Below are 144,179 nucleotides of genomic sequence, written 5' to 3'. Positions count from 1 at the left end.
GGTTCGTAACCTGTTGGTTCGTAACTTGTTGGTTCGTAACCTGTTGGTTCGTAACCTGTTGGTTTATAACCTGTTGGTTCGTAACCTGTTGGTTCGTAACCTGTTGGTTAGTAACCTGTTGGTTCGTAACCTGTTGGTTCGTAACCTATTGGTTCGTAACCTGTTGGTTCATAACCTATTGGTTAGTAACCTGTTGGTTTGTAACCTGTTGGTTCGTAACCTGTTGGTTTATAACCTGTTGTAACTGGTTAATTACCTGTTGTAACTGGTTAATTACCTGTTGTAGCTGCTTAATAACCTGTTGTAACTGGTTAATTACCTGTTGGTTAATTACCTGTTGTAACTGGTTAATTACCTGTTATAACTGGTTAATTACCTGTTGGTTAATTACCTGTTGTAACTGGTTAATTACCTGTTGTAACTGGTTAATTACCTGTTGTAACTGGTTAATTACCTGTTGTAACTGGTTAATAACCTGTTGTAACTGGTTAATTACCTGTTGCAACTGGTTAATAACCTGTTGGTTAATAACCTGTTTTAACTAGTTAATTACCTGTTGGTTAATTACCTGTTGTAACTGGTTAATTACCTGTTGTAACTGGTTAATTACCCGTTGTAACTGGTTAATTACCTGTTGGTTAATTACCTGTTGTAACTGGTTAATTACCTGTTATAACTGGTTAATTACCTGTTGTAACTGGTTAATAACCTGTTGGTTAATAACCTGTTTTAACTAGTTAATTACCTGTTGTAACTGGTTAATTACCTGTTGGTTAATAACCTGTTATAACTGGTTAATTACCTGTTGTAGCTGGTTAATTACCTGTTGGTTAATAACCTGTTGTAACTGGTTATTTACCTGTTGTAGCTGGTTAATTACCTGTTGGTAATAACCTGTTGTAACTGGTTAATTACCTGTTGGTTAATTACCTGTTGTAACTAGTTAATTACCTGTTGTAACTGGTTAATTTCCTGTTGGTTAATTACCTGTTGTAACTGGTTACTTACCTGTTGTAACTGGTTAATAACCTGTTGCAACTGGTTAATTACCTGGTGTAACTGGTTAATAACCTGTTGTAACTGGTTAATTACCTGTTGTAACTGGTTAATTACCTGTTGGTTAATAACCTGTTGTAACTGGTTAATTACCTGGTGTAACTGGTTAATTACCTGTTGTAGCTGGTTAATTACCTGTTGTAACTGGTTTTAATAACATATTGTAACTGGTTAATTACCTGTTGTAACTGGTTAATTACCTGTTGTAACTGGTTAATTACCTGTTGGTTAATAACCTGTTGTAACTGGTTAATAACCTGTTGTAACTGGTTAATTACCTGTTGTAGCTGGTTAATTACCTGTTGGTTAATTACCTGTTGTAACTGGTTAATTACCTGTTGTAGCTGGTTAATTACCTGTTGGTTAATATCCTGTTGTAAGTGGTTAATTACCTGTTGTAGCTGGTTAATTACCTGTTGGTTAATAACCTGTTGTAACTGGTTAATTACCTGTTGTAGCTGGTTGATTACCTGTTGGTTAATAACCTGTTGTAGCTGGTTAATTACCTGTTGGTTAATTACCTGTTGTAACTGGTTAATTACCTGTTGTAGCTGGTTAATTACCTGTTGTAGCTGGTTAATTACCTGTTGGTTAATAACCTGTTGTAGCTGGTTAATTACCTGTTGGTTAATAACCTATTGTAACTGGTTAATAACCTGTTGTAACTGGTTAATAACCTGTTGTAACTGGTTAATTACCTGTTGTAACTTCTTAATAACCTGTTGTAACTGGTTAATCACCTGTTGTAACTGGTTAATAACCTGTTGTAACTGGTTAATAACCTGTTGTAACTGGTTAATTACCTGTGGTAGCTGGTCAATAACCTGTTGTAACTGGTTAATGACCTGTTGTAACTGGTTAATGACCTGTTGTAGCTGGTTAATTACCTGTTGGTTAATAACCTGTTGTAACTGGTTAATTACCTGTTGTAGCTGGTTAATTACCTGTTGATTACCTGTTGGTTAATAACCTGTTGTAGCTGGTTAATTACCTGTTGGTTAATTACCTGTTGTAACTGGTTAATTACCTGTTGTAGCTGGTTAATTACCTGTTGTAGCTGGTTAATTACCTGTTGGTTAATAACCTGTTGTAGCTGGTTAATTACCTGTTGGTTAATAACCTGTTGTAACTGGTTAATAACCTGTTGTAACTGGTTAATTACCTGTTGTAACTTCTTAATAACCTGTTGTAACTGGTTAATCACCTGTTGTAACTGGTTAATAACCTGTTGTAACTAGTTAATTACCTGTTGGTTAGTAACCGGTTGTAGCTAGTTAATTACCTGTTGTAACTGGTTAATGACCTGTTGTAACTTACCTGTTGGTTAACAACCGGTTGTAACTAGTTAATTACCTGTTGTAACTTACCTGTTGGTTAATTACCTGTTGTAACTGGTTAATTACCTGTTGGTTAATTATCTGTTGGTTAATTACCTGTTGTAACTGGTTAATAACCTGTTGCAACTGGTTAATTACCTGTTGTAACTGGTTAATTACCTGTTGTAACTGGTTAATTACCTGTTGTAACTGGTTAATTACCCGTTGTAACTGGTTAATTACCTGTTGGTTAATTACCTGTTGTAACTGGTTAATTACCTGTTATAACTGGTTAATTACCTGTTGTAACTGGTTAATAACCTGTTGGTTAATAACCTGTTTTAACTAGTTAATTACCTGTTGGTTAATTACCTGTTGTAACTGGTTAATTACCTGTTGTAACTGGTCAATTACCTGTTGTAACTGGTTAATTACCTGTTGTAACTGGTTAATAACTGGTTAATTACCTGTTGTAACTGGTTAATTACCTGTTGTAACTGGTTAATAACCTGTTGGATAATAACCTGTTGTAACTGGTTAATTACCTGTTGGTTAATTACCTGTTGTAACTGGTTAATTACCTGTTGTAACTGGTTAATTACCTGTTGGTAATTACCTGTTGTAACTGGTTAATTACCTGTTGTAACTGGTTAATTACCTGTTGTAGCTGGTTAATTACCTGTTGGTTAATAACCTGTTGTAACTGGTTAATTACCTGTTGTAGCTGGTTAATTACCTGTTGGTTAATAACCTGTTGTAACTGGTTAATTACCTGTTGGTTAATAACCTGTTGTAACTGGTTAATTACCTGTTGTAACTGGTTAATTACCTGTTGTAGCTGGTTAATTACCTGTTGGTTAATAACCTGTTGTAACTGGTTAATTACCTGTTGTAACTGGTTAATTACCTGTTGGTTAATTACCTGTTGGTTAATAACTTGTTGTTACTGGTTAATTACCTGTTGTAGCTGGTTAATTACCTGTTGTAGTTGGTTAATTACCTGTTGTAACTGGTTAATTACCTGTTGTAACTGGTTAATTACCTGTTGGTTAATTACCTGTTGTAACTGGTTAATTACCTGTTGGTTAATAACCTGTTGTAACTGGTTAATTACCTGTTGGTTAATTACCTGTTGTAACTGGTTTATTACCTGTTGGTTAATTACCTGTTGGTTAATTACCTGTTGGTTAATTACCTGTTGTAACTGGTTAATGACCTATTGTAACTGGTTAATGACCTGTTGTAACTGGTTAATTACCTTTTGTAGCTAGTTAATTACTTGTTGGTTAATAACCTGTTGTACCTGGTTAATTACCTGTTGTAGCTGGTTAATTACCTGTTGGTTAATTACCTGTTTAACTGGTTAATTACCTGTTGTAGCTGGTTAATTACCTGTTGGTTAATAACCTGTTGTAACTGGTTAATTACCTGTTGTAACTGGTTAATTACCTGTTGGTTAATAACCTGTTATAACTGGTTAATTACCTGTTGTAGCTGGTTAATTACCTGTTGGTTAATAACCTGTTGTAACTGGTTATTTACCTGTTGTAGCTGGTTAATTACCTGTTGGTAATAACCTGTTGTAACTGGTTAATTACCTGTTGGTTAATTACCTGTTGTAACTAGTTAATTACCTGTTGTAACTGGTTAATTTCCTGTTGGTTAATTACCTGTTGTAACTGGTTACTTACCTGTTGTAACTGGTTAATAACCTGTTGCAACTGGTTAATTACCTGGTGTAACTGGTTAATAACCTGTTGTAACTGGTTAATAACCTTTTGTAACTGGTTAATAACCTGTTGTAACTGGTTAATTACCTGTTGTAACTGGTTTATAACCTGTTCTATCCACTAAAGAAGAACTTTAAGTAATTCAAACCAACAAACTTTATAGCAATATCTTGTTTCTCTCAATTGTGAGATGTTCAGATAGCAATTTGTCTTGGTTATGTTGTCCACACGTCTTCAGCCAGTCAGTCAGTAGTGAAGCCAGTCCAGAGCTCCTCTCTTCCTCCCCTCTTCACCCTCTTAGGTCCTCTCAGACCCATCCTCTCCCCAAAACACTATGCAGACCCCTGACAGCCTAAAGAGGACATTACTGGGACATGGCAGCTCATACAGACAAACTTGACATTGTGTCTGAGTAAGGCCCTGTCGCCAACCCGAGACACGGCTCCCTCTCACCCTGTCTCTCACTCTTTCACTCCCTCTCACCCAGTCCCTTAGCACTCATGCAACACGTGGGCACATAGGCAGGCCTGGTTCTCGAGGGATGACAGCCTACGGCTGCCTCTCTCAATAGAAAGGCTATGCTCACTGAGTCTTTGCATAGTCAAAACTTTCCTTAATTTAGGGTCAGCCACAGTGGTCAGGTATTCTGTTACTGTTTTCTCTCGGTTTAGGGCCAAATAGCATTCTAGTTTGCTCAGTTTTTTGGTTGATTCTTTCCAGTGTGTCAAATAGTGATATTTTTGCTCTCTCATAATTTATGTCTCTCTCTCTCTCTCTCTCTCTCTCTCATTCAATCTAAGGGGCTTTATTGGCACGGGAAACATATGTTAACATTGCCAAAGCAAGTGATAATAAATAATAAACAAAAGTGAAATAAATTATAAACATTGCACTCACAAAAGTTCCAAAAGAATAAACACATTACAAATGTCATATTATGCGCAAATAGTTACAGTTCAAAATGGAAAATAAATATACATAAATATGGGTTGTATTTTCAATGGTGTTTGTTCTTCACTGGTTGCCCTTTTCTTGTGGCAACAGGTCACAAATCTTGCTGCTGTTATAACACACTGTGGTATTTCACACAATAGATATGGGAGCTTATCAAGATTTGATTTGTTTCGAATTCTTTGTGGATCTGTGTAATCTGAGGTAAATATGGTCATACATTTGGCAGGAGGTTAGGAAGTCTCTCTCTCTCTCTCTCTAGACTACCTGCCTCTCTCTCAATTTAATTCAAAGTGATTTATTGGCATGGGAAACATATGTACAGGGTTGTAATTATGTGCAAGTATTTGAAGTATGAAAATAAAGAAACAGATATATACAGTTCCTTTTTTTCATATTTTGTATTCAGACCCTTTACTCAGCCTAAAGTCTTCTTGGGTATGATGGTACAAGCTTGACACACCTGTATTTGGGGATCTGCAGATCCTCTCAAGCACTGTCAGGTTGGATGGGGAGTGTCGCTGCACAGCTATTTTCAGGTCTCTCCAGAGGTGTTCGATCGGGTTAAAGCCCGGGCTCTGGATGGGCCTCTCAAGGACATTCAGAGACTTGTCCCGAAGCCACTCAGCCTGAGGTCCTGGCTCTCAAGAGAAGGCAGGTTATGGCGGCCTCTCTCAATAGCAAGGCTTTGCTCACTGATTCTGTACACTGATTCATACTCTCTCTCTCTCTAGGCTACCTGCTTCTCTCTCCCTCTCTCTGTTACCTGCTTCTCTCTCTCTCTCTCGCCCTCTCGGCTACCTGCTTCTCTCTCCCTCTCTCTGTTACCTGCTTCTCTCTCTCAATCTCATCATCACTACCCCTCTCTCAAACCTTCATCACTGTCCCTCTCTCAAACTTCATCACCGTCCCTCTCTCAGACCTTCATCACTACCCCTCTTTCAGACCTTCATCACTACCTCTCTCTCAGACCTTCATCACTGCCCCTCTCTCAGACCTTCATCACTACTCCTCTCTCAGACCTTCATCACTACCCCCTCTCAGACCTTCATCACTACCCCTCTCTCAGACCTTCATCACTACCCCTCTCTCAGACCTTCATCACTGTGCCTCTCTCAGACCTTCAACACTACCCCTCTCTCAAACCTTCATCACTACCCCTCTCTCAAACCTTCATCACTATCCCTCTCTCAGACCTTCATCACTGTCTCTCTCTCTGACCTTCATCACTGTCTCTCTCAGACCTTCATCACTGCCCCTCTCTCAGACCTTCATCACTACCCCTCTCTCTGACCTTCATCACTACCCCTCTCCCAGACCTTCATCACTGTCCCTCTCTTAGACCTTCATCACTACCCCTCTCTCAGACCTTCATCATTGTCCCTCTCTCAAATCTTCATCACTATCCCTCTCTCAGACCTTCATCACTACCCCTCTCTCAGACCTTCATCACTGTCCCTCTCTCAGACCTTCATCACTACCTCTCTCTCAGACCTTCATCACTGCCCCTCGCTCAGACCTTCATCACTACCCCTCTCTCAGACCTTCATCACTGTCCCTCTCTCAGACCTTCATCACTACCCCTCTCTCAGACCTTCATCACTGTCCCTCATCTCAGACCTTCATCACTACCCCTCTCTCAGACATTCATCACTGTCCCTCTCTCTGACCTTCATCACTACCCCTCTCTCAGATCTTCATCACTACCCCTCTGTCAGACCATATTGGAGCTGAGTAGCGTCCCTGCTCCCTGACACGGACATAGATTGCATTTAGTCATTGTGTGTCATATCCTCAACATTACCATTCATAGTATCTATATGAGGTTATCCTCAACATTACCATTCATAGTATCTACAACAGATGTTATCCTCAACATTACCATTCATAGTATCTACAACAGAGGTTATCCTCAACATTACCATTCATAGTATCTACAACAGAGGTTATCCTCAACATTACCATTCATAGTATCTACAACAGAGGTTATCCTCAACATTACCATTCATAGTATCTACAACAGAGGTTATCCTCAACATTACCATTCATAGTATCTATATGAGGTTATCCTCAACATTACCATTCATAGTATCTATATGAGGTTATCCTCAACATGATCATTCATAGTATCTATATGAGGTTATACTCAACATAATTCACAGAGGTTATCCTCAACATTATCATTCATAGTATCTATATGAGGTTATCCTCAACATAATTCAGAGGTTATTCTCAACATTACCATTCATAGTATTCATATGAGGTTATTCTCAACATTATCAATCATAGTATCTATAAAACAGAGGTTATCCTCAACATTACCATTCATAGTATCTATATGAGGTTATCGTCAACATTACCATTCATATTATCTATATGAGGTTATCATCAACATTACCATTCATATTATCTATATGAGGTTATCATCAACATTACCATTCATAGTATCTATAAAACAGAGGTTATCCTCAACATTACCATTCCTAGTTATGCTCCAACCATGGAGAGATATAGGTTACCCTTCTACTGATCTGTTTCTCCTACTAGGTAGATTAGATGTTTTTATTAGATGCATGGTATGTTACTGAACAACTACTACTAGGCTATAACATGGAATTGGAAGATGGTCTGTCCTTGACCCCCCACTGGGCACACTGGTTGAATCAACATTGTATCCTTGTCATTGAAATTAAATTACATTGCAAGGTAGAATAGAAGTGACTTCTGTGCCCAGTGGGCCACTTCTTCACAGTTTAGTCATGTAATCAACTTTTACATGACAGGAAGTTGAGATTCTTTTGGTTTCCCAATGTGTAGACCTATGGTCATTATTAGCAGCATTTCCAGACGGATGCTTTAAGCCCTATAGCATAGCCCATTATGTACAGTCCAGTTCTAGGTATTGGACATGACTAAACAGAGTATTCAGTTTGATAAAATGGGAGTTACAGATTTAGTTAGTCTTTGTTATTGCTGTTAGTTGTTTGTGTATCGCTTTGACCACTTGTTCCAATTATCCTACGATGGGTTTCTCTAGATTTTCTGTGACAGCCAATTGTCATTATGATAATTCCCCATTTCCTAATATATATTGTAAGAATACGGAATGATGGTCATTTAAAAGCATGGTGTGTTGGTATATCTGTTGTCCCAGCGCTCCACTCGGACGCTGCGGAGCGCGTAACTAAATATATCCTCCACTTGTCCTACGTCACGATATGTAACATTACACGTCTTTTCTCTCTTCCGCAGAGTTTAAACCAGGAGTCGGGTTGAGGCTGGGCACGACTATAAAGGAGAGGGGCAGACAGGCTGGACACAACCAAATACATAGACCGTCTGCAAGTAAGGAGAATAGTGGATTTTTTAGGCTAAACACATCTCAATCTTTTATTCCCAGCGGTGCATTGTGTTTCCAAACGATGTTCTCTTTAATATGTATTTAAATGGTTAACCAATAGTTCATGTATTTATATGGGAATTAGCATTTTTACCTTGTTCTGTTCTGTTAATTGGAAATAGTTTATTTCTCTTCTATGTTGCGTTGCAAAGTCGATTGTATTTATCACGAAGATGGATACAGGTCAGATTTGATCATATCTGTACTTTTGTCCTCAACTTTTAGGTGGTGAAACAACGAGTGCCAGAATGACGGTTTGTTGTGAGTCGTGTGAAAGTCCATGGAGCAGTGAGCGCTGCTCCTCTCATCTCTTCACCCGGGAGACAGGAACCCGCCCGGGACTCTGCAAGAGATTCAGGTTAGTGCAGCCTGACTGGCTCCATCCGAACTGCTAGAACCTGGACCCAGGGGTGGACACAACATAGTAACTGTACATACCATACGTTGGTATGTATTAACTTGTGGATGTCATTCATCCAGTTTGTATGCTATGTTTCTAATTACAATTCGTGTGATATGTTATGAATTACGATTCATACAATATGTTACGAATTTGCAATACTTATATGTTACGAATTCCAATTTGTTGTGGCTAATGTTAGCTAAGGATAGAGGAGAGTATGTAGTCCAGCCTCCTGCTTTCTGTCTGATGCCCAGGCTCTCTGATGCTGCCTCTGGCACTACTGACATAACCGGCTAGAGAGCTCTCTTCTCTACTGACATAACCGGATAGAGAGCTCTCTTCTCTACTGACATAACCGGCTAGAGAGCTCTCTTCTCTACTGACATAACCGGCTAGAGAGCTCTCTTCTCTACCGACAAAACCGGCTAGAGAGCTCTCTTCTCTACTGACATAACCGGCTAGAGAGCTCTCTTCTCTACCGACATAACCGGCTAGAGATCTCTCTTCTCTACTGACATAACCGGATAGAGAGCTCTCTTCTCTACTGACATAACCGGCTAGAGAGCTCTCTTCTCTACTGACATAACCGGCTAGAGACCTCTCTTCTCTACCGATAAAACCGGCTAGAGAGCTCTCTTCTCTAGCCGAGAGCTCTCTAGCCGGTTGTTTCCATAGGAACCACAGAAGCTCACACTTTAGCAAACTGCTCTTCATTCCCATCCAGTCTGTGGCTAGGGTACACCGCTTCTCCTTTAGTAAGGCACAGTGAGAAGCCGGAAAGGAACACATTTTCTCAGTTTTGACTTTGGATTATTTTTGCCATGTAACAAAGAGCAGCTTTTCACTAGACAGAGAGACTAGGAAGAGTTTGGACGTAGTAGGATTCCCTGTGCTCAGTTCTACCTCTGCCCTCTCTGTGCCGTCATATCCTGACCTGTGAACATGGTGTTCCTACGCAGGTCTACTAAGGGAGCGTCTAAAGCCAGGAGGGACCAGATCAACTCTGAGATCAGGAACATGAGAACTCTGCTCCCCATCCCTCAGGAGGACCAGGACAGACTGTCATACCTCCACAGCATGGCGGTTATCACAGCGTACATCAGGAAGAGCTTTCTGTATAAGGGTGAGTACAAAACCAGGAGAGGAACTATCATGTACGGAACCACTAGAACACTTGAAAGTACGGAACCAGTAGGACATTCTCATCTTTAAGAATGGATGTATTCGTATTTATTATGGATCCCCATTAGTTCCTGCCAAGGCAGCAGCTACTCTTCCTGGGGTTTATTATGGATCCCCATTAGTTCCTGCCAAGGCAGCAGCTACTCTTCCTGGGGTTTATTATGGATCCCCATTAGTTCCTGCCAAGGCAGCAGCTACTCTTCCTGGGGTTTATTATGGATCCCCATTAGTTCCTGCCAAGGCAGCAGCTACTCTTCCTGGGGTTTATTTTGGATCCCCATTAGTTCCTGTCAAGGCAGCAGCTACTCTTCCTGGGGTTTATTATGGATCCCCATTAGTTCCTGTCAAGGCAGCAGCTACTCTTCCTGGGGTTTATTATGGATCCCCATTAGTTCCTGCCAAGGCAGCAGCTACTCTTCCTGGGGTTTATTATGGATCCCCATTAGTTCCTGCCAAGGCAGCAGCTACTCTTCCTGGGGTTTATTATGGATCCCCATTAGTTCCTGCCAAGGCAGCAGCTACTCTTCCTGGGGTTTATTATGGATCCCCATTAGTTCCTGCCAAGGCAGCAGCTACTCTTCCTGGGGTTTATTATGGATCCCCATTAGTTCCTGTCAAGGCAGCAGCTTCTCTTCCTGGGGTTTATTATGGATCCCCATTAGTTCCTGCCAAGGCAGCAGCTACTCTTCCTGGGGTTTATTATGGATCCCCATTAGTTCCTGCCAAGGCAGCAGCTACTCTTCCTGGGGTTTATTATGGATCCCCATTAGTTCCTGTCAAGGCAGCAGCTACTCTTCCTGGGGTTTATTATGGATCCCCATTAGTTCCTGCCAAGGCAGCAGCTACTCTTCCTGTGGTTTATTATGGATCCCCATTAGTTCCTGCCAAGGCAGCAGCTACTCTTCCTGGGGTTTATTAGGGATCCCCATTAGTTCCTGCCAAGGCAGCAGCTACTCTTCCTGGGGTTTATTATGGATCCCCATTAGTTCCTGCCAAGGCAGCAGTGACTCTTCCTGGGGTTTATTATGGATCCCCATTAGCTGTTGCCAAGGCAGCAGCTACTCTTCCTGGGGTCCAACACATTAAGGCACTTACATTACATATAAAACAAAATATAAAACTGTACATCATATAACATTATTACACCATTACATATCTACAATACGAAATGTATAATACCACCACTACATATCTACAATACAACATGTATAATACCACCACTACAATACAACATGTATAATACCACCATACAACAATATCACAATGTACGTGTGTGTGTCTGTACCTGTGTGTGTGTCTCTTCACAGTCTCTGCTGTTCCATAAGGTGTGTTTTTATCAATATGTTTCGACCATGACAGTTTACAATCTAGGGTTACTCCAAGCAGTTTACAGTGGTCACCTCAAAAGATGTGGTTCAATTGGTAACACACATTTTTGTCTTCTAATGCTTCTTAAGGGAAAATAAATCTAAAACTAACTGAATGTAATCAGATTACATTTCTGAGTTTGGGTAATCCAAAAGTTGCTGATTGCAATTTTGGACAGGTAACTAGTAACTGTAACGGAACTACATTTAAAAAGTAACCTACCCAACCCCTGTTAGAACTGTAGGACATTTTCAACTTGAAGAATGGATGCTAAGGCGTCTTAGAACTGATGATTGAAACGTCCTGTCAATTTAAACATGTCTTTTTAAACAGTATATCTTCCAAGGTCTTGTGTTGGATCCATACCTGTTGAGACCTGTGATGTTGTGATGGATCCATACCTGTTGAGACCTGTGATGTTGTGATGGATTCATACCTGTTGAGACCTGGATCCATACATGCTGAGTTCTCTGTGATCCATCACAACATCACAGGTCTCAACCGGTATGGATCCATCACAACATCACATTGACGCGAGCCTACCAGACGAGCTAAATGCCATTTATACTTGCTTTGAGGCAAGCAACACTGAAGTATGCACGAGAGCACCAGCTGTTCCAGACGACTGTGTCATCATGCTCTCCGAAGCGGATGTGAGCAAGACCTTTAAATAGGTCAACATTCAAAAAGCCGCGTGGTCAGGTGGATTACCAGGACGTCTGGCCCCGCATGCACGGACCAACTGGCAGGTGTGTTCACTGCCATTTTCAACCTGTCCCTGACAGAGGGGATACCCACATGATAGACCTTCAACCTGTCCCTGACAGAGGGGATACCCACATGATAGACCTTCAACCTGTCCCTGACAGAGGAGATACTCACATGTTTCAAACAGACCACCATAGTCTGAAGGTAACCTGCCTAAATGATTACCGCCCAGTGGCACTCACTTTGGTAACCATGAAGTGCTTTGAAAGGCTGGTCTCTGCTCACATCATGCCGGAAACCCTAGACCCACTCCAATTCGCATACTGCCCCCAACAGATCCACAGATGGCGCAATCTCAATTGCAATCCACACTGCCCTTTCCCACCTGGACAAAAGGAACACCTATGTGAGAATGCTGTTCATTGACTACAGCTCAGCGTTCAACACCATAGTGCCCTCAAAGCTCATCACTAAGCTAAGGACCCTGGGACATAACATCACTGGGGCCAAGCTTCATGACATCCAGGACCTATATACCAGTCGGTGTCAGAGGAAGGCCCAAGAAATTGTCAAAGACTCCAGTCACCCAAGTCATAGACTGTTTTTTCTGCAACCACACGGCAAGCGATACTGGAGCACCATGTCTATGACCAAAATGTTCCTTAACAGCTTCTACCCCCCAAGTTATAGGACTGCTGAACAATTAATCAAATTGCCACCCAAACTATTTACATTGACCCCCCCCCCCACACCACCTTTGTTTTTACACTGCTGCTACCTGCTGTTTATTATCTATGCATAGTCACTTTACAAATTACCTCAACTAACCCGTACACCCTCCACATTGACTCTGTACCGGTACCCCCTGTATATAGCCTCCACATTGACTCTGTACCAGTACCCCGTGTATATAGCCTCCACATTGACTCTGTACTGGTACACCCTGTATATAGCCTCCACATTGACTCTGTACCGGTATCCCCTGTATATAGCCTCCACATTGACTCTGTACCGTAACACCCTGTATATAGCCTCCACATTGACTCTGTACCGTAACACCCTGTATATAGCCTCCACATTGACTCTGTACCGGTACCCCCCTGTATATAGCCTCCACATTGACTCTGTACCGGTACCCCCTGTATATAGCCTCCACATTGACTCTGTACCGTAACACCCTGTATATAGCCTCCACATTGACTCTGTACCGTAACACCCTGTATATAGCCTCCACATTGACTCTGTACCGGTACCCCCTGTATATAGCCTCCACATTGACTCTGTACCGGTACCCCCCTGTATATAGCCTCCACATTGACTCTGTACCGGTACCCCCCTGTATATAGCCTCCTTGTTATTATATTGTGTTACTTTTTATAATTTTTTACTTTAATTTATTGAGTAAATATTTTCTTAACTCTATTTCTTAAACTGCATTCTTGGTTAAGGGCTTGTAAGTAAGCATTTCACTGTAAGGTCTACACTTGTTGTATTCGACGCATGTGACTAATAACATTTTATTTGATGTTGTGATGGACCCATACCTGCTGAGTTCTCTGTGATGCTGTGATGGATCCATACCTGCTGAGTTCTCTGTAATGTGGTGATGGACCCATACCTACTGAGTTCTCTGTGATGTTGAGATGGACCCATACCTGCTGAGTTCTCTGTAATATGGTGATGGACCCATACCTGCTGAGTTCTCTGTGATGTTGTGATGGATCCATACCTGCTGAGTTCTCTGTGATGTTGTGATGGATCCATACCTGCTGAGTTCTCTGTGATGTTGTGATGGATCCATACCTGCTGAGTTCTTTGTAATGTGGTGATGGACCCATACCTACTGAGTTCTCTGTGATGTTGAGATGGACCCATACCTACTGAGTTCTCTGTGATGTTGAGATGGACCCATACCTGCTGAGTTCTCTGTAATATGGTGATGGACCCATACCTGCTGAGTTCTCTGTGATGTTGTGATGGATCCATACCTGCTGAGTTCTCTGTAATGTTGTGATGGACCCATACCTGCTGAGTTCTGTGTAATGTGGTGATGGATCCATACCTGCTGAGTTCTCTGTGATGTGGTGATGGATCCATACCTGCTGAGTTCTCTGTGATGTTGAGATGAAGCTAATCCTGAGTTGTATTTCTTCCTCTTCCAGGATTATCAGCTGATCAGAGTTGTCTCTCCTCTTCCTCCTCCTATCCTCTGTACGAGACCTTCCTCCCAGCCGTGCATGGTTTCATTCTGATCCTCTCCTCCCAGGGCAGGCTGGTCTACGTCTCCGAGAACGTCTCTGATTACCTGGGGCTCTCCATGGTGAGTACTAACTTGATGAAGACCTGGCATCCAAAATATATGGAAATAGAACATTGTTATTCTGTGGTTCTGTAACATCACATCTGCTGTGTAGGGCAGGATGTTATTCTGTGGTTCTGTAACATCACATCTGCTGTGTATAGCAGGATGTTATTCTGTGCTTCTGTAACATCACATCTGCTGTGTAGGGCAGGATGTTATTCTGTGGTTCTGTAACATCACATCTGCTGTGTAGAGCAGGATGTTATTCTGTGCTTCTGTAACATCACATCTGCTGTGTAGAGCAGGATGTTATTCTGTGCTTCTGTAACATCACATCTGCTGTGTAGGGCAGGATGTTATTCTGTGGTTCTGTAACATCACATCTGCTGTGTAGGGCAGGATGTTATTCTGTGGTTCTGTAACATCACATCTGCTGTGTAGGGCAGGATGTTATTCTGTGGTTCTGTAACATCACATCTGCTGTGTAGAGCAGGATGTTATTCTGTGGTTCTGTAACATCACATCTGCTGTGTAGAGCAGGATGTTATTCTGTGGTTCTGTAACATCACATCTGCTGTGTAGAGCAGGATGTTATTCTGTGGTTCTGTAACATCACATCTGCTGTGTAGAGCAGGATGTTATTCTGTGGTTCTGTAACATCACATCTGCTGTGTAGGGCAGGATGTTATTCTGTGCTTCTGTAACATCACATCTGCTGTGTAGAGCAGGATGTTATTCTGTGCTTCTGTAACATCACATCTGCTGTGTAGAGCAGGATGTTATTCTGTGCTTCTGTAACATCACATCTGCTGTGTAGAGCAGGATGTTATTCTGTGCTTCTGTAACATCACATCTGCTGTGTAGAGCAGGATGTTAGTCACTAAAGTTGATCCTTTCTTCTTCTCTCTTATAGGTTGATGTTCTTCAGGGAGACACCTTCTATGACCTGGTGGAGAATCAGGATGTGGAGACGGTTAGATCTAACCTGGAGACAGACAACACAACGTCAACTGGTAAGAGACTATACTATCTAAAAGAAAATCAACTCAAATGAATAGATTTAAGAGCTCATGAAAAACCAAATGAAGGGACTGATCTCATGTTATTGTTCTGTTTTCCCCTGCAGAGAGGAGTTTTGTGTGTCGGATGCACACCTCCAAGGCCTTCAGACTAGAGTATGGTAACTGCTGTTCTATAATGGTCCGAGGACGCTATCAGACCCTCCCACAATCCCCTCAGTCCACCCCCACATCCTCCCCAGACCGTAGCCAATCTGGCCCCCCTGTGGAGAGGGTGTTCTTGGCTCTCTGCACACCCACAGTGAACCACCTGGGCAACAGCATCTTCTCCTCCTGCTCCTCCTCCTTCACCAGCCTCCACAGACCAGATATGAGCTTCAGTCACCTGGACGAAAGTGTTGTGTTTTACTTGGGCTACTCATCGGAGGAGCTGATTGGTCAATCGTGGTACAGCCTCCTCCACCCTGAAGACCTCTCCTTGAGTGCCTACACACATAAGAGTCTGAGTAAGTAGAAAAACATTAAAACTTCCCTTGATACTAAACTCAGCAAAAAAAGAAACATCCTTTGTCCCTGAACAAAGGGGGGGGGGGGGGGTCAAAATCAAAAGTAACAGTCAGTATCTGGTGTGGCCACCAGCTGCATTAAGTAGTGCAGTGCATCTCCTCCTCATGGCACCAGATTTGCCAGTTCTTGCTGTGAGATGTTACCCCACTCTTCCACCAAGGCACCTGCAAGTTCCCGGACATTTCTGGGGGGAATGGCCTTAGCCCTCACCCTCCAATCCAACAGGTCCCAGATGTGCTCAGTGGGATTGAGATCCGGGCTCTTCGCTGGCCATGGTAGAACACTGACATTCCTGTCTTGCAGGAAATCACGCACAGAACGAGCAGTATGGCTGGTAGCATTGTCATGCTGGAGGGTCATGTCAGGATGAGCCTGCAGGAAGGGTACCACATGAGGGAGGAGGATGTCTTCCCTGTAACGCACAGTGTTGAGATTGCCTGCAATGACAACAAGCTCAATCCGATGATGCTGCGACACACCGTCCCAGACCATGACGGATCCTCCACCTCCAAATCGATCCCGCTCCAGAGTACAGGCCTCGGTGTAACGCTCATTCCTTCGACAATAAACGCGAATCCGACCATCACCCCTGGTGAGACAAAACCGCGACTCGTCAGTGAAGAGCACTTTTTGCCAGTCCTGTCTGGTCCACCGACGGTGGGTTTGTGCCCATAGGCAACGTTGTTGCCGGCGATGTCTGGTGAGGACCTGCCTTACAACAGGCCTACAAGCCCTCAGTCCAGCCTCTCTCAGCCTATTGCGGACAGTCTGAGCACTGATGGAGGGATTGTGCGTTCCTGGTGTAACTCGGGCAGTTGTTGCCATCCTGTACCTGTCCCGCAGGTGTGATGTTCGAATGTACGGATCCTGTGCAGGTATTGTTACACGTGGTCTGCCACTGCGAGGACGATCAGCTGTCCGTCCTGTCTCCCTGTAACGCTGTGTTAGGCATCTCACAGTAATTTGCAATTTATTGCCCTGGCCACATCTGCAGTCGTCATGCCTCCTAACAGCATGCCTAAGGCACGTTCACGCATATGAGCAGGGACCCTGGGCATCTTTCTCTTGGTGTTTTTCAGAGTCAGTAGAAAGGCCTCTTTAGTGTCCTAAGTTTTCATAACTGTGACCTTAATTGCGTACCGTCTGTAAGCTGTTAGTGTCTTAACGACCGTTCCACAGGTGCATGTTCATTAATTGTTCATGGTTCATTGAACAAGCATGGGAAACAGTCTTTAAACCCTTTACAATGAAGATCTGTGAAGTTATTTGAATTTTTACGAATTATCTTTGAAAGACAGGGTCCTGAAAAAGGGACGTTTCTTTTTTTGCTGAGTTTACATAATACTACATTATACCTGTTATACTATATTCTAACATATTATAACAAATAACAATGACGAACCCAAATGGAAGCATCTCACGTTGTTATGTATGAAGAGTAGTCTTCCTTAGTGTAAGATGCTAGAGATATATAGTGGACATGATAGTAATGGCGTTCTGTCCTCTCCTCACCCAGTGCAGGCAGACGAGGGTAGGCAGATGGAGATGGTTCTGAGGCTCCAACACAGCGACCTCTCATGGTCCTGGATCTACACTAGAGCCGCTAAGCATTCTGGGAACCAGGAAGTGAGCTGCTCTAACTACATTATCAGGTACTGGATGCTCTGAATGCTTTCATGATTTTAACTGCAGTCTTCAGAATATGTCTGTATATGTAGAGTTTGATTATTGTTTTGTCTTGAAACAAGAAAAATGAAATAATAAAAAGAGATATGTAGTAATAATTGTAGCTGCCTGTATTGAGTAACTTTTCTCTGAGAGACTGGAGTAATGTGTATTCTTTCCTTCACAGTGAAACAGAAGCCATGTATCTGAGGAAAAAGATCCACAGCGATGCTTTTAGAGCCTCTCCTCCTCAGCCCTACTGCCCCTCTCCCACCCCCCAGCTGACCCAGAGCTGTTGCCCCACCAGGGACCTAAAGAGACAGAGAGCATTCAGCCAGTCCAGTAGTATATCTGAAACTGAGAACAGGTCTAAGACCAGCAAGAGACAGAGAGCAGAGTCTAATGCTGTGTTCTACGTGACATCATGTAGCTCCTCCTCCCAGGCCTCACCTGTCGCCGCCTTCTCCACACCTCCCTATAGCCCCACCTCCTCCCACTACAGCTCCTCCTCCAACTCCTCCCACTCTCCGACACAGCAGGACGACACCAGCTCTGACTCTCTGTTGGATGTGTATAGCTACACAGAGAACTTAACCCCCTACTACCATTGCCCTGAGGGAGGGACTGAGGTAGGGACTGGGCCTTCCTGCCTCCTGTCCCCCTCTAGGTCCTTCCAGCCCGGCTTGGAGCAGTCCTTCCACCAGGGTGTCTTCAGCCAGACTGACGCATGCTCTCCTCAGTCCTGCCCTTCTTCTCCCCAGTATGATTGCTCAGCATGCCCTGCTGATGCCCGGCTGGTCCCTGACTGTCTATCTGTATCAGACCTGTTAGAGAGTTCAGCAGACTGCCCCATCACCATCCAAGACTACAGCCTCTCAGTTCAGCCACAAGGTGGAGCCACCAGTCCATACAGCCTCTCAGTTCAGCCACAAGGTGGAGCCACCAGTCCATACAGCCTCTCAGTTCAGCCACAAGGTGGAGCCACCAGTCCATACAGCCTCTCAGTTCAGCCACAAGGTGGAGCCACCAGTCCATTCAGCCTCTCAGTTCAGCCACAAGGTGGAGCCACCAGTCCATACAGCCTCTCAGTTCAGCCACATGGTGGTGCCACCAGTCCATACAGCCTCTCAGTTCAGCCACAAGGTGGTGCCACCAGTCCATACAGCCTCTCAGTTCAGCCACAAGGTGGTGCCACCAGTCCATACCAGAGCCACCATATACCTCAGACTGTCTCTCCTCCTATTGGAGGCCTGCTGACCCCTAACCCCTCCCTGACGTCCAACCTCTCCTTCCTCTACAGTGACAGAGACAAGGTAGAGATCAGTATCCTAGCCCAGCAGATCTCCTCTCTGGCCTCCAGCTTCGACCTGTTCAACACCCTGAGCCCCATCCAGACCCCACCTCAGCCCCAGCCCAGCTCAGAACCCCTTCCCTGGGCACAGCTCCCAGGTCCCTCCACTGTCCCCCTCCACATCAAGCCGGAGTTGGTCCTGGATGAGGGAGTGTTTGATAGTCTCCTGAAGGATCTGAGCATGGTTCAGGGACCTGGGAGTCTGTCTCCCTGCTACCAACCTCAGGACCCTTCAACCCTTGCTCTGTCCTCTCTCGCCGACCCTCTACCCATGGAGCAGTCATCCCTCTCTCTCTCCCTCCCCCTGCAACACCCCTCCTCCCTCTCTCTCTCCTTCCCCCTGGACCCATTCCACCTAGCTAACCTGGATCCCTTCTCTCTGAGGACAAGCTGTCATAATCAGACCTCTGAGTTGCATCAACTCAACCTGCCACACAGTCTCCATCAAGGTGATTATAGCACATTATACACAGCTCAACCTCCATCAAGGTGATTATAACACATTATACACAGCTCAACCTCCAGCAAGGTAATTATAACACATTATACACAGCTCAACCTCCAGCAAGGTGATTATAACACATTATACACAGCTCAACCTCCATCAAGGGGATTATAACACATTATACACAGCTCAACCTCCAGCAAGGGGATTATAACACATTATACACAGCTCAACCTCCAGCAAGGGGATTATAACACATTATACACAGCTCAACCTCCAGCAAGGTGATTATAACACATTATACACAGCTCAACCTCCATCAAGGGGATTATAACACATTATACACAGCTCAACCTCCAGCAAGGGGATTATAACACATTATACACAGCTCAACCTCCAGCAAGGGGATTATAACACATTATACACCGCTCAACCTCCAGCAAGGGGATTATAACACATTATACACAGCTCAACCTCCATCAAGGGGATTATAACACATTATACACAGCTCAACCTCCAGCAAGGTGATTATAACACATTATACACAGCTCAACCTCCAGCAAGGTGATTATAACACATTATACACAGCTCAACCTCCAGCAAGGTGATTATAACACATTATACACAGCTCAACCTCCAGCAAGGTGATTATAACACATTATACACAGCTCAACCTCCAGCAAGGGGATTATAACACATTATACACAGCTCAACCTCCAGCAAGGGGATTATAACACATTATACACAGCTCAACCTCCAGCAAGGGGATTATAACACATTATACACAGCTCAACCTCCAGCAAGGGGATTATAACACATTATACACAGCTCAACCTCCAGCAAGGTGATTATAACACATTATACACAGCTCAACCTCCAGCAAGGGGATTATAACACATTATACAGAGCTCAACCTCCAGCAAGGGGATTATAACACATTATACACAGCTCAACCTCCAGCAAGGGGATTATAACACATTATACACAGCTCAACCTCCAGCAAGGGGATTATAACACATTATACACAGCTCAACCTCCAGCAAGGGGATTATAACACATTATACACAGCTCAAGCTCCAGCAAGGGGATTATAACACATTATACACACTCAACCTCCAGCAAGGGATTATACACAGTATACAGCCAAGCAGGGATTATAACACATTATACACAGCTCAACCTCCAGCAAGGGGATTATAACACATTATACACAGCTCGAACCTCCAGCAAGGGGACATTATAACACATATTACACAGCCTCAATCACCTCCAGCAAGGGCTTATAAACACATTATACACAGCATCACCTCCAGCAAGGGATTATAACCAATTTATACACAGATCAACCTCCGCAAGAAAGGGGATTATAACACATTATCACAGCTCAACCTCCAGCAGGGATTATAACACATTATACACAGCTCAACCCTCCAGCTAAGGGGATTATAACACATTATACACCTATATAAGAACATACATTTATTAATACCATAATGACAGGAATGATTTTAACATGGTAGTTGTGGTTGGGGGGGGAAGAGTCATGTGTGTTGTCTGACTGACTCTTATTTGAGTAAATCCTTGAAATGATTGTTGAAATGACACATGACTTTCCCATTCTATTTCAGATGGGCTTGTTGAAGAATCCATGTACTGATACGAGTCTAAATAGACTTACAGTACTAACCCTCGTATGGCATATTGTCATGACAACCAACCAAGTCTTCCAGCCAGAGTCCAAAATGAAGACTTTTTAAAGACTTCTACAATATTTAGTAATTGGTACTTTTCAAGGGAACATGTTTCCCAAATATCTCTTATTTTTGTAAATTAAATTGTGATGAGAGGAAGTGAACCTCGTCCAGTGGACCAAACTGCTGAGGAGCTTGTTACTATTTTGTATTAACTATATTGATACCTGTTGACTGCTGTAATTCACCATCTGTGTTGATGATGATGTTGTCCTGATTCTGGTAGCATGGTACTGTACTGTTTACATCTAGAAAACTGATGATCAGATATGTAGAATTGATGTTTATGTGAATGTTGAGGGACCATGAGGATGATTTACTACTGAGCACTTTCTGGATGTTTGAGCTGTTTGAGATAATGTATCACAGGGTCGTGACGTGGTGCTCCAGAGGAGGTTGAAGCAGAATAGTAGATTCTAATATGCAACCCAAATCACACACTATTCCCTGTATAGTGCACTACTTTAGACCAGAGCCCTATGGAACACTATTCCCTGTATAGTGCACTACTTTTGACCAGAGCCCTATGGGGATATTGGGTTCCATGTGAGAAACATCCATAGGTGTTAAAAAGATAATGAAGTAACTACCTCAATAATGCCACTACATTCATTCCCAGCCTGAAACTACTGTTTAGTAAGCGAGTGTATTTATTGGTAGAGATGACTGTGATACGTATTGTTTCATTCCAATGTTTGTCTACTATTTGTGCTACTGAAAACTCTTGTTTGAAACCATTGGTAACCGTTATTCAGGACATTAGTCTTGAATACATATGTTGTGTTGATAAAAGGCTGCTTGGTTGGATGTAATTGTACAAAAGCAAAGTATTTTTGCAATTGGTTTTCTAATTTTGCAGTGAAAGTTATTAAAACGCATAAAATATGATTGTGATATCTTAGTTATGAGAAAATAAAAAAGCTACAAGATATGATCACAATAACTAGCTGTATGAGAAGAACAGACAGAGATTTTAAAGCTGATCTTGTCCTGACAAAGCCCTATGAATGTGCTTGCCTGGGCCCATCAGGAGGCAGGTTTCCATTGGCCCAGGTTTATTCCACAAAATCAGTGTCGCAAAAAAAACACATTGAGACACATGTAAAGGAAACGGCAGATAGAGGAGACGTAATGGAAACGGCAGATAGAGTAGACATGTAATAGAAACGGCAGATAGAGGAGACATATGTAATGGAAACGGCAGATAGAGGAGACATATGTAATGGAAACGGCAGATAGAGGAGACATATGTAATAGAAACGGCAGATAGAGGAGACATATGTAATGGAAACGGCAGATAGAGGAGACATATGTAATGGAAACGGCAGATAGAGGAGACATGTGTAATAGAAACGGCAGATAGAGGAGACGTAATGGAAACGGCAGAGACATTTCTAAAGATCAAAAACATTTTTATCCGTTCGACAGGGGTGGGTTTTCCTTTTGTCTAACTTAATTGCGACAAATAATGATGGATACTGTGTTTTCAGAATAAATGATGATTGCCGAATAGTTTTGAAGGTACTCGGGGCACATGATGTCATCATAAGCTCCACTGCTTGCTAAATGTTTGTTTTTCAACTATACAAAATAATGTTTCTTTACAGGACAAAGAATGACTTTCAAGAATGCCTGAATGGCTTCGCCTTGCTTTTCTGGTTGGCTGGAAAGTTTCACCATCCAATCAGATCTAATGAAGTAACTAGAAGGTTTCTTCCTAGGTTTTTGCCTTTCTAGGGAGTTTTTCCTAGCCACCGTGCTTCTACACCTGCATTGCTTGCTGTTTGGGGTTTTAGGCTGGGTTTCTGTACAGCACTTTGAGATATCAGCTGATGTAAGAAGGGCTATATAAATACATTTGATTTGATTTGATTTGAGATCTACGCCTACAGGAGTGCACATTTCAATATGGCACGGAACTTGGCGATATGTTGGCACATGAGAATTATTAGAAATATGGCGAGTATTAGTCAATTATTGCATTCTATCCATGCCGACTTTCACGGGCTACCTGAGACATGAAACAGATAGGCGGGAGGACATACAGGCCAATTTATTAATACGCAATTTGTCTAAATGGGTAACGGAAACACTTCAACCACTACCTTTTTATTGGACGCTGTAGGTTTTACGTTCAGCTGTTTTTATCAACACAAGATAGTTAAATGGTAACGCACCCTAGCAGGCAATTGTATGTGGAGGCGGTGAAGAGAGTTGAAGGGGCAAGAGGCCACAGTGCTGAAGAAGATATGGAGGTGGATGCACCACAACCAGTTGCAAATGTTGTACGTCAATCAAGTGACCTGGATACACTTATTGTGAAGGTGGATTTTGTAGCATTTATAGCCACAGTTATTAATTGTACTGCACAAGTGTCCAGGAAGTCCAAGAAGCTGGATATCATTATATCTGCAGCCGAGAAGTTTTCGGGCCTCCAAGACTTAGCAGCAGAAACACTGCTAGGACTACTGTCGCCAGGAAATGTCCCGCCCTCGCAGGATCCTTCTGAGCCTGTGTAGGGACCTGATTAGAATGTTGTTAGGCTGATTTAGTTTCATTAAAATGTTGTCATTGATAGTTGTATGGATATACACAAAAAAAGTATTACCCTGCATTACTTCATTTTGGGGATCTTTATTATCCACCCCACAGGTGGCAGAATGCACATAACTGTATCAAACACCATTATACCACAGAAGAAGAAGCAGGCAATCGTTGCATCTATTTTCTATGCAAATGTTCTAAATGTCGACAAAGAAATAATAATAATGTAAACATAGCTAATGAATGATCTTTGATTGCTAAATGCCAATGAGGGACACTTGTGTTTGTCTCGTTCTACAGGAAAGAAGGAGAAAAACGTTCTCTGCTCTTTGCGTGTGGCCTGAGGAAAGTCCGTGTACCTGAAGGTTGCTGCTGATATGCATCGGCTCTGTAAATAAATAAAAAGGGACAATTTGAACGCAGTAGAGTTGCACCACCAACATGTATTTAACCAGTTTACTGTGTAGTAGCTTAATCTACACGACCAGACTTTTACGTATATCAAAAGGCTGCACCTCCACTAATTAACTTCGACTAATGTAGTGCTGATGCCAGAGAAACTGTCATTCATACCATATATTGTCACTTCTAGGGGGAGTTGTTAGTCCCAAGGTGAAGGACGGACTGAAAGCTGCTGACATGAGACTTGACATATTATTTGTATTGTAGTATAGCTGTCTACTACTAATATCTTGCTGCCTGTGGCCTCCAGTAGACGTGTCTACTACTAATATTGTGTTGACTATGGAGCCATGGGTAGCTATGGGTATTAGCTTGGGTATTACAAGCTCTCCCTCACCTTGTCACTGTACTGCAGCTCTCCCTCACCTTGTCACTGTAACTCCACACTGTACTGCAGCTCTCCCTCACCTTGTCACTGTACTGCAGCTCTCCCTCACCTTGTCACTGTACTGCAGCTCTCCCTCACCTTGTCACTGTACTGCAGCTCTCCCTCACCTTGTCACTGTACTGCAGCTCTCCCTCACCTTGTCACTGTAGCTGCTCACTGTACTGCAGCTCTCCCTCACCTTGTCACTGTAACTCCACACTGTACTGCAGCTCTCCCTCACCTTGTCACTGTACTGCAGCTCTCCCTCACCTTGTCACTCACTGCAGCTCCACACTGTACTGCAGCTCTCCCTCACCTTGTCACTGTAGGTTGCTCACTGTACTGCAACTCTCCCTCACCTTGTCACTGTACTGCAGCTCTCCCTCACCTTGTCACTCACTGCAGCTCCACACTGTACTGCAGCTCTCCCTCACCTTGTCACTGTACTGCAGCTCTCCCTCACCTTGTCACTGTACTGCAGCTCTCCCTCACCTTGTCACTCACTGCAGCTCCACACTGTACTGCAGCTCTCCCTCACCTTGTCACTGTACTGCAGCTCTCCCTCACCTTGTCACTGTACTGCAGCTCTCCCTCACCTTGTCACTGTACTGCAGCTCTCCCTCACCTTGTCACTGTACTGCAGCTCTCCCTCACCTTGTCACTACAGCTCCACACTGTGTCACTTTGGTTTCTATTGACAGCTTTTGAGAGGACAAAGAGTTTGTTTGGACCACAGTCAGAGCCAACCACTAACTCTATTATCTGTCCTAACTTGGCAGCGGTCTGAACGTAACAGCGTTTAGTCCCATGTTTAACCGCTAGATGGTGTCAGAGTTCAAACTCAGAGCGCCATACTGGGTACAAGGGTTCTCTGTTTGAATCAAGTCTATTGCTCTCTGGTCCAAACTGTAGGTGTCTTACTGCGATTAGCTATGGCTGACCTATAGGCATGTTACTGCAAAGCATTCAAAACAGCATTAATAGAAAGAGTAAATCACAGGCTGTGTCCCTGGCTAAAGTGTTGAAACAAATCAGTTGTGAGTTTAATAAACTCCTCTATGCCAGCCCAGCAAACATTTCTACACGACTTGTGCATCAATCCCTCCTTTTTTGGCCAAGGAGGTAAGGACAAGTTTCAAATCAACTTAATTTGTTTGTTATTTCATTAGGAAAGAAAGTAAGGCGAAGTTTCAAATCAACTTAATTCGTTTGTTATTTCAGTAGGCGACACAAACACTTTGAAGTAGATGAGTGAAACCAAATGGAAATACAATATACTGGTACTACAGTACTTAGGGTGGCCACCCACTCTGCTAGGTGAAAACGCGCTTTGGTGATGACATTTCAATTCCTTATGTTATAAAATACATTTTATCAATACAAATGGAATTATTCATGTTCTGAATCGCTCAGTGGGGTCTTTCTCTAACATATTACAGTTTTTCTCAATTGCTAAAACACAATTTCTGAAACCTTGCTTCATTTCCTGAAAACATTAAACACAAAACCTCATCTTCAAGCACTATTTACATAACCTCTGACTCCTCTAGCAAAATGAAACATTCACCTCAAAACAGTTTTACCTGTGTTCAAAATCAAACACTGCTCTCAAATCATAAACAAAGTGATCAAAATGGTATACACTCTCAAGCAGTCAGAAAACAATACACCGAAAAATAGAAAACACATTGTTCAAAACATACAATTCTCAGGGAGAAGTACATTTTTAATCGAAAAAAAGATTCATATTTTTCCTTCATTGTCTTTTGATGAACGAAAACATGTTCTATCATAGTAGCTCAAAATTGATCAGAAATTACTACTCTGCTTTGCTCTTTGCAATTTTGTTTTTTGTTCTTCCGCCTCCTTGTACCCCTATTTTTACAGTACTGTACTCTGCATCTCACAAACTTGTCCTTTGTCTCTGTGATACTGTAATTCTTGTTCTTTGTTGATATGAACCTGCAACCAGTCAAAATCTATTGAGCAGTCAGTACTGTTAATAAATGGAAAGCACAATGTTCAGGGCCATACAATTTGTCCATTGTACAGTATACAGCCTACAATGCACTGTACTACAGTATACAATACTAAAAGGGACAAAAATCAAAGGAGTAAACATGTGATCAATGTGCTTCTTCTTGTCTTTGGGCTGGGTCAGGCTAGAGCACTTCGTCGACATCACAAGCAATATTGTCCCTCCTGAGGCAACGGGGGAAGAAGCCTCTTGTGTGCCGTATCCAGCCCTGACATGATTCCTCACCTATATCACCACAGGCTAAATCCATGGCTTTGCAGCAGATTTACTCTGGTGTAGGGTTGTCTATCATACACTTTCCATCTCCAAGAGGAGAAAAACTCCTCAATCGGATTCAGGAAAGGCGAGTATGGAGGGAGGTACAAGTTCATAAACTGCCCATTGATGTTAAACCATTCCCTTACCTGAGCAGCTCGGTGGAAACTGACATTGTCCCACACTATCACATAGGTGGGGATGGGATTCTCATTTAGCTCTTGACCCTGCTGCCCTTGAACCTGCTGCTCAAATAAAATATCTCTTAGATTGGCAATAAATGTTAGAAGGTGCTGGGTGATATATGGCCCGAGTGTAACATGGTGATGTAGAACACCATGGTTGCTGATAGCAGCACAGATTGTGACATTGCCACCTCGTTGACCAGGGACTTCAACAATGGCCCGCTGTCCAATCATGTTTCGGCCTCTCCTTCTCCTCTTTGTTAGATTGAAGCCTGCTTCATCGACAAAGATGAACTCATGGGGTCTGTCCAAGGATTCCAAGTCAAATATTGTCTGTGTAGAAATACAATATACTGTATGTAGGATTTTGTAAGTCGTACAGAGACAGTGCTATACTGTAGAGTACAATTAGGCCTACTGTATGCACTCCTGATTCACATACATTGTATGTACTGAAGAGTAATGTCATTCACATAGTATGTGTTAGTACTGTAGACAATCTGGATTACAGTAAATGTTTCTGAATGTACACTTACTTGCACATACTTAGCTCACAGTTCTTTCACCCTTGGTGAGTTGCGCTCAAAAGGTACTCTGAATACTTGTTTCATTCGCATCCTGTTACGATGGAGGACACGGTCAATTGTGGAAATGCTCACACTGTCGATTCCCTGGAAGTGTGTGTTGTCTTGTATCACTCGTTCCTGGATTTCTCTGAGTCGTATTGCATTATCTTGCCAACTATAACGGCCTCTTGCTCCCGAGTGAATATAGCTGTCCTTCCACCTGCATGTGGCAGCCTCGCAATTCTACAAAAAGTAGTTGTGCAGTTACAAAACATATTCATGCAGTACAATACATACAGTGATTAACTTTACAAATGTCTATTGAAACAGCTGCATATAGTGTAGTACAGTAAATTTGCAATTACAAAACTACAGTAGTATACTGTCCCTGTTCTCTTCTCTGAGTGTCCTTACTATGGTGGACACAGAAAATCGGCTCAAATTTGGTGGCACTCTAAGTCCTGCTTCCCTCATTGTCAGTCCATGGACAAGAACATGGTCTATAACTGTTGCTCGAATTTCATCAGATATTTCCACTCTTTGTCTTCCTCTTCGTCCTCCTGTCCCTGTTTCTTGCCCTCCTCCTCCTCCTCTTCCTCCTCGTCGCCCACCTCGCATACTCACTCGTCCTCGTCCTCTCACATTGTTTCTTCTATCCATTCTCAGACTTTCTCCTTCCCACCTTCAACAACCTGTTTGCTCTCTGAATTGGCTTATATTGGTTGTGTCGCATCATTTGAAACAGGTTAAATCAATTTTGAGTGGTTGTGTTCAGTCAATGACATGTGTTCTCTATTTGTATTTGATTGTTGCCACTTGTGTTTACCAGTATGGATTAGAGTGCAGAATGTGTTTTGAGAATGAGAATGTGTTTAGTTTTGTAGAAAAGTCTAAGTGAGATCTGCAAATTGTGTTTTACCATGTGAAATGGTTTAAGGTATTGACAACAGACTGCATAATTAGCTAAATGAGTCCAGGCAACTGAGAACTTTGTTCAGCCAATGGGTTTTAGTGTTTTAGCAATTGAGAAAAACTGTAACATTATATACAAAAAGTCGAATTTCTTACCTAATACATCCGATAATAAGCACCGAGTTCTGTTGACAGAGCAGTGCTGCTTTACCGCTGAAACTTTTGAGGATTTTACATTTGTGGTCATCGTCTTCCAAACTGTTTCCACGGGTCGCAAACAATGATTTATATATACACTAGATGATGATGAGCAGAGGGCGCTGTTTTGAAGCCACCGCGCCTTCATCTTTGCGTTCCCCCACCATTGGGAGATATAGAAATGCATTTACTAATGTCTATAATTGTTTTCGCCACGTTCATTATATTACAGACACCTTATTAATTTAAAATTATTTTACGTGAGCTAAATATTTAAAAAAAATATACAAACATTTTCAATAAAGTATTTATATTTTTTAATTCTAATGTTACTGTCCCTACTACAAAAAAAACGACTTAAAAACATGTCATTTTGTAATTGAAACATTTAAATGAAATGCTGTAGAATTCCATTCATTCCTATAGAATGAAGGTGTTATAATACCCATAAAACCTTGCGGTCAAACAGGGAAATGGCTCCAATAGTTTTTACACCATTCATTTTTCCCATAGGGAATTGTAGAAACACTCAACATAAGAGCTGTGTTTCATGTAGGCTTAGCCTGGCTTGATGTTTTCATAACCATGTAAATCTTTCTCAGACAAGGTGACTCATCAATATATTCGGAAATGCTAATTAGCATCATGGTAGACATCATTCTGTATACATCTGGCCCTGACACTGTGTTAACTAACCTCCAGACGAGCTTCAATGCCATTACAACACTCCTTCCGTGGCCTCCATCTGCTCTTAAATAAATGCATGCTCTTCAACCGATCGCTGCCCGCACCTGCCCGCCCGTCCAGCATCACTACTCTGGACGGTTCTGACTTAGAATGTGTGGACAACTATAAATACCTGGGTGTCTGGTTAGACTGTAAACTCTCCTTCCAGACTCACATTAAGCATCTCCAATCCAAAATTAAATCTAGAATTGGCTTCCTATTTCACAACAAAGCATCCTTCACTCATGCTGCCAAACATACCCTCGTAAAACTGACCATCCTACCGATCCTCGACTTCGGCGATGTCATTTACAAAATAGCCTCCCAACACTCTACTCAGCAAATTGGATGTAGTCTATCACAGTGCCATCCGTTTTGTCACCAAAGCCCCATATACTACCCACCACTGCAACCTGTATGCTCTCGTTGGCTGGCCCTCGCTTCATATTCGTCGCCAAACCCACTGGCGCTAGGTCATTTATAAGTCTTTGCTAGGTAAAGCTCCGCCTTATCTCAGCTCACTGGTCCCCATAGCAGCACCCACCCGTAGCACGCGCTCCAGCAGGTATATTTCACTGCTCACCCCCAAAGCCAATTCCTACTTTGGCCGCCTTTCCTTCCAGTTCTCTGCTGCCAATGACTGGAATGAACTGCAAAAATCGCTGAAGCTGGATTCTCATATCTCCATCACTAACTTTATGCTTTCAGAGCAGCTCACAGATCATTGCACCTGTGCATAACCCATCTGTAAATAGCCCATCCAACTACCTCATCCCCATATTATTATTTTTTGCACCTTTGCACCCCGGTATCTCTACTTGCACATCTATCACTCCAGTGTTTAAATGCTAAATTGTAATTACTTCGCCACTACGGCCTATTTATTGCCTCACCTCCCTAATCTTACCTCATTTGTACACACTGTATATAGATGTTTCCTACTGTGTTATTGACTGTACGTTTGTTTATTCCATGTGTAACTCTGTCTTGTTATTTGTGTCGCACTGCTTTGCTTTATCTGGGCCAAGTCGTAGTTGTAAATGAGAACTTGTTCTCAACTAGCCTACCTGGTTAAATAAAGGTGAAAAAATATATATATATGTTAAATTACAAATCCCTGCAAGCTCCTGTATGTCATCTCTAAATCAAATCAAATTGTATTGGTCACACACAATATTTAGCAGATGTTATTGTGGCTGTAGCGAAATACTTGTGTTCCTAGCTCCAACAGTGCAGTGGTATCTAACAATACTCAACAATACACACATCTAAAAGTAAACGAATGGAATTAAGAAATATATATATATTAGTATGAACAATGTCAGAGTGGCATTGACTAAAATACAGTAGAATAGAATACAGTATATACAGATATGAGATGAGTAAAGCAGTATGTAAACATTATTAAAAATCTAATCAAATGTTATTAGTCACACGCTCCAAATACAGTGTAGACCTTACAGTGAAATGCTTATTTACAAGCCCTTAACCAACAATGCAGTTTCAAAAAAATATGGATAAGAATAAGAGATAAAAGTAACAAGTAATTAAAGAGCAGCAGTAAAAAAATAACAATGTATACAGGGGGGTGCCGGTACAGAGTCAATGTGCGGGGGCACCGGTTAGTTGAGGTAGTGTCACAGGCGTCAAAATGAGTAGACCAAGGTGCAGCGTGGAATATGTTCATCTTGTAGTTTAATGAAAAAAGAATGAACACTTTACAAATAAACAAAAATGACAGCAGACAGTTCCGTCAGGTACTTACAACTAAAATGGAAAACAACTACCCACAAAAAACAAAGGAAAAACAGGCTGCCTAAGTATGGCTTCCAATCAGAGACAACGATAGACACCTGCCTCTGATTGGAAACCATACCCGGCCAAAACATAGAACACAAAACATAGAATGCCCACCCACCTATCACACCTTGGCCTAGCTAAACAGAGAAAACACAGCTCTCCTAGGTCAGAGCGTGACAGGTAGTATGTACGTACAGTCACTAGTGTTCCATTATTAAAGTGTGCTGACACCTTTGCTAACAGGTACTGTGTCAATTTAAAACTTGCACAAGAACGTTCACAGAACTGTCAATAAAACATATTTTTTGCCAATTTATTCATTACGAAATTGAGCTAACATTAGATAGTTAATCCGGAGATTCTTACCTTTGCCTCAATTCAGCAGTCTAATCCATATCATCATGTCATGTGTATGTAGCAGTGTGATGTTGTTCCCCTAGATTACGCACCAAGTTGCACACAAGGACCAGTTCAAATAGGCCAGGTCAAGAGGGGACGTTAATCATTTGATAATGATAATAATAATTCAGTGTGTTTTATTTTTATTTAATTACAGCTGCATAGCTAATGTTGTTCTTTGGTGTACAAACACTTTTTCATATCAATATTGTACATACACGTGATTGTAAAAGTTGGGTATATTTTGGTTTGGCCCATCGCGGGTTGTCTGTATTTCCGTACCCCCTTATTGTTCTCTCTTGTCTGACCTTCAGCTAGCGAGGTATGTTGTCCTTGGCTCCGCTATTGTTCAATATAAAACCCTGGTAATGTTACACAATGTGCTGTTATGCAGCCATACGTTTTGTTATAATGTGGACAATATAACGATTTATGTTAACAAGTTTCACCGAGCTCGCTAACTAGGGTACCTATTGGAACTTGTGAGTACTTGGGACAGTGTTTAAGTGAGTGTCCATGTGCTTGCGCAGGTGCCTGAGAGCTGTGACTGCGCCAAGGGCTAAACATATTGTGTGTTGTCTCTTCGTGTGCAGGGAAAATAAAAATAATCCAACCAACAGACCTCCAGTTGTGGCAGTGTCCTCATTAAAATAATCCAACCAACAGACCTGCAGTTGTGGCAGTGTCCTCATTAAAAGAATCCAAACAACAGACCTCCAGTTGTGGCAGTGTCCTCATTAAAAGAATCCAACCAACAGACCTCCAGTTGTGGCAGTGTCCTCTTTAAAAGAATCCAACCAACAGACCTCCAGTTGTGGCCGTGTCCTCATTAAAAGAACACAACGCAGAACGAGCTACGCTACATGTATTTCTGTATGATAGCCACATTAGCAGCTAATTAGCATTTCATTTTTTTTGGGGGGGGGGGGGGGGTGAATGCAGGCGAATGTATTGATGAAAGTCACTTTGTCCTAGAGAGATTTACATGGTTTTCAAAATGTCACGCTAAGTAAGCCTACATGAAACACAGCCCTTATTTTAAGTGTTTCTAAAAAGAATGGTGGAAAAATAATTGGAAACTTTTGTTAGCCCGCTCGGTTTTATGGGTCATACTCATACTGTGGTACTCTATTGAGGACTACTTTTCTGAGTGACAATATGTCCGACCAGTGGCTTCAAAACCTCTCCATGGCCAAAACATAGCGTCAGCAATCCAGGGTTTATATATCATTGGTCATGAATAGCAAAATTAGCATGACAAAAGTTGAATTAAACGTAAAATATTTGACATTTCACAGAGTTACGCTTGTTTTTGTGAGAAGTCTGAAAAAGAACAGGATTTCCACAATAATATGAACACCGTACCAAAATGTGAAAATACTACATGTCTCAAAATCGATATCTAGCTTAACTCTATATTGTTTTATGTCCTCCGAATTTAAGAAGAAAGATGACGAGTTCAACGGTAAGCCTGTTGGGTAGCCTTCATTCTCTCACTATCAGGTATGAAGGATTTTGTATTTATTATGGATCCCCATTAGCTGCTGCCTTGGCAGCAGCTACTCTTCCTGGGTCCAGCAAAATTAAGGCAGTTTATAGAATTTTAAAAACATTACAGATTTCACAACACACTGTGTGCCCTCAGGCCCCTACTCCACCACTACCACATATCTACAGTACTAAATCCATGTGTGTGTGTGTGTATGTGTGTGTGTGTGGTATATGCATGTGTCTGTGCCAATGTTTGCGTTGCTTCACAGTCCTCGCTGTTCCAAAAGGTGTTTTTTTAATCTGTTTTTAAATCTAATTTTACTGCTTGAGTCAGTTACTTGATGTGGAATAGAGTTCCATGTGGTCATAGCTTTATGTGGTACTGTGTGCCTCCCATAGTCTGTTCTGGACTTGGAGACTGTGAAGAGACCTCGTGGCATGTCTCGTGGGGTATGCATGGATGTCTGAGCTGTGTGCCAGTAGTTTAGACAGACAGCTCGGTGCATTCAACATGTCAATACCTCTCATACAGTTGAAGTCGGAAGTTTGCATACACCTTAGGCAAATACATTTAAACACAGTTTTTCACAATTCCTGACATTTAATCCTAGTAAAAATTCCATCTTAGGTCAGTTAGGAGCACCACTTTATTTTAAGAATGTGAAATGTCAGAATAATAGTAGAGAGAATGATTTATTTCAGCTTTTATTTCTTTCATCACATTCCCAGTGGGTCAGAAGTTTACATACACTCAATTAGTATTTGGTAGCATTGCCTTTACATTTTTTAACTTATGTCAAACGTTTCGGTTAGCCTTCCACAAGCTTTCCACAATAAGTTGGGTGAATTTTGGCCCCTTCCTCCTGACAGAGCTGGTGTAACTGAGTCAGGTTTGTAGGCCTCTTGCTCGCATGCACTTTTTAAGTTCTGCCCACAAATTTTCTACAGGATTGAGGTGAGGGCTTGTGCTGGCCACTCCAATACCTTGACTATGTTGTCCTTAAGCCATTTTGCCAGAACTTTGGAAGTATGCTTGGGGTCATTGTCCATTTTCCTGACTGATGTCTTGAGATGATGCTTCAATATATCCACATACTTTTTGTTCCTCATGGTGCCATCTATTTTGTGAAGTGCACCAGTCCCTCCTGCAGCAAAGCACCCCCACAATATGATGCTGCCACCCCCGTGGTTCACAGTTGGGATGGTATTCTTCAGCTTGCAAGCCTCCCTTTTTCCTCCAAACATAACGATGGTCATTATGGCCAAACAGTTCTATTTTTGTTTCATAAGACCAGAGGACTTTTCTCCAAAAAGTACGATATTTGTCCCCATGTGGAGTTGCAAACCGTAGTCTAGCTTTTTATGGTGGTTTTGGAGCAGTGGCTTCTTCCTTGCTGAGCGGCCTTTCAGGTTCTGTTGATATAGGACTCGTTTTACTGTGGATATAGATACTTTTGTACCTGTTTCCTCCAGCATCTTCACAAGGTCCTTTGCTGTTGTTCTGGGATCGATTTGCACTTTTCACATCAAAGTATGTTCATCTCTAGGAGACAGAACGCGTCTCCTTCCTGAGCGGTATGACAGCTGCGTGGTCCCACAGTGTTTATACTTGTGTACTATTGTTTGTATAGATGAACGTGGTACCTTCAGGCGTTTGTAAATTGCTCCCAAGGATGAACCAGACTTGTGGAGGTCTACAATTTCTTTCTGAGGTCTTGGCTGATTTATTTTGTTTTTCCCATGATGTCAAGCGAAGAGGCACTGAGTTTGAAGGTAGGACTTGAAATACATCCACAGGTACACCACCAATTGACTCAAATTATGTCAATTAGCCTATCAGAAGCTTCTAAAGCCATGACATTTTCTGGAATTTTCCAAGCTGTTTAAAGGCACAGTCAACTTAGTGTGTGTAAACTTCTGACCCACTGGAATTATGATAGGGTGAATTATAAGTGAAATAATCTGTCTGTAAACAATTGTTGGAAAAATTACTTGTGTCATCCACAAAGTAGATGTCCTAACCGACTTGCCAAAACTATAGTTTGTTAACAAGAAATCTGTGGAGTGGTTGAAAAATGAGTTTTAATGACTCCAACCTAAGGATATGTAAACTTCCGACTTCAACTGTATGCTGCTGGACTATGCACTCTTGTTGAAGTTCTGTTTTAAATGACTATTTTATTTCATGTTATAAGGCAGGCACTGCTGTTTTGTTGTCCCTTTGTTTCCATATGTTTACTATTATAATAAATGAAAAATCTAAATACAAATTACATATTTGTCAGTAATTTATTTTGTCGATTTATCGAAACGGTACTGAACTGTGACACCACTGTACCGTATCGTACCGAACCGTGAGTTTTGTGAACCTGTCATGTCCTGATCAGCAGAGGGTGTAGTTGTGTAGTATTTTGGTCAGGACGTGGCAGAGTATGTCTGTGTATGTGTGTTTTGGGTGTTTTGTTTCTATGTTGGTCTGTGTGGCTCCCGATCAGGGACAGCTGGTTATCGTTGTTCCTGATTGGGAGTCATATATTTAGGAGTATGTTTGTCACTTGGGTTTGTGGGTGGTTGTGCTAACACTGCTAGTCTTTTTGAATGTATAGCCTGTTGGCCTGTCTGAAGTCATTTGTGTTTATTGTTTTTTCGTGTATTCTTTATTCTTTACATTAAAAGATGAGTATCCATATCCCACTTGCATTTTGGTCTGACTCTGACTTCGAGATATCTTCAGATGAAGGTGAAGATCGTGACAGAACCACCCACCAAATAAGGACCAAGCAGCAGAGGAAGGAGAGGAGGAACGCTGAGAAAATGGACTTTGATATGGACGATCGTGAGAAGTGGACGTGGGAGGAGATTATGATCGGAGAAGGTCCATGGAGGAAGTGGAGCGTTGACAGGGAACGCTACAGGGGAACACGACTGGCGTTTAAGCCCGAGAGGCAGCCCCAATAATTTTTTGGGGGGGGTCACATGGATAGTTTGGCTGGGCGAGGATTGAGCCCCAGGCCAAATCCCCGTACCTTTTCTGGGCAACCAGTGACTGGACAGGTCCCGTGCTTCGGGGTAATGGGTACTGTGGCGAGGCCAAGTATTTTTAGGCCGGTACGCGCAATACCAGCGCCCCGCATTTGCCAGGGGGAAGTGGGCATCCAGCCAGTATAAATAGTGTATAAATAGTGAATTTCACCTTGTCTCTATAAATAGTGAATTTCACCTTGTCTCTGTATACATAGTGCATTTCACCTTGTCTCTGTTATACATAATGAAATTCCTCATAATTCTTATTTTCATCAATCTCTGAGGCAGAGCTGTAACAGTAAATATCATGCAAATATGGAAGGCTGTTTCAACTGATGAACTTTTGCACAGCTGAGAAAGTGTTTAATTAAATAGCTATACATACACCTTCACTGATTCACAAGCAAGACACAAACCGTTTTTAGTTCAAAAACATTTATACACAACTGATTCTACTCTCCAATAGAACAACAGAACAGCATCTAGTGTCCAATAGAACTACAGAACAGGATCTAGTGTCCAATAGAACAACAGAACAGGATCTAGTGTCCAATAGAAGAACAGAACAGGATCTAGTGTCCAATAGAACAACAGAACAGGATCTAGTGTCCAATAGAACAACAGAACAGCATCTAGTGTCCAATAGAACAACAAAACGGGATCTAGTGTCCAATAGAACAACAGAACAGATTATCTGATTATCCCACACACCTGTCACCATTATCACGTGCATCAGCGCCTCATGGCCCTCACCTGGACTCCATCACCTCCTTGATTATCTTCCCTATATCTGTCACTCCCCTTGGTTCTTTCCTCAGGTGTTATTGACTCTGTTTTCATGTCGGTGCATTGTTTGTGTTTCGTGTTCATTGTTTCTGTTTCGTGTTCATTGTTTCTTTTATTTAGTAAAACACTCACTCCCTAAACTTGCTTCCCGACTCTCAGCGCACTTGTTACACCGGGTTTGGCCGGGGTAGGCCATCATTGTAAATAAGAATTTGTTCTTAACTGACTTGCCTAGTTAAATTAAAAATATCTGTTTTTAAAAATCAATAAATGAACTAAAACATACACTGAGTGCACAAAACATTAGGGATACCTTCCCAATATTGAGTTGCATCCACTTTTTTCCTCACCTAAAAGGTGGCGGCATCGTTCCACAGGGATGCTGGCCCATGTTATCTCCAGTGCTTCCCATAGTTGTGTTAAGTTGGCGGGTTTGGATCTCTACTCTGAATAGCTCGTTCCATCTCATCCCACAGATGCCCAGTTGGATTGACATCTGGCGACTGGGCAGGCCACTGCAGTGAGCTGAATTCACTGTCATGTTTGTGGAACCATTCCTTGACAATCCTAGCCTTGTGGCATGGGGCTGAAAAAAATCAATTTGCAGATGGATACAATGCTGCCATGAAGGGATGCACCTGACTGGCAATGATGTTCAGATATCCTGTGACATTTAAACGTTGCTCCACATTTATCAAGGGGTCCAATGTGTGCCATGAAAACACACCCCACACCATCATACCAACAAGCTGCAATGTTGGCACGCGACATGATGGATACATGTACTCATGGTATCCTCCATACCCTAGTGCTCCATCACAACATGATGGATACATGTACTCATGGTATCCTCCATACCCTAGTCCTCCCATCACAACATGATGGATACATGTACTCATGGTATTCTCCATACCCTAGTCCTCCCATCACAACATGATGGATACATGTACTCATGGTATTCTCCATATCCTAGTCCTCCCATCACAACATGATGGATACATGTACTCATGGTATTCTCCATACCCTAGTGCTCCCATCAGAGTGAAACAGCAGGAACCAGGATTCATCAGACCAGGAAATGTTTATCCAATTCTCCGGTGTCCAGCATTTTCGGTCCTTACCTCACTGCAACCACAGTTTTTAGTTTTTAGCTGAAAGAAGTGGAACTCTAAGGTAGTCGACTGCCTAACCCCATTTGTGTCAAGGTTACGATGAGTTGTGCATTATTTTATGGGTCTTTGGGCAGCAATGTTGTACTGGACTGTCAGTTGACTAACTGTAGCCCATCTGTTGCTCTGCACAGCTTTCTCTGTCCTGTTTCATCAATGACCCATTGGCTGGATGTTCTTTGGGTGGTAGGACTGTTGAGTGTGAAAAACCCAGCAGCGTTGCAGTTCTTGACACACTCAAACCGGTACGCCTGGCACCTACTACCATACCCTGTTCAAAGGCACTTAAATATTTTGTCTTGTCCATTCACCCTCTGAATGGCACACATACACAATCCATGTCTCTATTGTCTCAAGGCTTAAAAATCCTTGTTAAACCTGTCTCCTCCCCATCATCTACATTGATTGAAGTGGATTTAACAAGTGACATCAATAAGGGATCATAACTTTCACCTTGATTCACCTGGTCAGTCTCTGTCGTGGAAACAGTCCTAATGTCTAGTACACTCAGTGTACATACATGATGTTAATGAAGCACAGATTCCAATACATTAAATATGGCCAGCTACATACCCTAACACACAACTAACTGATTTAACTCATCAATAAACAACATACATTATACACAGATCAATATCTACTGCTATCCATACATTATCTGTATAATACTGAAAGTACAATATGCAATTCTTTACAATGTAGAACATAGTTAATTCCCCAGGTTGGAGTTAAAATCTGGCCAATGGAACTCTGACACCTATCTAAAGCCTCCCCCTACCTGTGTGTGTGTGTGTGCTGCGTGGAACCCTGACACTCACTAAAGCCTAACCCTACCTGTGTGTGTGTGTGCTGCGTGGAACCCTGACACTATCTAAAGCCTCCCCCTACCTGTGTGTGTGTGTGTGTGTGTGCTGCGTGGAACCCTGACACTCACTAAAGCCTCCCCCTACCTGTGTGTGTGTGTGTGTGTGCTGCGTGGAACCCTGACACTCACTAAAGCCTAACCCTACCTGTGTGTGTGTGTGTGTGTGCTGCGTGGAACCTTGAGACTAACTAAAGCCTCCCCTACCTGTGTGTGTGTGTGTGCTGTGTGGAACCCTGACACTATCTAAAGCCTAACCCTACCTGTGTGTGTGTGTGTGCTGCGTGGAACCCTGACACTATCTAAAGCCTAACCCTACCTGTGTGTGTGTGTGTGTGCTGCGTGGAACCCTGACACTATCTAAAGTCTAACCCTACCTGTGTGTGTGTGTGTGTGCTGCGTGGAACCTTGACACTCACTAAAGCCTCCCCCTACCTGTGTGTGTGTGTGTGCTGCGTGGAGCCCTGACACTCACTAAATCCTCCCCCTACCTGTGTGTGTGTGTGTGTGTGTGTGTGTGTGTGTGTGTGTGTGTGTGTGTGTGTGTGTGTGTGGAACCCTGACACTCACTAAAGCCTAACCCTACCTGTGTGTGTGTGTGTGTGTGTGTGTGTGTGTGTGTGCTGCGTGGAGCCCTGACACTCACTAAAGCCTAACCCTACCTGTGTGTGTGTACGTGTGTGTGTGTGTGTGTGTGTGTGTGTGTGTGTGTGTGTGTGTGTGTGTGTGTGTGTGTGTGTGTGTGTGTGTGTGTGTGTGTGTGTGTGTGCGCTGCGTGGAGCCCTGACACTCACTAAAGCCTAACCCTACCTGTGTGTGTGTGTGTGTGTGTGCTGCATGGAACCCTGACACTAACTAAAGCCTAACCCTACCTGTGTGTGTGTGTGTGTGTGTGTGTGTGTGTGTGTGTGTGTGCTACGTGGAACCCTGACACTCACTAAAGCCTAACCCTACCTGTGTGTGTGTGTGTGCTGCGTGGAACCCTGACACTCACTAAAGCCTAACCCTACCTGTGTGTGTGTGTGTGTGTGCTGCGTTGCATTATCCAATCAGTGTCTTCATACAGGCAGGCCCACTGAAGGGCCAGTTGTACTGGTTATGAACAGGACCGTTGACGTTACACTCAAAGAAGGAGAACATGGGAAACCAGATCCGAGCGCGACGGCTGTGTTGGAAGGCCCTGGTGTTGGCCAGAGTGTGGTAGTACAGGAACAGTCTGGTGGTGATGTAGAAAGCAATGAACACGTCTATGGAGTAGTGCTCATGAGCCGCCAGGATGAAGAAGATGCCAAACAGATTCAGGACCCAGGAGATGGTATGGATCAGATGCCAGCTACGAGGAGTATCTACAGGAAATATACAATACGTAGTCAGACATTATAATATCACTCTCTGATCTCTAGTAGGGCACGATGTCAATCAGCACTTGTGACAAAAGTTTTTGTTACACACACACACACACACACACACAGTACGACTCACACTCTGTGATGAAGAAGTTGAGTATGGTGAGTACCACAGTGTGACCAGAGAACATGTAATCTCCACAGGTATCCACTCCATTCAGCGTCATGCCAAAGCCACTCCATATAGCTAACACCCTCTGGACCTTAGACCACGTATCACCATACATCTATACACACACACACACACACACACACACACACACACACACACACACACACACACAGTTAGCAATTATCTGAACAATGTGTCCAGTAATCAACCAGTCATCAGACTCTGTCCTTTAGTCACCCAGTCATCATCCTCTGACCTTTAATCACCCAGTCAGACTCTGTCCTTTAATCACCCAGTCAGACTCTGCCCTTTAATCACCCAGTCATCGGACTCTGCCCTTTAATCACCCAGTCTTCAGACTCTGCCCTTTAATCACCCAGCCAGACTCTGTCCTTTATTCACCATCAGACTCTGCCCTTTAATCACCCAGTCAGACTCTGCCCTGTAATCTCCCAGTCATCAGACTCTGCCCTTTAATCTCCCAGTCATCAGACTCTGCGATTTAATCACCCAGTCAGACTTTGTCCTTTAATCACCCAGTCAGACTCTGCCCTTTAATCACCCAGTCAGACTCTGCCCTTTAATCACCCAGTCAGACTCTGCCCTTTAATCACCCAGTCAGACTCTGCCCTTTAATCACCCAGTCAGACTCTGCCCTTTAATCACCCAGTCATCAGACTCTGTCCTTTAATCACCCAGTCAGACTCTGTCCTTTAATCACCCAGTCATCAGACTCTGTCCTTTAATCACCCAGGCATCAGACTCTGCCCTTTAATCACCTAGTCATCAGACTCTGCCCTTTAATCACCTAGTCATCAGACTCTGTCCTTTAATCACCCAGTCAGACTCTGCCCTTTAATCACCCAGTCGGACTCTGCCCTATAATCACCCAGTCATCGGACTCTGCCCTATAATCACCCAGTCATCAGACTCTGTCCTTTAATCACCCAGTCATCAGACTCTGTCCTTTAATCAACCAGTCACCAGGTAGTTTGGGTGTGTTAGTATGTGTCCCACCTTACTGGAGCACTGTAGATGTTGTCCAGGCACAGAGAGGGAGGTAACAAACATGGTGACGCAACGCAGCAGAAACACTGTTCCAATCAGAGAACACAGACGCCGCAATATGATAGACCTAGAGAGAGAGAGAGAGAGAGAGAGAGAGAGAGAGAGAGAGAGAGAGAGAGAGAGAGAGAGAGAGAGAGAGAGAGAGAGAGAGAGAGAGAGAGAGAGAGAGAGAGAGAGAGAGAGAGAGAGAGAGAGAGAGAGAGAGAGAGAGATAACGGAGCACAGGCTTTAGATAGTGTCAGGGTTCCACGCAGCAGACACACACACACACACACTCAGGTAGGGTTAGGCTTAAATACAATATAGCAAGTAAAACACTGGAATGGTAGATTGCAGTGGAAGAAAGTGCAAAGTAGAAATAGAAATAATGGGGTGCAAAGGAGCAAAATAAATAAATACAGTAGGGGAAGAGGTAGTTGTATGGGCAAAATTATAGATGGGCTATGTACAGGTGCGGTGATCTGTGAGCTGCTCTGACAGCTGGTGCTTAAAGCTAGTGAGGGAGATAAGTGTTTCCAGTTTCAGAGATTTTTGTAGTTCGTTCCAGTCATTGGCAGCAGAGAACTGGAAGGAGAGACGGCCAAAGGAGGAATTGACATTAATAGTAGTAGTAGTAGTGGTAGTGTAACAGTGTAGGTTCCGTCCCTCTCTTCGCCCCAACCTGGGCTCGAACCAGGGACCCTTGCACACATCAACAACTGACACCCACGAAGCATCGTTACCCATCGCGCCACAAAAGCCACAGCCCTTGCAACGCAAGGGGAACCCTACTTCAAGTCTCAGAGCGAGTGACGTCACTGATTGAAATGTTATTAGCGCGCACCACCGCTAACTAACTAGCCATTTCACATCGGTTACAGTAGTAGTGGTAGTAGCAGTAGTGGAAGTAGTAGTAGTGGTATTAGTGGTAGTAGTAGTAGTAGCAGCAGTAGTAGTAGCGGTAGTGGTTGTGGTAGTGGTTTTAGTAGTAGTAGTAGTAGTAGTAACAGTAGTAGTGATAGTGGTAGTAGTGGTAGTAGTGGTAGTAGTTTTAGTAGTAGTAGTAGTAGTAGTAGTAGTAGTAGTAGCAGTAGTGGTAGTAGTAGTGGTAGTAGTGGCAGTAGTGTTAGTAGGAGTAGTAGGAGTAGTAGTAGTGGTTTTAGTAGTGGTAGGAGAAGTAGTAGTAGTAGTAGTAGTAGTAGTAGTAGTAGTGGTGGTAGGAGGAGTAGTAGTAGTGGTAATAATAGTAGCGGTACTGGTTTTAGTAGTGGTAGTAGTAGTAGCAATAGTGGTAGTAGTATTGGTAGTAGTTTTAGTAGTGGTAGTAGTAGTGGTAATAGTAGTAGCGGTAGTGGTTTTAGTAATGGTAGTGTAACAGTGTAGGTTCCGTCCCTCTCTTCGCCCCAACCCGGGCTCGAACCAGGGACCCTTGCACACATCAACAACTGACACCCCACGAAGCATCGTTACCCACCGCGCCACAAAAGCCGCGGCCCTTGCAACGCAAGGGGAAACCCTACTTCAAGTCTCAGAGCGAGTGACGTCACTGATTGAAATGCTATTAGCGCGCACTACCGCTAACTAACTAGCCATTTCACATCGGTTACAGTAGCAGGTGTAGTAGTACTAGTAGTAGTACTGGTTTTAGTAGTGGTAGTAGTGGTAGTAGTGGTAGTTGTTTTAGTAGTAGTAGTGGTAGTAGTGGTAGTAGGATTAGTAGAAGTAGTAGTAGTAGTAGTGGTAGTAGTGGTAATAGTGGTAGTAGTAGTAGTAGTAGTAGTAGTAGTAGTGGTAATAGTGGTAGTAGTAGTAGTAGTAGTAGTAGTAGTAGTAGTGGTAGTGGTTGTGGTAGTGGCTTTAGTGGTTGTGGTAATGGTTTTAGTGGTTGTGGTAGTGGTTTTAGTACTAGTAGTAGTAGTAGTGGTTTTAGTAGTAGTAGTAGTAGTAGTGGTGGTAGGAGTAGTAGTAGTAGTAGTGGTAATAATAGTAGCGGTACTGGTTTTAGTAGTAGTGGTAGTAGTAGCAGTAGTGGTAGTAGTATTGGTAGTAGTTTTATTAGTGGTATTAGTAGTGGTAGTAGTTTTAGTAGTGGTAGTCGTAGTAGTAGTAGTAGTAGTAGTGGTAGTAGTAGTAGTGGTAGTGGTTTTAGTAGTGGTAGCAGGTATAGTAGTACTAGTAGTAGTAGTAGTACTAGTAGTAGTAGTGGTTTTAGTAGTAGTAGTAGTAGTGGTGGTAGGAGTAGTAGTAGTAGTAGTGGTAATAATAGTAGCGGTACTGGTTTTAGTGGTAGTAGTAGCAGTAGTGGTAGTAGTATTGGTAGTAGTTTTATTAGTGGTATTAGTAGTGGTAGTAGTTTTAGTAGTGGTAGTCGTAGTAGTAGTAGTAGTAGTAGTGGTAGTAGTAGTAGTGGTAGTGGTTTTAGTAGTGGTAGCAGGTATAGTAGTACTAGTAGTAGTAGTAGTACTAGTAGTAGTAGTGGTTTTAGTAGTAGTAGTAGTAGTGGTGGTAGGAGTAGTAGTAGTAGTAGTGGTAATAATAGTAGCGGTACTGGTTTTAGTAGTAGTGGTAGTAGTAGCAGTAGTGGTAGTAGTATTGGTAGTAGTTTTATTAGTGGTATTAGTAGTGGTAGTAGTTTTAGTAGTGGTAGTCGTAGTAGTAGTAGTAGTGGTAGTAGTAGTAGTAATAGTAGTAGTGGTAGTAGTAGTAGTGGTAGTGGTTTTAGTAGTGGTAGCAGGTATAGTAGTACTAGTAGTAGTAGTAGTACTAGTAGTAGTAGTGGTTTTAGTAGTAGTAGTAGTAGTGGTGGTAGGAGTAGTAGTAGTAGTAGTGGTAATAATAGTAGCGGTACTGGTTTTAGTAGTAGTGGTAGTAGTAGCAGTAGTGGTAGTAGTATTGGTAGTAGTTTTATTAGTGGTATTAGTAGTGGTAGTAGTTTTAGTAGTGGTAGTCGTAGTAGTAGTAGTAGTGGTAGTAGTAGTAGTAATAGTAGTAGCGGTAGTGGTTTTAGTAGTGGTAGCAGGTATAGTAGTACTAGTAGTAGTAGTAGTAGTAGTGGTAGTGGTAGTAGTGGTTTTAGTAGTAGTAGTGGTAGTAGTAGTGGTATTAGTGGTAGTAGTAGTAGTGTTAGTAGTATTAGTAGTAGTAGTAGTAGTAGTAGTTGTTGTGGTAGTGGTTTTAGTGGTTGTGGTAATGGTTTTAGTGGTTGTAATGGTTTTAGTAGTAGTGGTTTTAGTTGTAGTGGTAGTAGTATAAGTGGTATTGGTAGTAGTAGTGGTAGTAGTAGTAGTAGTAGTAATAATAGTAGTAGTGTAGTAGTAGTGGTGGTAGTAGTAGTGGTAGTAGTAGTAGTAGTGGTAGTAGTAGTAGTGGTAGTGGTAGTAGTAGTAGTAGTGGTAGTAGTGGTAGTAGTGGTAGTAGTAGTAGTAGTGGTGGTAGGAGTAGTTGTAGTAGTGGTAGTAGAAGTGGTAGTAGTAGTAGTAGTAGTAGTAGTAGTAGTGGTAGTGGTAGTGGTAGTGGTAGTGGTAGTGGTAGTAGTAGTAGTAGTGGTGGTAGTAGTAGTAGTGGTGGTAGTAGTAGTAGTAGTGGTGGTAGCAGTAGTAGTACCTATAGTAGTAGTAGTAGTATTAGTAGTAGTATTGCAATAGTACATGTGTTTGTCTAGTCGCCGTAGGAGTAGCAGTAGTAGTGGTAGTAGTAGTAATAGTATTGCGGTAGTATTGCAGTAGTACACATGTTTGTCTAGTCGTATTAGTAGTAGTAGTAGTAGTAGTAGTAGTATTGCAGTAGTATTGCAGTTGTACATGTGTTTGTCTAGTCGTAGTAGGAGTTGTAGCAGTAGTAGTAGTAATAGTATTGCAGTAGTATTGCAGTAGTACATGTGTTTGTCTAGTAGTAGTAGTAGTAGTAGTAGTGCAGTAGTACCTGTGTTTGTGTAGTAGTAGCACCAACAGGAAGATGTAAACTAGGATTAGACCACAAGCCTCCGCCATTGCAAAAGCCCAAGGGATTCTGGGTACACTGTCAGAGAAAAAGGGAATAATAATGTTGGAATAATAATGAGACCAGGGGTTAGAGGTCAAGCTCACCTATTCAGGAAATGTCTGGCAGTGGGATTAGAGGTCAGGGGTTAGAGGTTAAAGGTCAGACTCACCTGTCCAGGAAGATGTCGGGCAGTGGCGGGTAAGTTGTCATATCGGGAACGCGGTCGTGGACGATCACCATGACGAAGGAGGTAAATCCGAAGACGAGCATGACGTAAACAGAGCTGACTACTGTCTTCCACAGCTCCGGGTCCAGACGCCCTAGAAGGCACTTCCTGTCCCCAGTGGAGTGAATGTGGCACTGGTCTTCTTCTAACTCAGTCCCTGACCGGGGTCGCGACCCTGACCATGACTCTGAGACCCCACAGTCCACCTGACAGCGCCCTGCCCCGTTACACACACGTTCCCCTCCGTTACACCGCCTGTCAGCCCTGTGATCCCCCCAGTCATCCCCGTGACAGGCCCTGTGCCCCCCAGCAGCAGCCCCTAATCCCCCTAACCCTATCCCCAGCTCCTCTAGTTGCTCCTGGTTCTGTCTTTGGAGCCTCCGCAGAGCCAGGGCCAGCCTCTTGATGTCCCCCAGCACAGTGAGGCCCAGAGGGGGTTCACGCAGGTCAGCCTCCCCTAGAGTCAGCAGGCTGGGGCCATCCACACGGTGTTTAGAACACAGCAGCTCCACATACTGTCCAAACCCCTCCTGCTTCAGCCAGCCAGACACCTGCTTACTGCTCCAAGTACTAACACTACTCTGAGACACCGCCATAGCATACCTCCCTCTGAGAGAGAGAGAGAGAGAGAGAGAGAGAGAGAGAGAGAGAGAGAGAGAGAGAGAGAGAGAGAGAGAGAGAGAGAGAGAGAGAGAGAGAGAGAGAGAGAGACACAGTGTTAATACAGTGGTAACACAAAGGCAATGTAATAAGAGACCTTATAGTTTGTTCTGGGAAGACAGCATTAAGTCACAGAGGCAAATCAGAACACAGATAGACCACATACAGTATATACTCATTATTGGCTTAGACCACCAGCTCCATTCAAACTAGACAGTACAAGTAGTCAGTAAACATGCATAATGATACTGAGAGACTGAAAAACAGCTGCTATCTCAAGGCCATCAGACTGTTAATAGTCACCACTAGCCAGCCTCTGCCGAGTACTCTGCCCTGAACTTAGTTACTGTCACTAGCCGGCTACTACCTGGTTACTCTACCATGGCTGCTGCCCTATATACATAGTCATGGAACACTAGTCACTTTAAGAATGTTTACATACTGTTGTACTCATTTCATATGTATACACTGTATTCTAGTCAAGGCCATTCTATTTAACTATTGCTGTACATATACTATTCTGTCCTACATATTCTACAGATATACAACATATTATATCCACATACAGTCTATAATGTCTATACATCCCATCATATATATATATATAAAGTATATACTACAGTTCAAAAGTTTGGGGTCACTTAGAAATGTCCTTGTTTAAAAATATAATAATAATAATTTTGTCCATTAAATTAACATGGAATTGATCAGAAATACAGTGTAGACATTGTTAATGTTGTAAATGACTATTGTAGCTGGAAACGGCTGATTTTTTTATGGAATATCTGCATAGACGTTCAGGGGCCCATTATCAGCAATTAGCTAATCCAAGTTTATAATTTTAAAAGGCTAATTGATCATTGGAAAACCCTTTTGCAATTATGTTAGCACAGCTGAAAACTGTTGTCCTGATAAAAGAAGCAATAAAACTGGCCTTCTTTAGACTAGTTGAGTATCTGGAGCATCAGCATTTGTGGGTTCAATTGCAGGCTCAAAATGGCCAGAAACAAAGAACTTTCTTCTGAAACTTGTCAGTCTATTCTTGTTCTGAAAAATTACGGCTATTCCATGTGAGAAATGTCCAAGAAACTGAAGATCTCGTACAACGCTGTGTACTACTCCCTTCACAGAACAGCGCAAACTGGCTCTAACCAGAATAGAAAGAGGAGTGGGAGGCCCCGGTGCACAACTGAGCAAGAGGACAAGTACAGTAGAGTGTCTAGTTTGAGAAACAGACGCCTCACAAGTCCTCAACTGGCAGCTTCATTAAATAGTACCCGCAAAACACCAGTCTCAACGTCAACAAGAGGCGACACCGGGATGCTGGCCTTCTAGGCAGAGTTTCAAAGAAAAAGCCATATCTCAGACTGGCCAATAAAAATAAAAGATTAAGATGGGCAAAAGAACACAGACACTGGACAGAGGAACTCTGCCTAGAAGGCCAGCATCCCGTAGTCGCCTCTTCACTGTTGACGTTGGGTTAAGCTCCAAAATGCAGGTGTTTCAGCCTAGCTCAGTGCTTTCTGTTGTGGTGAGGCAGCCAGTGGAAAATATGGAGCCTAGAGGTTGGTAATGTTCTCTAGTTGCGCCGTGATTGGCTCAGTGTTCTGTCACTCATGGGGACACTACGTCACCACCAAATTCGAAAGGGTAGAGCTTGAACATTCAAGCCCCCTTGGGTGCTGCCATGAAGTTACATTACAAGTGCCCATCCAAGAAGGCTCAAGATCATTGGCCACAGATAAAATGACGTCAAATCACGTTATATCTACACTATCTTCTATTGTACTAATCATGTCAACATCATACTTTCAAAAGCTAGCAGTCATCATCATGAATCAAGTCGACAATCTACTGGCAAATCCTTTTTAATCCTTGTCATATGAAGAGAAATTATAGATAAAACGTATCAGTGCTCATCGGCCATTGGACATAAACATTACACAACAAGTTGGAAATCGCTAATTCAACAATGAGTGGTTTGGAAGGAATCAGTGGCTAACTGCAAGCATTGCAAAGTAATCACTAGGCTGCTATTCAGTGGAGTGGGTCTTTGGTCCCAAGTCTAGGTTTAAGGATCTCTTTTCCAAGCTTAAAAAAGATAAACATTCAACATTGGCCATGCTGTCAATCCCGCAGGACTTCTGCCGCGCTCAAAACAACTGGAAATTCGGAATTGGGAAATCTGACTTCAGTGAGTTCAAGACAACTGGGAACTCAGAAATAAACGAACTCGGGCCTCTTTCTAGAGCTCTGACCTGAAGATCACTGACGTCATGATTCAACCTTGTTTCTTTTAGTTCCCAGTTGTCTTGAAAGCACCATAAATCCAGAGAATGCCAGACTTTGATGACAAAGGTTGATGATGAAATTTGCCCATGAAGGACCGCTGCGCCACCTTCCTGTTCAAGTGAGCACAGCACAGCAAGGTGAGTCCAAACATGTCTTATATGCTGCTGCATAAATGATGTAATATGCCAAGGATATATGTAAACTGTAGCTAAGAAAGTAATACTAAGTGTATGTTGTGTAGTAAGCTGTTAGTAGCCCATGATCCTCACCCTAATAATTTGTTCTGACTTGGTGCTGCACATGTAGCCTATAGCCTGTTATAGAGAAATGTAATCATTGAATATTGTAAGAGCTTTCATTGTCTGCTTGCAGTGCATTCGGAAAGTATTCAGACCCCTTCAGTTTCCACATTTTGTTACGTTAGTCTTATTCTAGAAATGATTAAATACATGTTTTCCTCATCAATCTACACACAAAACCCCATAATGATCAACTGAAAACAGGTTTTTCGAAATATTTGCAATAAAATAAACAATTATTTACAAAAGTATTCAGACCCTTTGCTATGAGACACGAAATTGAGCTCAGGTGCATCCTGTTTCCATTGACCATCCGTGAGATGTTTCTACAACTTGATTGGAGTCCACCTGTGGTACATTCAATTGATTGGACATAATTTGGAAAGGCATACACCTGTCTGTATAATGTCCCACAGTTGACATTGCATGTCGGAGCAAAACCAAGCTCCGAGACAGGATTGTGTCATGGCACAAGCGTCACGTCTGGAGGAAACCTGGCACCATCCCTATGGTGAAGCATGGTGGTGGCAGCATCATGATGTCAGGATCGAGGGAAAGATGAACGAAGCATAGTACAGAGAGATCCTTGATGAAAACCTGCTCCAGAGTGCTCAGGACCTTAGGCCTGGGCAAAGGTTCACCTTCCAACAGGACAACAACACTAAGCACACAGCCAAGACAACGCAGGTGTGGCTTCGGCACAAATTTCTGAATGTCCTTGAGTGCCCGATCTTGAACCTGATCGGACGTCTCTGGAGAGACTTGAAAATAGCTGTGCAGCGACGCTCCCCATCCAATCCGACAGAGCTTAAGAGGATCTGAAGAGAAGAATGGGAGAAACTCCCCAAATACAGGTGTGCCAATCTTGTAGCATCATACCCAAGAAGACTCGAGGCTGTAATCACTGCCAAAGGTGCTTCAATAAAGTACTGAGTAAAGGGTCTGAAAAGTTATGTAAATGTGATATTTTTTTTATTAAATTATTTTATTATACTGTCGTGTCTTTGGCATCATTAAAGTGAAGACTGTTATTTTATCAAATCAATTCTCTGTCATTATTATTACGTGATTAAAATAATCATGTAAATGTAATTAACTAGGAAGTCACCAAGGAAAATCTTCAGATTACAAAGTTATAATTTTAATATCTGATCAATTAGTCTTCTAATTAATGAATTATTCTTTACCTCACATTAGTCTCATTCCAAACGTCGTAAATTGTTGGTTATCCGCATGAACCCAGCCTTTACTATGAATCATCCATACACCAATTGTCTTAATCATTTATTTACTAACTAAATAATCACAGAAATGCATAAACAAACAAAACAGTACATATGGTTACAAGGAAATGATAGGGGAGGTTCCCTAGTGGGCTAAGCCGATATGACGGCTTGGTGGACAAAGGGAAGTGGGTGTGGACTGAGAACAGGCGGGAAAGAACAGAGGGCTCACTACACAGTTGAAAATTATATTCATTGTTATGCTAATCCTTTGCACATGAACGCTCATTCATTCGGGAATGATTGCAATCAATATATATTTACGCCCAGTGTGTCGTCGTGATACACTGCTTGTAGACCAAGGTGCAGCGTGGTATGTGTTAATTTTGATATTTATTTAAACTCTGAACACTTAAACAAAATAATAAACAATGGAAAACAACTGTCACATCTTGTAGGCTTTAGAAAGCACTACAAAAATAAAATCCCACAACTCAAGGAGGGAAAAGGGCTGCCTAAGTATGGTTCCCAATCAGAGACAACGATAGCCAGCTGCCTCTGATTGGAAACCATACCTGGCCAAAACATAGAAATATAAACCATGGAATGCCCACCCCACACCCTGACCTAACAAAATAGAGAAATAAACCGTCTCTCTCCGGTCAGGGTGTGACACAGAGAGTACATTACCAGTACATTACCAGTCAGTGGCACCATAGAGTACATTACCAGTCAGTTAAACAATAGTACATTACCAGACAGTTAAACTATAGTACATTACCAGCCAGTTAAACTATAGAGTATATTACCAGTACATTGTCATCAGTTAAACTAGAGAGTACTTTACCAGTATATTACCAGCCAGTTAAACTAGAGAGTACATTACCAGTACTTTACCAGTCAGTTAAGCTAGAGAGTACGTTACTAGTACATTACCAGTTAGTTAAACTATAGTACATTACCAGTACATTACCAGCCAGTTAAACTAGTGAGTACATTACCAGTACATTACCAGTCAGTTAAACTAGAGAGTACATTACCAGTACATTACCAGTCAGTTAAACTAGAGAGTACATTACCAGTATATTACCAGTCAGTTAAACTATAGTACATTACCAGTACATTACCAGTCAGTTAAACTAGAGAGTACATTACCAGTACATTACCAGTACTTTACCAGTCAGTTAAACTAGAGAGTACATTACCAGTATAGTACCAGTCAGTTAAACTATAGTACATTACCAGTACTTTACCAGCCAGTTAAACTAGATAGTACATTACCAGTCAATTAAACTAGAGAGTACATTACCAGTACATTACCAGTACTTTACCAGTCAGTTATGCTAGAGAGTACGTTACTAGTTAATTACCAGTTAGTTAAACTACAGTACATTACCAGTACATTACCAGCCAGTTAAACTAGTGAGTACATTACCAGTACATTACCAGTCAGTTAAACTAGAGAGTACATTACCAGTGCATTACCAGCCAGTTAAACTATAGAGTACATTACCAGTACATTGTCAATCAGTTAAACTAGAGAATACATTACCAGTATATTACCAGCCAGTTAATCTAGAGAGTTCATTACCAGTCAGTTAAACTAGAGAGTACATTACCAGTATATTACCAGTCAGTTAAACTAGAGAGTACATTACCAGTACATTACCAGTCAGTTAAACTAGAGAGTACATTACCAGTATATTACCAGTCAGTTAAACTATAGTACATTACCAGTATATTACCAGTCAGTTAAACGAGAGAGTATATTACCAGTACATTACCAGTACTTTACCAGTCAGTTAAACTAGAGAGTACATTACCAGTATATTACCAGTCAGTTAAACTAGAGAGTACATTACCAGTACATTACCAGTACTTTACCAGTCAGTTATGCTAGAGAGTACATTACTAGTTAATTACCAGTTAGTTAAACTATAGTACATTACCAGTCAGTTAAACTAGAGAGTACATTCGTTTAACTGACTGGCAATGTATTGGTAATGTACTCTCTAGTTTAAATGACTGGTAATGTATTGGTAGAGAGTACATTACCAGTACATTACCAGTTAGTTAAAACAAAGAGCACATTACCATTATATTACCAGCCAGATAAACTAATGTACATTACAAATACATTGCCATTCAGTTAAACTAGGGAGTACATTACCAGTACATTACCAGTCAGTTAAACTAGAGAGGACATTACCAATCGTTCCCTCTCTGTCTTCTGTGACTCCAATACTCCTTTGCTCTCCAGCACACCCTTCCTCCTAATCTAAAGGACTGTTGGACCTAAACAGCTGAGTAAGCTGCTCTCTCCATATCAGGACCTTTCTCCTGATAGATAGGCTGCTGTCTCCATATCAGGACCTTCCTTCTACAAATTGGAGGTATCAAGGAGATGTGCTCTGATAACAATGTTGTCCACACTGATCTACCCTGATCAACCCTCATCAACAGAACTCAGTAGAACCACTACATGATCCACAGCATTAGTTTAGTAAAAACTGTGTGTAAGTAAATACATGTTATCATCCGTGTTTAGAAAGAAACTCAGCCTTTGACCTCCCTTGACTCTGGTGAGTACACTAGCCAAGTAGGTGGCGGTAATGAGCCATTAAAGTTGGTTGACACACTCAATGAACACCACAGAAGATGAAGCTTCTGACGTCAATATTGTGCAATTTAACGTGTTAGCTGAAGGGCAAGCAGAATCGAGTGGAGTTGTGGGATGAAATAACTTCAGGTGGCTCACGACTTTCAACAATGAATACTGTAGTTCCAGAGACGCTACGGGCTATGTGGTGCTATTGCTGGCTAGTATTGTAACATTTTGAGCGATGAGATGCACACAGTAGCTAGTTAGCTAGCTAACGTTAGCTAGGTAGGCAACGTTATCACAAGTAGACAGACCATTTGGTCCATTATTAGCAATGATAACTTATCAAAGTTGCTAGACATATCTAGATACATATTAAACCCTCATAAACAAACTATTGTTTGTAGGTTACTGCCAGGGCCTAAAATGAACTTTTTGGTCAACCAGCCACTGTGGCAGGAAGATTAAAATAAATAAAAAATCGACCAGCCACTCAGATATCTTACAAGTCAAAAAACACAAAAAACAGATGACTGTGCTTTGTAATGTTTCTAAAACAGGAAATGTATTAGTAAGAAGTAATGTGGTATATTGCTACATTTCATTAACTTTTTGGTTACCCCAAGTCTTTTAATCAAAATATCAGAAACAAAATGTTCAGCTGCCCCTTTAAAACCGTGAAGCTACCGTGGTAACGAGTCCTGTCGTGTGTGTGTGTGTGTGTGTGTGAGAAATTTGGGATCTGACTAGGGCGTCTCTTCTCTATAAATTGAAGCAGCAGACTCAAACTAACATTGAAAACGACAGAGCTTGTGAACAAAACAATATAAACTGAACAAACATAAAACGCAACATGCAATAATTTCAAAGATTTTACTAAATTACAGTTCATATAGGGAAATCATTCTATTAAATTTAATTAATTAGGCCCTAATCTATGGATTTCACATGACTGGGAATGTTGGTCATAGATACCTTAAAAAAGGTAGGGGCCTTGTCCCACTCCTCTTCAATGGCAGTACGAAGTGGATGGATATTGGCGGCACCAGGTACACGCTGTCGTACACGTCGATCCAGAGCATCCCAAACATGCTCAATGGGTGACATGTCGGGTGAGTATGCAGGCCATGGAAGAACTGAGACATTTTCATCTTCAGTGGGCCACAGGATCTTACAGTTTCTCTGTTCATTCAATTTGCCATCGATAAAATGCAATTGTGTTCATTGTCTGTAGCTTATGCCTGCCCATACAATAACCCACTGCCACCATGGAGCACTCTGTTCACAACGTTGACATCAACAAAGCGCTTGCCCACATGACGCCATACATGCTGTCTGCCATCTGCCCGGTACAGTTGAAACCGGGATTAATCCATGAAGAGCACTCTTCTTCAGCGTGCTAGTGGCCATTGAAGGTGAGCATTTGCTTACTGAAGTTGGTTACGTTGCTGAACTGTAGTCAGGTCAAGACCCTGGTGAGGACGACGAGCACGCAGATGAGCTTCTGACAGTTTCTGACGGTTTCTGACAGTTTGTGCAGAAATTCTTCAGTTGTGCTAATGTTGGTGCTCTAGAGTGGCGCAGCAGTCTAAGGCACTGCCTCTCAGCACTAGCGATGTCACTACAAACCTTGTCTTGTTTATAAGGATCTCTTACTTTTCCTCGTTTTAACAGATACAAGCAAGAAAGGAGGCAAGAAGAAGGGTGGTTCCATGCAGACTGTGTCCTCGCAGTTCAGGGTGATCTATTGAAATGTGTATATTCAGTCCTTCAAAAGATGGATTGATTATCATAGATGATTTAATATAAAATTGGTTTGTCATCCTCTTACAGGAGAACTTGGGCAAGCTGATGACTAACTTGGAGAGCACTCATCCTCACTTTGTGCGCTGCCTGAAAGACTCCAGGTACAATAAATATTGAGTTAAATATTATACACTACGGGTCAAAAGTTTTAGAACACACACTCATTCAAAGGTTTTTATTAATTTTTTAAAACTATTTTCTACATTGTAGAATAATAGTGAAGACATCAAAACTATGAAATAACACATTTGGAATCATGTAGAAACCAAAAAAGTGTTAACAACTTATTCAGGATCAGTGTCCCGTCCGTGGGACGGTTGAGCTAACGTAGGCTAATGTGATTAGCATGAGGTTGTAAGAAACCCCAAAAAAATCCCAGGACAAACATATCTGATATGGGCAGAAAGCTTAAATTCTTCTTAATCTAACTGCACTGTCCATTTTACAGTAGCTATTAGAGTGAAAGTATACCATGCTATTGTTTGAGGAGAGTGCACAATTATGAACTTGAAAATGTATGAATAAAACAATTAGGCACATTTGGGCAGTCTTGATACAAAATTTTGAATAGATATGCAAGATTTCACTGGATCAGTCTAAAACTTTGCACACACGGTGCTTCCATCTAGTGGCCAAAATCTAAATTGCGTCTGGGCTAGAATAATTCATTCTGCCCTTTCTCTTGCATCTTTTACCAGATCTAATGTGTTATATTCTCCTACATTCCTTTCACATTTCCACAAACTTCAAAGTGTTTCCTTTCAAATGGTACAACCTACAGGCAGTTAGACTTAGGTATGTCATTTTAGGCGAAAATTGAAAAAAAAGGGACGGATCCTTAACAAATTAAAACATATTTTATATTTGAGATTCTTCAAATAGCCACCCTTTTCCTTGATGACAGCTTTGCACACTCTTGGCATTCTCTCAACCAGCTTCACCTGGAATGCTTTTCCAACAGTCTTGAAGGAGTTCCCACATATGCTGAGCACTTGTTGGCTGCTTTTCCTTCACTCTGCGGTCCGACTCATCCCAAACCATCTCCATTTGGTTGAGGTCAGGTGATTGTGGAGAACAGGTCATCTGATGCAGCACTCCATCACTCTCCTAATTGGTAAAATAGCCCTTACACAGCCTGGAGGTGTGTTGGGTCACTGTCCTGTTGAAAAACAAATGATAGTCCCACTAAGCCCAAACCAGATGGGATGGCGTATTGCTGCAGAATTCTGTCGTAGCCATGCTGGTTAAGTGTGCCTTGAATTCTAAATAAATCACACACAGTGTCACCAGCAATGCACCCCCACACCATAACACCTCCTCCATGCTTTACGGTGGGAAATATACATGTGGAGATCATCCATTCACCCACACTGCGTCTCACAAAGACACGGCGGTTGGAACCATAAATCTCCAATTTGGACTCCAGACCAAAGGACAAATTTCCACCGGTCTAATGTCCATTGCTCATGTTTCTTGGCCCAAGCAAGTCTCTTCTTATTGGTGTCCTTTAGTAGTGGTTTCCTTGCAGAAATTCAACCATAAAGTCCTGATTCACACAGTCTCCTCTGAACAATTGATGTTGAGATGTGTCTGTTACTTGAACTCTGTGAAGCATTTATTTGACCTGCAATTTCTGAGGCTGGTAACTCATATGAATGTATCCTTGATGGGTTTTGCAACTGCACTTGAAGAAACTTTCAAAGTTCTTGAAATGTTACAGATTGACTGCCCTTCATGACTTATAATAATGATGAACTGTCATTTCTCTTTGCTTATTTGAGCTTTTCTTGACATAATATGGACTTGGTATTTTACCAAATAGGGCTATCTTCTGTATACCCCTCCACCTTGTCACAACCCAACTGATTGGCTCAAACGCTTTTCGAAGGAAAGGAATTCCATAAATGAACTTTTATAAAGGTACACCTGTTAATTGAAATGCATTCCAGATGACTACCTCATGAAGCTCCCAAGTGGCACAGTGGTCTAACACACTGCAGTCCCTGGTTCGAATCCAGGCTGCACCACATCTGGCTGTGATTGGGAGTCCCATAGGGCGGTGCACAATTGGCCCAGTGTCGTTGGGGTAGGCTGTCATAGTAAATAAGAATTTGTTCTTAACTGCCTTGCCCAGTTAAAAAAGATGCTGATTGAGAAAATGCCAAGAGTGTTCAAGGCAAATGTTGGCTATTTGAAGAATATAAAATATATTTTGATTTGTTTAACACTTTTTTGGTTACTACATGTGTTATTTCATAGTTTTGACATCGTCACTATTATTTTACAATGTAGAAAATAGTAAAAATAAAAACCCTTAAACGAGGTTTTGACCGGTAGTGTATGTATTCAGTAAAGTATCAGTGACCTTAACGAGCCAAATCTTGAACCTGTTTTTGAGTATTAAAAGAGACTTGGTTTGTTTTTCCAGGTCTGCTGGGGAACTTCCTGGTTATTCACCAGCTCAGGTGTAACAGAGGGTATGAGGATCTGAAGGAAGTATCTCTCCCTCTCTCTAAAACTAAGCAGGGTCAGTCCTGGTTGGGCCCTGGATGGGAGATCAGATACTGCTGGAAGTGGTGCCGGAGGGCCAGTAGGTGGCACTCTTTCCTCTGGTCAAAGGCGATCCCAATGTGCCAGGGCAGTTAAACAGATGTCCTTAAAAATCCCATAGTGTATAATGTAAGGGTGTTATTAACCCTGGTCTCCTGGCTAAATGTCTGATCTGGCACTCAGAGCTGATTAGGTGGCCATGACAGTATATCTGATCTCCTGTAACTGATCCCCAGGTTGTTGATGAGAATGTGTTCTCAGTCAATCATCCTGTTATACTTTCTTCTTCATTAAGCTAATATAAAAAAGGTAGAGAAACATTCTGCTGTTTTTTCTTCAAAGTCATACATCACATTTATTAACCTGTGCATATTTTAAATTACCAATAATGAGGAGAGACAAGGTAACTCACCAATCAGGATATTAACTTTATTGGTGTGGTATTGTGACCAGCTTCCGATAAGGGAGCTGGTCACAATACCACACAAAAATGGATAGAGAGCGCCCACTGAGTGAGCCTCTGGGTTATATACCGTCTCAGGATAGGTGCAACCTCAGAGATGATGTGGTTCCAAACACCATCCCCACACAGCCAGCACTTAGCCTCCAGTACAAAGAACTTGTTTGTTCAGTACTAAGAACACCTTTCGTTACTTAGTGTCCACATGCTAAAAGGAGGGGGTGACTGATGCTGTGGAGACAACTGATTGGTTCCCCGTTACTCATGCCATCCCTTCACATGGTTTGCAATAGGTAAAGACACATATTCACATATGGAAACAATGTTCCCTTCTGACCTCCTTTGCCCTCTTCTCTTTCTGATATTATGCATAGCAACAGGGACATGTGGTGGACAAGCCTGACTTCTCCCCTCTCTGGACCCAAGGTGACTGAGGCTCATATGAGGGAGGAAGTGCAGCTGCCAACACCAGAGTGTCACGGCCGTCGTAGTGAGTAGACCAAAATGCAGCGGGTACGTGAATGCTCATATTTACTTTATTGAGAACTCGACACAAAACGAAAAAAACAAACGACAGCTAAACAGTTCTGCAGGCTAACCATAGCAGTGCAAAAACAACTTCCCACAAAAGACAGGTGGAAAAAGGGCTACCTAAGTATGGCTCCCAATCAGCAACAACAATGTACAGCTGGTCCTGATTGAGAGCCATACCAGGCCAACACAAAGAAATACACAACATAGAAAGAACATAGAAATACAAAACATAGAACAATACCCAAAAACCCTGACAACACAAAACAAACACACCCCTGCCACGCCCTGACCAAACTACAATAACAAATAACCCCTTATACTGGTCAGGACGTGACAGAGTCTGAAAGGAGACATTCTAATGACAAGAGTTCAACCATATAAGCATATTATCTAATTATCTATGTTCATTAGCTAATTCTGATTCTCCTACCACGTGTTACAGTGGTATGGCTGCAGTTCTGTATCAGTTTACATTAAATCCTCTGCAACTGTACAAAACCTTACAACTAACTTATGAACACACTATCCCATGGTCTGTGGTGTTGTTCCCCTCTGTTGATCCAAGCCTTTCTATCTGTTAACATCTGACTGTGGTTCCATTGACCATATTTACCTGTGGCTCAGGTGTTTTTCAAAGCCGGTCTGCTGGGGGTCCTGGAGGAGATGAGAGATGAGAAGCTGGCCTCTCTGGTCGGCATGGTCCAGGCTCTCAGCCGTGGATTCCTCATGAGGAGAGAGTTCACCAAGATGATGGAGAGGAGGTGAGGAATAGTAGACATCTTGGCAAAGCTTCCTATGAACCACCTGTATGTAAGGAATTATGATTCCATACTGTATATGCTGCGAGTTGTTCAGAATGAGAAAGTATGTCTTATAATGTTCTATTAAAGCTGCAGTTTAGGATTTGGAAAGCTGTTCAATTGTCATTTAAATGTGTTGTATTTACCCATTGATCCTTGAAGAATATAAAATGCCTCATGAGCTTAGCATGACCTATCAGTCCTTGCATATAGAGCACTGTCAATGAATTTAACAGGGGTTACCTTTCCCTTGTCCCCTTCCTCAGCTGTATACATGAAGTGGCGGGGCTCTGTTTTGTTGTTCTTCCTCTCTCCGAATGTAGCTTTTGTGAGAATGCTATTCATGGACTACAGCTCAGCGTTCAACACGGTAGTGCCATCAAAGCTCATCACTAAGCTAAGGACCCTGGGACTAAACACTGCAACTGGATCCTGGACTTCATGACGGGCCACCCCCAGGTGGTAAGGGTAGGTAACAACACATCCGCCATGCTGATCCTCAACACGGGGGGCCCTCAGTGGTGCGTGCTCAGCCCCCTCGGGTACTCCCTGTTGACTCATGACTGCACGGCCAGGCACAACTCCAACACCATCATTAAGTTTGCTGATGACACAACAGTGGTAGGCCTGATCACTGACAATGACGAGACAGCCTATAGGAAGGAGGTCAGAGACCTGGCAGTTTGGTTCCAGGACAACAACCTCTCCCTCAATGTGATCAAAACAAAGGAGATGATTGTGAACTACAGGAAAAGGAGGACCGAGCACGCCGCCATTCTCATCGACAGGGCTGCAGTGGAGCAGGTTGAGAGCTTCAAGTTCCTTGGCATCCACTTCACCAACAAACTAACATGGTCCAAACACACCAAGACAATCGTGAAGAGGGCACGACAAAACCTATTCCCCCTCAGGAGACTGAAAAGATTTGGCATGGGTCCTCAGATCCTCAAAAGGTTTTACAGCTGCACGATCGAGAGCATCCTGACGGGTTGCATCACTGCCTGGTATAGCAACTGCTCGGTCTCTGACCGCAAGGCACTACATAGGGTATTGCGAACGGCCCAGTACATCACTGGGGCCAAGCTTCCTGCCATCCAGTACCTCCATATCAGGCGGTGTCAGAGGAAGGCCCTAAAAATTGTCAAAGACTCCAGCCACCCCAGTCATAGACTGTTCTCTCTACTACCACATGGCAAGCGGTATCGGAGCACCAAGTCTAGGACCAAAAGGCTTCTCAACAGCTTTTACCCCCAATCCATAAGACTCCTGAACAGCTTATCAAATGGCTACCCAGACTATGCCAAAACTGCACTGTTGGTTAAGGGCTTGTAAGTAAGCATCTCACCAGAAGGTCTACAACTGTATATGGCGCCCATGACAAATAAACTTTGATTTGATTTAGAACCAGGGGTTACTTCAGATGCGGTTGTAATAAACAGAGCTGTTTCTGTTCTCTTCCGACAAATGTGGCTCCATCTTTTGAGCGGTACCAAATATTATGACCACATCACTGAAAGATAAGACTAAGGAACACGTATGTGTCTTCTGATTCCCTCTGCTCTGGATAAGAGCGTCTGCTAAAAATGACTTAAATGTAAAAATACAAGCCACACAGGACTCATTAGAACAGAGTGGACAAGACCAGGCACTAAATCAGACTGGGGGGGGGGGGGACATTAAGGATTATGTTATTTTCTACACAGAAGATCATACAACATTATTGCCTGATGATATTCTGAACTTCCCAATACCTTTTGTAAAAGCTAAAATAACACCCTTGCAGGATTATCAATTCAATTCAACCCTGCTTCCCAAAGGCAGTTCAGTTTTTCTTCCTTGTTAACCCCTACAGATCTGATAGATGCCACTCTCCATTACCACCGAGTTATTCTAGAGCTAGGGACTGTTCCTCAAACTCAACAGGGCCTTACAGTAAAGTGGGCTATCCCCAGGGCCTTACAGTAAAGTGGGCTATCCCCAGAGTCTAGTGCCTATGCTTCCTCGCCCTTTCACTTATAAACCCGACGCCTTCTCAGGATCGTCCAGGCCAGGGCTTCAACCTTAGCCCACTATGAGAGGCTCCTTTCTGGGTTGGCCTAGCCCAGAATCTCCCCTCCTATGACTCCTACCAATGCACTCAGTACATATAGTTCGGGTCTCGGGTTCCTTTATACCAGCAACTCGGGTTCCCGATAGACTAATCAAATACATTTTTATTGGTCACATACACGTGATTAGCAGATGTTATTGCAGGTGTAGCATAATGCTTGTGCTTCTAGCTCCAACAGTGCAATAATATATAACAAATTACACAACATATACCCATTGGGGGGGTGCACCCTCTGCTGTTTCCTGAAGTCCACGATCATCTCCTTTGTTTTGTTGATGTTGAGTGAGAGGTTATTTTCCAGGTACCACACTCCTCACAGAAGCTGTCTCGTCATCGTTGGTAATCAAGCCTACTACTGTTGTGTCGTCAGACTGGGATAGGGAGAGATTGTATATGCCCGTAAACACACCAGCCAGCTGGTCTGCGCATGCTCTGAGGATGCTGCTAGGGATGCCGTCTGGGCCGGCAGCCTTGCGAGGATTAACACGTTTAAATGATTTACTCACGTCGGCCACGGAGAAGGAGAGCCCACAGTCCTTGGTAGTGGGCCGTGTCGGTGGCACTGTGTTATCCTCAAATCGTGCCAGTCCGGAAGCAATACGGTCTCGGCGACATGGCTTTGAATTGCGACTCCACTTTATCTCTACATTAACATTTAGCTTGTTTGATTGCCTTGCGGAGTGAATAACTACACTGTTTATATTCTGCCATATTACCAGTTTGAGTTTCTGCCTATAGGACGGGAGGAGCAAGATGGAGTCGTGGTCAGATTTGCCGAAAGGAGGTCGAGCCTTGTAAGCATCCCAGGAGTTTGACTAGCAATGGTCGAGAGTCTTAGTAGCGCGAGTAGTACAGTCAATATGTTGATAGAACTTTGGCATCCTAGTCCTCAGATTTGCTTTGTTAAAATCCCCAGCTACAAAAAAAATGCAGCTTCAGGATATGTGTTTTCCAGTTTGCATAAAGTCCAGTGACATTTTTTGAGGGCCGTTGAGGTTTCGACTTGAGTTGGGATGTAAACGGCCATGGCAATGATTAATTAATCAGATGCTAAATTAAAAAATATATATATATCTTAAATGAATCAAGTCAGTCTCAGAAACCTAGAGTAAAACGACATGCACTTGTATGACTCTTTGATGACACAGGGTTACAGAACAATAAAGCAAGTTCATTCAAAATTCCAGAAACAGGCATAAAAAAAATGCCAGTTCAATCAATCAATATCACCATTCAATGATAAGCAAAAATCAACAGTGGATTAAATTCATAGACACCTCCAGCGCCCCTAACTAAACCCTCATTGGGGTGTGCCAATAAAATATTTTTTGTCTATTACAATTTTATGAGAAACACAGTATTTAATAAGAAAAAAAGGTTCTTACCTTCTACAACTTATAAACAGCTTTTTGTCTCCCCCCTCAGGATGATCCGTCCCTCAGTTGGTGTCTAAAAAAATGAACAACTACTTCAACACTTCTATCAATGAGGTAACTGTAACGGAGATGCTGGGAGTCGAGAAGCAGGTGGTGCGTTTAATAACACAATGACCGATACAAGCCAAGAGGTGCATCTGGACATGAAACACATCGTAAATACTGCCTGGGTAATGAACCAAAGGGAGTGACAGATATAGGGGAGGCAATCAGTGAAGTGATGGAGTCCAGTTGAGTCTCATAATGAGGTGCAGGTACGTGTAACGATGGTGCCAGGTGTGCGTAATAATGGTAGTCAGAGCCAGTGATTAGTAAACCGGAAACGTCGAATGCTGGAGAGGGGGAGCTGGAGTAGACATGATAGTAACCTCAAGGATTCCTCCTAGAATTTTACTTTAATATTTTAATAATAAATGTAAAAAAATTATATATAAGTATAATAAAAATCTAAACATATCTTAAGCTAAAAAGCTACAGCAAAAATCATCTTCCTGCAGCAGGTTCTTCTAACAAGCTCAAAGAGAGTCGTACCTCTCCCAAAAATCCTGCCTCTTTTATACCCTACTCCTCATCTTCTGCTAACTCATCGTGGCTACTCCTGCCCCGATGGCGCATTCAGTGGGCGCACTCAAAGGGTGCTTTATCAGTACCCACTAGCCCCCACCTTTTTTCCTCACCCAAGCAAGACGTGCAATGTGCAGGGGTACCAGGTAATAACGTAGCTATATACAAGAGGTACCAGTACCGAGTCAATGTGCAGGGGTACAAGGTAATAACATGACTATATACACAAGGTGTTACCAGTACAGAGTCAATGTGCAGGGGTACAAGGTAATAACATGGCAATATACTGTACCAGGGTTATCAGTACAGAGTCAATGGGCAGGGGTATGGGGTAATATAATAGCTATATACAAGACGTACCAGTACTGAGTCAATGCGCAAGGATATGAGGTAATTGAGGTATATATGCACATATAATAAAGTGGTATAAAGTTAGATAATAAACAGTGCAGCAGCGTACAGTACCATTCAAACGTTTGGACACATCTACTCATTCAAAGGCTTTTCTTTATTTTTACTATTTTCTACATTGTAGAATAATAGTGAAGACATCACAACTATGAAATAACACATATGGAATCATGTAATAACCAAAAAAAGAGTTAAAAATCAAAGTAGCCACCCTTTGCCTTGATGGCAGCTTTAAACACTCTTGGTATTCTCTCAACGAGCTTCATGAGTTATTCACCTGGAAGCATTTCAATTAACAGGTGTGCCTTGTTAATTTGTGGAATTTCTTTCCTTCTTAATGTGTTTGAGCTAATCAGTTGTGTTGTGACAAGGTAGCTAGACCTACAGAAGATATTTGGTAAAATACCAAGTCTATATTATGGCAAGAACAGCTCAAATAAGCAAAGAGAAACAACACTCCATCATTACTTCAAGACATGAATGTCAGTCAATCCGGAATATTTCAAGAACTTTAAATGTTTCTTCAAGTGCAGTCACAAAAACCATCAAGCGCAATGATGAAACTGTCTCTCATGAGGACCACCACAGGAAAGTAAGACCCAGAGTTACCTCTGCTGTAGACGATAAATTCATCAGAGTTACCAGCCCAAATAAATGTTTCAGAGTTCAAGTAACAGATACATCTCAACATCAACTGTTCAGAGGAGACTGCATGAATCAGGCCTTCATGGTCAAATTGCTGCAAAGAAACCACTACTAAAGGACACCAATAATAAGAAGAGACTTGCTTGGGCCAAGAAACATGCACAATGGACATTAGACAGGTGGAGATTTTGACTGGTACTGTATATATATATATATATATATATATATAAAGAGTATATATATATATATATATATATATGCTTTTTGTTGTTGTATTGTATCATCTTTTCAACAAAAAAATGCAATTATATTTTGTTTTACAAAGTTGACAAACTCAGAAGTTGAGAAACTCATGTATTTTTCTATGACTCTTGTCCCCTTGAAACGAGCCCAAACAAAGCAAAACAATCTCCAAAACGGCAAAAAGTACAGTCAAAATAAATTGTGAGCCAGGGCAACACACTGGCTAAACACAAAAGCAGAACCAGAAGTGGCATGAGAACACCATATCCTCGTTAGAGCAACATCCATGTCAAAGTCACCCACACAAACTTCATCAAACTCTTCCTCTGGATTTATCTCAGCAAAAAGAGGGGAGAGGGTGTCAGGAACGTCGTAAAAAGTGGACCAAGCTGCAGCGGGTATCGTGCTCATCTTCTTTATTTTATTTGGATAAACGTGAACACTTAACAAAAATAACAAACAACGACGAAACAGTTCTATAAGGCTTACCAGCTATACAGAAAATAACTACCCACAAACACAGTGACAAAACCCCCCAACTTAAAATTGGCCTCCAATTAGAGGCAACGAAGAACAGCTGCTTCCAATTGAAGGCCAAACCAAACCTGAACATAGAAATAGACTAAATAGACATTCAAACATAGAAATAGACAACATAAAACATTACCCAAAAACCCAAGACACATAAATCAAACACACCCCTGCCACGTCCTGACCATACTATAATAACAAAATGACCCCTTACTGGTCAGGACGTGACAGAGGGAAACATCTTTACGCTGTTCAGCAATCAGCTGCTTCCTAGACACCGAAGTTTCAATTGAAGGGACCCTCCCTTCAGAGGACCTAAAAACTCATTGTTTTAGTGGGATGGGCATCGGGTGTATACTGGTTGTTTTAGTGGGAGGGGCATCGGGTGTATACGGGTTGTTTTAGTGGGAGGGGCATCGGGTGTATACGGGTTGTTTTAGTGGGAGGGGCATCGGGTGTATACTGGTTGTTTTAGTGGGAGGGGCATCGGGTGTATACTGGTTGTTTTAGTGGGAGGGGCATCGGGTGTATACTGGTTCTTTAGTGGGAGGGGCATCGGGTGTATACTGGTTCTTTAGTGGGAGGGGCATCGGGTGTATACTGGGTGTTTTAGTGGGAGGGGCATCGGGTCTATACTGGTTGTTTTAGTGGGAGGGGCATCGGGTGTATACTGGTTCTTTTAGTGGGAGGGGCATCGGGTGTATACTGGTTCTTTTAGTGGGAGGGGCATCGGGTGTATACTGGTTCTTTTAGTGGGAGGGGCATCGGGTGTCCGTGGGTGGCTTTTTTTAATAATACATTTTTTTATGGTTCGAAGAAGTTTGGTCCAAATCGGGTGTTGGGTACTGGTCCAAATCGGGTGTTGGGTACTGGTCCACATCGGGTGTTGGGTACTATATGTATCTAATATGTGAATCCTATAAATGAAAAAGGACAATTTGGGTGCAATCAATTAGTTTAATTTCTCAAAGATCAAATTACATTTCAACAAAATACTGTTGTAGAAATGCTAATCTTATCTGTTTCTAACTACAGAAACGATTTTAGAACGACCTGACATGGTGGGTGTCATGGCTGAAGTGACATAGAACGACTCTGCTTTGATCTATCATATATTTTCTGTTTTCAAACCTCAAATAGTTGTTTAAATGTTCTATGCTAAATTCATGTTCAATAGGGTGAAACCTTACAGAACGTTCGACAGAAATGTATTGTGAAGAAAGGATATGACTGTCTGTTAGGACATATTTTGATAATACATTATATATCTTATTTTTGAGGCCTAGTTTTACACTAATACAGTGGCATGACACTCATGGTTTACAGGCCAAATCAGGCATGCAAGTAACATTATACTGGCTTGCAAAGTGATGTGTAATTGCTAATCCAGCCACTCACATCTTGCATTCAGAATGACTGTCAGGGTTAGGAACATTGATAAAGGAGACTACCTAAGCCATTTTAACTGGAACAATCTTTTCAGTAACGGGTGCAATAAATCCAATTAAAATGATTGGATTAGTTCAGAACATTTCATCTCAATGAACACACCCTGTTTGTTTCCGATGCAGTGTCCACCCAGCACATCAGTACAAGAAGCCCCATAGGGGGGAAATGCCGGATGCACTAGTTGAGCAGGAGGCTGGAACTAAGAGTTTATGACGTTCAAGTTATTTTAATGTGCAAGGATCTTGCATGATATATGACCGGTGTTTTTATATTTGAGGGACATGCTTCTCTGAGTTCCAAACTTGATCTGGGCAGAGGTTACTGTCCGCTAATTTGACCTCATTTGGCTGCATTTTGTCACGACTTCCGCCGAAGTCGGCCCCTCTCCTTGTTCGGGTGGCGTTCGGCGGTCGACGTCACCGGCTTACTAGTTACCACCGATCTATGTTTCCCTGTTCGTTTGGTTTTGTCTTAATTATACACACCTGTTTATGATTCCCTGATTATGTTCATTATTTAACCCTCTGGCTTCCCTGTTTGTCTTGTCTGTGATTGTTCATGTTTTGTGGTTGTTGGAGGTGTTTCTCCCAACCATGTTATTTTGCTGTGGGAGAAGTTTATTGAAGTTTTGAGAAAACACGTTTTGTTTGCACTCATCCCCCTGTACTGCTTTTGTTAGAGAAGTATCTGAGTCAGGCGCAGGACACAGGGATGAGTGCAAACAAAACGAGAGGGGCCGAACAAGGAGAGGGACTGACTTCGGCGGAAGTCGTGACACACTTTAGTTGAATTAATCCTTGTCAACAACTTAATATACTTTTTCACACATTTGTTATAATTATTTTGCTTGTAAACACATCTGAACTGTATCCTCACCTCATACTTCTGAAGGAGTTTGCCCTTACCTCATAGTTTTGAAGGAGTTGGCCCTCACCTCATACTTCTGAAGGAGTTGGCCCTCACCTCATACTTCTGAAGGAGTTGGCCCTTACCTCATACTTCTGAAGGAGTTGGCCCTAAACTCATACTTCTGAAGGAGTTGGCCCTTACCTCATACTTCTGAAGGAATTGGTCCTTACCTCATACTTCTGAAGGAGTTGGCCCTTACCTCATACTTCTGAAGGAGTTGGCCCTAAACTCATACTTCTGAAGGAGTTGGCCCTCACCTCATACTTCTGAAGGAGTTGGCCCTCACCTCATGCTTCTGAAGGAGTTGGTCCTCACCTCATACTTCTGAAGGAGTTGGCCCTTACCTCATACTTCTGAAGGAGTTGGCCCTCACCTCATGCTTTGCTTAGTTTGATTTGTCACCCTGGTGAAACAGGGTCATTAAACTGTTTAACAGCTCATTACATTTCAGTTCAATGTGTAGTTATTTATCATATACGGAAGATATTTACATGTTTGTGGGTGGAGAGACATTCACACCATGCAGACTAAGAGTTTATGACAAGTTATTTTAATGTTCAAAGATCTTTCATGATATACGATCTGCATTTTTGTATTTGATGGACATGTTTCTCTAAGCTCCAAACTTATTCTGGGGGGGGGGGGTTGATATTCTGATAACTGCCGGATGTCATTAAGCAGTTGAGTAAACTGTCACTATAAAACTGTCATTGCACATATTTGAAGTATTTTGGCAGGGCCTTGGGAGGATTGGACAGTAACACTTGATTCAATACATTTAAGAGTGCCTTAAATGACTCCGTCTGTGCTCGCCAAATAGTTTTATCACCACAGACAGGAGTTTGTCTGCCACCCAATGCCTTGGCTCACGTCAGGATTTGTTACACGATACCAATAAAGCTAACAGCCAGTTAAAATCTAAAACTAAATGTGAAAATGTTAATTAATGTCACATGCTCTGGCATGGATCCACTAAACAGCTGAGCTCTGCTTGTTTTCCAGGTCACATATCTGACTGCAGATCTATTATAGGGGCCAATGTCAGCAATGCCAGGACATCCTGGTCGACTAATAAGGTCAAAATAATGTGCTGGCCTGCATAAGATCCCTCTGTGGTCCACAGTATAGATTATGAGGTATTTTCAGCATGCAGTGTGAAGTCAGTGGAGGGCTAAATGTAATATTAATGTCATACATTTACAAGGATAAACACTTGCATCAAATGGGCAGCTGGTGTGTTTTTCAGCAAGCTTTGCAAATCTTTTTTTGAGAACCTTGTGGTCAACTAATAAGGTCACAAGAATATGCTGTCCAGTTAGTCCATAACAGAGAACAGCAATAAAACTGTGAATCCCATACCCTCACTTCTGCTGCAGCTGTTGGAACACAAGCTTCTGTGGGAGCAGGGGACTTGTTTTAGGCAATCCTTAGGAACAGTCAAGACATCTATATTAAAGACAGATATGTGGTTACTGAACTAAGGTCTTTATCTAAACCAAAAGAGTTTGAGTTTTTAGCATTGCTGCTGCAGTTATTGAAAGCTGTGAACTTAGATTTGATAGGATCTGGCTGAACTGATACGTGGTTGGGGGGGAAATTAAATGGCCCTTATGAGCGATTTAAACTCCAAACTCTGAGGCCATAAGAGAACTGTGCAATACATTACATTTTACTAAAATTATAAATGTGGTCACAGACTCAATCCCAAAGACATCTCTAAGTCAACACTTATTGATGTTATTCTAACAAACAATCTGCATAAATACTCGCCTGTTGGTATTTTCGCTAATGATTTAAGTGATCATTGTGCAGTTGCTTGTATTAGAGACACCAAAATCCCCAAAGTGCCCTCTCGGTTCATAGTCAAATGAAATTTTACGCAGTTCTGTGTGCAGACATTCCTGCATGAACTTTATGCATGCAACTGGGATAGGATTGCGCTTATTCCAGATATCGAAGAGGCATTCACCTATTTTCATTCTATGTTTTCTGCTCTCTGTAACAAACAAGCCCCTCTTAAAAAGTACCAGGTAAAAGGTAGAGACAATCCCTGGTTTACAGGGGAATTATCTGATTGGATCCATAAACAAAATACACAATGGGCCAAAGCCAGAAAGGGTAATTCCCAGGCTGAATGGCAGTTATTCAGGGCACTGAGAAATAAGTGCACCTTGTTAATATGGAAATGTAAATCTAGCTTCTATTTCGAATCTACCAAGGCAAACCTCAATAACCCGACGAAATGATGGAAAACCATTAAATCCATGAATGCTAACACCAACTCCTCTGGTCTTCCGCTGTAATTGACCTCAAATTCAATGGATGTGACTGACAAGAATAAACTGCTTGACATGTTTAATGAGCATTTTTAATATATATATATATATATATATATATATATATATATATATATATATATTCAAGAGCAGAATGGCAGATTTTTCCACCTTGCCGGCTCGGCATTACCAGCGACCTTTCGGTTACTGGCCCAACTCTCTGAACCGCCAGGTTACATGCCGTCCCCCATAAACAATGTACTGTATATTGAAAGCATAATATAGGAGTTTGTTTTTATTTCTATATTTTGTAACATAACTTGACCCAATGTTTTTTTTTTTTTTTTTTTTAAAGAACCTCAGCGTCAAACGATTGGGAACCTGGCGGATGAGATTCTCCTGGCCATGGTGATGTGGGGTACTCTGAGGGAGACTGAACCTGTTCGTGCAACGATGGGAAACAAGACCTCTAGGACTGTCACTCCAATGATCCTGATAGCTTAACCGGCCGGAGGAGGTATATATCCCCAGCAGGTGCAACTGAGCCGGACAGGTCAAAGAGTAGGAGGAAACAGTCCCTGGCCCTCCAGGTTGGGGTTTGTGCGTGGGGCCAACTCCCCACCACATAAAACATAACTTGTTACATAAATCAAATGTCCATTCTATTCATGCCAATTCAAAACCTATTGATCTACAGGTAACTGCCAAAATAAAGGAAACACATGAGTAAATGAATGGTTTGATGAGCATGAAAACGATGTAAGCCATATGCCATGGCTGTCTCAGTCACCAGATTTCAACCCAATTGAACACTTAAGGGAGATTCTGAAGCGGCACCTGAGACAGCGTTTTCCACCACCATCAACAAAACACCAAATGATGGAATTTCTTGTGGAAGAATGGTATAACGTCCCTCCAATAGAGTTCCAGACACTTGTCGAATCTATGCTAAGGTGCATTGAAGCTGTTCTGGGTCGTGGTGGCCCACCATCCTATTAAGATTTGAAGCTGTTCTGGGTCGTGGTGGCCCCCTACCCTATTAAGATTTGAAGCTGTTCTGGGTCGTGGTGGCCCACTACCCTATTAAGATTCGAAGCTGTTCTGGGTCGTGATGGCCCACCACCCTATTAAGATTTGAAGCTGTTCTGGGTCGTGGAGGCCCCCCACCCTATTAAGATTTGAAGCTGTTCTGGGTCGTAGAGGCCCCCCACCCTATTAAGATTTAAGCTGTTCTGGGTCGTGGTGGCCCACCACCCTATTAAGATTTTAAGCTGTTCTGGGTCATGGTGGCCCACCACCCTATTAAGATTTGAAAGCTGTTGTGGGTCGTGGTGGCCCCCCACCCTATTAAGATTTGAAGCTGTTCTGGGTCGTGGTGGCCCACCACCCTATTAAGATTTGAAGCTGTTCTGGGTTGTGGTGGCCCCCCACCCTATTAAGATTTGAAGCTGTTCTGGGTCGTGGTGGCCCCCCACCCTATTAAGATTTGAAGCTGTTCTGGGTCGTGGTGGCCCTCCACCCTATTAAGATTTGAAGCTGTTCTGGGTCATGGTGGCCCACTACCCTATTAAGATGCTTTACGTTGGTGTTTCCTTTATTTTGATTGTTACCTGTATTCTTGTGCAGTATAGTGAGATCAAACAGATCAAATCAAACTTTCTTTTAATATGTTAATTTTTAAAATGTGTTGTTTATTATTTTGTTAATTTATTTTACAGTATAATAATGTCACGTCCTGACCTTAGAAAGCTGTTATTTTCTATGGTAGAGTAGGTCAGGGCGTGACAGGGGGGTTTTCTAGTTTTGTTTTTCTATGTTGTCAGGTTCTAGTTTTGTATTTCTCTGTTGGGTTTTGTTTGGGATGTTCTCCAATTAGAGGCAGCTGGTCCTCGTTGTCTCTAATTGGAGATCATACTTAAGTAGGGTTTTTTTCCACCTGGGTTTGTGGGAGATTGTTTTTGAGTATGTGTATGTTTACGCTGCGTCACGGTTTGTTGTTTTTGTTATTCTGTTTATTTATATGTATTGCATAGTTTCACAGTGTAAATAAAATGTGGAACGACACACACGCTGCATTTTGGTCCGCTCCTCCTTTCGACAAACGTGACAAATAATTAGTTATAGTAGTGATTATTTAATGTGAACAATATCAGAAGATGCTGTTTTAAGAATAATACATCTAGTGACAATTTCTTTTAAAACATTCAAGATGAGTTTTGGTGTTTTTCTCTCAATGGAATTAGAACAAAAACCTAATGGAATTTTCTCAGATTTTACTTTTTGTCTGAAGCCAAATTCAAGATGGTCAAACCAATGATCATTTCGTTTTTTGATTTTGAATTTTAAGACCCCTTATGGTAAAAAAAAACAAAAAACGATTTGATGAAACATTGAATTTGGCCTTAACAGATTCACGACATGGAACTACAGATAGTACCCCCCAAAAAGTGTCTGTCCTATATCTCAGCGATATACTGTAAGAAAGATCAGGAAATATATAGAGATATTCATAGCTCTGGTTCTGATAAACATATCTCAGTGACTTAAAAAGATCTGGATTTTTGACATTTTGTAGTTTTCAAATTGTCATGATGTGAAGGGTTTCCCTAGTCCGCCACATGTGTTTTAGCAATCTGGTTCCCCACGGCACCGTCAATGAAGTGGCACGCAACCATTGGTAGATGCATGCAACATCTAAGCAGGGAAATGCCACCATAGTCTTGGCCAAGTACATTCTTCAACATATTATTTTCATATATTCACATTTTCTATTATTTTAGGGGCAATGTTTCATAAATGTTTTCCTGGTATGTTTTCTTGGTAACACCTGTTAAAAAGTCCATAACTGAATAAAACTGTGAATCCCACACCCTCACTTCAGCTGCAGCTGTTGGAACACAAGCTTGGAACAGTCAGGATAAGTGGAAGCCCAATCCACCAGATGGCCCGACACCAATGATCAATGTCTAGATGTGAAACAGTTCACATCCAGTCGACTGATTTAAATCATGGGGAAAATGAGAAGTGTTCCAGTCTGCCTGTGAATGAATTGAATAGAAAATGAAAAGGTGTTGAATAGAAGGTTGTCCAGTTTAACTGCTGCTGTGGTAATAGCCTTGACCTCTATGGCAGCTGCTATATCTGGGAGGGCTGATGACCTGATGATAGGAGCCTCTGCTTTATAGTCCTGCAATTTATCCCACGAACAGGGCCATGTGCTGAGGGACTTACGGTATGTCAGACAAGCTGTCATAATAACAGTGACAGGTTTTATTATTGTGTTAATTGACAGGCTGATTCAGGTGTTCTGGCCATCCACTACAAACCTTGGGGCCACATTTAGAAACGTTGCGTACATACAAAATATATCACATAACATTTGCATCAGTTTTCATCCAAAAGTTGGCATTTATAAAATCTGAATTTGACGTGAATGTGGTTATCCTCCCACATACTTTGGACCATGCGTACGCACAGTTTCTAGTGGTTGAAGTATTGCATGGCAAGAAGGCAAAACTAGCCTAGCCTTGTGCAGGAAAATACTGTATGTAGAGACTCTAATTCATAACAAAAAACAGGTAGCTAAATATAATAACACGATCCAATCATTTACCGTTAGTGAGAAGAGCGAGAATCGATTTGTTTTATCTTTGCATTCTAAAATAATTAGAAATAGGCATCATTTTGTTATTATTTATTTCATGTCCATGATCATTGCTAAATAAATTCCTCTCCTTTTCTGACTGTGATGGTTTCATAGGCTACTCGCAAAATAGCCTGTAGGGCTACAAGTTAGGACAGGCTGCCATTTCTTTCATCTCTCATGTAATTGGACCCACTTCGTAGTAGTAGGCTAAATAGATAAACTATGTAAAGTGTTTTGCTTTATGTGATCTGAAGCGCAGTTTAACAGACAGTTTATCTTTTCCATTGACGTTTGTAGGCTATGTCTGAATACTGTAATGTCAAATTTCTCCAATAGACAATATTTAATTTGTAATTATAATACATAATATAGTTAGCTAACGCAGTTTTGTACATTGCGCTGTACGTACAATTTACCTTATTTTAGCGACCAAAAAACGTAATTCTTCCAGGTCAACTGTAATATGAATACCATTGTAAAGCGCAATTTCTCCCCTTTCCAGCAAAATCAATGACAAGACCTTCATGATGCCCGTCTCTGCATGATCGAAGAAGGCAATGAGCTCAGTCATGTCTTTTTAAAAATGATGGGTGGGGAAGTGAAACCTACTGTGTGATAGGGAAAGGGGGAGATAAGCCGTGTGGAGAAACAACTTTTTTCACCCGATCTGTCCAACTTATCCCCTCTAAAATGTAAATAAAACACTATAAAGAGTTTATATAATGTGTCATTACATACCTATTTGAAGGTTTGTGTCGAATTTGAATCAGGTTTTTAGGGCGGCGTAAAAGTTATCTTCAGAAGTAAACAGAGACTTTCGCGGCTTTTGAGAGTCTTGATGGCATGCAGTGATGATGCAAAAAATGAATGCATTCAGTTGTACAGGTGACTAGGTATCCCCCTTACCCTGTCCCTGTCCTTTTCTTGTTTTAATCTGTAAGAGAAGAGCTACACCTGGAGGAGAGAGGCTGTACGACACAGAATGAGTTCCATTATGCGTGCTGTACGTTACGTCATGACACATCACAATTTAACACCAAATGAAATCAAATTTTATTAGTCACACGTGCCAAATACAACAGGTGTAGTAGACCTTACAGTGAAATGCTGAATACAACAGGTGTAGTAGACCTTACAGTGAAATGCTGAATACAACAGGTGTAGTAGACCTTACAGTGAAATGCTGAATACAACAGGTGTAGGTAGACCTTACAGTGAAATGCTGAATACAACAGGTGTAGGTAGACCTTACAGTGAAATGCTGAATACAACAGGTGTAGTAGACCTTACAGTGAAATGCTGAATACAACAGGTGTAGTAGACCTTACAGTGAAATGCTGAATACAACAGGTGTAGTAGACCTTACAGTGAAATGCTGAATACAACAGGTGTAGGTAGACCTTACAGTGAAATGCTGAATACAACAGGTGTAGTAGACCTTACAGTGAAATGCTGAATACAACAGGTGTAGGTAGACCTTACAGTGAAATGCTGAATACAACAGGTGTAGTAGACCTTACAATGAAATGCTGAATACAACAGGTGTAGTAGACCTTACAGTGAAATGCTGAATACAACAGGTGTAGTAGACCTTACAGTGAAATGCTGAATACAACAGGTGTAGGTAGACCTTACAGTGAAATGCTGAATACAACAGGTGTAGGTAGACCTTACAGTGAAATGCTGAATACAACAGGTGTAGTAGACCTTACAGTGAAATGCTGAATACAACAGGTGTAGTAGACCTTACAGTGAAATGCTGAATACAACAGGTGTAGTAGACCTTACAGTGAAATGCTGAATACAACAGGTGTAGTAGACCTTACAGTGAAATGCTGAATACAACAGGTGTAGTAGACCTTACAGTGAAATGCTGAATACAACAGGTGTAGTAGACCTTACAGTGAAATGCTGAATACAACAGGTGTAGTAGACCTTACAGTGAAATGCTGAATACAACAGGTGTAGGTGGACCTTACAGTGAAATGCTGAATACAACAGGTGTAGTAGACCTTACAGTGAAATGCTGAATACAACAGGTGTAGGTAGACCTTACAGTGAAATGCTGAATACAACAGGTGTAGTAGACCTTACAGTGAAATGCTGAATACAACAGGTGTAGTAGACCTTACAGTGAAATGCTGAATACAACAGGTGTAGGTGGACCTTACAGTGAAATGCTGAATACAACAGGTGTAGTAGACCTTACAGTGAAATGCTGAATACAACAGGTGTAGGTAGACCTTACAGTGAAATGCTGAATACAACAGGTAGACCTTACAGTGAAATGCTGATTTACAAGCCCGTAACTAACAATGCAGTTAAAAAAAAATACGGATAAGAATAAGAAATAAAAGTAACAAGCAATTAAAGAGCAGCAGTAAAATAACAATAGCAAGACTGTATACAGGGTACCGGTACAGGATGAATGTGCGGGGGCACCGGTTGGTTGAGGTAATAGGTAGAGTTATTAAAGTGACTATGCATAGATGATAACAACAGAGAGTAGCAGTGGTGTAAAAGAGGGGGGGCAATGCAAATAGTCTGGGTAGCCATTTGATTAAGCGTTCAGGAGTCTTATGGCTTGGGGGTAGAAGCTGTTTAGAAGCCTCTTGGACCTAGACTTGGTGCTCCGGTACCGCTTGCCGTGCGGTAGCAGAGAGAACAGTCTATGACTAGGGTGGCTGGAGTCTTTGACAATTTTTAGGGCCTTTCTCTGACACCACCTGGTATAGAGGTCCTGGATGGCAGGGAACTTGGCCCCAGTGATGTACTGGGCCGTTCACACTACCCTCTGTCGTACCTTGCAGTCGGAGGCCGAGCAGTTGCCATGCCAGGCAGTGATAAAACCGGTCTGGATGCTCTCAATGGTGCAGCTGTAGAATCTTTTGAGGATCTGAGGACCCATGCCAAATCTTTTCAGTCTCCTGAGGGGGAATAGGTTTTGTCGTGCCCTCTTCACGACTGTCTTGGTGTGCTTGGACCATGTTAGTTTGTTGGTGATGTGGACACCAAGGAACTTGAAGCTCTCAACCTGCTCCACTGCAGCCCCATCAATGAAAATGGGGGCGTGCTCGGTCCTCTTTTTCCTGGAGTCCACAATCATCTCCTTTGTCTTGATTACGTTGAGGGAGAGGTTGTTGTCCTGGCACCACACATTCAGGTCTCTGACCTCCTCCCTATAGGCTGTCTCATCGTTGTCGGTGATCAGGCCAACCACTGTTGCGTCATCGGCAAACTTAATGATGGTGTTGGAGTTGTGCCTGGCCGTGCAGTCCTGAGTGAACAGGGAGTACAGGAGGGGGCTGAGCACGCACCCCTGAGGGGCCCCTGTGTTGAGGATCAGTGTGCGGATGTGTTGTTACCCTTACCACCTGGGGGCGGCCCGTCAGGAAGTCCAGGATCCAGTTGCAGAGGGAGGTGTTTAGTCCCAGGGTCCTTAGCTTATTAATGAGCTTTGAGGGCACTATGGTGTTGAATGAATAGTCAATGAATAGCATTCTCACATAGTTGTTCCTTTTGTCCAGGTGGGAAAGGGCAGTGTGTAATGCAATAGAGATTGCATCATCTGTGGATCTGTTGGGGCAGTTTGCAAATTGGAGTGGGTCTAGGGTTTCTGGGATAATGCTGTTGATGTGAGCCATGACCAAAGCACTTCATGGCTACATACGTGAGTGCTATGGGTCGGTAATCATTTAGGCAGGTTACCTTAGTGTTCCTGGGCACAGGCACTATGGTGGTCTGCTTAAAAGATGTTGGTATTACAGACTCGGACAGGGAGAGGTAGAAAATGTCAGTGAAGACACTTTCCCGTTGGTCAGTACATGCTCGCAGTACACGTCCTGGTAATCCGTCTGGCCCTGAGGCCTTGTTAATGTTCACCTGTTTAAAGGTCTTACTCACATCGGCTGCGGAGAGCGTGATCACACAGTCTTCCGGAACAGTTGATGCTCTCATGCATGTTTCAGGTTTATTTGCCTCGAAGCGAGCATAGAAGTAGTTTAGCTTGTCTGGTAGGCTCATGTCACTGGGCAGCTCTTGGCTGTGCTTCCCTTTGTAGTCTGTAATGGTTTGCAAGCCCTGCCACATCCGACGAGCGTCAGAGTCGGTGTAGTGTATTCTATCCTGCAGGTACAGCGACACAATTCTGTATACTTATAGCCCTTCTTTGGACACTGTGTTAACTAACCTCCAGACGAGCTTCAATGCCATACAGTTCTTCTTCCGTGGCCTCCAACTGCTCTTAAATGCAAGTAAAACTAAATGCATGTTCTTCAACCGATCGCTGCCCGCACCTGACCGCCCATCCAGCATCACTACTCTGGACGGTTCTGACTTAGAATATGTGGACATCTACAAATACCTAGGTGTCTGGTTAGACTGTAAACTCTCCTTCCAGACTCACATTAAGCATCTCCAATCCAAAATTAAATCTAGAATCGGCTTCCTATTTCGCAACAAAGCATCCTTCACTCATGCTGCCAAATATACCCTCGTAAAACTGACCATCCTACCGATCCTCAATTTCGGTGATGTCATTTACAAAATAGCCTCCAACACTCTACTCAACAAACTGGATGCAGTCTATCACAGTGCCATCCGTTTTGTCACCAAAGCCCCATATACTACCCACCACTGCGACCTGTACGCTTTCGTTGGCTGGCCCTCGCCTCATACTCGTCGCCGAACCCACTGGCTCCAGGTCATCTACAAGTCTTTGCTAGGTAAAGCCCTGCCTTATCTCAGCTCACTGGTCACCATAGCAGCACCCACCTGTAGCATGCGCTCCAGCAGGTATATTTCACTAGTCACCCCCAAAGCCAATTCCTCTTTTGGCCGCCTTTCCTTCCAGTTCTTTGCTGCCAATGACTGGAACGAACTGCAAAAATCACTGAAGCTGGAGACTCAAATCTCCCTCACTAACTTTAAGCACCAGCTGTCAGAGCAGCTCACAGATCACTGCACCTGTACATAGCCCATCTGTAACGGACGTCGTAGGAAGTGGACCAAGGCGCAGCGGGTTGAGTGCTCATTTTAACTTTTAATTTAGAACACAAACAAAACAAGAAAACGCACAAACGCACAGTAATGCAGGCTACACACAGCAATGCACAAACAACTTCCCACAAAGGGACAGGTGAAAACAGGGCTACTTAAGTATGACTCTCAATCAGCAACAACGATGTACAGCTGTTCCTGATTGAGAGCCATACCAGGCCAACAAAGAAATACACAACATAGAAAAACATAGAAATACAAAACAAGAACATTACCCAAAAATCCCGGAACACATAAATCAAACACCCCTCTTACATATCCCATTAAACCCCAAACCACATAAAACAAATACCCCCTGCCACGTCCTGACCAAACTACAATAACCAATAACCCCTTATACTGGTCAGGACGTGACAGTACCCCCCCCTCCCCCCCCCCTCCCCCCCAAAGGTGGAGACCCCGGATGCACCTCACACAAAAATAAACACAAAATAAACACCCCAAACTGAAGGGAGGGAAGGGAGGGTGGCTGCCGTCACCGACGGTTCCCGTGCTACACCCCCCTCCCCAATCCTCCTACTGTGGAGGTGGCTCAGGCTCTGGCCTTAGTCCACCACCTAACCTGTCCACCCCCGCTGAATACCTCTGGCTGAGGCACGTCGCTGTAGACCTCGGGCTGAAGCACTTCGCTGTAGACCTCAGGCAGAAGGACGATTCTGGGAGCTCCGGACTGTAGGGTGACTCTGGGAGCTCCGGACTGTATGGCGACTCTGGGAGCTCCGGACTGTAGGGCGACTCTGGGAGCTCCGGACTGTAGGGCGACTCTGGGAGCTCCGGACTGTAGGCCGTCTCACTCGGTTCCGGACTGTAGGCCGTCTCACTCGGTTCCGGACTATGGGCCGTCTCACTCGTTTCCGGACTGTGGGCCGTCTCACTCGGTTCCGGACTGTGGGCTGTCTCACTCGGTTCCGGACTGTGGGCCGTCTCTCTTGTTTCCGGACTGTGGGCCATCTCTAGACAGGGCACTGTCGCCGGACACTCTGGACGGGACACTGTCGTCGGACACTCTGGACGGGGCACTGTTGCCGGAAGCTCTGGACGGGGTACTGTCGTCGGAAGCTCTGGACGGGGTACTATCGTCGGAAGCTCTGGGCGGGGCACTGCACACTGAAAGCCTGATGCGTGGGGCTGGTAGTGGAGGTACCAGACTGGAGACACGCACCCCAAGGCTAGTGCGAGGGGCAGGAACAGGACGAGTTGGACTGGGCTGACGCACTGGAGGCCTGGTGCGTGGTGCTGGCTTTGGATGTGCCAGAATGGAAACATGCACCTCAGGGCTAGTGCGAGGAGCAGGAACAGGACGAGTTGGACTGGGCTGACGCACTGGAGGCCTGGTGCGTGGTGCTGGCTTTGGATGTGCCAGACTGGAAACACGCACCCCAAGGCTAGTGCGGGGAGCAGGAACAGGACGAGTTGGACTGGGCTGACGCACTGGAGGCCTGGTGCGTGGTGCTGGCTTTGGATGTGCCAGACTGGATACACGCACCCCAAGGCTAGTGCGGGGAGCAGGAACAGGACGAGTTGGACTGGGCTGACGCACTGGAGGCCTGGTGCGTGGTGCTGGCTTTGGATGTGCCAGACTGGATACACGCACCCCAAGGCTAGTGCGGGGAGCAGGAACAGGACGAGTTGGACTGGGCTGACGCACTGGAGGCCTGGTGCGTGGTGCTGGCTTTGGATGTGCCAGACTGGAAACACGCACCTCAAGGCTAGTGCGGGGAGCAGGAACAGGATGAGTTGGACTGGGCTGACGCACTGGAGGCCTGGTGCGTGGTGCTGGCTTTGGATGTGCCAGACTGGAAACACGCACCTCAAGGCTAGTGCGGGGAGCAGGAACAGGACGAGTTGGACTGGGCTGACGCACTGGAGGCCTGGTGCGTGGTGCTGGCTTAGGAGACGCCAGACTGGATACACGCACCTCACGGCTAGTGCGAGAAGCGGGAACAGGATACACTGGGCCGTGAAGGCGCACTGGCGGTCTTGAGTGCAGTACTGGCACCACCCTTACTGGCTGGATGCCCGCTTCCCCCTGGCAAATGTGGGGCGCTGGCACCGCGCACACCGGCCTGTGAATGCTCGGCCTCGATGCCGTGCGCATCACCCCATAGCACGGGGCCTGACCAGTAACAAGCTGCCTCCGATAAGCATGGGGAGTTGGCTTGGGGCTTAACCCTGGCCCAGCCAAATTACCCATGTGCCCCCCCCCAAAAAAATCTTGGGGCTGCCTCTCATGCATCCTACGTTGGGCCCGCTCTTCGCTCCACTTTCGCCGTTCCTCCCTCGCTGTCTCCACCTGTTTCCATGGCAGGGTCTTGTCCCCTGCCATTACCTCCTCCCAAGTCCAAAATGTCCTCCACTCCCTTCTCTCCCTGGCCCAGGATCCTTCCTCTTCCTGGGCCCGCTGCTTGGTTCGTTGGTGGTGGGAAGTTCTGTAACGGTCGTCGTACGTAATGGACCAAGGCGCAGCGGGTTGAGTGCTCATTTTAACTTTTAATTTAGAACACAAACAAAACAAAACAAGAAAACGCACAAATGCACAGTAATGCAGGCTACACACAGCAATGCACAAACAACTTCCCACAAAGGGACAGGTGAAAACAGGGCTACTTAAGTATGACTCTCAATCAGCAACAACGATGTACAGCTGTTCCTGATTGAGAGCCATACCAAGCCAACAAAGAAATACACAACATAGAAAAACATAGAAATACAAAACAAGAACATTACCCAAAAACCCCGGAACACATAAATCAAACACCCCTCTTACATAAATACATATCCCATTAAACCCCGAACCACATAAAACAAATACACCCTGCCACGTCCTGACCAAACTACAATAACCAATAACCCCTTATACTGGTCAGGACGTGACACCATCTGTAAATAGCCCATCCAACTACCTCATCCCCATACTGTATTTATTTATTTATCTTGCTCCTTTGCACCCCAGTATCTCAACTTGCACATTCATCTTTTGCACATCTATCACTCCAGTGTTTAATTGCTTTATTGTAATTACTTTACCACCATGGCCTATTTATTACCATACCTCCCTTATCTTACCTCATTTGCACACATTGCATATATACTTTTTCTACTGTATTATTGACTGTATGTTTGTTTATTCCATGTGTAACTCTGTGTTGTTGTATGTGTCGAACTGCTTTGCTTTATCTTGGCCCGGTCGTAGTTGTAAATGAGAACTTGTTCTCAACTAGCCTACCTAGTTAAATAAAAAATAAAAATAAAAAATGAAATAAAAATAGCCGTCACCTTCCATTGGACCTTTTCCTGTTGGATTATTGTCTTTACATTGGATTCTATTGGGATTACCTTCTTGTTGGTTTTTTGTGCGTTACTTTGGATTCCAACTTCTTTCCAAGGACTCTCAGACTCAACCAGAGGTCCTGGTAGGACTACGGTTTACTGTTGTGAATTTGCATTGGACTTTTGACTCTGACAGGACTATTCATTTGTTGTTGATTATTGAATCTTTCTTTTGTTGTCTATTATGAACCATGATTTTTGTTATCAATACAGCATTGTACTAAATATATTGCCCAATCTCTTATTTCTGGCAGGGTTGTGTGATTTATGCAGATTTGTTAGCACTTTACTTTTGTCCTTGACTGTGTCTTCCTACAATCTGTGTTGTCTTTACATTTGAGAGTATAAAAATACAGCGCTCCGAAAATAATCAGGTAAAGGGAAAGGGGAAGGGGGATACCTAGTCAGTTGGAAAGGGAAAGGAGGATACCTAGTCAGTTGGAAAGGGAAAGGGGGATACCTAGTCAGTTGGAAAGGGAAAGGGGGATACCTAGTCAGTTGGAAAGGGAAAGGGGGGATACCTAGTCAGTTGTAAAGGGAAAGGGGAAGGGGGATACCTAGTCAGTTGGAAAGGGGAAGGGGGATACCTAGTCAGTTGTAAAGGGAAAGGGGGATAACTAGTCAGTTGTATAGGGAACGGGGAAGGGGGATACCTAGTCAGTTGTAAACGGAAAGGGGAAGGGGGGATACCTAGTCAGTTGTAAAGGGAAAGAGAAAGGGGGGATACCTAGTCAGTTGGAAAGGGAAAGGGGATGGGGGATGCCTAGTCAGTTGTAAAGGGAAAGAGGAAGGGGGGATACCTAGTCAGTTGGAAAGGGAAAGGGGGATACCTAGTCAGTTGTAAAGGGAAAGGGGAAGGGGGGATACCTAGTCAGTTGGAAAGGGAAAGGGGGATACCTAGTCAGTTGTAAAGGGAAAGGGGAAGGGGGGATACCTAGTCAGTTGTAAAGGGAAAGGGAAAGGGGGATACCTAGTCAGTTGTAAAGGGAAAGGGGAAGGGGGGATACCTAGTCAGTTGGAAAGGGAAAGGGGATGGGGGATGCCTAGTCAGTTGGAAAGGGAAAGGGGATGGGGGATGCCTAGTCAGTTGGAAAGGGAAAGGGGATGGGGGATGCCTAGTCAGTTGGAAAGGGAAAGGGGATGGGGGATGCCTAGTCAGTTGGAAAGGGAAAGGGGATGGGGGATGCCTAGTCAGTTGGAAAGGGAAAGGGGATGGGGGATGCCTAGTCAGTTGGAAAGGGAAAGGGGATGGGGGATGCCTAGTCAGTTGTAAAGGGAAAGGGGATGGGGGATGCCTAGTCAGTTGGAAAGGGAAAGGGGGAAGGGGGATGCCTAGTCAATTGTAAAGGGAAAGGGGGGATACCTAGTCAGTTGGAAAGGGAAGGGGGAAGGGGGATGCCTAGTCAATTGTAAAGGGAAAGGTTAAGGGGGATACCTAGTCAGTTGTAAAGGGAAAGGGGGATACCCAGTCAGTTGTAAAGGGAAAGGGGAAGGGGGATACCTAGTCATTTGTAAAGGGAAAGGGGGATACCTAGTCATTTGTAAAGGGAAAGGGGGATACCTAGTCATTTGTAAAGGGAAAGGGACATACCTAGTCAGTGGGAAAGGGAAAGAGGGATAACTAGTCAGTTGTACAACTGAATGCCTTCAACTGAAATTTGTCTCCCGTTTAACCCAGGTATTTGACTGATCCGTTTAATGGCCATATCAGGTTTCATATATAGTCATTTGAATTGAATGTTAATTTCTCTACCATAAATCCACGTCGTTTTAGAGAATTTGACAGTACGTCCAATCGGCCTAACATCCCCAACCGAATGTCGTTGTGTGGGTGAGCTACTGATGCCAACGTTGTGAACAGAGTGCCCCATGGTGGCGGTGGGGTTATGGTATGGGCAGGCATAAGCTACGGACAACAAACACAATTGCATTTTATCGATGGCAATTTGAATGCACAGAGATACCATGACGAGATCCTAATGCCCATTGTCGTGCCATTCATCCGCCACCATCACCTCATGTTTCAGCATGATAATGCACAGCCCCATGTCGCAAGGATCTGTACACAATTCCTGGAAGCTGAAAATGTCCCAGTTATTCCATAGCCTGCATACTCACCAGACATGCCACCCATTGAGCATGTTTGGAATGCTCTGCATCGACATGTACGACAGCGCGTTCCAGTTCCCGCCAATATCCAGCAATTTCGTACAGCCAATGAAGAGGAGTGGGACAACATTCCACAGGCCACAATCAACAGCCGGATCAACTCTATGTGAAGGAGATGTGTCGCTGCATGAGACAAATGTTGCTGACACCAGATACTGATTGGTTTTCTCATCCACACACCTACTTTTTCTTTTAAGGTATCTGTGACCAGCAGATGCATATCTGTATTCCCAGTCATGTGAAATACATAGATTAGGGCCTAATGAATTTATTTCAATTAACTGATTTCCTTATATGAACTGGAACTGTAAAATCTTTGATTTGTTGCATGTTGCTTTTATATTGTTGTTCAGTATATGTTTTGATTTCTAAGACATTCTAAGGATTGTATCACTCACAACTGAAGTTGCCCAATAACGAAGTTGCTTAATAACGAAGTTGCCCAATAACGAAGTTGCTCAATAACGAAGTTGCCCAATAACGAAGTTGCTTAATAACGAAGTTTCTCAATAACGAAGTTGCTCAATAACGAAGTTGCCCAATAACGAAGTTGCCCAATAATGAAGTTTCCCAATAACGAAGTTGCCCAATCATAAATCTAGCGTATAGAACCTGTTTCAAATGATCACTTTTACACTCAACATAGCCACTTCATATGCGCACTCTCTCTGGAATGGGAAAATATTATTTATATTTTACTATTTTAGTTCAATTATATTCTTCTTACTATAAAATCAAATGATATAAAATAATGGCACAGGACTTACAGTCATATCTTGTTGCTAAATGAACTAGTTACAGCCTAAGGCATGGAGCATAGCCAGATAACATACTGTTCATATTCTGTTCTTCTGAAATACATTTTCTTCATATCATAATGTTTCTTTAGACCTGACTAAAATACATCATGGGTTTATTATGATGGGGTATATTGATTTATTACACTTTTTATAATGTAGATGTTCCAAAGGCTTGTATGCGTAGGGTCCTGGCGATGCTAAACATGTCCTGGCGATGCAAAAAAAATAAAAATTAATGCATAATTACTGTGAGACCGGCAACCTTTTGCATGACAATAACTGGCTGACAAAATGTCATGACCGCCACAGCCCTAGTCATATCCTCTGGTGCATGCCTCAAATGGCAGCAGACCTGCCAACAAAGCAAAGCTTGCTGAAATCTGTAAAGCCACAGAGAGATCCGGAACTGGACAGCATATTCTTTTGACCTTATTAGTTGACCACAAGGTTCTCAAAAAAAGATTTGCAAAGCTTGCTGAAAAACACACCAGCTGCCCATTTGATGCAAGTGTTTATCCTTGTAAATGTATGACATTAATATTACATTTAGCCCTCCACTGACTTCACACTGCATGCTGAAAAGACCTCATAATCTATACTGTGGACCACAGAGAGATCTTATGCAGGCCAGCACATTATTTTGACCTTATTAGTCGACCAGGATGTCCTGGCATTGCTGACATTGGCTCCTATAAGAGATCTGCAGCCAGATATGTGACCTGGAAAACAAGCAGAGCTCAGCTGTTTAGTGGATCCATGCCAGAGCATGTGACATTAATTAACATTTTCACATTTAGTTTTAGATTTTAACTGGCTGTTAGCTGTATTGGTATCGTGTAACAAATCCTGACGTGAGCCAAGGCATTGGGTGGCAGACAAACTCCTGTCTGTGGTGATAAAACTACTTTGCCAGCACAGACAGTAGTTTAAAGCACTTTTAAATATATTGAATCAAGTGTTACTGTCCAATCCTCCCAAGGCCCTGCCAAAATACTTCAAATATGAGCAATGACAGTTTTATAGTGACAGTTTACTCAACTGCTTAATGAAATGTTGCAGTTATCAGTATATCAGTAGTTATACCAGCCCTCACTCTGAACATAATAGGAGCTACAGTCTCTGACAACTTGCTGTTTTCTGATTTGTTATTAAGTGTCTTTGTTTCATAAAATTTTACGAATATTAGATGAGTATGTCAGGATTAGGCATTGCTAGTTACTACTGTAATGACCTAGCAAATTACTCTAAATGAAAAGAGGTATTTAACTTGCTAAATTACAAAAATGCATGATATAATTTGCTGACAAGAGACACACTCTACAGCTAAGAATGAAGCAAAACAGAAGAAAGGGTTAGTGATTGGCGAGGTTGTATTTTTCCAATATGGAGGAAAGGTGTAGGGTTAGTGATTGGGTAGGTAGATTTTATTCAAAATGGAAGAAAGGGTTAGTGATTGGGGAGGTTGTACAAAAGAGGGGTTCTTATTCTTTTTGGAAATCAGATATAATGTCCATGCCACTATAAAATATCCTCACCATTTCATAAGATCAGCTGGGACATATTATATGAATGTCTGAAATACAGTACTTTAACTTTGGCGGGTCCCTCATAAAATTGTGAAAAGTACTGTATTATACCTAGTCTCTGCAACAAAATCATAAACAATGGACACAAGTCAGATAGTTTGAAATGATCAAGAGCAGTGAGACAGGGTGGTTTAGTTGTCTCTCAATTAAATTATCTTATGTCTGTTCCTTCACCAGATAAAAAGACAACTAAATAACTCATTGTTCATCCTGGTCAGACAGGTTTTTTACATGGACGATACATTGGAGATAATATACGACAACTACTAGAAATAATAGAACATCATGAAACATATAAGAAGCCAGGAATGGTATTTATAGCGGATTTTGAAAAGGCATTTGATAAAGTAAGACTGGATTTTATTTATAAATGCCTGGATTTTTTCAATTTCGGTAATTCTCTTATAAAATGGGTAAAAATAATGTACAGCATCCCCAGGTGTAAAATATTAAATAACGGCTACTTCTCATAGAGTTTTGAATTGTCCAGAGGAGTTAAACAAGGGTGTCCGCTGTCACCATATCTATTCGTTATGGCCATCGAAATGCTAGCTATTGGATCCTTAAAAAATACAACTTTTACATTACCCTGCAGTTTACCTATAAAATGGGCTGATGGTGAAGTAGACATATTCGGTATTCATTTCACAAAATATATAAATAAGCTCTCCACAATGAATTTCAATAGAAAACTTGTAAAAATAGACAACATCCTGCAACCATGGAGAGGTAAATACCTGTCTATTTATGGAAAAAATGCCCTGATTAACTCCTTAGTCATATCTCAGTTTACTCACTTACTTATGGGGCTGCCTACTCCTGATGATTCGTTTTTCAAATCATATGAGCAAAAAATATTTAGCTTTATCTGGGACACTATTCCAGACAAAATAAAACGTGCCTATCTATATAATGAATATTAATTTTTTTATGTACCGATTGTACTCCTTCTGATAGGCTGGCTGACAGGCAGAGATGAACAGGTCACGTCTGTTCTCGTATGAGTTGATATATAAAACAACGCAAGATTCAAGACTTTGTGCTTTTCAGCTAAAATTATTATATAGAATTCTTGCCACCAACAAAATGTTGAATATTTGGGGCATAAAATCATCGAAGCTCTGCAGATTTTGTTGTGAGGATACAGAATCAATAGACCATTTATTTTGGTATTGCCCTCAAGTAGCCTGTTTCTGGTCTCAGGTTCAGGAATGGCTGAAAATGCATAGCACTGATCTAAAATTGACCCTAGAAATAGTACTGTTAGGAGATCTGGAGAGAACGGGTCAGTCAATTACTAATATACTGATACCCTTAGTAAAAGTATTTATCTTCAACTCGCAATCTGTGGATTCTATTCGATAGATAGATTGAAATTGTACGTTAAACATCACAGCATAGTTTAAAGATATGTATTGCGTACAAACCCGAAGTGGGAGGCCAGCAGAGATAGATAGGATGGGCTGAGGGAAGCTGAGGGTTGGTATGTGGAATTGGAGACAAGTGAGAGTGGAGTTACTGTGTGAGAGATAGAATGATGGTCAAAGATAAAAGTATTTTTTTAAAGTCAAAATAAAATACATTTGAATGACACTAAGTGGCAGTGTTTTTACAACTAATGCCAGTTTGCCTGAGGCTGATGCCGTGCAGGTGTTTGTACACATGCATATACGCACACTCTCATTCAAATAAACACATACAAGAACACACACATACATGTAATAGTGCCAGACATGCACACAAACATACAGTTGGCATTGCTGTTATGATTTCAGTTGTCCTTGATGTCCTTTGTTTTAAATTTGTTTTGTTTAAGTATTTTTTTAAATTGCATTGTTGTTTGCTGTTTTCTTCTGTCGTTTCCTTTTTTCTCTTTAGTTCATTCTCTTAGTTGTTGGTGCATTGGGGGGTTCTTGGAGGTGGGGAATGAAATTAATTGTATTTATTTATTTTTTCTTCCTGGGGGACTGTGGGAGGGGTCTCGAATGGTTGAGGGACAGCTATTGGGGAACTGTGGGGGGATCTTGGAGGGTTCGGGTTCATATTTTTTGGACTGGTGGTAGATCGGTCAACATGCCCTTGAGCAGGGCATTGACCCTGGATGCTTCTGTGTGTCGCTCTGAATGGGAATCTGTTGGATGACTGGTATGATGTAGTTATTGAGCGGCTTCATTGCAGGTATATTGTCTGTTTCGAATATTCAATAAATAAAAAAATAAAATAAAAAAAATATATATATATATACTAAATTACTCATTTAATATAGTATAACTGAGTATTATCATTTAATATAGTATAGCTGAGTATTATCTTGTAATATGTTATAACTGAATATTACTCATTTAATATAGTATTTTTTTATTCTTGTTTTTATTTCACTTTTATTTATACAGCGTGGGTCACCATTGAGACCAGGGTCTCATTTACAAGGGAGCCCTGTGAATAAAATGTAACACAAAATAATGTAAAATAACAATATCAGTACAATAAAATACAACATTAATCAAAACAAACGCAACTCTCATCCTCCCTCAAAATGTATCTAAAATGTCCAAAGGAGACCAGCGAGTCCAGCTTCAAGGTGGCCTGAAGGCTATTCTTTGAACTGGGGGAATAGAAACTAAAAGCATTTTTCCCCAGGTTAGTGGAGACCCGTTGGACCTACAGAACCAGCCAGCCCAGAGAGCGGCTCTGAAGATTGCTGGAGCTCCAATTAATATGTGAGCTGAGGTGAGTCTCTGAAGAACCACTTTATATACAAAAAGTAGCCAGTGCTGGGCCCTTCTGGTAGTCAGAGACTCCCAGCCAACAGAACTATACAAAATGCAGTGATGTGTATGAAGATGGTCCCCAGTGATAAAATGCAGTGATGTGTATGAAGATGGTCCCCAGTGATAAAATGCAGTGATGTGTATGAAGATGGTCCCCAGTGATAAAATGCAGTGATGTGTATGAAGATGGTCCCCAGTGATAAAATGCAGTGATGTGTATGAAGATGGTCCCCAGTGATAAAATGCAGTGATGTGTATGAAGATGGTCCCCAGTGATAAAATGCAGTGATGTGTACGAAGATGGTCCCCAGTGATAAAATGCAGAAGTCGGTGATGGAATGAATCTAAAAATGTCAAAACAGAGGCTGGCACATGTATGTAGATTATATCACAATAATCAAGTGCTGGGAAAAATGTTGCTTGAAAAATCTTCCTCCTACTTTCAAAAGTGAGGCATGATTTATTTCTATAAAAGAAAGCAATCTTAATTACCAGCTTTATTGTCAGTTTTTCAATGTATGTTTCAGAAGGTAGATTATCATCAACCCAAGTACTTATAATGGGGAACTTGCTCAATTTGGGCTCCATTCAATGTGCAAATATGCAGGTCCTCAGGGTCAATATTAAGAGACCTAGAGAACATGAACTTGGATTTATTATCATTTAGCACTAGTTTAAGGTCAGTAAGGGATTTTTGAATTGAGTCAAAACCCTGCTAAAGGTCATGAATGGCCTGCTGTATGGAGGGGGAACAGGACTAAATGACTATTTTAACAGAAAGAACAATATTATTTATGTAAATAGTGAACAGAACAGGGCCCAAAATGGACCACTGCGGCACACCTTTCATAATATTGTGGAAATTAGATATGATACCATCAGTAAGCACACATTGTGTCCTGTCCGTTCGATAGTTCTTGAACCAATAGCAAGACACATGAAGAAACGTATGGAATGCCTTCGACAGATCAATAAATAAGGCAGCACAATGATTTTTAAGGTCAACAACACAGTGCTATGTCCTGGTCTAAAACCAGACTGGTTCCCATCATCTAGACAGGTGTAGCTGCTGAAACAGTGCTACGTCCTGGTCTAAAACCAGACTGGTGCTCATCATCTAGACAGGTGTAGCTGCTGAAACAGTGCTACGTCCTGGTCTAAAACCAGACTTGTTCCCATCATCTAGACAGGTGTAGCTGCTGAAACAGTGCTACGTCCTGGTCTAAAACCAGACTGGTTCCCATCATCTAGACAGGTGTAGCTGCTGAAACAGTGCTACGTCCTGATCTATAACCAGACTGGTGCTCATCATCTAGACAGGTGTAACTGCTGAAACAGTGCTACGTCCTGGTCTATAACCAGACTGTTGCTCATCATCTAGACAGGTGTAGCTGCTGAAACAGTGCTACGTCCTGGTCTATAACCAGACTGGTGCTCATAATCTAGACAGGTGTAACTGCTGAAACAGTGCTACGTCCTGGTCTATAACCAGACTGGTGCTCATCATCTAGACAGGTGTAACTGCTGAAACAGTGCTACGTCCTGGTCTATAACCAGACTGGTGCTCATCATCTAGGCAGGTGTAGCTGCTGAAACAGTGCTACGTCCTGGTCTATAACCAGACTGGTGCTCATCATCTAGACAGGTGTAGCTGCTGAAACAGTGCTACGTCCTGGTCTAAAACCAGACTGGTGCTCATCATCTAGACAGGTGTAGCTGCTGAAACAGTGCTACGTCCTGGTCTAAAACCAGACTGGTGCCCATCATCTAGACAGGTGTAGCTGCTGAAAAAATGCTACGTCCTGGTCTAAAACCAGACTGGTGCTCATCATCTAGACAGGTGTAGCTGCTGAAACAGTGCTACGTCCTGGTCTAAAACCAGACTGGTGCTCATCATCTAGACAGGTGTAGCTGCTGAAACAGTGCTACGTCCTGGTCTAAAACCAGACTGGTGCTCATCATCTAGACAGGTGTAGCTGCTGAAACAGTGCTACGTCCTGGTCTAAAACCAGACTGGTGCTCATCATCTAGACAGGTGTAGCTGCTGAAACAGTGCTACGTCCTGGTCTAAAACCAGACTGGTGCTCATCATCTAGACAGGTGTAGCTGCTGAAACAGTGCTACGTCCTGGTCTAAAACCAGACTGGTGCTCATCATCTAGACAGGTGTAGCTGCTGAAACAGTGCTACGTCCTGGTCTAAAACCAGACTGGTGCTCATCATCTAGACAGGTGTAGCTGCTGAAACAGAGCTACGTCCTGGTCTAAAACCAGACTGGTGCTCATTAAGAATCGAATAAGACATTTAAAAAGTTCTAAACTGAGAGTTGATCAGGGACTCTAAAACTTTGGCAAGACAAGATAGATTTAAATTGAACGGTAATTATCCACGTCAGAAGGATCTCCGCCTTTGTGTAAGGGGGGACTTGTGCCGTTTTCCAGATCTTAGGGATAACCCTTGAAACAGCTGTCAAGTAAAAAGTATAGGTTAATGATTCTGCAATAAGTGGGACAGAAAGTTGCAGCAAAAAGGGTTTAAGTGAGTCAGCATCAGTGGATTGTTTTACATCGATCTTCAATAAGGCACTTAGTACATAGACATCAAATGGTTGAAATGAAGATGAGGAATGTGTATGTGGGAATTTATCATTCTCTGCAACCAGAAGCTATTCTGTCCAATAAGTTGCCATCTGAGGCAAAGTGGTTATAAATACAACATAAATGACCATCTTATCTGTTATGCGAGCAGAGGTTGTCCTCATCTGCTGGGGTATTGAGGGGGTGGATTTTCATTTCAGAGATTTCACTACCTTCCAGAAGGCAGGTGGATTCCCAGCATTCTCAGACACACAGTTCAAGAAGTACACTATATAGACAAAAGTATGTAGATACCCCTTCAAATTAGTGCTGACAGGTGTATAAAATTGAGCACACAGCCGTGCCAGGCCTAGTTGCCCAACATCAGTGCCCGACCTCACTAATGCTCTTGTGGCTGAATAGAAGCAAGTCTCTGCAGCAATGTTCCAACATCTAGTGGAAAGCCTTCCCAGAAGAGTGGAGGCTGTTGTAGCAGCAAAGAGGGGACCAACTCCATATTAATGCCCATGATTTTGGAATGAGATGTTCAACAAGGGTTTCAAATAAAATGTATTTATTAAGCCTTTTTTTACATCAGCAGTTGTCACAAAGTGCTTATGCAGAAACCCAGCCTAAAACCGCAAACAGCGAGCAATGCAGATGTAGAAGCACGGTGGCAAGGAAAAAAATCCTATGAAGGCAGGAACCTAGGAATAAACCTAGAGAGGAATCATGCTCTGAGGGCTGGCCAGTCCTCTTCTGAATGTGCCGGGTGGAGATTATAAGAGTACATGGCCATTAAGGCCAGATTGTTCTTTAATATGTTCAGCTGTTCATAGATGACCAGCAGGGTCAAATAATAATAACAGTGGTTGTAGAGGGTGCAACAGGTCAGCACCTCAGGAGTAAATGTCAGTTGGCTTTTCATAGCCTGAGCATTCAGAGGTTGAGACAGCAGGTGCGGTAGAGAGAGACAGAGAGGGAGAGAGGGAGAGTAGAAAACAGCAGGTCCGGGACCTGGAAGGGCATCTAGGAATCTTTGGGTTGTCTGAGAATTTATAGTGCGGTTTTTGATCATCCTTGGTTGAGGTCTGAGCAGATTATTTTCTGTGATTGCAAACGTAATAAGATGGTGGTCCGATAGAACAGGATTACTAGAAAACTAAACTAGATCCAGGGTATGACTGTGGCAAATGCGTAGGTTCGGAGACGAGTTGGACAAAACCGATTGAGTCGATGATGGCTTCGAAAGCCTTTTGCAGACGGTCTGTGAACTTTTCCATATGACTATTGAAGTATTTTAGTAAAATTAACCACAATAACCACAGTTAACCTAGTTAAATAACCACAGCCACTCCATAATAAATAACCAGTTAACCCAGTTAAATAACCACAGCCACTCCATAATAAATAACCACAGTTAACCTAGTCAAATAACCACACTTTACATCTCCACCTGACTGTCTGTGAGTCAGCATGTAGTGAGGGCTTCCCCTGACAGTTTGTTGGCTAGCCTATTTATAGCCAACATGTGTTATTGTTTTAGGAAACGGGGGATCACTGCAGTACTCAGCAAGGGCTTTCCCAATGTTCTACATCAATAAAGTTTGATGGTTCTTTCCGCCTCAAAAAGCACAAGAAAGAGAATTGACACCCATCGTCTCAGATTGTGCTGAAATCATTTATGTAGTTATGAACAGATTGATTAGCACTCCTGAAACATTTTGTTGAAATATAATTTGATCTCTGAGAAAATAAACTCACACCCCACCCCAATCCCACTCCAACAACCAGTATACAGTATCAGTTCTCTATGTCTGACAAGCATTCTTTATCATAAATTAGTGTGAAAGTACCACATTTGCCCCACTAGATGTCGCTGGTCCTACTACTGCCACCACACCCTTTTATCTAATTTAGTGGTTTCTTGTGTTTATTAAATGGATCACAACATTTTCTTTGCAACTTTGGGAAGAAAACCAATAGCTTTAGCTCATGATGAAAATACATTGTGTGGTCATACTCACAATTCAAGCCAGTCCTCCTTGAAAGCAATTCAGTTTGTCCTTCTCTTTGCAACCTAATGCTTCAACCCAACTCTAGTGAATAATCCAACTATCCCGGGCGTAACTTCGTTAACAGTATATCAGTGTCCCCGTCCACCTCCCCACAACCCCTCCTAAACTTTGTTAACAGTATATCAGTGTCCCCCTCTACCCCCTCCCTGCCCAGACCAAGTTTGGAGCTTAGAGAAACACGTCCCTCAAATACAAAAACAAAGGTCACATATCATGCAATATCTTTAGAATAACTTGTCATAAACTCTTTGTCTGCAGGGTGCAAATTTTCTCTCCACCCACAAACAGGCCAAAAAATATCTTCTGTCTACTTAAATATCTAAACATTTCTTAAAGATTTTAAAAATGTATTTAATCGAGTGGATTCACTCCATTACAGTATTCGAGTCCCATTGGTATTTGATAATGTCATAATGTTTTGGTAATGGCAACTATCATTTATATAAATTCAGTGAAAATAAATTGAGACTAATATTCAATTCCAAAGTCATGTAGTGTGGTGCTCCTGGAAGTTGGTGACGCTGGTAAGACAGAGAAATACAGAGGTCTCTCCTCCAATCCATTTCCATAACCAGAGTGGTCCATAATTAACTTGCGCTTGGTTGGCACTTTCAACCAGATATAAGGAGGCTGAGGCACCAGCATCCACAAGTCAGATACCTTCTTCCTCTGTGGTAAGGCTGTCTCCATCTCCTCACATTTTTACCTTTGTCTCATATTTGTGCTCAGCATCTGCGACAGTAACTAACTGCACTGTTTAAATTGAGTTCTGCATTTTTTTTACGTGTCTATTGAAAGATGTTACAATATGCAATCAAGTGGCTTTCATTTAAAATGTTGCTTAAATGTGTATTACTTTAAATGTGTTTTACTTAAAATCTGTAACTTTCATTTACTGTCAAAAGTGATGCTCCTGCACTTGTTCGGAATTTGAGTGGGTGGTCTAAAACGTAACTGAGTTTTCAGGTATTTGAAGTCTTTACATAATATGTAGTAAAGTGAGTTGCCACTAGGAAAATTAAAGTTACCAGTTGCACCTGTAGTTGAATTGGAAATGGCCATAATGATTGTGTTGAATGATGCCATTCAAAAAATGTTCTAGCCCTTCGGGGGCTAAATGATAAGGCTTTGGACTTGTGAATATTCACAACACCCTACTGTTTAACAGCGTCCTCCAAGAAGTACAAAGTTATCTGTAGGAGGAAGGAAAGAAGGTGAGACATGGTTTTAGTCTTCACATTAAAAGTGACAAAAATATTATAGAGATATCGCTCACCTAACTCTGTTGACTAGTGAGGAAGCGCCACAGAGTCAATCCTGTTTCTTTTTCTTATTTAATCTCTTTCCTAGTGATCCGTCACCATGAGCACGGACGCGGAGATGGCCATCTACGGCAAGGCTGCCATATACCTCCGTAAGCCTGAGAGGGAGAGGATTGAGGCACAAACAGCACCCTTTGATTCAAAGAATTCCTGCTATGTGTCAGATGCCAAGGAGCTTTACCTTAAGGGTTTAATTACTGGCAGGGCCGACGGAAAGTGTACTGTGACAGTCACAAATCCTGACGGCACTAAGGAGGTAAGCCTGATTTGAAAAGTGTTGAAGTTTGTGGAATTACTCTATTTTTTTTAAACCTTAACTAGGCAAGTCAGTTAAGAACAAATTCTTATTTACAATGACAGCCTACCAAAAGGCAAAATAACTCCTGTGGGGACGGGGGCTGGGGTATATATATATATTTTTTTTTTTTAAGGGCAAAACACATCACAACAAGAGAGGCAACACAACAATAAAGAGAGACCTAAGACAACAACACAACATGGTACAAACAATATTGGGCACAGACAACAGCACAAAGGGCAAGAAGGTAGAGACAACAATACATCACGCAAAACAGCCACAACTGTCAGTAAGAGTATCTATGATTGAGTCTTTGAATGAAGAAATTGAGATAAAACTGTCCAGTTTGAGTGTTTGTTGCAGCTCGTTCCCGTCGCTAGCTGCAGCAAACTGAAAAGATGAGCGACCCAGGGATGTGTGTGCTTTGGAGACCTTTATCAGAATGTGACTGGCAGAACGTGTGTTGTATGTGGAGGATGAGGGTTGCAGTAGGTATCTCAGATAGGGGGTGTGAGGCCTAAGAGGGTTTTATAAATAAGCATCAACCAGTGGGTCTTGCGACGGGTATACAGAGATGACCAGTTTACAGAGGACTATAGAGTGCAGTGATGTGTCCTATAAGGAGCATGGGTGGCAAATCTGATGGCCGAATGGTAAACAACATCGAGCCGCTCGAGAGCACCCTTACCTGCCAGTCTATAAATTACGTCTCCGTAATCTAGCATGGGTAGGATGGTCATCTGAATCAGGGTTTGTTTGGCAGCTGGGGTGAAATAGGAGCGATTACGATAGAGGAAACCAAGTCTAGAGTTAACCTTAGCCTGCAGCTTTGATATGTGCTGAGAGAAGGACAGTGTACCGTCTAGCCATACTCCCAAGTACTTGTATGAGGTGACTACCTCAAGCTCTAAACCCTCAAAGGAAGTAATCACACCGGTGGGGAGAGGGGCATTCTTCTTACCAAAGCACATTACCCTTGTTTTGGAGGTGTTCAGAACAAGGTCAAGGGCAGAGAAATCTTGTTGGACACTAAGAAAGCTTTGTTGTAGAGCGTTTAACACAAAATCCGGGGAGGGGCCAGCTGAGTACTGTATAATCTGAGTATAAATGGATGAGAGAGCTTCCTACTGCCTGAGCTATGTTGTTGATGTAAATTGAGAAGAGCGTGGGGCCTAGGATCGAGCCTTGGGGCACTCCCTTGGTGACTGGCAGTGGTTGAGAGAGCAGATGTTCTGACTTCATACACTGGACTCTTTGAGAGAGGTAGTTAGCAAACCAGGCCAAAGACCCCTCAGAGACACCAATTAGCCGGCCCACACGAATGGAATGGTCTACCGTATCAAAGGCTTTGGCCAAGTCAATAAAAATAGCAGTATAACATTGCTTAGAATCAAGGGCAATGGTGACATCATTGAGGACCTTTAAGGTTGCAGTGACACATCCATAACCTGAGTGGAAACCAGATTGCAGACCAGAGAGAATCCTCTAGACATCAAGAAAGCCAGTCAGTTGATTATTGACAAGTTTTTCCAACACTTTTGATAAACAGGGCAAAATAGAAATAGGCCTATAACAGTTAGGATCAGCTTGATCTCTCCCTTAAAGCAACCTTAAAGAAAAGAAAATATCAAAAGGATAAAAAAAATTTTTTTAACAAAAGACAGATTAAGATTTCTTTGTTTTCTGTAAACAGAATATAACCTTTAAACACAGGATTTTTATAGCTACTATTTAAAAATGGCATAATTTTTATATTGACTAGTCAAAAATCACCATGTATATGTCAGCGGGTGATAACAATGTAGTTGGATTGAACAGGGCTGCGCATACAAACACAAATGTGTATTTAATGAGCAAAAAGATTTCAGTCATGTCCAGTTTGATCTGCATGTAATCTAGATTTCTGACTGTTTCAGGAAGGAAAAGAGTTCAAAGATGCAGACATCTTCCAGATGAACCCCCCTAAATATGACAAGATTGAGGACATGGCCATGATGACCTACCTGAATGAAGCCTCTGTGTTGTATAACCTCAAAGAGCGTTATGCAGCATGGATGATCTATGTAAGAAGCCTGCATAAACACAGACACACATACATGAACATAACAAACACACACATACAATACTACACATCAATGAATGGTAGAAAGCAAAACATACCAATACATACAACACTACACATCGATGAATCGTTGAAACGAACACATACCATTACAGCAGGTCTACATCAGTATACCAGAGTACACCCACATCCTCACAGAAATCCAGGTAAATGTCAGTCAGATTTTGCTAATCCCCTAATTTAATTTAATCACTTTCATCCAGACCTACTCTGGGCTGTTCTGTGCCACGGTGAACCCCTACAAGTGGCTTCCCGTGTACGACATGGAGGTTGTTAACGCCTACAGAGGGAAGAAGAGGATGGAGGCTCCACCCCATATCTTCTCCGTCTCTGACAACGCCTTTCAGTTCATGCAGATCGGTACGAGCTCTCGCGGATGGATGGATGGATGGATGGATGGATGGATGGATGGATGAATGGATGGAAGGAAGTTAAAATATGCTTTAGAGAGGTATCTACTGCTTTCTAGTCTAGGTTTGAACAGTCTGCTGGGAATATCTGATTTCACTAGCCTTGAATGGAAAATGCCAAGGCAGCAGCTACTTTTCCTGGGGTCCAGCAACATTAAGGCAGTTATATACAATTTAAAACATAGCACATTTCATAGCTACTATTGCAACAATATGTTTTTACCATAACAGTTTACAATCTAGGGTTACTCCAAGCAGTTTAGTAACCTCAAATTGCTCTTTTTCCACACGATTTATTGCAAAATGTAGTTGAGGTTTAAGGTTTAGTAAATGACTTGTCCCAAATACAAGGATTTTAATTAAAAAAATATTTAGGACTAATGCATTTCTTGCCACCCATTCTGAAACTGACTGCAGCTCTTTGTTAAGTGTTGCAGTGATTTCACTTGCTGTGGTAACTGATGTGTAGTGATGAGTCATCAGCATACATAGACTCACAGGCAGTGTCAGAGACTCCAGTCACCCAAGTCATAGACTGTTTTCTCTGCTATCACACGGCAAGCGGTACCAGAGCGCCATGTCTATGCCCAAAAGGGTCCTTAACAGCTTCTACCCCCAAGCCATAAGACTGCTGAACAATTAATCAAATTGCCACCGGACTATTTGCATGTGACAAATAAAGTTTGATTTGATTTACTCAGTGCCAGTTACAGGTCATTAGTAAAGAATGAAAAAAGTAAGTGACCTAAACAGCTGCCTGACTCTACCTGGATTATGTTGGAGTGCATTCCATTAAAGAACACCCGCTGTGTTCTGCTAGACAGGTAACTCTCAATCCACAATACAGCAGAGGACGTAAAGCCATGACTCAATCCACAATATAGCAGAGGACGTAAAGCCATGACTCAATCCACAATATAGCAGAGGACGTAAAGCCATGACTCAATCCACAATATAGCAGAGGACGTAAAGCCATGACTCAATCCACAATATAGCAGAGGACGTAAAGCCATGACTCAATCCACAATATAGCAGAGGACGTAAAGCCATGACTCAATCCACAATATAGCAGAGGACGTAAAGCCATGACTCAATCCACAATATAGCAGAGGACGTAAAGCCATGACTCAATCCACAATATAGCAGAGGACGTAAAGCCATGACTCAATCCACAATATAGCAGAGGACGTAAATACATAACACGTGTTTTTACAGCGGCAGATAATGTCAAAAGCTGCACTGAAGTCTAACAAAACAGCCCCCACAATCTTTTTATTATACATTTCTGTAAGTCAGTCATCAGTAATTTGTGTAAATGCCATACATGTTGCTATGAATTCCCTAATGTTGTTTGAGTATGATTTTTTATTTAACCGCCTACTTAAATTCTTATTTACAATGATGGCCTACCAGGGAACAGAGGGTCAACTGCTCTGTTCAGGGGTAGAACAACAGGTTTTCACCTTGTCAGCTCGGGGATTTGATCCAGCAACCTTTACGGTTACTGGCCCAACGGTCTAACCACTACTGTAGACTATCTGTCACCCCAAAAGGATAAGCAATGTGTTTTTGGTTCCAGATAATGAGAACCAGTCCGTCCTGATTACGTAAGTTGTATACAAACATTTCAGTGTTTATTTTATAACTTGGGTGTGATGAAAATACACGACATTATGAATGTATTAGGCTATGCATAATGATAAGTCGATTACTGTGAATATTTGTTGTATTCTCTATGCTATTTTAGTGAATCCCAATCTGACACTCAAACATGTGACTAAAACCCCTATTTCCCTGTCATATTAACCAGTGGAGAATCCGGTGCAGGAAAAACGGTCAACACCAAGCGTGTCATCCAGTACTTTGCCACCATTGCAGTGTCTGGTGGTGAAAAGAAAAAGGACGAGCCCGGCAAAATGCAGGTAGGTTAGGGTTAGGGCTTGTGCTTGCCTTTTTAACACATTTCAGTCTAATGGGCAAAATTCAAGTAGGTTGTGTTTGTGTTTGCCTTTTTAACACATTTCAGTCTGATGGGCTGTGTAAACTCTTTTTTCCAGCGATGAATCCTGTTTCAAGAAAAGTGTTCAAGCTATCTAGCAAAAACAAACTTTACCTCTTTATTAGTTTCCGAGCAACTTGTGTTTGTCTCAATCAGGGGTCTCTTGAGGATCAGATCATTGCAGCTAACCCTCTGCTGGAGGCTTACGGTAATGCCAAAACAGTGAGGAACGACAACTCGTCTCGCTTTGTAAGTATGAAGGGTATACTGTGGAAGTTACCTTGCATTGGAAACATTTATTTTAGTAGTTCCCGATTGTTATATCAATATATGTCCTACAAACTGTAACATTTAAAGGGGTCTGTCAAAATAGTTGACCTATTTCTAACCCCCATGCTCTACTGCAGGGTAAATTCATCAGGATTCATTTCCAAGGAGGCAAACTGGCTAAAGCAGACATTGAGACCTGTGAGTTGGTTTTGATTGTTTCTCAATGCTTTCCTAAATTCACACAGATAATTATTTTGAGACCATATCATCAAATGTAATCTCTCTCTCTCTCTCTCTCTCTCTCTCTCTCTCTCTCTCTCTCAGACCTGCTGGAGAAGTCCAGAGTGTCCTTCCAGCTGCCCGATGAGAGAGGCTACCACATCTTCTTCCAAATGATGACAGGCCACAAACCTGAGATAGTTGGTATGGAAATGTAGAGGTTCAGAGAACATTATTCCCACCCCTATCTGTGGAACTTATAAAAAATAGTGGGTACATTCAAGGTACCAAGTAATGAACTGTGAAGCACTAGTCCAGGTGTCTCAGTCCCCTCTTTTGATGCTATTTATTGTTGTGGCGTTTCTACCATTAATGCGGTGAAAGCTATTGATCGAATAATTACATACCATATTCAATCAGTACGCAATTAAATTAATCATATAGCAATTCATTAAGTAGTAATCTGCGGCACCATGGGAAAAGTTAATGAGTTACTGTTTCCCGACTTAACTCAAGAATATCAGAATATCTCAATATACTATCCGTCATGCATCAATCATTTGCTCCTATTTCAGTCTCATTCTGAACATCATAATATCCTGTAAATCTGCACGAACCCTAGTTTCCATGATGAGTCAGCTTACACAAATTGGCTTAATTATTTATTCACTAACTAACTAAACAATCAAACAGAATTACATTAATACACACACAGGATAGATTATACACTGATTGTTAAACCTTCTTAGGGATAGGGGTTCCGCTAGCGGGACACCAGCCGACAACATCCGGTGAAATTGGAGGGCGCGCAATTCACATAAATAATCGTAATATTAAACATTCATGAACATACAAGTATCTTATATCATTTGAAATTCTTGTTAATCTAACTGCGTTGTCCGATTTACAATAGGCTTTACGGTGAAAGAATACCATGCGATTGTCAGAGGACGGTGCCCCACATCAACATATTTTTCAACCAGCGCAGGCTTCAAAAAATCACAAATAGCGATTAAATAGTTAATAAATCAGTTACTTTTGAAGATCGTCCTGTTTGCAATCCCAAGGGTCCCAGCTACAACATGAATGGTCATTTTGTTAGATAAAATTCTTCTTTATATCCCAAAAAGTCTGTTTAGTTGGCGCCATTGATTTCAGTAATCCACTTGTTCAACATGCAGACAAAGGAATCCAAAAAGCTACTGCTAAACTTCATCCAAACAAGTCAAACGATATTTCTATTTAATCCTCAGGTACTCTAAAATCAAAATAAACTATAATATTTCATACGGAAAGTAGTATGATTGTTCTTTAAGTCCCTCCTGACCACTTTCCTCATTATTTACGTTAGAAATATTGATACAATGTCCAACCTTTTGATGTTAAAGTTTTGGGCGGAGTCTCTCTCTACACACAAAGGATTTTTGACTCCTCTGCAGTGCAGAGAGAGCGGATGTTTACGACCGGTCGTTAAAGTCCTAGGACCGGCCCCACTTCTCCTCCCCTCCTCTCTGGTGGGAGAGAGGGGGGGCTCCCTTTGATCCTCACCCAGGAGGGAAAGTCATGACATTATTGTATACTACATGTATCCTTGAGTCCATCTATTGAGTAAAGGAGGGAGAGATGCTGTAAAGGTAGGACAGCAGAATTCTAAGAGATTTAACTGACACGCCGTCCTCCGCTGTTCACAGAAATGGCGCTCATCACCACCAACCCCTACGACTTCCCCATGTGCAGCCAGGGTCAGATTACTGTGGCCAGCATCAATGACAAGGAAGAGCTGGATGCCACAGACGTGAGTCATACAAAGGGTTAATCAAACTCTAGATATGGAATGGGTAGAACCACCATACACACTGAATGCACTGAGCAATTTCAACTTGGTGGCAGCTGGGAATTGCCATGTATGTTTTAGTTTGATTCTAAATGCCTTGTGGTAGTAAGGCATGTGCCTTCACACTACACCTTGGGGCACATACATGTAAAACATCCACAAGAGAGTGCTGCTAAGTGCCCTGTGGAACTGTGTTAAACTCCTTTTGTGCTACCATCTACTAGCGTGTTAGCTAAAAGTAATCATGTGGAACAGAGAAGCCAGTCAATTCCATTCATCCAATTTGTTCTGGAGTGAGCACTGTATCGTGCTGTAACTGAACAAATTACCGTCAGTTAATCACTGTTATACGTCCTCTCCAATGCCAGGATGCCATTGGAATCCTAGGCTTCACTAATGAGGAGAAGATGGGCATCTACAAGCTGACAGGAGCTGTACTGCACCATGGCAACTTGCACTTCAAGCAGAAGCAACGTGAGGAGCAGGCCGAGCCAGATGGCACAGAAGGTGAGTCCCACTCATTGATTTACAATATGGAAAGTATTAGTCACATTCATTGATATACAATATGGAAAGCATTAGACCCATTCATTGATATACAATATGGAAAGCATTAGACCCATTCATTGATATACAATATGGAAAGCATTAGACCCATTCATTGATATACAATATGGAAAGCATTAGTCCCATTCATTGATATACAATATGGAAAGCATTAGTCCCATTTCCAAACATAGAAATAAAACACTTAAGATAGACAGTGCCACATGAAAGTCAGGCAGGAGACCAAATCTCCTCCAGAAATGATTTGAAATGGTGGATATGGTTGAAAATCAAAACCTAACCCACAAAAGAGTTGGCCAAATTATTTTGTCATTATGACATCAGAAATAAGCCTGAGTCTGTTGTTGTTGGTTCTCTCTCCAGTGGCTGATAAAATCGGCTACCTACTGGGCCTGAACTCAGCTGAGATGTTGAAGGCTCTCTGCTATCCCAGAGTGAAGGTCGGCAATGAGTATGTGACCAAGGGACAGACTGTGCCTCAGGTAAGGTGGTAAATAACAGCATCTTCAGAGCACAGGAATTATTTTGGGGATGAGTGCATCACCCCCTTTTCTCCCAATTTCAATTACTATCTTGTCTCATCGCTGCAATTCCCCAGAAGTGAATAGTAATGTGTTTTTCCCCAAGCTTTTATCACCTTATTACTAGACATGGTCAATATCTCATGCATTCATTTGAGCTGTTATTATTGCAGGTCAATAACTCAGTCTCGGCCCTGGCCAAGTCCATCTATGAGAGGATGTTCCTGTGGATGGTCATCCGTATAAACCAGATGTTGGACACCAAAAATCCAAGGAAGTACTATATCGGTGTGCTCGACATTGCCGGGTTTGAGATTTTTGATGTGAGTGTGAGACCATAACAAGACAAGTTGTTGTGATTGAGAGGGATTACAGCCTTGTATAATGAAATTATCCCTTTTAAAATTCCATCAACAGTACAACAGCATGGAGCAGCTGTGCATCAACTTCACCAATGAGAAACTGCAACAGTTTTTCAACCACACCATGTTCGTCTTGGAACAAGAGGAGTACAAGAAGGAGGGAATCGTCTGGGCCTTCATTGACTTCGGCATGGACTTGGCTGCCTGCATTGAGCTGATTGAGAAGGTAAGCTGTCTGTGAGAATTAAAATGGACTGCAACAGCATAGCTCATTGGGAGCGCTGTGTGAGATTATCACAGTGCTACGAAGAATCTGACTGTTGAGAACTCAGTATGTTTCCTATGATATGGCCCTAAATTAATATAATCCTATAATAGCATGTTTGTTAAAGGAATAAATGTGTTCCTAATTGTAAATTTAAATAATTTGATATACATCTCTTTTCGTGAAGCCAATGGGCATCTTCTCCATCCTTGAAGAGGAGTGCATGTTCCCCAAGTCTTCAGACACTACCTTCAAGAACAAGCTTTATGACCAGCATCTTGGCAAAAACCAGGCGTTTGAGAAGCCCAAGCCTGCCAAAGGCAAGGCAGAGGCCCACTTCTCCCTGGTGCACTACGCCGGCACTGTGGACTACAACATTACTGGCTGGCTGGACAAAAACAAGGACCCCCTGAACGACTCTGTTCTTCAGCTGTACGGGAAGTCCTCAGTGAAACTGTTGGCTACCCTGTATGTTGCTGCCCCACCTGAGGGTAAGACTAGCAGCACATCAACAGATTTAACTAAGCAATACCCACTGAGCACACTGCGTCATTTCAACGTGGAATGTGGGTTATATTGGTTGACGCATTGATTAACCAAATTCCAACCTTTATTCACCAATTCAAAAAGACAGCCAGAAGTCTATGGATAGCCTAATGTATTATCAATATGCTTTCAACCCCATTAAAGCACAACCAAATTCCAATGGAAAAACAAATGTCAGATTTTTGGTTTAGTTCTCATTTAAATGTGTTATCACTGCGCTTTCAACCATTTAAAAGCAAAGTTCAAAAACAAAGTTAAAATTGGAATACAAAGTCAAATATTTTGTATTTATATAACAACTTAATGCGTTGTCACTGTGCTTCATCTAATAGCACAACCAAATGACCTGGACTGCAGTTGAGATTACATTAAAAGTACATTGCAATGATCAATACTGTTCAAGATTCTGCTCATTATAGCAAACGTGAAGGTCTCCACAGACCTCCGACCTTTGCCGTTTTGAACATGGGCGCTTTCTTTGATTACATAGGAAGACATTTATAGTTACAGTAGGCTATCCAGAACATGTGGCCATGGATGTGTTACTCATTTTAAGGTTGAATAAATACTGTTACATTAGTTTGTAAGATATCCTTAACTTTAGGCAATTTACTGTATTGCAAAAGTCATATTCAATTGTGTTTGTTTGACAACTCAACCAAATATCAACATTTAAAGGATATCTAATGCAGGACAGTTTGATCTGAGCCACTGGCTTAATCCTGTTCTTTAACTTTGATTTTTGGTTAAGTTGGAGACGTGAATCCAACATATCATTTGTTTAACTTTTCAACAAGTTAATAGGCTATTTACTGTATTGAATTGTGTTTGGTTGTCAACGCAACCATATATCAACATTTGAAGGAGATTTATCTTTTGTGCCACTGACTTAGTCTGACTTTAATTCCAGTTTGTCTACAAACTGGAACGTTTATTTATTCCATGTGTAACTCTGTGTTGTTTGTCACACTGCTTTGCTTTATCTTGGCCAGGTCACAGTTGTAAATGAGAACTTGTTCTCAACTGGCCTACCTGGTTAAATGAAGGTGGAATAAAATTTTACATAAAAAAAAGAAATTATATGTTGGATTGACATCTCAATCGCAACCAAGAATCAAAGTTAAAGAATAGGACTAAATCAAATCAAACTTTATTTAAAGTGCATTTAAAGCTTGATTCGATTTTTGGTTTGGATGGAGACGTGAATCCACCATGTCAATTATTAATTTGAAGACTAACTGGAGTCAAAGGAGATGAAATCACAGATGGAACTATCAAAGCAGAAGAAACAGCTCCTTCAAATGTTGATATTTGGTTGCGCTGACAAACAAGCACAATTCAATATGCAGTTTGTCTACAAATTAATAATTGATATTTTGGATTCATGTCTCCATCTCAAGCAAAAATCTATGTTAAAGAATAGGACTAAATCTAATCAAACTCTAAATGCACTTTAAATAAAGTTTGATTTGGTTTAGTCACATTATTTAACTTCAATGTTTGGTTGAGATGGAGGTGTGAATCCAACATCTTAATGATTAACTTGAAGATAAAATTTGAAATCCACCAAAGCTTGAAACCCTTGGCCTTTATTTGTCTATTTTTAGATGAACCCTGGGCAGAACCCTGGGTAGAATTTGAAGCCTGGGCAGATGACTTCCCTAATGCTATGTAGGCCTATGAAGCTTGGGTGGATGACTTCCCTAATGCTATGTAGGCCTATGAAGCTTGGGTGGATGACTTCCCTAATGCTATATGTAGGCCTATGAAGCTTGGGTGGATGACTTCCCTAATGCTATGTAGGCCTATGAAGCTTGGGTGGATGACTTCCCTAATGCTATGTAGGCCTATGAAGCTTGGATGGATGACTTCCCTAATGCTATGTAGGCCTATGAAGCTTGGGTGGATGACTTCCCTAATGCTATGTAGGCCTAAGTACCATCACTGATGATTCATGACTCATAAAGTATTGTTACATTTCATTTGCTCTGTTAAACCTACCCTTTCGAATGATTTTTGATAGCAACAGTTTTTAAGAGATAGCTCAATCCTCATTCTCCTGATAGCACATTGGTAACAGTCAGTGACAAATATGAAAGCCAAGCAGGGCTGGGCTTGGTTAAAACTCTGGATCGGGGACCAAAGGGTAGCTGTAGATAGATCAAGTCTCCAGTAGGACATGCTGCCCAGCCTACTATTGTTTTCTGATAGAGGATATCACATTGTTTCAAAGGTATTAATTCAACATATTTTATACAAGGTTTTTCTATGTTGAAATTGGTTACAATGATGACATAATGCTGTGGTTGAAATTTCACCATGAAAACAACAGTTGATTACTTTTTTCAAATCCAGTGTATTTTCCACGTGGATTCCACGTCACAATACATTGACAAATGACTTTGAAACAACATTGATTTAAACTGTTTGTGCCCAGTGGGTAGTTAGAACTCAGACCTACATTTTATTTAAAGTCTTTGAATGTATCACATTTCCCAGGGTTATTCCCTGGGTTAATTTTCTCAAACAACATTTGTATTAAGATAAATGTGAAGTTAACCCGAGATTGTCTTGTTTATAAGGATCTCTTACTTTTCCCCGTTTTAACAGATACAAGCAAGAAAGGAGGCAAGAAGAAGGGTGGTTCCATGCAGACTGTGTCCTCGCAGTTCAGGGTGATCTATTGAAATGTGTATATTCAGTCCTTCAAAAGGTGCATTGATTATCATAGATGATTTAATATCAAAAATGGTTTGTAATCCTCTTACAGGAGAACTTGGGCAAGCTGATGACCAACTTAAGGAGCACTCATCCTCACTTTGTGCGCTGCCTGATCCCCAATGAGTCAAAGACTCCAGGTACAATAAATATTGAGTGATATATTTTTATGTAATCAGTAAAGTATCAGTAACCTTAACGAGCCCAGTCTTGAACCTGTTTATGAATATTAAAAGAGACTTGGTTTGTGTTTCCAGGTCTGATGGAGAACTTCCTGGTTATCCACCAGCTCAGGTGTAACGGTGTTCTGGAGGGTATCCGGATCTGCAGGAAGGGCTTCCCCAGCAGAATCATCTATGCAGACTTCAAGCAGAGGTTCACGCACACAAACACAAACACAAATGCACACATACATACATACACATTACATTTATATTTGAGTCATTTAGCAGATGGTGTTATCCAGCAGCATACCACCCTGCATCCCACTGCTGCCTTCCCTCTGAAGCTAAGCAGGGTTGGTCCTGGATGGGAGATCAGATGCTGCTGGAAGTGGTGTTGGAGGGCCAGTAGGTGGCACTCTTTCCTCTGGTCGAAGGCAATCCCAATGTGCCAGGGCTGTTGAACAGATGTCCTGACTCTCTGAGGCCATTAAAAATCCCACGGTGTATAATGTAAGGGTGTTATTAACCCTGGTCTCCTGGCTAAATGTCTGATCTGTCATGGCCACCTAATCATCCCCAATTGGCTCTATTGAACTCCTGTAACTGATCCCCAGGTTGTTGATGAGAATGTGTTCTCAGTCAACTTACCTGGTAAAAAATTGATACTTTTTCATACTGGTCCCCCGCACGCACACACAACTGAAAAAAAATCTATTCTAAGCTTTTTCCCAGCATCAGAATATGTTTCCTTTATGTAATACAACCAACCTATTGCAACTTGACATATGTTAAACATGTCTCCTCATTCAGGTATAAAGTACTGAATGCCAGTGTCATCCCCGAAGGCCAGTTCATGGACAACAAGAAGGCTTCTGAGAAGCTGCTGGGGTCCATTGATGTGAATCACGAGGATTACAAGTTTGGACACACCAAGGTCAGTCAAATACCCCCAGCAAAAGCTGACAAAACACAACTTCAATTATATTTTAAACCCTTACCATTCAAAATCTCTCCAGTTGATCAATCATCCTGTTATACTTTCTTCTTCATTAAGCTAATATAAAAAAGGTGGAGAAACATTCTACTGTTATTTTCTTCAAAGTCATACATCACAGGTAAAGAAGAGAAACTTAATTTATTAACCTGTGCACTGTGTTACAGTGGTATGGCTGCAGTTATCTGTATCACTTTACATTATTCATCTACAACTGTACAAAACCTTTCAACTTATGAACACACTATCCCATGGTCTGTGGTGTTGTTCCCCTCTGTTGATCCAAGCCTTTCTATCTGTTACCATCTGACTGTGGTTCCATTGACCATATTTACCTGTGGCTCAGGTGTTCTTCAAAGCCGGTCTGCTGGGGGTCCTGGAGGAGATGAGAGATGAGAAGCTGGCCTCTCTGGTCGGCATGGTCCAGGCTCTCAGCCGTGGATTCCTCATGAGGAGAGAGTTCACCAAGATGATGGAGAGGAGGTGAGGAATAGTAGACATCTTGGCAAAGCTTCCTATGAACCACCTGTATGTAAGGAATTATGATTCCATACTGTATATGCTGCGAGTTGTTCAGAATGAGAAAGTACGTCTTATGTTCTATTAAAGCTGCAGTTTAGGATTTGGAAAGCTGTTCAATTGTCATTTAAATGTGTTGTATTTACCCATTGATCCTTGAAGAATATAAAATGCCTCATGAGCTTAGCATGACCTGTCAGTCCTTACACTGTCAATGAATTTAAGAGGGGTTACCTTTCCCTTGCACCCTTCCTCAGCTGTATACATAAAGTGGCAGGGGGGTTCTGTTTTGTTGTTCTTCCTCTCTCAGAATGTAGCTTGTCAGTCACCATACCACTCTATACTTTCTGTTGACCAGAGATGCCGTCTACTCCATCCAGTACAACATCCGTTCATTCATGAATGTGAAAACCTGGCCATGGATGAAGGTGTACTTCAAGATCAAGCCCCTGCTGAAGAGCGCTGAGACTGAGAAGGAGATGGCCAACATGAAGGAGAACTATGAGAAGATGCAGACAGACCTGGCCAAGGCTCTGGCCAAGAAGAAGGAGTTGGAGGAGAAGATGGTGACCCTGCTGCAGGAGAAGAATGACCTGGCACTCCAAAATGCATCTGTGAGTGAGCAACTACCCTCATAAGGGTACATTTACACACATGAAAACACACATGAATACACACATGAACACACATGCATACACATGTATACACATGCAGACAGACAGACAGACAGACAGACAGACAGACAGACAGACAGACAGACAGACAGACAGACAGACAGACAGACAGACAGACAGACAGACAGACAGACAGACAGACAGACAGACAGACAGACAGACAGACAGACAGACAGACAGACAGACAGAGACAGACAGACAGACAGACAGACATATACACACATTTTCACACTCTCCACATACACTGCTGCTACTCTGTTTATTATCTTTCCTGTTTGCCTTGTCACTTTTACCCTACCTACATGTACGGTACATGATGTATTACCTCAACTACCTGGTACCCCTGCACATTGACTCGTTACTGGTACTCCCTGTATATAGCCTTGTTATTGTTTTTTATTGTGTTACTATTTCCTATTTTTCTTAGCAATTTTTTTTCTTAACTCTGCATTGTTGGGAAAGGGCTCGTAAGTAGCATTTCACGGCAAAGTCTACAACTGTTGCATTCGGCATATATGACAAATAACATTTGATTCGGTGAACACACGCATACACTGTGAAGTAGTGGTAACTGCCAAAATAAAGGAAACACACACAAAGTTTCTTAAAGGACCCCTCCAGATGAAGTTTCTGCCACGACTTCAATGTAATTCCTATCCTAGTGCGGAAATGCTCGTTTAGTTCCGAACTCCGACATATGACTCCTTATAAATATTGATTAATCAGGCGTGCACCTCTACACCAAGGCAAAGGGTGGCTACTTTGAAGAATCATAAATATAAAATCTATTTTGATTTGTTTAACACTTTTGTTACTACATGATTCCATATGTGTTATTTCATAGTTTTGATGTCTTCACTATTATTCTACAATGTAGAAAATAGTCAAAATAAAGAAAAACCCTGGAATGAGTAGGTGTGTCCAAACTTTCTACTGGTATTGTATATATTGAAATTATGTTGGTTTGCTTTGACCTCTTTGACAAATGTCAGTCTATATTTTCATACAGAAAGTGAGGACGCAGATTTTTTATCCTGTTCTGCAAACAGGAATCAGAAAATCTGAACGATGCTGAGGAAAGGTGTGAGGGGCTCATCAAGAGCAAGATCCAGCTGGAGGCCAAACTCAAAGAGACAACTGAGCGGCTGGAGGATGAGGAGGAGATGAATGCTGAGTTGACTGCCAAGAAGAGGAAGCTGGAGGATGAATGCTCTGAGCTGAAGAAGGACATTGATGACCTGGAGCTCACCCTGGCCAAAGTGGAGAAGGAGAAGCACGCCACTGAAAACAAGGTCTCGTGTCTTACCATAGACAGTCTAACCAAACAATAATCCAAACAATAATCAACTCAAAACATAGCTGAAATGGAATTCAAGTCGTATTCTGGGTGCAGGAAAAATTGTGGAATTGAAGTTGCGGGGTACTCCTCACATTCATTGAATGTTCAGCTCCCCCTTTGTTTATGACTTCCATTCTGTATACTGGCATGGTGTAAAATGCCATCTAGTGTTAAATCAATAATACGCACTTGTTGATACATTTCTAATCTGAATGAAATGAATGCAATACATTTCAAACTAAATCTTTCTTTTATGGTGAAGGGACCAAAGACACATTTTGTTGTGATCGTTTTCAGGTTAAAAATCTGACAGAGGAGATGTCGTCTATGGATGAGAGTGTTGCCAAGCTGACCAAGGAGAAGAAAGCCCTCCAAGAGGCCCACCAGCAGACACTGGATGACCTGCAGGCAGAGGAGGACAAAGTCAACACTCTGACCAAGGCCAAGACCAAGCTGGAACAGCAAGTGGACGACGTGAGTGGAGTTTGACATTTTGGCCATGATAGTATGTAAGATGACATTAGTTTTAGTTGTTTAGATTTCAACAATATGTGTATGTTTATGTTGTAGCTTGAGGGTTCTCTGGAACAAGAGAAAAAGCTCCGTATGGACCTTGAGAGATCCAAGAGAAAGCTGGAGGGAGATCTGAAACTGGCCCAGGAGTCCATAATGGACCTGGAGAATGACAAGCAGCAGTCTGATGAGAAAATCAAGAAGTAAACACAATCAAATGGCTACAATATTACCTACTATGTTGATCAACACAATGGTTGTTCTTGACTAATTCTTGTAGTTATGAATTAGCATTTGCATGTGATTTTTAAAAACTATGTGAATGGTATAATTCTCTGTCTTTAAATTATCGAACCAAAACCAACTATGCAATCAATGTGTTTGTATTTCTTAGAAAGGACTTTGAGACCACCCAGCTCCTCAGCAAGATTGAGGATGAGCAGTCTCTGGGAGCTCAGCTGCAGAAGAAGATCAAGGAACTCCAGGTATAGTACAGGATCTAAGCTCCAGTACAGAAAAGCACACACCTGAATCATTTCCTGACAAAAACTGTGACATATTTCTTCTGGTAGCACACATTTTTACTGGTGGCTTCTGATGGCTCAGTAGGTTGGAAGATGTTGTTTCTTGCTGATGTTTCTTACCATTGTTAAGATGGTGCTTCCATAGAGTTAGATAGAGGACAGATACTTTATCTGTGACATTATGGCCTATGTGATAGCATGGACAGCTCCATTTTAATACAGTCAATTGTCTTCTTCTTTTGTGCTTGAAAAAAGTGTAAACCTAATATTGGTGATTTACCACCACCTGCAGAGCTGGAGTCCTGAGCCATATCAAAATCGTGTCATTTATTTATTGCTATGACTAGATGGCGGTGTTATAGCTTAACGCCATTTTCTAACCATAGGCAACCCAATTTGAAGAAGAGAATGCTCTAATCATTGGCCCAGTTAACTACTTTAGAATGGTGGAAGCTCTCAATGGCAATGTCCAAGCTAAAATGGTTTATATCCATCTAGAGACCTCTATCTAACTTTATGGGTGGATTTTACTGATTTGGGTTTGGTTCCTGCATGGGACACTGTCTATTGAATGAATTAGTGTAACTGGCTTTGTTTTAACATGTGAATAATCTTGGTACCATTTGAAAGGAAACACTTTAAAGTTTGTGGAAATGTGAATTGAATGTAGGAGAATAACACAATAGATCTGGTAGAAGAAAATGCAAAGAAAAAAACAACTGTTTTTTTGTATTTATTTTCTACCACCATCTTTGAAATGCAACAGAAAGGTCCCAAGTCTAGCCATCACTCTGGTTCTAATTCCGATGGTGTCCATAAGATGGCAGCAGTGTATCTGCAAAGTTTCAAATGATAACTTGAAGTATGAGCAAGCTACAAGACATTTAGTGTGAAGTCACCCAGGTACATTTGGGCAAATCGTGAAGGATACATTTACATTACATTTCTCTGCAAGAATATCATCAAATCTGTATACTTTGACTTTGATTTAGCTTTTCCAGTATTAGTAGCCATATTGTAAGTTCAACACTTGCAAAAAACCCAGTTTTCATAACTTCATAACTCTCCATATTCTTGCAATTTTTGTCCAAAAGGAAAAAGCTTGCTGTCACACAAGGTTAGCAGAAAAATTGTGTGACAGATACTCTTTTAAAATTGTTTTATTTTGCACTGGCCCCCCGTGGGTATCGAACCCACAACCCTGGCTTTGCACACACCATGCTCTACCAACTGAGCCACAGGGAAAAGGACACCAAAATTGGTGTCCTACAGTATATACTACACCTCTAATGATATAGTGAAGTTTGGTTATGTTCTAGAATCTCTGAGGAATAAATACAAACATAATTTGACTGGTTGAAACAACGTTTAGGGTTAGAATCCTTTCTTTGTAAATTGAATGAGTGGAAATTCAAAATCGATCGTGCATGCTATATGGACCTTTTTAGGATATGAAAAAGGATTTTATCTAACAAAACGACTCTTCATGTTATCTATGGGACCCTTGGGATGATAAATCAGAGCAAGATTTCAGAATGTAAAATGCAAAATATACATCCTTTTATTATTTTGTGAGGTTCCAATGTTTCAACTTTATTGTTAATTCCCCGCTGCTCCTGCCCCCTACTTTAGGCCCGTATTGAGGAGCTGGAAGAAGAAATTGAGGCTGAGCGTGCTGCCAGGGCCAAAGTTGAGAAGCAGAGGGCTGATCTCTCCAGGGAACTTGAGGAGATCAGCGAGAGGCTGGAGGAGGCCGGAGGTGCCACTGCTGCTCAGATTGAGATGAACAAGAAGCGTGAGGCTGAGTTCCAGAAGCTGCGTCGTGATCTTGAAGAGTCCACCCTGCAGCATGAAGCCACAGCCGCCGCTCTGCGCAAGAAGCAGGCCGACAGTGTGGCTGAGCTCGGGGAGCAGATCGACAACCTGCAGCGCGTCAAGCAGAAGCTGGAGAAGGAGAAGAGCGAGTATAAGATGGAGATTGATGACCTCTCCAGCAACATGGACTCCATTGCCAAGGCTAAGGTGAGTAGTGATGTTTTGGTCAAGCGGTGTTGAGGAGGGTCAACTACATTACCATTTATGTGAACTGAAGTAATAATGGTACATGTTTCACTAACAGGGCAATCTGGAGAAGATGTGCCGTACTCTTGAGGACCAGCTAAGTGAGATCAAGACTAAGAATGATGAGAATCTTCGCCAGGTCACTGACATCAGTGGACAGAGGGCCAGACTTCTGACAGAAAATGGTACCATCAACAATGAACAACAAACCAATGCTTTCCTTAAGTGGTACACAATAAAATGTGTTGAGGGCTTGAAGTCCAGTCCACATTCAAATATTTGGAGAAATTACTATTCACCATCTAACATTGCCCTACAAAACATTTTCAATCATAGAGAACAGAGACCCCATTAACAAGATGTCCCTCTATCTCTGCAGGTGAGTTTGGCCGCCAGCTGGAAGAGAAGGAAGCACAGTTGTCTCAGCTGACCAGAGGCAAACAGGCCTTCACCCAGCAGGTGGAGGAGCTGAAGAGGCAGATTGAGGAGGAGGTCAAGGTAAGGGACCCAATATGGACTCCACCAACCACGGAGTTTAGAGAAATATCTACATGTAGACGGTGACTACGCCACCCTTAGAGACTTCAAATCAAAATCAAATTGTCTCGTGCTTCGTAAACAACAGGTGTGGATTAACAGTGAAATGCTTACTTATGGGTCCTTCCCAACAATGCAGAGAGAAAAATAGAAAAATAATACACTGCTCAAAAAAATAAAGGGAACACTTAAACAACACAATGTAATTCCAAGTCAATCACACTTCTGTGAAATCAAACTGTCCACTTAGGAAGCAACACTGATTGACAATAAATTCCACATGCTGTTGTGCAAATGGAATAGACAACAGGTGGAAATTATAGGCAATTAGCAAGACACCCCCAATAAAGGAGTGGTTCTGCAGGTGGGGACCACAGACCACTTCTCAGTTCCTATGCTTCCTGGCTGATGTTTTGGTCACTTTTGAATGCTGGCGGTGCTTTCACTCTAGTGGTAGCACACTGGTAACCCACACAAGTGGCTCAGGTAGTGCAGCTCATCCAGGATGGCACATCAATGCGAGCTGTGGCAAGAAGGTTTGCTGTGTCTGTCAGCGTAGTGTCCAGAGCATGGAGGCGCTACCAGGAGACAGGCCAGTACATCAGGAGACGTGGAGGAGGCTGTAGGAGGGCAACAACCCAGCAGCAGGACCGCTACCTCCACCTTTGTGCAAGGAGGAGCAGGAGAAGCACTGCCAGAGCCCTGCAAAATGACCTCCAGCAGGCCACAAATGTGCATGTGTCTGCTCAAACGGTCAGAAACAGACTCCATGAGGGTGGTATGAGGGCCCGAAGTCCACAGGTGGGGGTTGTGCTTACAGCCCAACACCATGCAGGACGTTTGGCATTTGCCAGAGAACACCAAGATTGGCAAATTCGCCACTGGCGCCCTGTGCTCTTCACAGATGAAAGCAGGTTCACACTGAGCACGTGACAGACGTGACAGAGTCTGGAGACGCCGTGGAGAACGTTCTGCTGCCTGCAACATCCTCCAGCAGGACCGGTTTGGCGGTGGGTCAGTCATGGTGTGGGGTGGCATTTCTTTGGGGGGCCGCACAGCCCTCCATGTGCTCGCCAGAGGTAGCCTGACTGCCATTAGGTACCGAGATGAGATCCTCAGACCCCTTGTGAGACCATATGCTGGTGCGGTTGGCCCTGGGTTCCTCCTAATGTAAGACAATGCTAGACCTCATGTGGCTGGAGTGTGTCAGCAGTTCCTGCAAGAGGAAGGCATTGATGCTATGGACTGGCCCGCCCGTTCCCCAGACCTGAATCCAATTGAGCACATCTGGGACATCATGTCTCGCTCCATCCACCAATGCCACGTTGCACCACAGACTGTCCAGGAGTTGGCGGATGCTTTAGTTCAGGTCTGGAAGGAGATCCCTCAGGAGACCATCTGCCACCTCATCAGGAGCATGCCCAGGCGTTGTAGGGAGGTCATACAGGCACGTGGAGGCCACACACACTACTGAGCCTCATTTTGACTTGTTTTAAGGACATTACATCAAAGTTGGATCAGCCTGTAGTGTGGTTTTCCACTTTAATTTTGAGTGTGACTCCAAATCCAGATTATTTTTGTGTTATTTTGTTGTCAGCACATTCAACTATGTAAAGAAAAAAGTATTTAATAAGATTATTTATTTCATTCCGATCTAGGATGTGTTGTTTAAGTGTTCCCTTTCTTTTTTTGAGCAGTATAGAAAGATAATAACAGAAGGAATAAATACACAATGAGTAATGATAGGATCCTGAACAGCTTCTACCCCCAAGCCATAAGAATGCTAAATATTTAACCAAATAGCTACCCAGACTATCTGAATTGACCACCCTGGTACCCCTCAGTACGGGGTACCAGTACTGAGTCGATGTGCAGGGTAACGAGGTTATTGAGGTAGATATGTACATATAGGTAGGGGTAAAGTGACTAGGCAACAGGATAGATAATAAGAAGTAGCAGCAGCGTATGGGATGAGTCAAAAGAGTTAGTGCAAAAAGGGTGGTCAATTCAGATAGTCTGGGTAGCTATTTGGTTAACTATTTAGCATTCTTATGGCTTGGGGGTAGAAGCTGTTCAGGGTCCTGTTTCTTGTGGCTGGAGTCTTTAAGGCCTTTCTCTGACATCGCCTAGTACAGAAGTCCTGGATGGCAGAGAGCTCAGCTCCAGTGATGTACTGCTCCGTACGCACTACCCTCTGTAGCACCTTGCGGTTAGATGACAAGAAGTTGCCATACCAAGCGATGATGCAGGATGCAGCCGGTCAAGATGCTCTCAATGGTGCAGCTGTAGAACTTTTTGAGGATCTGAGGGCCCATGCCAAATGTTTTCAGCTTCCTGAGGAGGAGGAGGAGGCATTGTCGTGCCTTCTTCATGACTCTGTTGGTGTGTGTGAAGACCATGTTAATTACTTGTGGACACAGAGGACCTTCAAGATCTCGACCCGCTCCACTACAGCTCTGTCGATGTGGATGTGGGCTTGTTTGGCTCTCCATTTCCTTTAGTCCACGATCAGCTCCTTTGTCTTGCTGATGTGGGGCGAACAGGGAGTATAGGTGGGGACTAAACATGCACCCAAGGAGCCCCTGTATTGAGGGTCAGTGTGGCGGATGTGTTGTTGCCTAGCCTCACCACCTGGGGGCGGCCGGTCAGAAAGTCACATGGTCCTGAGCTTAGTGATGAGTTTGGAGGGCACTATGGTGTTGAATGGACCCCAGGAAGAGTAGCTGCTGCTTTTGCAACAGCTAATGGGGATCATAATAAGATACAAAATACCAAATGCTTAGCTGTAGTCAATGAACAGCATTCTCACATAGGTGTTCCTCTTGTCCAGGTGGGAAAGGGCAGTGTGGAGTGCAATAGAGATTGCGTTATCTGTGGATCTGTTGGGTCAGTATGCGAGTTGGAGTGGGTCCAGGGTGTCTATGTCCTTGTTCAGCCAAGATTCAGAGAAACAGAATATTACAGTTATTCAGGTCCCGTTGATAGGAGTTCATCCAGTTTGTTCGCCAGTGACTGCACATTCGCCAATAGAACAGAGGGCAATGGTGGTCTATTTGTTTGCTGACGTAATCTCGTTAGGAGGCTGCCTCACCTCTTTCGAGTACCAGGATTAGGGTCTGGTCCGGAGTAAGCAGAATGCCAAGAGCTGCCGATTCGTTGAGATAGAAATCTTCATCCAAATTGAGGATCGCTGTTCTGATGTCCAGAAGTTGTTTTCGGTCAAAGGAAATGATGGCGGAGACGTTGCGTACCTAAAAGTTAAGATCAGCAGACATTATTTTTATATTTTAATAGCAGAGTAAAATGCCCACTATCCACTGTAGCGTCATCTACTGTAATTTGTTTTACTTATCTCTTATCTCTTATCTCTCTGTTTTTCCCTTTCTCACTCAAAGGCAAAAAATGCACTGGCCCATGGTGTCCAGTCTGCCCGCCATGACTGTGACCTACTGAGGGAGCAATTTGAGGAGGAGCAGGAGGCCAAGGCAGAGCTGCAACGCGGCATGTCCAAGGCCAACAGCGAGGTGGCTCAATGGAGGACTAAGTATGAAACTGATGCCATTCAGCGCACAGAGGAGCTGGAGGAGGCCAAGTGAGTCGCACGCATCAGCAGAAACTCACATATAGGGTGTGGATGGTGATGTTGTGGTGGTACGGTAGTCTCGTAAACCCACACCCTAGGCAACAGCAGTGTGGTCTGGTTTCAATTTTGACACTTTCTTGGCACCTTTAATAAGAAAAAAAATGTGGGGTGGGTCCTCTTAAAAATAACCTGTGATCACCATCTTGGTAGCTACAATCTTGCTAGCTGTTATCTAGCTGCTATCTGTATTTTATTCAAACAGATACGGTACCCACTGGCACACCACGTCATTTCAATGTGGAGAATTTGGGTCATATTTGGTAGATACATTGATCAATGAGATTCCAGCACATTTTCACCCATCATTTTTAAAAAATGAAATCAATCAGATCATGCATTAACCGGTGATAGCCGACACCCACATAGCTGATGTTTTGGCGGTGTCGAAGGTGTAACTTCATTGGAACTGTCAAATTGGTTAGAAACCGCTTTTGATCATTGTCATCAAGCCACACCTGTCCCACTTGCGTTACAAATGCAGACCAAGAAAGTGTAGCTGTATAGAAATGATGACGCTCAAATCGAAAATCATTAAACGAAACAATGAGGATTTCTATCATCCTAATATACTGTCATCCTAATGGAGGTGTAGATTACATCTATCATCCTAATGGAGGTGTAGATTACATCTATCATCCTAATGGAGGTGTAGATTACATCTGTCATCTATCATCCTGTAGATTACATCTATCATCCTAATGGAGGAGTAGATTACATCTATCATCTATCATCCTGTAGATTACATCTATCATCCTAATGGAGGTGTAGATTACATCTGTCATCTATCATCCTGCAGATTACATCTATCATCCTAATGGAGGTGTAGATTACATCTGTCATCTATCATCCTGCAGATTACATCTATCATCCTAATGGAGGTGTAGATTACATCTGTCATCTACCATCCTGCAGATTACATCTATCATCCTAATGGAGGAGTAGATTACATCTATCATCTATCATCCTGTAGATTACATCAATCATCCTAATGGAGGAGTAGATTACATCTATCATCCTAATGGAGGTGTAGATTACATCTATCATCTGTCATCCTAATGGAGGTGTAGATTATATCTATCATCCTGTAGATTACATCTATCATTCTAATGGAGGTGTAGATTACATCTATCATCCTAATGGAGGAGTAGATTACATCTATCATCCTAATGGAGGAGTAGATTACATCTATCATCCCAATGGGGGTGTAGATTACATCTATCATCCTAATGGAGGAGTAGATTACATCTATCATCCTAATGGAGGTGTAGATTACATCTATCATCCTAATGGAGGAGTAGATTACATCTATCATCCTAATGGAGGTGTAGATTACATATATCATCCTAATGGAGGTGTAGATTACATATGTCATCCCAATAGAGGAGTAGATTACATATATCATCCTAATGGAGGTGTAGATTACATCTGTCATCCTTATGGAGGTGTAGATTACATCTGTCATCTATCATCCTAATGGAGGTGCAGATTACATCTATCATCCCAATGGGGGTGTAGATTACATCTATCATCCTAATGGATGAGTAGATTACATCTATCATCCTAATGGAGGAGTAGATTACATCTATCATCCTAATGGAGGTGTAGATTACATCTATCATCCTAATGGAGGTGTAGATTACATATGTCATCCTAATAGAGGAGTAGATTACATCTGTCAACCTAATGGAGGTGTAGATTACATCTATCATCCTAATGGAGGAGTAGATTACATCTATCATCCTAATGGAGGTGTAGATTACATCTATCATCCTAATGGAGGTGCAGATTACATCTATCATCTATCATCCTAATGGAGGTGCAGATTACATCTGCCATCCTAATGGAGGTGTAGATTACATCTGTCATCCTAATGGAGGTGTAGATTACATCTGTCATCTATCATCCTAATTGAGGAGTAGATTACATCTATCATCCTAATGGAAGTGTACAGTCGTGGCCAAAAGTTTTGAGAATGACACAAAAAAGTCTGCTGCTTCAGTGTCTTTAGATATTTTTGTCAGATGTTACTATGGAATACTGAAGTATAATTATAAGCATTTCATAAGTGTCAAAGGCTTTTTTTGACAATTACATGAAGTTGATGCAAAGAGTGAATATTTGCAGTGTTGACTCTTCTTTTTCAAGAATTGCAATTCATCTGATCACTCTTCATAACATTCTTGAGTATATGCAAATTGCCATCAGACAAACTGAGGCAACAGACTTTGTGAAAATTAATATTTGTGTCATTCTCAAAACTTTTGGCCACAACTGTAGATTACATCTATCACCCTATTGGAGGAGTAGATTACATCTCACATTCCAGTGTTCAAATTTGTAAACAAGGCTGCATGGGATTTCTCTTAATGCGACTCCGTGCAGCCAATGACAGTGCCAATTTTAGGTGTATGCCAGGTTCCACTTGTGGATTTGACGCCCCTAATGCAGTTCCACCTTTGACACAACCAAAACAACCGCAATGTGGATGTCGATTTAAAGAGGATCTGATTGAATAGAACCCTTAATGTTATCAATGTGCTCGATCAAATGACACAACCAAATTACCTGGATTTCACCTAGTTGAGGTGACATTAAAGTATATAGTGCAAGTGATCAATGTCGTTTGAGATTCTGTGCAGATTATTACAGCAATTGTGAAGATTTCCACAGACCGACAACCCTGAACGCTTTCTATGATTACATAAGAAGACATTTATTGTTACAGTACACCTCAAAATGTGCCCATGGATGTGTTACTCATTACTCTGTGGAAATCTAATGTACAAGAATAAATACTTGTACATTAGTTTGTAAAATAGTTAATAGCTTAATGTTAGGTGGTCTTACAAAAGTAATATTAAATTGTGAGTCTTGCTTAAATTCTAGTTTGTCTACAAATGAATTATTGATGTTGCATTCACATCTCCATTTCAACCAAAAATCTAAGTTTATTAATAGGTCTAAATTAAACTTTAAAGGATGATTTGATTTAGTCATTTTTTAACTTAGATTTTTGGTTGAGAGACTTGAGATGGAGACATGAATCCAACATTTTAATTTACTAACTTGTAGATTCCATTTGAAAGCTACAAAAGCTTAAAACCCTAGGCCTATATGTATTGTCTATTTTTAGTTTAATCCTGGGTTAAATTTAAACAATAGCTGTTGATGACTTCCCATCAACGGCATCATTGATAATAGAATTGATAAAGTATGGTTCCATTTCATTTGCTCTGTTAAACCTACCTTTTGGAATGACTTTGATAGCAACGCAACAGTGAATCTATTAAGTGGAGATTTCTCAACAACCATTCTCACAACAGCACATTGGTAACAGCCTGTGACAAATATGGAAGCCCAGTCGGGCTTGGTTAAAATCCTGGATGGGGGACCAAAGGGTAGCTGTAGAAAGATCAACTCTCCAGTAGGAGGTGCTGCCCAGCCTATTGTTTTTTTTCTGATAGAGGATATTACGTTGAAGATCTGATTTTGTTTCAAAGGTAGAAATTCAACATATTTTATGCAAGGTTTGTCAGTGTTGAAAATGTTACCATGTTGATGTAATCCTGTAGTTGAATTTTCACCTTAAAAAAAGTTTGTTAATAACTTTTTTCAAATCCAATGTATTTTCCATGTAACAATACATTGACAAATGATGTTGAAACAATGTTGATTTAACCAGTTTGTGCCCAGTGGGTAGTTATATAGGCCGTGACATAGTACCAAACTGCCATTCTATTATGTAAGGAGGGGTTAGGCCAGAACATTAGAACATTGTGGGAGGCAACCCAGATGTCTAGAGAGACTAGTGGTAGGGGGCTCTGAGAAAATGTCAGTAAGTATTGTAACATTTGTTTTGGAACAAATTGTTCACAATTAAACCACCCTCTGTCGTCCAACAGGAAGAAGCTGGCCCAGCGTCTGCAGGAGGCTGAAGAGACCATCGAGGCAGTTAACGCCAAGTGCGCCTCCCTGGAGAAGACCAAGCAGAGGCTGCAGGGAGAGGTGGAGGACATCACAATTGACGTTGAGAGAGCTAACGCAATGGCCTCCAACCTTGACAAGAAGCAGAGAAATTTTGACAAGGTGAAAATGAATAAACCTCACCCTAGGGTAATATTTTCTGTCTGCTATTTGATCAGTTGTAGTATAATTGTACCATATTCCTGATTCAAAACCCCATCGAGTTCTAATGAAAATCCTATGGATTTCCCTAGGTTCTGTCAGAGTGGAAGCAGAAGTATGAGGAAAGCCAGGCTGAGCTGGAAGGAGCTCAGAAGGAGGCTCGCTCTATGAGCACTGAACTCTTCAAGATGAAGAACTCCTACGAGGAGGCTCTGGATCATCTGGATACTCTGAAGAGAGAGAACAAGAACCTGCAACGTGAGCATCTGACAGCAGTTCTATTTTGCTCATGTTTGACTAGTGTTGTAAAAATGGAGGGAGCTTTAACCATCAAAATTACATTAAATTACTATTACACCATCTCTGAGTATAAAATTATATTTTTTGTACTCGTAATCAGTGTTCCTTTGAACAACCCAAGGAAGTGGAGGGCAATTATATTTGCAAGACCATATGAAGTGCTGTTAATTATTTATCTGTTATCATGATTCAATGTCAACTTCAGTGCATTGGTAATATCCACCAAAAAATTATCTCCCAAGTCTAAACTGCTCCTGTGTTTGTGTGCAGAGGAGATCTCTGACCTGACTGAGCAGATCGGAGAGACTGGCAAGAGCATCCATGAGCTGGAGAAGGCCAAGAAGACTGTGGAGACAGAGAAGTCTGAGATCCAGACTGCTCTGGAGGAGGCTGAGGTACAAACTACAGCTGTTTGATGGGAAAAGCAGTGTTACACGAGCCAATGCTAGCTACAGTCCAATGATCCCTGTATTGGTGTTTATTGTAGTCATATATATTTAATTTCTGGTGTTATTCACATCCAAATGTATTGAACACAAATCACCTGACTGCTTCTCCTTGTCCAGGGCACACTGGAGCACGAGGAATCCAAGATTCTGCGTGTGCAACTGGAGCTGAACCAGGTCAAGGGTGAGGTGGACAGGAAGCTGGCTGAGAAGGATGAGGAGATGGAGCAGATCAAGAGGAACAGCCAGAGGATGGTTGACTCCATGCAGAGCACCCTGGACTCTGAGGTCAGGAGCAGGAATGACGCCCTGAGGGTGAAGAAGAAGATGGAGGGAGACCTGAACGAGATGGAGATCCAGCTGAGCCACGCCAACCGCCAAGCGGCCGAGGCCCAGAAACATCTGAGGAACATCCAGGGACAGCTAAAGGTAAAGGGAATGGGACATCAGGCTCAAACATCCTAAAATGGGGAGGGATTTGTTTGTGAATCTTTAAAAAAGGCTTGAAACAAGGAATTAAAAATATTGAATAGATTGGACTAATATACTGTAGAAATGTAGGGATATTGAGGAAATTCTTACCAATAAACATTTTAATCACCGATCCTATCACCTCTACTTCCACAAGTCCTAATGAACCTGTCATTATGAACCCCAGGATGCCCAACTGCACCTTGATGACGCCGTCCGTGTCTCAGAGGACATGAAGGAGCAGGCAGCCATGGGGGAGCGCAGGAACGGTCTGATGGTGGCTGAAATCGAGGAGCTGAGAGTTGCTCTGGAGGTGACAGAGAGAGGCCGTAAAGTGGCTGAGACTGAGCTGGTAGATGCCAGCGAGCGTGTTGGACTGCTGCACTCCCAGGTACAGGTCAACATCTATTTCTTATGAAACTCAACCAAACATACCATTTACACAGTGCTTGCTATTATATGTCGTAACTTCTGCCTTATGACATGTAAGTTCTCTTGAGAGTCAAACAATTTGTCTTGTTTCCTCCAGAACACCAGCCTTCTGAACACCAAGAAGAAGCTGGAGACTGACCTAGTGCAGGTGCAGGGAGAGGTGGAGGACATCGTCCAGGAAAGCAGGAATGCAGAGGAGAAGGCCAAGAAGGCCATCACTGATGTGAGTTCTTATGATCTATTGAATTACATCAACTTCATTTGGCCCCAATGGTAACGGGGCTGGTTAACACTAGTATTGGCTGAGCCTCGAGGCATCCCAGTTTGAGGCAACGTCGATTCTAACAGCCTAATATATATATTTAATCTGCAGTGCCTTCAGAAAGTATTCATACCCCTTGACTTATTCCACATTTTGTTACAGCCTGAATTCAAAATAGATTTGTCTCACCCATCTACACACAATACCCCATAATGACACATTTTTGAAATGTGTTAAATGAAATACAGATTTCATTTCTATAAGTATCCCACCCCTGAGTCAATACTTTGTAGAAGCACCTTTGGCAGTGATTCCAGCTTTGAGTCGTCTTTGGTATGTCTGTATCAGCTTTGATTCATCTTGGGTATGTCTGTATCAGCTTTGCACATCTGGATATGAGGATTTTCTCCCATTCTTCCTTGTAGATTTTCTCAAGCTCTGTTAAGTTATATGGGGACTGGATGTGAACAGAAGTCTTTCCACAGATTTTCAATGGGATTCAAGTCTGGGCTTTTACAGCACTTTCACATTCTTGTTCTGAAGCCATTCCAGTGTTGCTTTGGCTGTATGCTTGGGGTCATTGTCCTGTTGGGGTGCACATTTTTGCCCGAGTCTAAGGTCGCTTGCACTCTTAGTCAGGTTTGCCTGTATTTGGCTCCATTCATGGTTCCCTCTATCTTTACCAGTCTCCCTGCCACTGAAAAGCATCCCCATAGCATGATGCTGCCACCACCATGCTTCACAGTAGGGATGGTGTTAGAAGGGTGTAATAGCACTTTGCATTCAGGCCAAATAGTTACATTTTTCTGTCAGAATCTTTTGCCTTATGCTCACAGCCGTTCATGTACCTTATTGCAAACACCAGGCGTACTGTCATGTGCCTTTTTCTCAGGAGTGGCTTCCATCTAGCCACTCTCCCTTATAGCCCAGATTGATAAAGTGCTGTAGAGACTGTTGTCCTTCTGGCAGGTTCTCCCATCTCAGCCAATAAACTCTGTAGTTCTGTCAGAGTGGTTATTGGGTTCTTGGTCACCTCCCTGACCAAGGTCCTCTTGCTCAGTTGCTCAGTTTGGTTGGATGACCAGCTCTAGGCAGAGTCTGGGTAGTTCCATATTTTTTGTATTTCCCAATGATGGAGACCACTGTGCTCTTGGAAACTTTCAACACTTGTTTTTTACCCTTCCCCAGATATACAGTATGTCTCATCAGAATTTTATGTTGGAGATCTACGGACAGTTCCTTGGACTTGATGGTATGGTTTCTGCTCTGGCATGCACTGTTAACTGTGGGACCTTATATAGACAAGTGTGTTTCTTTCTAAATCATGTCCAAACAATTTAATTGGCCACAGGTGGACTACAATCGAGTTCTAATGACATCTCAAGAAGGATCAAAGGAAATTGGATGATCCTGAGCTTAATTAGGAGTGTCATAGCAAAGAGGTGTCAATACTTAAATGAGATATTTCTATATTTCATTTTCAATCATTTTGCAAAAATGTTTAAAAAAAACATGTTTTCACTCTCATTATAGGATATTGTGTGTAGATGAGTGATACATTTTTTTATTCAATCCATTTTGAATGCAGGCAGTAACACTACAAAATGTGGAATAAGTCAAGGGGTATGAATACTTACTGAAGGCACTGTATGCTATCACAAAAATAATAATATGGTTGTGTTTATGAAGGTTTTAGGTAACAAAATATTTCAAAGAACACTGTCATTTATTGGTTTGCTATATGTAAAAATTAAAAACAATAAAAGCACCACAATTCATGTGTTATACACTATCACAAATAAATGCACTATTATTTAATTGACATTTACAATTTAATCAATTGATATGGTCCCCCATCAGACTATTGTCAATGTAATCTGGTCTTTAGGCTACATCTATTATTATAAGCCTATGTGTGAAATAAGTTTCAATATAGTTTAGGTGTAGTTTTGATGGGCCATTGTCAGATGGCAGACCACAGTCGGGTGAAGAAAGGGTAGGGGGAATATGTCCTCCTAAAACTACTAATAACAACACCAAATCAAATCAAATGTTATTGGTCCATACACATGGTTAGCAGATGTTATTGGTCCATACACATGGTTAGCAGATGTTATTGGTCACATACACATGGTTAGCAGATGTTATTGGTCCATACACATGGTTAGCAGATGTTATTGGTCACATGGTTAGCAGATGTTAATGTGAGTGTAGCGAAATGCTTGTGCTTCTAGTTCCGACCATAGAGTAATATATAACAAGTAATCTAACCTAACAATTTCACAACAACTACCTTATACACACAAGTGTAAAGGAATGAATAAGAATATGTACATAAAAATATATGAATGAGTGATGGCCGAACGGCATAGTCATGATGCAGTAGATGGTATAGAGTACAGTATATACATATGAGATGAGTAATGTAGGGTATGTAAACATTATATAAAGTGGCATTGTTTAAAGTGGCTAGTGATACATTTATTACATCAATTTTTCCATTATTTAAGTGGCTAGAGATTGAGTCAGTATGTTGGCAGCAGCCACTCAATGTTAGTGATGGCTGTTTAACAGTCCGATGGCCTTGAGGTAGAAGCTGTTTTTCAGTCTCTCGGTCCCAGCTTTGATGCACCTGTACTGACCTCGCCTTCTGGATGATAGCAGGGTGAACAGGCAGTGGCTCAGGTGGTTGTTGTCCTTGATGATCTTTTTGGCCTTGCTGTGACATCAGGTGGTATTGAAATTCTAACAACGTGAGTGTGTTAAATCAACTTTAAGAAAAGTCAAGGACAGAGGGCAACATGTTCCCGAGTGGCGCAGCGGTCTAAGGCACTGCATCTCAGTGCTAGAGGTGTCACTACAGACCCTGGTTTGAGCCCAGGTTGTTTCACAACCAGCTGCAATCTGGAGTCCCATAGGGTGGCACACAATTGCCCAGCGTCATCCAGGATAGGGGAGGGTTTGGCCGGGGTAGGCCGTCATTGTAACATAAGGATTTGTTCCTAACTAGTTAAATAGAGAACTAAAGTTTTCTTAAATGGCATACATAATGAAATGAAAATGTGTCACTTTCAAAAGGTTGTAGTTGTAACGTTCGGCGTCTGGTGACGAGGAAGCGGACCAAAACGCAGCTGGGAGCGAACACATGTTTATTCTTTTACACCGAAATAAACACGTACACAAAAATCAAGAAAATACCGAAACGTTAGCTGCTCAAAATCAAAGAGACAACAACCCACACCCATCGTGGGGGGAAAAGGAACTTAAATGTGATTCCCAATCAGACATAACTAGCGACAGCTGTCTGATTGGAAATCACCTCCGAGCCCAACATATAAATAAACCACAAAGAAAGGCTATAACAAAACATAGAAAATAAACCATAGAAATACCACACCCTGACCAAAAATAGCAGAGTTCCCCTGGTCAGGGCGTGACAGTACCCCCCCTCCAACGGTGCGTACTCCCGGCGCACCAACCTAAAGTCTATTAGGGGGGGACCCGGGTGGGCGCCTCACCCTCGGTGGAGGCTCTGGCCCCGGGCGTGTTTCTCCCCCTGCCTCCACCCTAGCCCTACCCCTCTGGCCCGGACTGGACCACGGTGGAGTGGCATGCTCAGGCTCCGAAGAGGAGCCGCCGACCGGAACAGGACTGGTCACCGGTGGACCGGACACAGGCCGTGCTGGACTGTGGACACGCGCCGTGGGCCTGGTGCGGGGAACAGGGACGGGCCGGACAGGACCGGGGACACGCACCACCAACCTGGTGCGGGGAGCAGGGACGGGCCGGACTGGCCTGGGGACACGCACCACCGGCTTGGTGCGGGGAGCCGGGATGGGCCGGACAGGACTGTGGACACGCACCACTAACTTGGTGCGGGGAGCAGGGACGGGCCGGACTGGACTGGGGACACGCACCACTGGCTTGGTGCGGGGAGCAGGGATGGGCCGGACAGGACTGTGGACACGCACCACTAACCTGGTGCGGGGAGCAGGGATGGGCCGGACAGGACTGTGGACACGCACCACTAACTTGGTGCGGGGAGCCGGGATGGGCCGGACAGGACTGTGGACACGCACCACTAACTTGGTGCGGGGAGCAGGGACGGGCCGGACTGGACTGGGGACACGCACCACTGGCTTGGTGCGGGGAGCAGGGACGGGCCGGACTGGACTGGGGACACGCACCACTGGCTTGGTGCGGGGAGCAGGGATGGGCCGGACAGGACTGGGGACACGCACCACTGGCTTGGTGCGGGGAGCAGGGATGGGCCGGACTGGACTGTGGACACGCACCACATTCGCCCGGCAAGGGCGAGGTGCTGGCACAGGACGTGCTGGACCGTGACCGCACACCGGCGACACAGTGCGCATAAGCGGCGCCGGATATCCTGGACCGAGGAGGCGCACTGGAGGTCTGGAGTGCACAGCTGACATCACCCGTTCTGGCTCAACGCCCACCTTAGCCTGGCAAGTGTGGAGCGCTGGCACAGAACGCACTGGGCTGTGCAGCCGTACCGGAGACACAGTGCGCGTCCTCGGCGCAGGATACATCGGACCGAGAAGGGGCACCGGAGGCCAGGAGCGCTGAGCCGGCACAACACGTCCTCGCTGAACACTCCCCCTAGCCCGGCAAATGCGGGGCGCTGGCACAGAGCGCACTGGGCTGTGCAGGCGCACTGGCGATATCGTGCGCACCTCTGCCACCCAAGGCTCTTCCTCCACGCTGTCCCTACGCAGGTCCTCCAGGACCTGCCACATCTCTGCCTCCTCCTTCGCCGTTATCCCCCACGAGAGCAGTGGTCTGGGCTCTTCCTCTGCCCTTCCGGACCACCCCATTAGCCCCCCCAAAAAAATTTCTTGGGGGTGTCTTCCGGGCCTCCTCGACCGCCGCCTGCGACTCCTTCCACCGGCTGGCATCACCTCCTCGACCTGGGAATCCTTCCGCCAGGGTCCTTTCCCCGACATGATCTCCTCCCAGGTCCAGAACTCCTTCCCCTCGCGAGCCCATCTCTCGCGCTCCTTATCCTCCCGCTGCTTGGTCCTGGTTCGGTGGGGTGTTCTGTAACGATCGTCGTGCAGGAAGGAAGAAGTGGACCAAGGCGCAGCTGGGAGCGAACACATGTTATTTATTACAGACTGAAATAACACGGTCAAAACAGAGAATAAACGTATCGTTACTGCTCCAACAAAAAGAGACAACACCCCACAAACATCGTGGGGGAAAAGGAACTTAAATGTGATTCCCCAATCAGAGGCAACTAGCGACAGCTGTCTCTGATTGAGAATCGACAGAACCCAACATAGAAATAAGCCCCAAAGCAAGGCTATACCACAAACATAGAAAATAAACTATAGAAATGCCACACCCTGACCAAAAGAGAAGAGTTCACCTGGTCAGGGCGTGACATCGTTAAAGGAAAAAAAGGATTCTGTCAGTCCGTGGTAAGTAATCGCAGTCCTGATGTCCAGAATTTGTTTTTGGTCATAAGAGACAGTAACAGCAACATTATGTACAAAATAAGTACAAAAAATAAGTTGCAAATAAACTAACAAAAAAAATACAATCGGTTGGGGGCACATGAAACATCTGCCTTCTTCTCCAGCGCCAGAATTCCAGAACTAACTGAAGTTTATTTTATGTTTTATCCGGGTAGCCGGAGAGTAGAGCATTGCAGTAGTCTAATCTAGAAGTGACAAAAATATGGATTAGCTTTTCAGCATAATTTTTGGACAACATGTTTTAGATTTTTGCAATGTTATGATGGTGGGAAAAAAGCTGCCCTTGAAATATTCTTGATATGTTCATCAAGAGAGAGATCAGGGTCCAAAGTAATGACAAGGTCCTTAAGTTTTATTTGAGGTGACTGTACAACCATCAATATTGTTTGTCAGATCAAACAGCAGATCTCTTTGTTTCTTGGGGCCTAGAACAAGCATGTCTGTTTTGTCCGAGTTTAAAAGTAAAACGTTTGCCGCCGTCCACTTCCTTATGTCTGAAACACTGGCTTCCAGTGTAGGCAATTTTGGAGCTTCACCATGTTTTGTCAAAATGTACAGCTGTGTGTCGTCCGCATAGCAGTGAGAGTTGAAATTGTGTTTTCGAATGTCATCACCAAGAGTTAGAATATATAGTGAAAACGATAGTGGTACTAAAATGTTGAAAATTCTAATAATTAGCTGGTTGATAATCTGCATCCAGTTAATTATAACTGAGGTTGGAGAGCCCTGGTCTAGAGAGACATACATTAAACAAACTACCATTCCAGGCCGCCATGATGGCTGAGGAGCTGAAGAAGGAGCAGGACACCAGCTCTCACCTGGAGAGGATGAAGAAGAACCTGGAGGTCACAGTCAAGGACCTGCAGCACCGCCTGGATGAGGCTGAGAATCTGGCCATGAAGGGAGGCAAGAAGCAGCTCCAGAAACTGGAGTCCAGGGTGAGTTAACAACAGGGTGGATTAGAGTGGATTGAAAAACTGATTTCTGGATATTTATTTGGGCATTGTGTAATTACTTTTTCTCTCAATAACCCACCTAGATAATGAAATGCTGTTAACATTACAGATCCCTTCAATTAAAATTGTGAAAGTATATATGAACAGACAACTACTGTGCATCCTTGACCGAGTAGAGACTGTACCTCTGTTTTACAAAGATTTGTTATGTATGATTTCACCACCTCAAACAAATGCCTATGTTCATTTCTTCTACAAAGGTGCGTGAGCTTGAGACCGAGTTGGAGTCCGAGCAGAAAAGAGGTGTGGATGCTGTCAAGGGAGTCCGCAAGTATGAGCGCCGAGTCAAGGAGCTCACTTACCAGGTAAGAGAAAGTGCCTTCTTCACACAATTTACACTAACACAAACAGGTTTGTGTACAAAACTGAGGCAGTGAATCTTTGATTATGTCCCACAGACTGACGAGGATAAGAAGAACGTTGGCAGACTTCAGGACCTGGTAGATAAGCTGCAGATGAAAGTGAAGGCCTACAAGAGGCAGGCTGAGGAAGCAGTAAGTCACATACTGTACTTAGTCAAATACTCTGAAAGCATGCTTTCGAAGACATATTTTTCCCTCGTTAACTTCATGTAAATACAGTTTAGTTACAGCCGAGATCCACAAAAGGTGAAACACTGGTCGCTCCAGGCACATTTGTTATTTGTTTTTGTTTTGTTTATCAAACAAAGGAGATGAGTATGAAGTGTTGTGGCAAAATAAAATCTATTGTGTGTGCAAGTTAGTGAAACTTGCAACCCCTACCCAACAGTGCAGTAGTCAATAATAGTATAAGTAATTTAAAAAAAAGAAATATATAACCCTATCACAAGAAATAAACAAGAGGAAAATTATAGATAATTTAAGTCAATGATGTGAATGAAAAAAAAAGTGTTTGTTGTTTTAAGAAACGTCTTCGTTGTTATAAATAACATCTTTGTTGGTGTAATAACATCTTTGTTGTTGTAATAACATTGTTGTTGTTGTAATAACGGACTCCAACTTTAAAGTGCTTCTGCACATCAGTCAATATTGAGTCAATTGATATTGCAAGTAATTGCTGAAGACATTATGCACATTTCTCAGTGCCTCCTATGCCTGTGTTACCTACTTAAAGTATAGGGTTAGTATTAATATTTATTTGCTGTCCTGGGGCTGGTCTGCTGGTAGTGCTGCCACCCCTGGATCACATATGCCCCTGCAGGCAGCAGTTTGATCCCCGTTCACCCTGCAGGCAGCGGTTTGATCCCCGTTCACACTCTCTCTGCTGTATCATCTAGCTCCCTATTTACAGCACATTGCTATCTGAAGATAAAAAAAAAACTTAAAATACTTATTTTTAAAGAATATGAATTTGCTTCCTGAACCTTCAAACAATATACTGATGTTATGCTCTCCCTCTCAGGAGGAAGCAGCCAACCAGCACATGTCTAAGTTCAGGAAGGTGCAGCATGAGCTGGAGGAGGCTGAGGAGCGTGCTGACATTGCTGAGACTCAAGTCAACAAGCTCAGAGCCAAGACCCGCGACGGTGGAAAGGTAAAGAGCTGCTGCTAAACCTACACCCGACTCATGTTCAGATATGACCACATCAACTCCACCTATGCTTCAGTATAATTCAAACAAAATATAACTTTGAAATTCAAAATAGAAAATCCAAGCTGAGCATTGAGCCTTAAATGCTTGATCGATTATATTATTTTGATATTCATTAATTTTGCATATTCAATATTGATACTGATCCATTCATTTCTTTCTTCCTTCTTACAGGGCAAAGAAGCTTCTGAATAAACAAGATCAAAGTCTCTTAACATTTTACTGTGTTGCATAGAATATGATTTTCATGGTGAAATTGTGAGCATTGATTAAAAACATGTTGGCCAACATATATTTATTTTTTGACTGTTGTCGTGTCTTACTATTATTAAATTATATGGCATGCTATTTTATCAAATTGATTACCTAACGTTTAATTGATTACGTGATTGAATTAAACCATGCAACAATTAAACCATTAATAACCTGGGGCTCCATGGAAGCATTCATTTATATAGAGCGGTTATCTCCTGAATCCACTCTCTTAAAGATCTGAAGATCTTTTATATCAATAGCAGTCAATTATTAATCGTCACCTCGATTGGTCTCATTCTGATTGTCGTAAGTACTTGGTTATCTTCACGAACCCTAGCTAATAAGTTGAATCAGCAATACACAAATTGGATTCATTATTTATTCACTAAATAATCACACAGAATGACATATATATATATATATACACACACAGGAGAGATCATACATCTATTCCTAATCATGTCATGAAAAGCCCCTAGTGGGCTAACCCGATATGACAGCTGGTTACACAAGGGAAGGGGGTTGGGTTTGAATGAAAGAGCGGGAAGACTGAGGGACAAAGGGATTGGGTCTCTATCGAACCTTGAGAAGCTATGCTACTTTAAATACAGAATCTTATGCATTCTAATAACCGCCCATTCGGAAAAGGAAAATGCAATGCTGCGCTTCGATAGATGGGTTGAAGATTGAAGACTGGTTTACCCAGCAGAGATCGCCATTGTCCTTTGAAGAATTTTTCTGATCGTATTGTTGTAGAGCAGATACGTTAAAGTACTCTGTTGTTCTTCGGAGATTGTCTGTCCTTTCCTAGGCCATGTACGTTTACATCTGCAGCTGATAACTCGACATCTAGGATGTATCACTTCTTTAGTGAATAATTGTTCAAAGTTCATACTAAGTTGCCATAATCAGCTCATGCTGTATTCTGGCTGGTCTTGTCACGGGTGTCGTAGGGTAGAGACCAAGACGCAGTGGGGAAATGTACACTCATCTTCATTTATTGGTGAAGAAGGAAAACACAAAACACGTATACAAAAAAAAACACAAACGAACTGGACAGTCTCGTCAGGCAAACAGCTAAACAAGAACAATCTCCCACAAAATCCCATGAAAAACAAACTCCTAATTATAGGACCCTCAATCAGAGGCAACAATAACCAGCTGCCTCCAATTGAAGGTCCACCCCCAATTAACTAAACATAGAACTACAAAAGACTAGATAGAGCATAGAAATATACTAACATAGAACAATGACTAACAAACCCCGGACTAATAAATCAAATACCCCTCTACCTAAATACATACACAAAACACACCCTGAACCACATAAAACAAACACCCCCTGCCACGTTCTGACCAAACTACAATAACCAATAACCCCTATACTGGTCAGGACGTGACAGGTCTAGTCGAAATTCACCATTCCAACATGGTGATCGTCACCTCCACGTTGAAATTTGCCCTTTTAAACGTTAGGACAGCAGTCCTAACATTTCTGGAACTAAATGTTAATTTCGTTAGGTTGTAATAGAAATTAGCCCTTTTAAACGTATGGACACCAGTCCTCACGTCATAGGGAACTGAGGTTGACCTCCGTTAACTGGCTTTTGTACTGGGGAGAGAAGGGCATGTTTCATAGTTCTCAACCAATATCTGTTCACTTGGGCATGGCCACTGAGTGAGCATAGTTTACTTATGAAAACAATTCTCTCATTTAGAAGCTAAAATTAAATTTCATCTTTTCACATATAGTTTAATATTTAAACACTTAAATTGCACAACAATTCCAATTCCAAGATACAATTTATGTCTTCCTATCATCAGATATAATGTCCCAGACAACAACTGATCTGATATCATATTCTTTAAGTACCAACGGACACTTTCAACTGGTTGGATTACAGAAATATTGTTCCATTCCCCAACCTTTTGATGTTACCATACTCTCTCTATGTTAACAAAGGGCTTTACAATAGTCCATTCTGTAGAGTGGAGAGAAAATGGGGAAAGGTATTTATGGTGGGGTCATAAACCTCACCCAATAGGGCAACGTCATGACACAGTGGACTTATTAATAAGCAAACATTTTTTTCATACCATAAAAATATTACACTTTAATAAAAGGAGCAATCTTGGATTCCAAAAAACAACAAAACTTCCACCCCAACAAAGAAGCCATGTTTTTGGGTAAACAGCTGAGGGATGAGGCTGGAGAAATGTCAGTGAGCAGCCCTTTGCTCATGTCAATGCCAGAACATTAACTTTCAGCCAGAAGGGTCCTACTAATCACCCCAAACAACCCCCAACAACACCAAACAGGTACCCAAAATAGAAATAAAAAACAGGTGCCAAAAACAACCCCATAGCTAGCTAGCTGTTTCTAGCCTGTTTGTCCTGGGAGATGGACATTGGGTTGTTATTTTACTTGACATGCATCTTTGATTAATCTCTCCTTATTCATCTTTCAAGCATCCACATGGGTATATAGGCTAATGAAAACCCAATGAGGAGATGGAAGAGATGGGACTTGCTGCGTGTCAATCATCTCAAATGGAACACAATTCTATTTTAGCATTTGGCAGCGCCGAGTATTTCTGAAACCCAGGTTCTTCTGATACCTATTTTGACATTATTAGTCAACCAGGATGTCCTCACATTGCTAACGTTTGCCTGCGTAATTGAGCAACAGCAAGATATGTGACCTGGAAAATAAGATCTGGATGAACCGAGGCACCCGTAAGATGTATTGGATCAAGTGTTGCAGTCCAATCCTCCCAAGACCCTGCCAAAATAGTCAAATATGTGCAATGAAAGTTTTATAGTGACAGTTTACTCAACTGCTTAATGACATCCGGCAGTTATCAGAATATCAACCCCCCCCCAGAATAAGTTTGGAGCTTAGAGAAACATGTCCATCAAATACAAAAATGCAGATCGTATATCATGCAAGATCTTTGCACATTAAAATATACTGAACAAAAATAAACACAACATGCAACAATTTCAAAGATTTTATTGAGTTACAGTTCACGTAAGGAAATCAGTCAATTGAAATAAAATTAATTAGGCCCTAATCTATGGATTTCACATGACTGAGAATATAGATATGCATCTGCTGGTCACAGATACCTTAAATAAATAGTAGGGGCATGGATCAGAAAACCAGCCAGTATCTGGTGTGACCACCATTTGCCTCATGCAGTGACACATCTCCTTCACATAGAGTTGATCAGGCTGTTGATTGTGGCCTGTGGAATGTTGTCCCACTCCTCTTCAATGGATGTGCAAAGTTGTTGGGCATTGGCGGGAACTAGAACCCGCTGTCGTACCCATCGATCCAGAGCATCCCAAACATGCTCAATGTGTGACATGTCTAGTGAGTACGCAGGCCATGGAAGAACTGGAACATGTTCAGCTTCCAGGAATTGTGTACAGGTCCTTGCGACACAGGGCAGTGCATTATCATGCTGAAACATGAGGTGATGGCGGCGGATGAATGGCATGAAAGTGGGCCTCAGGATCTCATCACGGTATCTCTGTGCATTCAAATTGCCATTGATAAAATGCAACTGTGTTCGTTGTATGTAGCTTATGCCTGCCCATACCATAACCCCACCTCCACCATGGAGCACTCTGTTCACAATGTTAACATCAGCAAACCACTCACCCACACAACGCCATACATGTGGTTGTGAGGCCGGTTGAACGTACTGCCAAATTCTCTAAAACGACGTTGAAGGCAGATTATGTTAGAGAAAATAACATTCCGTTCTCTGGCTAAAGCTCTGGTGGACATTCTTCCAGTCAGCATGTCAATTGCAAGCTCCCTCAAAACTTAAGACATCTGTGGAATTGTATTGTGTGACAAACCTGCACATTTTAGATTGGCCTTCTATTGTCCCCGACACAAGGTGCTCCTGTGTAGTGATCCATTCTTTTTAATTAGCTTCTTGATATGCCACACCTGTCAGGTGGATGGCATAGGATAAATGCTCACTAACAGGGATGTAAAACAAATTTGTTCACAAAATGACAGATTTAAGCTTTTTTGTGAGTGGCCAAATTCTGGTATGTTTTATTTCAGCTCATGAAACATTGAACCAACACTTCACATATTGCATTTATATTTTTGTTCAGTATAACTTGAACGTCATAAACTTAATCTGCATGGAGTGAATGTTCTCACGACCCGCAAACAGGCCAGCTAAATATCTTCTGCCTAATAACAGCAATACCAAATACCAAACAATAAACCTTGGCTGCAGTGATGCTGTTTTGATGGGAGCTCTAAAGATCTCAGACATGATGTGCTTGCAGGGGAGCGCAATGGAGAAAGAGTATGATGTGACTTTCTTTTCAGAAACTAAGTGCGACGGAGTAATGGAGAAGGTAAAGGAGGTGAATGGGGAAAGGCCTTTGTCCTTTTTTAACGTCACGGGCCTTGCAAGGAGGAACTTTAGAATAATAAATGTACACATGTACATGTACAATCCCCATGTGACCGATTATGCGGAGGCAGCTTTTCTGGGTCGCTACTGCGACGTCACGTCAGGAGCGAGGTACATTAAGGACGCACTGGGTTTCTGGAATGGCCGCCGCCAGTTCCAGATACTTCTAAGGGCAGATCCTCGTGTGTTTAAGGGTTTCTTTCATCCCCTTGCAGTTTTTTCATTGGGGTTGGATAGGGGCATGTTGTTTTATTGCCCATCAGCCACCCTTCTACAGGAAATGCAGGGAGTACGGGCATGGAACAGCCTCATGTGGGGTAGTGAAGTGCAGGTTCTGCATGTCAGAGGCACATGAGGCCAAGAACTGCACAGCGCCCAAGGAGTGTCATGGGTGTGGCAGCAAGCAACACCTGTTCCGCAAGTGCCCAGCCCGGCAATGCTCATACGCTGCAGCTGCTGCTGGGGGAAGGATGACTGGAGGAAATGCTGTGGAGGATAAGGGAAGGTCAGGAGAAGGTGACCCAGGCCACAGTCCAGAAGAGGTAGCAAGGAGGATGGCGAGTGGAGAACCGGAGAAGCCATCCCTGTCCTTGCCAGGTCCACACATCGAGGATCGGGTAGTTTTGGAGGAGAAGGTCTCGGTGGAGATGGGGGTGGTCCCAGAGACCCACATGACAACAGGTGTGTCATCCAACAGTCAGCTGCTGGTAGAGGTTGGTTGAGCGACGGGCGAGCTGGGCTCATCTCTCGATGAGGAGTACATGGACAAGGAGGCGTTCGGGGCCCTCATGGTTGAGATGAGGGAGATGTTAGAGGAACTCCAAGTCTCCCAGACAAGGACGGTGAAGCCTTCACCCTTGCCGACTACACCAAGACAGAAGAGAGTAGCCTCCACAGCCCGGAAAGCCCTGCAGGAGTCAGGGCTGTCCTTGGACTCCGGTGAGGAGCGGAGGAAAAAGAAGAAGAGTGTTTATGTGTGCCCTGTATGCCACAAACAGAGTGTTGGTAGTGGGAGGGGATTTTAATGTAGACTTAGGAGGGGTGTTTGATAGTAGTGTAGGGGCCATCACCGGACTTATTGCAAGCCATGGTCTGGTAAATCGCTGCCTTAACACTACTCCAGTGCTGGCAGGTCCCAAGTGATGTAACTCCCGGGGGTCGTGCGGAGGCTGGACTATGTATTTCTACCTAAATCCTTGGGGCAATTGTCTGGGCGTCTGCTGCCTAGCGGTACTGGAAGCTCAACCGGGACATCCTGAAGGAGCAAGCTTTTGTCAACGCTTTCTCTGTTTTTTTCAGGGGCTTGAGGTTCTCCGGCCCATGTGCGGAGGGGTGTTGGAATGATGGGAGTTAGCCACGGTAAGGATTAGGGTATTTATTATTGGGTTTTGTAAGAGGAAGGTGAGAAAGGAGAGAAGGGAAGTGGAGCAGCTTCAATGTTTACTCGATCTCGAGTACAAGGCTGGCAATCTCGTTACTTCAATGGACATTGAGCGTGCTACCATCCTCAAGGCTCAGCTTACGGAGGTGCATGAGCGGAAGGCCCGTGCTTTCCTGCGGCGTGCACATCGTGAGTTTGTAGAGAATAATGAGACCTGCTCTGCAGTGTTCTTCAAATCGGTTAGAGAAAAGCATGTAAGACATGTTTTTTATGGGGTGAGGGATGGATAAGGTAGGGTAGTTAGGGAGCCGGAGCAGATGGTCAGGGTGGCAACCAACCATTTCCAGGTTTTTTTCCGGGAGAGGGTAGTAGAGGAAGGGCAGGGTAATGTGTTCTTAGAACATTTGTCCCGGCGTGTGCCGGAGGACATTAGACAGGCGATGAGGGCCCAATCTCACTAGAGGAGGTGGAAAGCGCCCTCAAGAGGATAGGGAAAGGGAAGGTGCCTGGGATGGATGGGCTGCCGGCTGAGTTTTACCTCAAATTCTGGAGTATGCTTGGACCGGTGGTCCTCGAAGTCCTGACGGCCGGAGTCCCGGGCAGGTCGATGGCTGTAGGCGTACTGTCCCTCCTCTACAAGAGGGGAGACACCACCGACCTTAGCAACTGGCGGCCGTTGACCATGCTGTGCGTAGATTACAAGATATTAGCTAAGGTCATGGCGGCCCGTGTGCGCAAAGCCCTTCCCCACGTTGTCCATGAGGATCAAACGTGTGGGGTGGAAGGCCGTTCCATTAGGTGGAAGCTCCACTCCAGCTGATCAGGGACTCCATCACCTGGGTTGAGGATAGAAGTCTACCTCTGATGGTAGCGGCACTTGATCAGGCCAAGGCTTTTGATCACGTCAGTAGGAGTTTTCTTTTATGCAGGGACTCGTGCCTGCTAAGGTCTCTTGACATAATTGGAAACTTTACCGGCACATCGGGAGCGGTCCTTAACCTCGCCAAGTCGTCTGTTAAGTTTTTCGGCAGATGACGGGGTAGGACGGACATGCCCGGGGGACTATCTCTGTAACAGGGCCCTGAGGATTCTTGGGGTCCACTTTGAGACCTCCGGCTCTGTGACACTGAACTGGAACACGAGAGTTGCTGTGGTACAGAGGAAGCTGGCAATGTGGAAGGCCAGATCCTTGTCTTTCTTGGGCAAGGTCCTGGTCCTGAAGGTGGATGTACTGCCTTCCCTTCTGTACTTGGCATACATCTATCCATTGCCAGCGAGCATGAGAAGGCTCTCGGGAGGCTTGTGTTTCAGTTCATGTGGGGGAAAGGTATGAGTATGTCACCAGGGCTCGCATGTTCTCCTCCATCGGGGATGGAGGGGAGTTCCACACTTCCCACTCAAGCTGGACTTGAATTTTGTTTTTTGTTGACGGGGCTCGCTAATCCGGTTATTCATCCCTCTGGATACTTCCTGTGGGTGTTCTTCTCATACCAGACTAGAAGCATAATGGTGTGATCCAACACGGGTCCTCGGGCTGAACAGCTGCCGCGGCACTTCAGTCATGCGGCGAAGTGGCTACATGCACATTCCGAGGTTGAAGTCGCCCGAGTAGGTTTGGACCACAGACACCTGTACAAGGAGGTCAGACGGAGCGTTTGTGCACCCCCCTGTGGTGGGTACCCCTGCGGTGTTCTGGGAGACCATACTGGCGCGGGGCCTAGACAATCACCTCAAGGATCTAAATTGAATTCTCTCTATAAATACAGTACTTGTCAAATGTGTCAATGAGCGCTGTTTCTGCCCGGTTTCAAACCAGGGACCTTTCGCGTATGAAGCGAACGTGATAACCACTACACTACAGAAACTGCTGCTTGACTAATCAGCAACCACTAAACCAAATTTTACAGATATTAATTGCATGTATTCGAATTTCCAAAATAAGGCATTTATGACAAAAAAATGATCTGTTACAAATGCTCTAATTATTGCATATGTCAATGAGCACTGTCTTGAAACAGGGACCTTACGCGTCTTAAACAAATGTGATAACCACTACACTACAGAAACTGCTGAGCAAACTATGAGCAAGGAGTAAACCGAATTTTACAGATATTCATTAAATGAATTCAAATTTCCATAACAATGCATAATGAAAAAAGAACTCTCTGCTACAAACACGGTAGTTGTTGCGTGTGTCAAGGAGCACTGTTTCCACCCGGTTTCGAACAGGGGACCTTTCGCGTATGAAGCAAACGTGATAACCACTACACTACAGAAACTGCTGCTTGACTAATCAGCAACGAGTAAACCGAATTTTACAGATATTCATTGCAAGAATTCAAATGTCCAAAATAAGGCAATTATGAAAAATAATTCTCTCTGCAAATACAGTACTTGTCGAATGTGTCAATGAGGGCTGTTCCTGCCCGGTTTCAAACCAGGGACCTTTTGCTTGTTATCGAATGTGATAACCACTACACTACAGAAACTGCTGAGGAAACTATGAGCAAGGAGTAAACCGAATTTTACAGATATTCATTAAATGAATTCAAATTTCCATAAGATTGCATAATGAAAAAATAACTTTCTGCTACAAATACGGCAATTGCTGCATGTGTCAAAGGCCACTGTTTCCACCCGGTTTCGAACCGGGGACCTTTCGCGTGTTAAACAAGTGGTTGTACAGGTAAATTCATCATATTCATGCCTTGTTATGGGTTAATCTCTGAAACCAGAACAAAAATGTTGCGTAATTGTGTCGGTTCAGGGGGAAGATGTATGAGAAAAGATTCTAATGAGACTAGCAAGTCCCACACCCCTAAATGGAAACTCACCCAAAGCCCCCACCCCCCTTCAAAAAACGTTCCGCTTGAAAGTCCCGCCCCCACTTTGAGCATCACCTTCACCCAATCCTGATGCATCCTAATAACCAGTGATGGAAAACAAAAGTACCGGAACTACTGTTCCTCGTTAGTCTTCGCATCCCACAGTCTTTTGACAGACATTAGATTACATAACATAAATGTTGTCTGTCCATGAGAGATCATAGGTGGGTCGATCTAGAGCTATTTTTCTTTGAAATGTTCACTCATCTTATGCATCAACACTGTTGTACCCGAATAGTCAAAGCCACCCCAGGTTTGCTATTTGTCCATTAGACTCATATTGACCACGAGCCAATCAGAAATCGGAGCTGGGAGCTTCCTGAGGCTCTGGAGAAGACCTCAGTCCTGCAGGCCAACCCCTGTGCTCAGGTGAAGAGGAGCCATCCGTGGGACATCAACGGTATTGCATCCACATCACTGCCCTCATTTTTTTACACATTTTAATGCACTAATTGAATTCAGAAATGTAACTTGTATTTAAGGATTTGAAACTGAATTGAATGAATATTGCTTTCAGTTTAAAAATGCAATTTCAATTTCATTGAATATTCAAATTAAATATGTGTATATTCAGTTTCAATATGGTAGATATTGCATTCATTGTCTATGTATGAAATATACAAACTATAATTTCAAGATTATCCAAGTTTCATGCAGTACCAGTCAAAAGTTTAGACACCTACTCACTCATTCAAGGGTTTTTCTTTATTTTCAATATTTTCTACACTGTAGAATAATGGTGAAGACATCAAAACTATAAAATAACACATGGAATCATGTAGTAACCAAAAAAGTGTTAAACAAATCAAAATATATTAACCACCCTTTTCCTTGATGACAGCTTTGCACACTCTTGGCATTCTCTCAACCAGTTTCATGAGGTAGTCACCTTGAATGCATTTCAATTAACAGGTGTGCCTTGTTAAAAGTTAATTTATGGAATTTCTTTCCTTCTTAATGCATTTGAGCCAATCAGTTGTGCTATGACAGGGTAGGGGTGGTATACAGAAGATAGCCCTATTTGGTAAAAGACCAAGTCCATATTATGGCAAGAACAGCACAAATAAGCAAAGAGAAATGACAGTCCATCATTACTTTAAGACATGGGAGGATAAGTTAATTTGAGTTACCAGCCTCAGAAATTGCAGCCCAAATAAATGCTTCACAGAGTTCAAGAAACAGACATCTCAACATCAACTGTTCAGAGGAGACTGTGAATAAGGCCTTCATGGTCGAATTGCTGCAAAGAAACCACTACTAAAGGAAACCAAAAACAAGAGATTTGCTTGGGCCAAGAAACACGAGCAATGGACATTAGACTGGTGGGAATCTGATGAGTCCAAATTTGAGATTTATGGTTCCAACCGCCATGTCTTTGTGAGACGCAGAGTAGGTGAATGGATTTCCACATGTGTGGTTCCCACCATGAAGCATGACGGATGAGGTGTGAGGGTGCTTTGATGGTGACACTGTGATTTATTTAGAATTCAAGGCACACTGAACCAGCATGGCTACCACAGCATTCTGCATTGCGCTTAGTGGGACTATCATTTGTTTTTCAACAGGACAATGCCCAAACACACCTCCAGGCTGGTTCAAACGCTAGAGCCAAATTCAAAGGAAGAAAATAAATATAACATGCCACATTAGCTTCAGAAACCGCCAGAAGCTACTGTTTACCACAGAGAGCATTTGATTCTATCTGTTCTCCTCTACCTTTCCTGGCTGGAAAAGTACCAGGATGATGTCTTTGGTTTTGAATCTGAATTTAAAGAAATTCATTTGAAAACTGAATCTGAAACTGAATCTGAATGCAGAGGTTGAATATATGAAAGTTTGATCAATTTAAAATTATATTTTGTGAACTTGATACACGGAGACTGAATGCAATATATATTATAATATATATTGAACCTGAATATATAAATATTGAATTAGAATATTTAATTACATTTTAAAGTAATTTAAACGGAATGTAATATTAATTCTAATCAAATTCTAATCGTGAAATAAAAGTTCAATTTATGAGTTCAATGATTCTATTTGTGCATTACAAATAAAAAAAATATTAAATTAAAATGCAATATCCTAATGCAAATTCAAAATTTGGGAATTCTAATACAATTTCTGTTGGCACGGAAATCACTCCATACTCCACTGGGAAAAGGTATTGTGTTGTAAATGTACATGATTAATATTCATTGATACTAATATTATCATTTTATTTCATGAACTGCACTAAGCAGAGTCTAAGCAAGCAATTTGAATAGAAATGTCAATGTTTAATTTCCTGCCTTTTTTTAGCCAAGCTAATGCCAGCAGAGCAGACGTGGAGCCTGCACCCAGGGGCAGCCCTTTCCCAGTATGATGTAGACAATGCTATTCCAGGAAAGGTATGCCATTTGCCAAGTTCATCTGCTACTGTCCTCATCTGCTACTGTCCTATACCCTATAGCTGTTTCTGATGTGTATATTTGCAGTTCTTCATTCGCGTGTGTGTGTGTGTGTGTGTGTGTGTGTGTGTGTGTGTGTGTGTGTGTGTGTGTGTGTGTGTCCAGGATGAAGGAGATAATGTGGATATGGACTGCACCTTTGTCAGCCACAGCCTGCTCCTCCAAGGAGCGCCAAGAACCAGCTCTGATACCAGTACAGCTTACTACTGTTTCACACTACATTTTGAAACATTCCCAACCATCGTATATTAATTCAAATACGGCAAAGAGGAGATAGCCATGCAATGAAATCCTTACTTATCAAATCAAACTTTATTTGTGACATTAGCTGAATACAACATGTGTAGACCTTAGCGTAAAATGCTTACTTACAAATCCCTTAACCAACAGTGCAGTTCAAGAAGAGTCAAGAAAATATTTACCAAATAAACAAAAGTAAAAAGTAACAATAAAATAACAATAACGAGGCTATATACAAGGGGGTACAGGTTAGTTGAGGTAATTTGTACATATAGGTAGGGGTGAAGTGACTATGCATAAATAATAAACAGCAAGTAGCAGCAGTGTAAAAATTAAATGGGGGTGGGGAGTGTCAATGTAAATATTCCGGTGGCCATTTGATTAACAG

The 144,179-nt window shown here is 42.5% G+C and overlaps 3 protein-coding genes, 2 long non-coding RNA genes and 2 other non-coding genes across 8 annotated transcripts; 4 read left to right on the top strand and 3 right to left on the bottom strand.

The window, feature by feature from the left end:
• Positions 1–8,312: 8,312 nt before the first annotated feature.
• npas4l (neuronal PAS domain protein 4 like) lies at positions 8,313–22,102 on the top strand. Its single transcript, XM_029701876.1, has 9 exons — positions 8,313–8,398; positions 8,679–8,811; positions 9,816–9,979; positions 14,277–14,434; positions 15,330–15,429; positions 15,543–15,941; positions 17,519–17,654; positions 17,855–19,467; positions 21,092–22,102. The coding sequence occupies exons 2-9, from the start codon at positions 8,702–8,704 to the stop codon at positions 21,118–21,120; spliced, it is 2,709 nt and encodes a 902-aa protein (XP_029557736.1). The 5' UTR covers positions 8,313–8,398; positions 8,679–8,701; the 3' UTR covers positions 21,121–22,102.
• Positions 22,103–39,707: 17,605 nt separating this feature from the next.
• On the bottom strand, positions 39,708–52,512 carry LOC115148407 (sphingomyelin synthase-related protein 1). Its single transcript, XM_029690292.1, has 6 exons — positions 52,454–52,512; positions 45,714–46,379; positions 45,485–45,580; positions 41,534–41,651; positions 40,481–40,631; positions 39,708–40,344 (listed from the first exon to the last, which is right to left on the bottom strand). Exons 2-6 carry the CDS (start codon positions 46,364–46,366, stop codon positions 40,040–40,042), a joined length of 1,323 nt encoding a protein of 440 aa, XP_029546152.1. The 5' UTR covers positions 46,367–46,379; positions 52,454–52,512; the 3' UTR covers positions 39,708–40,039.
• A 1,916-nt stretch (positions 52,513–54,428) lies between these two features.
• LOC115155160 (uncharacterized) lies at positions 54,429–58,229 on the top strand. Its single transcript, XR_003868023.1, has 3 exons — positions 54,429–54,585; positions 54,680–54,753; positions 57,081–58,229. It is a non-coding gene; the product is annotated as an uncharacterized LOC115155160 (long non-coding RNA).
• A 1,196-nt stretch (positions 58,230–59,425) lies between these two features.
• LOC115155144 (uncharacterized) lies at positions 59,426–70,297 on the top strand. 2 transcript variants are annotated; one of them, XR_003868022.1, is made up of 2 exons: positions 59,426–59,464; positions 69,926–70,297. It is a non-coding gene; the product is annotated as an uncharacterized LOC115155144 (long non-coding RNA). The 2 variants fall into 2 exon arrangements; XR_003868021.1 differs by lacking the exon at positions 59,426–59,464 and adding an exon at positions 62,537–62,596.
• Positions 70,298–94,933: 24,636 nt separating this feature from the next.
• Positions 94,934–132,421, top strand: LOC115155128 (myosin heavy chain, fast skeletal muscle). The gene is made up of 39 exons (XM_029701875.1): positions 94,934–95,161; positions 97,120–97,266; positions 97,529–97,685; positions 99,315–99,342; positions 99,546–99,657; positions 99,891–99,983; positions 100,142–100,202; positions 100,329–100,427; positions 101,915–102,018; positions 102,426–102,564; positions 102,988–103,106; positions 103,319–103,468; positions 103,563–103,733; positions 103,960–104,263; positions 106,929–106,993; positions 107,089–107,176; positions 107,294–107,411; positions 108,011–108,134; positions 108,541–108,677; positions 109,072–109,327; positions 110,437–110,679; positions 111,024–111,200; positions 111,297–111,442; positions 111,634–111,724; positions 113,396–113,785; positions 113,883–114,009; positions 114,204–114,322; positions 117,757–117,953; positions 121,907–122,090; positions 122,222–122,387; positions 122,700–122,824; positions 122,996–123,304; positions 123,534–123,737; positions 123,876–124,001; positions 130,309–130,479; positions 130,758–130,862; positions 130,956–131,051; positions 131,941–132,072; positions 132,304–132,421. The coding sequence occupies exons 1-39, from the start codon at positions 94,946–94,948 to the stop codon at positions 132,322–132,324; spliced, it is 5,817 nt and encodes a 1,938-aa protein (XP_029557735.1). The 5' UTR covers positions 94,934–94,945; the 3' UTR covers positions 132,325–132,421.
• Positions 132,422–140,005: 7,584 nt separating this feature from the next.
• On the bottom strand, positions 140,006–140,078 carry trnam-cau (transfer RNA methionine (anticodon CAU)). Its single transcript has one exon. It is a non-coding gene; the product is annotated as a tRNA-Met (tRNA).
• Positions 140,079–140,419: 341 nt separating this feature from the next.
• trnam-cau (transfer RNA methionine (anticodon CAU)) lies at positions 140,420–140,492 on the bottom strand. Its single transcript has one exon. It is a non-coding gene; the product is annotated as a tRNA-Met (tRNA).
• Between the last annotated feature and the right edge of the window lie 3,687 nt (positions 140,493–144,179).

This window comes from Salmo trutta, chromosome 2 (assembly GCF_901001165.1).
Source record: "Salmo trutta chromosome 2, fSalTru1.1, whole genome shotgun sequence".
NCBI lineage: Eukaryota > Metazoa > Chordata > Actinopteri > Salmoniformes > Salmonidae > Salmo > Salmo trutta.
This window is presented reverse-complemented; position numbering and strand designations above follow the sequence as displayed.

What these genes read in the sequence shown, in the direction of transcription:
- npas4l (XM_029701876.1), top strand. Translation starts at nt 8,702, where the DNA reads ATGACGGTTTGTTGTGAGTCGTGTGAAAGTCCATGGAGCAGTGAGCGC. An exon ending in GAAGAGCTTTCTGTATAAGG is followed by an intron (nt 9,980 to 14,276) that starts GTGAGTACAAAA and finishes TTCCTCTTCCAG; the next exon opens with GATTATCAGCTGATCAGAGT. An exon ending in TGCTCTAACTACATTATCAG is followed by an intron (nt 17,655 to 17,854) that starts GTACTGGATGCT and finishes TTTCCTTCACAG; the next exon opens with TGAAACAGAAGCCATGTATC.
- LOC115148407 (XM_029690292.1), bottom strand. Translation starts at nt 46,366, where the DNA reads ATGGCGGTGTCTCAGAGTAGTGTTAGTACTTGGAGCAGTAAGCAGGTG. An exon ending in ATCTACAGTGCTCCAGTAAG is followed by an intron (nt 40,632 to 41,533) that starts GTGGGACACATA and finishes GTGTGTGTATAG; the next exon opens with ATGTATGGTGATACGTGGTC. An exon ending in CAACTTCTTCATCACAGAGT is followed by an intron (nt 40,345 to 40,480) that starts GTGAGTCGTACT and finishes TATTTCCTGTAG; the next exon opens with ATACTCCTCGTAGCTGGCAT.
- LOC115155128 (XM_029701875.1), top strand. Translation starts at nt 94,946, where the DNA reads ATGAGCACGGACGCGGAGATGGCCATCTACGGCAAGGCTGCCATATAC. An exon ending in GCATTGAGCTGATTGAGAAG is followed by an intron (nt 103,734 to 103,959) that starts GTAAGCTGTCTG and finishes CTTTTCGTGAAG; the next exon opens with CCAATGGGCATCTTCTCCAT. An exon ending in AGCACGCCACTGAAAACAAG is followed by an intron (nt 110,680 to 111,023) that starts GTCTCGTGTCTT and finishes GATCGTTTTCAG; the next exon opens with GTTAAAAATCTGACAGAGGA.